The following is a 122,591-nucleotide window of genomic DNA, read 5'->3' on the forward strand; positions in this document are numbered from 1 at the left end:
AAATAAATCAATGACAGTGTCACCAACAAAGCACCCCCACACCATCACACCTCATCCTCCTCCATGCTTCACGGTGGGAACCACAGATGCGGAGATCATCCGTTCACTTACTCTGCGTCTCACAAAGACACGGCGGTTGGAACCAAAAATCTCAAATTTGGACTCATCAGACCAAAGGACAGATTTCCACCGGTCTAATGTCCATTGCTCATGTTTCTTGGCCCAAGCAAGTCTCTTCTTATTATTGGTGTCCTTTAGTAGTGGTTTCTTTGCAGCAATTCGACCATGAAGGCCTGATTCACAAAGTCTCATCTGAACAGTTGATGTTGAGATGTGTCTGTTACTTGAACTCTGTGAAGCATTTATTTGGGCTGCAATCTGAGGTGCAGTTAATTGCCAATTTCTGGGGCTGGTAACACTAATGAACTTATCCTTTGCAGCAGAGGTAACTCTGGGTCTTCCTTTCCTGTGGCGGTCCTCATGAGAGCCAGTTTCATCATAGCGCTAGATTGTTTTTGCGACTGCACTTGAAGAAACTTTCAAAGTTCTTGACATTTTTCAGATTGACTGACTAGCGTTTCTCTTTGCTTATTTGAGCTATAATATGGACTTGGTCTTTTACCAAATAGGTCTATCTTCTGTATACTAACCCTACCTTGTCACAACACAACTGATTGGCTCAAATGCTTTAAGAAGGAAAGAAATTCCACAAATTAACTTTTTAACAAGGCGACCTGAAAATTGAAGCAGGTTGAGAGAATGCCAAGAGTGTGCAAAGCTGTCATCAAGTCAAAGGGTGGCTACTTTGAAGAATCTCAAATATAAAATATATTTTGATTTGTATAACACTTTTTTGGTTACTACATTATTCCATGTGTTATTTCATAGTTTTGATGTTTTCACTGTAGAAAATAATACAAATAAAGAAAAACCCTTGAATGAGTAGGTGTGTCCAAACTTTTGACTGGTTCTGTAAATATAAACAAATCTTTCCAGTAAAATCAAAGCGCTTTGTTACTTTTGATTGAAATTAACATCTGGAAAAACTATTTGGAAATCTTCAACGTGTCAGCTTTTTAGATGGTGTTGTTAATCTAGTTTCATCACATTTGCAAGATGTGTGATACTTAAATATCCTGTAATTGGTTTATTTACCCTCTTAATTTAAAGCATTTGGGTTTATTTTGTTTTCAACCTCTTGAAAATTGGATGTTAACTTTTCATTGTGCATATGTCAGTATGCTTTCTAATTTCAGGCAAAAAAAAAAGTACGTTATTTGCTTAATTTCTGCATTCGAGAATCAAATGTAGGAGCAGGGTCTGGAACTATGGAACCTGCAGTAATAACAGCCGTGGACTACAAGAATACATTAAACTCCTAGTTTTGACCCATAATTTTCTTATAGTTTTTGTGTAAATGATGTGTTCAGTAAGTGGATCCTGGGTAAAACTAAGACAAAGAAATGCACCTGCAGACCTGTTAGTGAATCAGTGAGTTGTAGTTTTGCATTTACAGATTCCACCATTACTCTTCAAACACATAATACAAAAAATGTATTTCCAAACACTGAGCTATTTCCTGAATATTCTAAAAGTAATTTAGACTGTGAAATTCAGGCAGTGTCATAAAGTACAAGATAAAAGTTCTATAATGAACAAGTTCTATAATGAATTTGCTTGTTCATGAATATGAACAAGCAAATGTTATTATCCCCATATCTGTGTCATTGCTGACATTGTACAGTATTCTTAATCCTAGAGAAAGGATGAGAGCATACATGCTGCTGATTTAGTTTGTCTTGCAATGGACTTTCTATGATACACCAAAAAAATTGTTTAAAAAAACGTATTTTAAAAGCCCAGTGCTATTAAAAATGTGATTTTCCTGTGTTTTATATTTCCACACTATGAGGTTGGAATAATACTGTCAAATTGTGAACATGATCATAATGGCCCTTTAGTGTTGAGCTGTTTGAAAAGACTGCCTGAAATTTCTGCCTGTTTTGGTGGAATGGAGTTTTTACCTGCCTGGTGATATAGTTAATAGACCAATAAGAAAGAGCGTTGCAAATCTCTCTGCCAATAACAGCTAGTTTTCAGTTTTCCCCTCCCCACTCAGACTACTCCCAGACAGTTCTAAGAACATTCTTGCTTGGAGAATTTGCTCTTTGCTAAGAAGCAAATTCTTTTTCTTCACCATTTTAATTGAAAAAAATCACAGGTTGTTAATAATAATTTGATATTGAGATAAAAACGGCTGCCTTGGATCTTTAAGAAAGGTTCAACTTGTATAACAGCAAAAGAGAAAATATACTAAACAAACAACTAGTCTCAAAACACCCTGTACTTGTTCCACATTACAGTTTTATTCGAAATTGGTTCTCAGCAATTTGCCAATCGAACTCAACAACTTGATGAATGTACAGTATCATTCCTAATTGGAATAAATAGGCTTTTATGTTCATCAAATAAACACAACAACAACAACCACTGTTGACAAGAGCACATTGACACATACTAGGCCATTGAAACCGAATTCAAACAAAAAAGTTACTTGGCCATTTTAAACTGGAATGAGAACCCTAAAGTCCCTGATGTCCAGTATATTGAAGCCTTCGGCCTGTGAGACCATTTTAACGCACATTGCACAATCACACTGCACATTTTTTTGTATCATAATGCATATGCTACAACTCACCAATTGCACTGATATTAACTGCTGTTAATATATATATTAGGCAACAACTCCAGATCCCAGACCCTTTCCTCACATTGCCTCCAATTATTATTATTATTGGGGTGGTTGGGAGGGCTTTGGAAGGTTGGAGGTGTATTTAGGGGGACTGACTATACTGCCAAGTCGTTGGGCCTGGCTCTGATGCTGCTGCTCTTGCTGGCCCTGCTGAGCCGGCGAGGGTCTGTGACCATGACGGGGGGCTCATGCATTTCCACTGTGGTGGTGACGTGGCCTTCCTCCTGATCAACATTCCCCCCACTCAAACTGCCCCCACTGGAGCTGGGGCTGGTGGTGGTGGGGGGAGCAGCATTACAAGGCTGCTGCTTACTATCAGAGGAGGGTGCGGAGGAAGGGGAGAAGGAGGGGGATGTGGCCTTCATCTCCCGAGTCTGCTGCTCGGTGGCCAGGTTGGCCCAGTTCTGCTGCGTGGTCAGCCTTTGGTTGTTGTTGCTGCTCATGTAGTAGGAGGACGAGGGCCCCTCCTGCAGGGGGTCCATCTTGAACTCTGCCGGGGAGGCCTCTACCTTGGGCCGCAGGAACGCACCACTCCCAGCTGTCACGTCCGTGTACGTCGGTGGGTAGCTGAGGTTGGGAAGGGCAGTTCTGGAGGCAGAAGTTATGGACTCCGGCCCCACACCATTAGAGCGGGGCAACAACACATGATCAGGGGTGGCCATTCCCTGTTTAACTTTCTTCCACCCAAGGTGATAGATCTCTAACAAATTCAGCAAAAGAGACACGCAAGCCACCACAAGCATAAATATGATGAAAATTGTCTTTTCAGTGGGCCTAGATATGAAGCAGTCCACAGTGTTGGGGCAGGGCCACCGTGCACACTTGTATAGCGGCCTCAGCTGGAAGCCATAAAGAAAATATTGACCTAAAATGAACCCCACTTCAAAAAGGGTCTTGAAAATGATGTTGAACACATAGGTGCGCAGCAGGGCACCCCTAATGCGGATCTTGCCATGCTCATCCCTGATAGGTGGCTTCTCTTTTTTACCACCTCCTCGTCCCCCTGCATCCCCTCCTTCATTGTAAAGGAGTTCCTTTTCCTCCTGGAGTCTGTTGGCCTTTCGCAGCTCCTCTTCCTTCTCTTTCCGCTTCTCCTCCATGCGGACGATGTGCAGTACGTGACCCAGGTAGATGAGAGTGGGCGTGGACACAAAGATGATCTGCAGCACCCAGAAGCGGATGTGCGAGATGGGGAAAGCCTCATCATAGCAGACGTTCTCACACCCAGGCTGCTGTGTGTTGCAGGTGAAGTCAGACTGCTCGTCGCCCCACACGTCCTCGGCTGCCGCTCCCAGCACCAGGATCCTAAAGATGAAGAGGACAGTCAGCCAGACCTTGCCGATTACTGTTGAGTGTTCCTGTGCATTCTCCAACAGACGCCCCAGAAAGCTCCAGTCACCCATGCTTCAAGATTTCTAGCCTAGGGAGAAAGTACAGTCTGGAGTGAACAGAGGGAGGAGAGAAGGATGACGGGATGAAAAGACAGAGAGGGGGAAAGAGATTGTCAGTTACCTGTTAAAGTGATACCATGTAACATAAAGCATGAATACCCCAGCATAAACTGCAGGGGGATAAAGGACAGAGAAACACTACAAACCTAGAGAGAGCAAGCAATGGTCGCGTCACCCACAAACATACAAAGAGCTAATCACACTTCACATCGGCACAACACATTAAGCGCTTATTAAAATTACTTCCATAAAATGGCCTTGAAGAAGTCATTGGCGTTAACTGCTAAATCAATTGTTTTAATCGAACAATCGGTCAAAGCAAGTGAACGGTATAGAAATGTTCTGTAATGCCACAGAATTTTGTGAAGCCCCCTATTTCACTATTTAGCATTAACTATGAACCTGACATTTATGCTAACACTCTTTCACTCTCCTGTTCTCTCTCTCTAAATCTTTCTCTCGGTCACTGTCACACATACACACACACGCACTCCCTCTCTCTTTCTCTCTCTCTCACCTGCTCGCTCCACTGCCCAGCAGGCATTTGCTGAGATCAACATTATAATGTTCAAAAACAGCAGTGAGCAGAGGTTGGACTGCGGTGTGTAGGCCCTGACACACACGACTCCCACTGTTACAGATCCAACAGAGCCTTAGGTGTCAAGTCCAAGATATAACATACAATCTTCAACATCTAATAGGCCTTTATATCCTGTGATGTACAGAATTACATTTTCATTGAGAACAGGGGCAGCTATAGGCCTCTTTTAACATGCTGATAAATCATTAGCTAAATCTAATACATCTGTAACACACTTGTAAAAAAAAATTGTGCTATTTTCATGGCAATTTAATGGTCAATTATATAAGAAATTGCAGCCAATAAATGCAAAGACACCATATTCACAATTACATATATTGACTAAGCTATTAACTATCTAACAATGTATACTGTCATACTGTAACAGTATACAGAAACAGAATAACAGAATAATCAGATTACACTTTCCCCATATGTGATCCTCAAAAACAAGCTATGAGAATGATTTTTAACTAACCTCTGAATATACTTTTGAAACTAAGACATTGCACAACATTTGCCAGCCCTAGTCACAAAAAAATACTGTTGAATACAGGAGAATGAAGCCAAATACTCTTACTTTTTTTGTAGGTATTTTCTTAAAACTGCATTGTTGGTTAAGGGCTTGTAAGTAAGCATTTCACTGTAAGGTCTACACCTGTTGTATTCCGCGCATGTGACAAATAAGATAGTATTTTATTTGTTATATATGTATAGTGCTTGGTTAGCTTTGTGCACATGAACTTGCCAGTAGAGGCCTATCAATCTACTATTCACACCAAAAGCAAAACGCAAGCAGAAACATAAAATAGTTGGAACATACTCAAATGTTCTTGTATTGAGGGTAATAAATCCATCGACTAGGGTTCAGAATAAATATGACACCTGTAAAGAAAAAAGATGGATGAATATGTTAATTGGTTTATTTAAATCAAAAGTGTATTCCCTTATCTTTAAGCAGACTGACACACGTGATAGGTATTTTTTTGGTTTACTGTTATTTTTTTTAAACTCTTATTGAAGTGAAAATGACCATGCCCTGATTCATAAATATTAATTGGCGTCATAAATTAAGATATTAATTAGATTGGAAAAACAAGGCATTTTGACACAGAATTGATATGCAAAGAAATGTTAATCTCTAGAGTTGAGAGATGTTTTAACCTATTTCTCTCTCCATATCAACATCCCACCGCATAGTTTGTATCCTGATGAAAATATTGTGGGATTTTTTTCCCTTCACGGCAAATACATATGAAATATATATTAAAAGTGTTAACATTATAAACATATTAAAAGTGCCATACCCCAAATGAATGCTTATCTCATCAGAATTTTAAGTGCTGATCAAGAGAAATACTTTGATCTAAAAGAAATGCGCGCCTAAAGATTGGATAAATACATGACCGTATAAAACACAGTCAAAAATACAAATATCGAAATGCTTTAAAAGTTATTTGTATTATTATTTGTATTGTCATTATTACTGCTATTATAAGGACTACAGTATTAGAATAGCCTATCTGATAAGGTTGGAATGTTGTATGTTCTTTGTTGTCTCAACATTTGTTTTGTTTAAACACGTGTATCAGTCCAGAAAATATCCCATCATATTATACAAATCGAATAGATTGAATATCAGATGATTTTTGAAGGTTTTGATGACCATTAAATAAGTCAATAATTAACTCGATCAAGTTCAGGTAGCCAACAGTAACCTACAAAGTGTGCTGCCTCACAAATCGACAATACAGAGGGTGCCAGATAGGCTTTGTGTCCACTGGCTTTATTTTTAGCTCCCCTATACCTTTGTTATCGTATTGTTTGACCGATTATAATAGGTCACTACTGTAATTTCTAATAATTAAATACTCAACATTTAAATGTTCATTAAATAAAATGTCCATTGATACGAGTTACCAGCATCACATCAGTACGAGTGCCAGGAAAAATACTCGCACCTCATTTCAATCATACCTTAGACAGGAGATGCCCAATTTAAATATGGAAAGCAATATCCATCTGCCATTGGTGCCATATTTTGAGTGCGTCGGATAGCCTACAGACCTCCCAGGGAAGCTGGTGCCCTCCCTACTTCACCAAATCCTGGCACCTCTGCCAGTTTACCAAACTCTTTTAAACGCAGCCAGGCCAAGTTATTCATTCAAACTTCACACGTGGATTCGCCGCCAAATTTGAGCAAGAAAAGTTAGTTTTTCGAGACGAATTGAACCTGAAGATAGGTTTCCGCGAAGCGCAGCTCACTCCCATTCCCTGCCATCGCGACTGTCACATTGTGTGACCATGCATGAGTGAATTCAGAAAGTCATCACCCTGGACCGATGCACGCCACGCCCCTATAAAACATCAAGCTTCAAATAGGCTATGCAGTCTGGGTGGTGCATATTACCATCCGGGAAAAGTCAGTTCTGCTTTCATAGTTTAACATCTGACCTTCGGCCTTTAGTGACGGAAGCTGGCCATTTCTGACAATAAGGTAGCCCATCTGTGAGAAATAGTTCATTTGGAATGCTGAAGAGAACATAGGCCTGTGAGATAAAATTGTCTTCAATTTGTGATTCTACACCTCACTAGAATACAATTTACTTGTGATACATGGCTATCAAAAGTTACACTGCAAATCCAGTCACCCACCGCAAACCCATGTAACCTCCCGCCCTCTCTTGGTTGTCCAGAGAAGCGCATCCCAGTGGCTGGAGGTTGATAACATTGGTATTACAACAGATACTGTGAAAGCAATAAGTAAACCTGCAGTATCATTTCAGTTTTTTTTATTAAAAGTCAAGACCCAGGGTCAAAGTGCAGATCTAATAAAAAATACAAAACAACCTTCTTTCAAAAAACATGCAGTTTAGAAATCTGTACATTAATAGCTAGGCTCTAGCTGCTGTAAAGAAGCAAGTGACAATGTTGAGGCTTTCAAAAATGTCCAAGAATGATTTGTACTACTGAATTTTGCATTTCCTCCAAACAGTCAATATAAAACAGACAAAAAGCCCCCATACATCTGTAAAGATTGTGAGAGAAAGTAAGCCCACAAAGTGCTTTCACAAATGTGTGTGATGCATCTCATTGCTAAAACTGTCCTTACCTTTTCACAGGTAACAGTCAGATTGTCACTACAGTGATACAAGTTATTATGGTCCAACTTCTACATGCATTTTTGGACAAAGCACATTAGGCCAATTTGCCTATAGATCAGCCCGCTAACTCACATTGAAAGAGGTGCAGTGATAAGTTCAGTGCCTAAAATAAGGAACAAGCTGAAAGATGATAGGCTCTGAAGCCAGGTTTACAATCAGTCTTGACAACAATAGGCTAGACGTCAGTCTCAGTTGGCATAATGCTCAGAGGGTCAGTTTCCAGTACCCAGCTTAAGCCTACTCCTGGACCAAGAAGCACTTCTAATGGATATTCCCCATTGAGCATGATTTTTAAGTACAGGAATAGGCCTCATTTGGGTCCAGGAAATCTGTCCAGAATGTTCAAGCGTATCAGCCATGCTACCTAAAAACATTGTGCTCTGTGTGGCTCAGTTGGTAGAGCGTGGCACTTGCAATGCCAGGCTTGTGGGTTCAATTCCCACAGGGGACCGGTACGAACAAATGTGAAAAGGTATGCATTCACTACTGTACATTTCTCTGGATAAGAGCATCTGCTAAATTACTAAAATGTAAATGCTCAATATACAGCATCATCTACATCATACTATTTGACACCGCTAATAGACTAAGGCACTGTTTTAAAATTGCTTTGTTACTCAATACATTTCCTTCGCCGGTGTGAGCCTCAAATAGAACTTGGAGCTAAACTGCACACTTGTGAGTTTCTGCTTTGGTAAAGTTATCTACAAAAGCTGTAGAAGTAACATTAACCAATTCTGGTTGCGCTCCACAATAAAACATTAACAAACTCCTGCAAGCTCATTGTAAACCAGAAGGTGGCGATCTAGACCCATTTGTCACTGCTGTTCAACCTCCCAAACAGACATGTGGCTCAAACATACAAGCACCAAGATAAATAAAAAAAATACATTTAAAAAATGCTAAAACATTACCCCATGGGTCAGTCATAGTGGAAGGCACAGAGAGAGAAATATCCTCTACGACAGTGTTCCCCAACTCCAGTCCTCGAGTACCCCCAAAAATACACATTGGACAAGCACATCTGATTCAACTTGTCAACTAATTATCAATCCCTCAATGAGTTGAATCGGGCATGTTTGTCCAGGGCTACAACAATAACGTCTGCTGTTGGGGGTACTCGAGGACTGGAATTGGCAAACTGCTCTAGAAAAGCAGACTTAGGGTTAGGCCAATCCTCTCAGCTGCTACAGGTATGTCCGCACAAGTATGTTCTCTTCTCATGGTAACAAAACACTGATACGTTTCTACTCCCTAGTTCTCTGTAGTCTAAATGGGGAAGAACATGGCCACTATGCTGGGCTCACACAGTCTTGTTGCTGGAGGAATCTGTAAGAGAGGACAGCAGCATCTCGTTCTTTTTATTCTGTAGTAGGGACTTGTCCGTGGTTATGTGATCGGGGTGAGCGTAGGCAGGGCTCTTCTTGGACATCCTGGTGGAGCACCTCATCAGGGCCTTGACGATGAGGTAGGCCAGCTCGGCTACGTTGAGAACCATGCAGATGGCAGACGAAGCCACCATGAAGATGGTGAAGATGGTCTTCTCTGTGGGTCGTGAGATGAAGCAGTCCACCTTGTTGGGGCAGGGCCACTGCTCACACTTCACCAGACGAGGCATCGCGAAGCCATCGTAAACAAAGTAGAGGGCGTACATAAAGCCAGCCTCAAAAATCAGGCGGAAGAACAGGCTGCAGGTGTACGTCCACCACAGAGGCCCTGTGATGGGCAGACGACTCCTCTTCAGGGCCTCTAGGTCCACCTGCCTGGTCTTGTCATCACCACCGCTGTGCAAGGCCGTCGAGATGATGTGCCTCTTGTCCCCACGCTTCCTGTAAGTCACGTGCATGGCCACCAACAGGGCCGGTGTAGACACAAAGATCAGCTGCAGGCACCAGAGACGGATGTGCGACACAGGGAAGAAGTGGTCATAGCAGACGTTCTTACAGCCAGGCTGCTGGGTGTTGCAGATGAAGTCAGACTGCTCGTCTCCCCACACGCTCTCTGCAGCCAGTACTAGGATGGTGATACGGAAGATGAATAGGACAGACAGCCATATCTTCCCCAGGCTGGTGGAGTGTTTGTTCACCCCGCCCAGCTGGGCGTACAGAGCCACCCAACTCATCTCTACAGCAGCTTTGGCTTAGACCACCTGGAGAACACAAGAATGGAAACTGTACAAATTAATGTCAGTTCTTAGTGAACTTCAAAAAGGTTTCATGTTCAGAAACCCAAACAGTACACTGGGAAGGAGACCAGTAGGCCTACATCACTGCCGTTTCCTTTTGTCTTTCACAATTAGACATTTGAAAAACCTAACCAAAAATGTACAAACATGAAGTATTCAATTGAACACTAGGTGGTGTTTCTTTCCAATACAATTTAATCAAACTACAACTTAATCAAACTATATAATAATGTGTGTTGTCATTCAAGTAATTACTTTTACACAACACTGGCTATCAAAAGTGAGGCTATATTGACAGATAAAACAGTGTAGTAAAACAATGAATAATCAAACAGTACACAAGAAAGTTAATTTCCATTAACTTAAGACAAAGCAATAAATTAGCATTTGTTTATTATACATTATAAACAGGGTGGTTCGAGCCCTGAATGCTGATTGGCTGACAGCCGTGGTATATCAGACCATATAAAAACATTTTTTTACTTTTCTAATTACGTTGGCAACCCGTTTATAGTCGCAATAAGGCACCTCGGGGGGTTTTGGTATACATCCAGGCACCCCGCGTTGAGTCGTGTGTAGAAGTCATTACCTGTGGTATATTGGCCATATACTACACCTCCTCGTGCGTGGTTGCTTAAATATACACTTACTAAAATTGGCTGCTGCTAGTTACTAAGACTGCATTATTAGTGATGAGTTTACCTGCATTTTATTCAAAATGTAAACTGTCCATAATTTGCCAATTAATAATCATATCTCGTTAGGTTTCCCTGTCGAGTTTCTAATCTGTTAATTCTAACCTGTATATTTGGGAAAAAAATAAGGAACAATCATTTCTTTAATAAAATCCTAAACATCAGCAACAAAAAAAAAAAAAAATCACCAGTGGCTGTATCATTACATAAAGACGAATAAGACAGGTGAGTATGATTCACAAATCACAGCACTCACCTCACTTTCTCGGAACTTCAGCAAACGTCCATTAATTTCACTTTTCGGTGCTCTTTAATGCCGTCGTTTCAAGAAACACCAAAGACGGAGAGAGCAACTCCAAACGAAGCTGAGGGGAAAATGTAGTTGTTTGGAAGTAGGTCCGACTGTGAAGTCTGCGCTCTGATGAGATGTACCTGAGTTTTTACGATCTTCACTTGAGGACGATCCACCTGCTAGGGGGCGGGACGAAGAAAAAGAGCGCTCATCAGTTCAGGAGTGTGTAACTTTTAGATTAAAGTGTCAGCCGTGTAGAGTTTTACCTGATTTCACTGAAATACACTGATTTGTTTATTTGAATCAAACACAATCACATTCTTTTCACATTGACTGTTTATAGACAATTCAGAGAGATACACTTGAATTCAGTCTTCATTTACGGTACGAGCTATAAAGCACGCAGTCATCATTAGCCCAATATTAGACTAAAAGCGCCTAACGTTACTCCGTAGTCCAAGGACCTTACATGTTGTTTAAGGGGCGAATTGGCCCTGGAAGGTAAAACAGCTAAATACTCCATATAAACGTGACTAGATTCTCAATTGCAGTACGGTTCTAGAAACATAAATCCCTTTACTTTCATATCACATCAAAATAATTTCACAAATGCAGAATACACACTTAGTGTACACTGTTTTAACCGGGTTTAGCACAGTTGCAGCACGTTTCAGTGACGTGTGTGGCTTCGGTCTTTCATTTACACACAGGTGTTCAGAGACGCAGATAGCTAATTAGCACAGGTAGTCAGTCCACTGTCTCCCGTAAACAAGCGCTGTAACATGGAAATATGTCCGTGTGGGAACCCTAACCCTATACAAAGGTGTGTATCAATGTAACTTTGTTTTATTATTATTTACGATATGAAATGTCCTTATGCTTCCAATACTGCAAGGGACTCGTGTTAATGTTCAGACCGAGCATTGCGGCTCTTAACGAAACTCCCCTCTACAGAAGAGGCCTTCCTCCAATGACTCTTCTGTGTAATGTAACTGAACTGAGAGTCATGGTCAAGGCCTAAGTCGTCATGAAACAGTCAGTATAGTCACATGATGATGGAGACTTCCTATGTGAAATCAAGATTACCACAACAAAGTAGGCATGACCTCATGCAGACTGAAGATCTATCTAGCGATTATGATATTTTGGGAGACCATAGGAAAATACCAGATATAGTACATAATACTGTTTGTTGTGCATCTCTGTTATTGTGAAGGAAAAATGACAATCTCAACATTTTAATAAAAAAATCTCCCATAAGGTTTTCACATTAACATTTCATATTCATAATTCAAGAAGCCATTGTGGTATGACCAAACCAATAATTTCCTTGTCTGATCAACGTGTTGATTGCATAAAACATGTGGTGGTTAGATTTCTGAGATGGCATGATAATCAATCCCTAGATTGGTTTATTGTGTGTGAGGGCTACAGTAACATCCCAGATTGGTTGATTGATTGTGTGTGAGGACTCAGGGCTACAGTATTCAGTAACATCCCCAGTGTAGGCCCTACTGAGAGATCAGATCATCCTCATCACCATGCTATTTGGCTGAGTGATGGACAGCAGAGTCCCAGACCTCAGCCCACCCTGTTCATCAGTGGTGGTGATAGTCCTGGGGTCACTTCTTGAGCTTGGCCAGGCCCATGAGAAGCTGGTCCCTTCTCTCTCTCCTGGCAGACAGGTGCTGCTGGTCAGCTGGGATCAGCTCACACATCTCCTGGAGGGACACATCAGAAGAAGAAGGGAGGGAGAGGGAAATAAGATGAGTAGAGAGAATGCATTGTTTCTTCTCTGAATTGTACACTGAACAAAAATAAAATGCAACAATTTCAAAAGGTTTTACTGAGTTACAAGGAAATCAGTCAATTGAAATATATTCTTAGGCCCTAATCTATGGATTTCACATGACTGGGAATACATCTCCAATCCAAAATGAAATCTAGAATCGGCTTCACTCATGCTGCCAAACATACCCTAGTGACCATCCTACCGATCCTCAACTTCGGTGATGTCATTTACAAAATAGCCTCCAATACTCTACTCAACAAATTGGATGCAGTCTATCACAGTGCCATCCGTTTTGTCACCAAAGCCCCATATACTACCCACCACTGCGACCTGTACTCTCTCGTTGGCTGGCCCTCGCTTCATACTCGCCAAACCCACTGGCTCCAGGTCATCTACAAGTCTCTGCTAGGTAAAGCCCCGCCTTATCTCAGCTCACTGGTCACCATAGCAGCACCCACCCGTAGCACGCGCTCCAGCAGGTATTTTTCACTGGTCACCTGCAAAGCCAATTCTTCCTTTGCCGCCTCTCCTTCCAGTTCTCTGCTGCCAATGGCTGGAATGAACTGCAAAAATCACTAAAGCTGGAGACTCTTACCTCCCTCACTAGCTTTAAGCACCAGCTGTCAGAGCAGCTCACAGATCACTGCACCTGTACATAGCTCATCTGTAAATTAGCCCATCCAATCTACCTCATCCCCATACTGTATTTATTTATTTATCTTGCTCCTTTGCACCCCAGTATCTCTACTTGCACATTCATCTAATGCACATTCTACCGTTCCAGTGTTTATTTGCTATATTGTAATTACTTCACCACCATGGCCTACTTATTGCCTTACCTCTCTTATCCTACCTCATTTGCACATGCTGTATATAGATTTTTCTACTGTATTATTGATTGTATGTTTGTTTATTCCATGTGTAACTCTGTTTTTGTATGTGTCGAACTGCTTTGCTTTATCTTGGCCAGGTCGCAGTTGCAAATGAGAACTTGTTCTCAACCAGCCTACCTGGTTAAATAAAGTTGAAATAAAAATAAATAAATAAATACATCTTGGCAAAGGAGAAATGCTTACTAACTGGGGTGTAAACATATTTGTGCACATTTGAGAGAAATAAGCTTTTCGTGCTTATGGAACATTTCTGGGATCTTTTATTTCAGCTCATGAAAAATGGGACCAACACTTAAATATTGCATTTATATTTTTGTTCAGTATAGTTTTAACTGCTAGGATTTCATTTCGGTGTTATCCTAGTGAAATATTTCCTTGGTTACACTATGCATTTAAAAATCTGTCCAATATGAAATATTTTATGCTTGTGAAATAGTTTACGCTTAGGGCCAGGGTGTTCTCACATGACGGCTTCCATTGGAGTGTGGAGAATGATGTTTGAACAGCCTGACTGCATATGATTGAGTAACGTCTAGTTAACAGGGTATAGTACTAGAAGGGAAAAACTTTTGAATGCTCGCCCTTGAGCTCGCTGGACTTAATGTTCCATTGCCCTCATTGAACTAACCCAGTTTTTCATACCTTCTTGTACTTGATGAGCAAAATCTGAAGACATTTGACCTAGTCCTAGAATATAGAGGCGTTGGTACAAACAGTACAACACACAAACACATAAGCTTACTTTGTTGATGCGCTCGGCTGCCTCCCCAGAGAATTCGGGAACAGGTCCAAAGGCGTTCAGAACCCTCTTCATGCCCTCTCTGTAGCGCTGGAGATATTCCTCCAGACCTGGGGGAGTGGACCGGATAGAGAGGGATGGGTAGACTTTAAGGCCAAAGGCAGATCTTACTGTATTTGGTTCAGTATAGAGTAACAAAACAGATTTGTATCGTCTCACCATGACCAAGAATGAAAGTACTCAAAGTCATTTAGGCCTAGTTGTATTCTACATTGAACAAAAATATAAAAACGCTACATGCAACAATTTCAAAGATGTTACTGAGTTACAGTTCATAAGGAAATCAGTAAATTTAAATAAATATATGGATTTCACATGACTGGGAATACAAATGTGCATCTGTTGGTCACAGATAACAAAAAAAAAAGGTAGGATCAGAAAACCAGTCAGTATTTGGTGTGACCACCATTTGCCTCATGCAGCTCGACACATCTCCTTTGCATGGAGTTGATCAGGCTGTTGATTGTGGCCTGTGTAATGTTGTCCCACTCCTCTTCAATGGCTGTGCGAAGTTGCTAGACATTGGCGAGAACTGGAACAAGCTGTGGTACATATAGATCCAGAGCATCCCAAACGTGCTCAATGGGTGACATGTCTGGTAAGTCTGCAGGCCATGAACGAACTGGGACATTTTCAGCTTCCATGAATCGTGTACAGATCCTTGCGACATGGGGCTGTGCATTATCACGCTGAAACATGAGGTGATGGCGGGGGATGAATGGCACGACAATGGGCCTCAGGATCTCGTCATGGTATCTCTGTGCATTAAAATTGCCATTGATGAAATGCAATCGTGTTCGTTGTCTGTAGCTAATGCTTGCCATACCATAACCCCACTGCCACCATGGGGCACTATGTTCACAACGTTGAAACCGCGCCTGCCCACACAATGCCATATCTGCCATTTGCCCGGTACAGTTGAAACCAGGATTCATCCATGAAGAGGACACTTCTCCAGTGTGCCAGCGGCCATCGAAGGTGAGCATTTGCCCACTAAAGTTGGTTACGACGCTGAACTGCAGTCAGGTCAAGACCCTAGTGAGGACGACAAGCACGCAGATGATCTTCCCTTATATGGTTTCTGACAATTTGTGCAGAAATTCTTTGGGTGTGCAAACCCATAGTTTCATCAACTGTCCGGGTGACTGGTCTCAGACGATCCCTCAGGTGAAGAAGACGGATGTGGTGTCCTGGGCTGGCATGATTATACGTGGTGTGAGGCCGGTTGGACGTACTGCCAAATTCTCTAAAATGATGCTGGAAGCAGGCTTATGGTAGAGAAATGAACATTCAATTATCTGGCAACAGCTCTGTTGGACATTGCTGCAGTCAGCATGCCAATTGCGCGCTCCCTAGAAACTTGAGACATCTGTGGCATTGTGTTGTGTGACAAAACTGCACATTTTAGTGTGGCCTTATTGTCCCCAGTACAAGGTGCCCCTGTGTAATGATCATGCTGTTTAATCAGTTTCTTGATGTGCCACACCTGTCAGATGGATGGATTATCTTGGCAAAGGAGAAATGCGCAGGGATGTGAACAAATTTCTGCACACAATGAGAGAAATAGTATTTTTGTGGGTATTGAACATTTCTTGGATCTTTTATTTCAGCTCATGAAACATGGGACCAACACGTTACATGTTGCATTTATATTTTTGTTCAGTGTATTTGAATGAATTTAGTAAGTGGGTTTAAGCATTAAAACTAGTCAACTTCTTTCTTAGGTGTAAAAAGCTTGTTAATTTGTTTCTTACTTCCAAGTTGAACACTGAATGTGTACATGAACATTACAGGAACAGACTAAAGCTAACACTTCAGTGTGATAACTGGCAGCTACGTCCAACTAAGCTCTCTCACAGAGTTTTGTTTTTGGAGGGAGAGACCTCACCTGACGGGCTGTTTTCAAAGACTCTTTCTCTCCTCTACTTCCACTACTTAAGTAAAAATACTTTAAAGTAGTATTTAAGTAGTATCTGTACTTTATCATTTATATATATATATATTTTTTTGTTGTTGAATTTTTACCCCCTTTTTCTCCCCAATTTCGTGGTATCCAATTCTTAGTAGTTACTATCTTGTCTCATCGCTACAACTCCCGTACGGGCTCGGGAGAGACGAAGGTCGAAAGCCATGTGTCCTCCGAAACACAACCCAACCGCACTGCTTCTTAATCCAACCCGGAAGCCAGCCGCACCAATGTGTCGGAGGAAACACAGTGCACCTGGCGACCTGGTTAGCGTGATGCGCCCGGCCCGCCACAGGAGCCGCTAGAGCGCGATGAGACAAGAATATCCCTACCGGCCAAACCGGTAGGACGACGCTAGGCCAATTGTGCGTCGCCCCACGGACCTCCCGGTCGCGACAGAGCCTGGGCGCGAACCAGAGTCTCTGGCAGTGCCCTAGACCACTGCGCCACCCGGGAGGCCTATTATTTATATTTTTGACAACTTTTACTTCACTATATTCCTAAAGAAAATATTGTACTTTTTACTCCATACATTTTCCATGACACTCAAAAGTATTTGTTACATTTTTAATACTTAACAGAACAGGAAAACTGTGAAATTCACACACTTATCAAGAGAACACGTGGTCATCCCTACTGCCTATGTTCTGACGGTCTCACTAAACACATGCATCTTTTGTAAATAATATCAGTGTTGGAGTGTGACCCTGGCAATCCATACATTTTAAAACAAGAAAATGGTTCCGTCTGGTTTGCTTAATAAGGAATTTGAAATTATTTATACTTTTACTTTGATACTTAAGTATATTTTAGCAATTCAATTTACTTTTGATACTTAAGTATATTTAAAACCAAACACATTTAGACTTTTACTCAAGTAGTATTTTACTATTTTAATTTGTGACTTATTTCAGCAACTTTCTATTAAAAGGTATCTATACTTTTACTCAAGTATGAGAATTGGGTACTTTTTCCACCACTGTCTGCTTCAATAGTCTGAACAAAATAAGTGTAAGGCTCCTTCTGTCTGATAAAATGACTCAGCTTTCTGGGTGTAAGGGCTCTTCTGTCTGATTAAATGACTCAGCTTTCTGGGTGTAAGGGCTCTTCTGTCTGATAAAATGACTCAGCTTTCTGGGTGTAAGGGCTCTTCTGTCTGATAAAATGACTCAGCTTTCTGGGTGTAAGGGGTCTTCTGTCTGATTAAATGACTCAGCTTTCTGGGTGTAAGGGCTCTTCTGTCTGATTAAATGACTCAGCTTTCTGGGTGTAAGGGCTCTTCTGTCTGATCAAATGACTCAGCTTTCTGGGTGTAAGGGCTCTTCTGTCTGATCAAATGACTCAGCTTTCTGGGTGTAAGGGCTCTTCTGTCTGATCAAATGACTCAGCTTTCTGGGTATAAGGGCTCTTCTGTGCCCTGTTTGGAAATGATAGTCAATCAGAGAGAACTGTTGAGTGTTTTACTATCTGATTGGACTAGTTGTACTAGACCAGTGGTTCCCAACCTTTTTGGGTTACTGTACCAACAACTGAATTTTGCTCTGCCCAGAGTACCCCTGAAGTATCCCCTCATGTGCATTTTACCTATTGTCTCATGAGTGTTCTCAAGTACCCCCAGGGGTCCTAGTACACCTGGTTCGGAACCACTGGACCTACAGTGATAACAGGAGTGGACCTGAGTGTTTTACTATCTGATTGGACTGGTTGGACTAGGTGACCTACAGTGATAACAGGATTGGATTCTCAATGTGTTCTCTGTCTCTTCCGTCAACGCGTTCTCTCAATGTGTTCTCTGTCTCTTCCGTCAACGCGTTCTCTGTCTCTTCCGTCAACGCGTTCTCTGTCTCTTCCGTCAACGCGTTCTCTGTCTCTTCCGTCAACGCGTTCTCTGTCTCTTCCGTCAACGCGTTCTCTGTCTCTTCCGTCAACGCGTTCTCTGTACTCCCGTCAACGCGTTCTCTCAATGTGTTCTCTGTCTCTCCCGTCAACGCGTTCTCTCAATGTGTTCTCTGTCTCTTCCGTCAACGCGTTCTCTCAATGTGTTCTCTGTCTCTTCCGTCAATGTGTTCTCTGTCTCTTCCGTCAACGCGTTCTCTCAATGTGTTCTCTGTCTCTTCCGTCAACGCGTTCTCTCAATGTGTTCTCTGTCTCTTCCGTCAACGCGTTCTCTGTCTCTTCCGTCAACGCGTTCTCTGTCTCTTCCGTCAACGCGTTCTCTGTCTCTTCCGTCAACGCGTTCTCTGTCTCTTCCGTCAACGCGTTCTCTGTCTCTTCCGTCAACGCGTTCTCTGTCTCTTCCGTCAACGCGTTCTCTGTCTCTTCCGTCAACGCGTTCTCTGTCTCCTCCGTCAACGCGTTCTCTGTCTCTTCCGTCAACGCGTTCTCTGTCTCTTCCGTCAACGCGTTCTCTCAATGTGTTCTCTGTCTCTCCCGTCAACGCGTTCTCTCAATGTGTTCTCTGTCTCTCCCGTCAACGCGTTCTCTCAATGTGTTCTCTGTCTCTTCCGTCAACGCGTTCTCTCAATGTGTTCTCTGTCTCTTCCGTCAACGCGTTCTCTGAATGTGTTCTCTGTCTCTTCCGTCAACGCGTTCTCTCAATGTGTTCTCTGTCTCTTCCGTCAACGCGTTCTCTCAATGTGTTCTCTGTCTCTTCCGTCAACGCGTTCTCTCAATGTGTTCTGTCTCTTCCGTCAACGCGTTCTCTCAATGTGTTCTCTGTCTCTTCCATCAACGCGTTCTCTCAATGTGTTCTCTGTCTCTGTCAACGCGTTCTCTGTGTTCTCTGTCTCTTCTGTCAACGCGTTCTCTCAATGTGTTCTCTGTCTCTTCTGTCAACGCGTTCTCAATGTGTTCTCTGTCTCTCCTGTCAACGCGTTCTCTCTCTGTTCTGTCAACGCATCCTCTCTCTCTGTTCTGTCAAACGCGTTCTCTCTCTCTCTGTTCTGTCAAACGCGTTCTCTCTCTCTCTGTTCTGTCAAACGCGTTCTCTCTCTCTCTGTTCTGTCAAACGCGTTCTCTCTCTCTCTGTTCTGTCAAACGCGTTCTCTCTCTCTCTGTTCTGTCAAACGCGTTCTCTCTCTCTCTGTTCTGTCAAACGCGTTCTCTCTCTCTCTGTTCTGTCAAACGCGTTCTCTCTCTCTCTGTTCTGTCAAACGCGTTCTCTCTCTCTCTGTTCTGTCAAACGCGTTCTCTCTCTCTCTGTTCTGTCAAACGCGTTCTCTCTCTGTTCTGTCAAACGCGTTCTCTCTCTCTGTTCTGTCAAACGCGTTCTCTCTCTCTGTTCTGTCAAACGCGTTCTCTCTCTCTGTTCTGTCAAACGCGTTCTCTCTCTCTGTTCTGTCAAACGCGTTCTCTCTCTCTGTTCTGTCAAACGCGTTCTCTCTCTCTGTTCTGTCAAACGCGTTCTCTCTCTCTGTTCTGTCAAACGCGTTCTCTCTCTGTTCTGTCAAACGCGTTCTCTCTCTCTGTTCTGTCAAACGCGTTCTCTCTCTCTGTTCTGTCAAACGCGTTCTCTCTCTCTGTTCTGTCAAACGCGTTCTCTCTCTGTTCTGTCAAACGCGTTCTCTCTCTGTTCTGTCAAACGCGTTCTCTCTCTCTGTTCTGTCAAACGCGTTCTCTCTCTGTTCTGTCAAACGCGTTCTCTCTCTGTTCTGTCAAACGCGTTCTCTCTCTGTTCTGTCAAACGCGTTCTCTCTCTGTTCTGTCAAACGCGTTCTCTCTCTGTTCTGTCAAACGCGTTCTCTCTCTGTTCTGTCAAACGCGTTCTCTCTCTGTTCTGTCAAACGCATTCTCTCTCTCTCTGTCCTGTCAAACTGTTCTCTCTCTCTGAGCACGGTGGTGCTGCTAGAGCAGGGTCAACTTCTAGTGTTCACAATGCCCTTTCATATTCTCCATCTACTTGATGTTTCAGACTCTCAGAGAATCACGCGTGTGCGCGCGCACACACACACGCGCAACCACACACTCTTTCTCTAAAACACACACCCACGTCATCCCCCAATATATTTTTATTTATTTATATTTCACCTTAACTTAACCAGGTAGGCTAGTTGAGAACAAGTTCTCATTTACAACTGCGACCTGGCCAAGATAAAGCAAAGAGGTGCGACGCAAACAACAACACAGTTACACATGGAATAAACAAACATGCAGTCAATAATACAATAGAAAAAGTCTATATACAGTGTGTGCAAATGAGGTAAGATAAGGGAGTTAAGGCAATAAATAGACCATAGTGGCGAAATAATTACAATATAGCAGTTAAACACGAGTGATAGATGTGCAGAAGATGAATGTGCAAGTAGAGATACCGGGGTGCAAAGGAGAAAAAATAAAAATAACAGTATGGGGATGAGGTAGTTTGTTGGGCTATTTACAGATGGGGTATGTACAGGTGCAATGATCTGTGAGCTGCTCTGACAGCTGGTGCTTAAAGTTAGTGAGGGAGATATGAGTCTCCAGCTTCAGTGATTTTTGCAATTCGTTCCAGTCATTGGCACCAGAGAACTGGAAGGAAAGGCAGCCAAAGGAGGAATTGGCTTTGGGGGTGACCAGTGAAATATACCTGCTGGATCGCGTGCTGCGGGTTGGTGCTGCTATAGTGACCAGTGAGCTGAGATAAGGCGGGGCTTTACCTAGCAAATACTTATAGATGACCTGGAGCCAGTGGGGTTGGCGACGAATATGAAGCGAGGGCCAGCCAACGAGAGCATACAGGTTGCAGTGGTGGGTAGTATATGGGGCTTTGGTGACAAAACGGATGGCACTGTGATAGACTGCATCCAATTTGCTGAGTAGAGTGTTGGAGGCTATTTTGTACATGACATCGCCGAAGTCAAGGATGGGCAGGATAGTCAGTTTAACGAGGGTGTGTTTGGCAGCATGAGTGAAGGATGCTTTGTTGCAAAATAGGAAGCCGATTCTAGATTTAATTTTAGATTGGAGATGCTTAATGTGAGTCTGGAAGGAGAGTTTACAGTCTAAGCAGACACCTAGGTATTTGTAGTTGTCCACATATTCTAAGTCAGAACCGTCCAGAGTAACGATGCTGGACGGGCGGGCAGGTGCGGGCAGCGATCGGTTAAAGAGCATACATTTAGTTTTACTTGCATTTAAGAGCAGTTGGAGGCCACAGAAGGAGAGTCGTATGGCATTGAAGCTCATCTGGAGGTTAGTTAACACAGTGTCCAAAGAAGGGCCAGAAGTATACAGAATGGTGTCGTCTGCGTAAAGGTGGATCAGAGAATCACCAGCAGCAAGAGCGACATCATTGATGTATACAGAGAAAAGAGTCGGCCCGAGAATTGAACCCTGTGGCACCCCCATAGAGACTGCCAGAGGTCCGGACAACAGGCCCTCCGATTTGACACACTGAGCTCTGTCTGAGAAGTAGTTGGTGAACCAGGCAAGGCAGTCATTTGAGAAACCAAGGCTACCGAGTCTGCCGATAAGAATGTGGTGATTGACAGAGTCGAAAGCCTTGGCCAGGTTGATGAAGACGGCTGCACAGTACTGTCTCTTATCGATGGCGGTTAAGATATTGTTTAGGACCTTGAGCGTGGCTGAGGAAACCAGCTCGGAAACCAGCTCGGAGAAGGTACGGTGGGATTCGAAATGGTCGGTGATCTGTTTGTTAACTTGGCTTTCAAAGACCTTAGAAAGGCAGGGTAGGATAGATATAGGTCTGTAGCAGTTTGGGTCTAGAGTGTCTCCCCCTTTGATGAGGGGGATGACCGCGGCAGCTTTCCAATCTTTGGGGATCTCAGACGATACGAAAGAGGTTGGAACAGGCTAGTAATAGGGGTTGCAACAATTTCGGCAGATCATTTCAGAAAGAGGGTCCAGATTGTCCAGGCTGGCTGATTTGTAGGGGTCCAGATTTTGCAGCTCTTTCAGAACATCAGCTGTCTGGATTTGGGTGAAGGAGAAATGGGGGAGGCTTGGGCATGTTGCTGTGGTGGGTGCAGGGCTGTTGACCGGGGTAGGGGTAGCCAGGTAGAAAGCATGGCCAGCTGTAGAAAAATGCTTTTTGAAATTCTCAATTATCGTGGATTTATCGGTGGTGACAGTGTTTCCTAGCCTCAGTGCAGTAAGCAGCTGGGAGGAGGTGCTCTTATTCTCCATGGACTTTACAGTGTCCCAGAACTTTTTGGAGTTTGTGCTACAGGATGCAAATTTCTGTTTGAAAAAGCTAGCCTTTGCTTTCTTAACTGCCTGTGTATATTGGTTCCTAAATTCCCTGAAAAGTTGCATATCGCGGGGGCTATTCAATGCTAATGCAGTACACCATAGGATGTTTTTGTGCTGGTCAAGGGCAGTCAGGTCTGGAGTGAACCAAGGGCTATATCTGTTCCTGGTTCTACATTTTATGAATGGGCATGCTTATTTAAGATGGTGAGGAAAGCACTTTTAAAGAATAACCAGGCATCCTCTACTGATGGAATGAGGTCAATATCCTTCCAGGATACCCAGGCCAGGTCGATTATAAAGGCCTGCGTGCTGAAGTGTTTTAGGGAGCGTTTGACAGTGATGAGGGGTGGTCGTTTGACTGCAGACCCATTACGGACGCAGGCAATGATCGCTGAGATCCTGGTTGAAGACAGCAGAGGTGTATTTGGAGGGCAGGTTGGTTAGGATGATATCTATGAGGGTGCCCGTGTTTACGGATTTGGGGTTGTACCTGGTAGGTTCATTGATAACTTGTGTGAGATTGAGGGCATCAAGCTTAGATTGTTGGATGGCCGGGGTGTTAAGCATGTCCCAGTTTAGGTCACCTAACAGCACGAGCTCTGAAGATAGATGGGGGACAATCAATTCACACATGGTGTCCAGGGCACAGCTGGGGGCAGAAAGTGGTCTATAGCAAGCGGCAACGGTGAGAGACTTGTTTCTGGAAAGGTGGATTTTTAAAAGTAGAAGCTCAAATTGTTTGGGCACAGACCTGGATAGTAAGACAGAACTCTGCAGGCTATTTCTGCAGTAGATTGCAACTCCGCCCCCTTTGGCAGTTCTATCTTGTCGGAAAATGTTAGTAAGGGATGGAAATGTAAGGGTTATTGTTGGACTTCCTAAGCCAGGATTCAGACACGGCTAGGACATCCGGGTTGGCAGAGTGTGCTAAAGCAGTGAATAAAACAAACTTAGGGAGGAGGCTTCTAATGTTAACATGCATGAAACCAAGGCTTTTACGGTTACAGAAGTCAACAAATGAGAGCACCTGGGGAATGGGAGAGGAGCTAGGCACTGCAGGGCCTGGATTAACCTCTACATCACCAGAGGAAGCGTAGGATAAGGGTACGGCTAACGGCTATAAGAATTGGTCGTCTAGTACATTCGGAACAGAGAGTAAAAGGAGCAGGTTTCTGTGCGCGGTAGAATAGATTCAATGCATAATGTACAGACAAAAGGTATGGTAGGATGTGAATACAGTGGAGGTAAACCTAGGCATTGAGTGGCAATGAGAGAGGTATTGTCTCTAGAGACACCATTTAAACCAAGTGAGGCTAGCTCCAGGCTAATTGGCGCTTGCGTCGGGACAGAAACGTTAGCCAGGAGTAAACACTCAGATAGCAGCTAGCTAGCTGCAATGATCGAGGTGAAAAGGTTCAGAGCTTGCGGTAGGAGTCTGGAGATATGGAGAAGAAGAAGTCCGATATGCTCTGGGTTGAATCGCACTGTGCAGACTGGCAGTAGTTGTCCGGGCTAAAAGTTAGCTGATGACCGCTAGCAGTGGCTAGCTGACTACTAGCTAGTTAGCTGGCTAGCTTCTGTTGAGGGTTCCGGTTCTAAAGTAAAGAAAATAGCAGATCAATACCACATTGGGTGAAGCAGGTTGCAGGAGAGTATGTTGAAGTTAAGAAAAATATTTAAAAAAGAAAAGAAAAAAGATATACACGGGACACAAGACGAAGACAAAGATGCCTGACTGCTACGCCATCTTGGATTGGTGGTGAAATAATATGGTAAAAGGGTACTGAGACGTGATGGTAGCCACAGTTCCCCCTCCTTTTATCAGCTGTTCAGGGTCTGGCAGAGCAACCTCTTCGAACCCTAATATCACGGTCTGGTCATAAACTCTGCCCTTCACACAACCATCTGACCATCGCACATTGTTAATGTCACAATCACACAGGACAAAGAGGACAGTATATAAATATTTATTCTTTGGGGACGTTCTCTCTTTGTGTAAGTCAAAAGGAGAAACTTACCTTCAGGTGCGTTGAGGTGCATGGTTTCCATGGGACCAATAAAAGCGTAACGCATTCCCAGCCCCTCTGACATCACCAGGTCAATGTCCTTGACTGAAATGACACCGTCCTGAAACGAGAGGAAGCAATAAACACAGATTCAACAAAAGACTCAAGACCCGCCCCCCCCCCCCCCCCCCCCCCCCCCTCAGAAGTGCTCTACCTGCCCACTTGCCCACCAACGACTGGTCTGTCTGTCTGTCAGGAGTGCTGAGGGAGCAGTAGACTAGAAGACCCTTCTTATTTCATCCCACCAGAGCAGAATTAAGGCTACTCCCACCAGATTGGGTTTCCCCAATCATCCCATTCTGTGTCCCAGGATAATGGGAGGGTACAGAGGAAGCTGTGAGGGCAGTGCCAGGCCTGGGACAGGGCCTGCTGTTCTCCACTCAGATTACTGCTCAACAGATACCTGTTGGCTAACCAGGGGGAAATCAAAGCTTGCACACAGATCTAGAGAGTAGAGGGGAACGGGGACAGGGTTGTCTTTGTTCGCATCCTGTGGGCCAACAACGGGCCCGTTATCTTGGCATCGCGAGGCGGCGTCCAGGTGGGGGGGGCAGCTGTGAAAAGGGGCCTTTCCTCTGCTGTAATCACCGGGAGCTACCGGCTGCGTTCTCAGCCACTCCACTTTCCCACGCTGGCTTGGACTCAAAGGCCAACTTCTGTGTGTCTGTCTATGTAATATTAATATCAATGACACTTCACTTGAACTCTCCATTATTAAGACCATAACACTCAGCTTTCTGAAAATTTTACAGCAATGACCAGGTAGGCCTATGTACTTACAAGATAAAATTATAACATATTAAGAATTTTTCTTTGGGGAGGGCACCACTAGATACCAGGTAGTTACCACCTAAGTAGAATTATTCTACGTAGGCTATGTGACTAGTACATTTCTATAGATGCCATATCATTTCCTATTAGTTACCAGGTAGCCCAACCCCTGGTGTTAACAGTACAGTATAACAAGTTTCCAACTTCCTCTGTCTGAGTGCTTATGACGAAATGAGAGGACAAACCATGCAGGATAGACCAGATTCCCAAACTGTGAAATCACAGTGAGCCGCACTCAGTGAGCTTACAGTACATTGTCATGCACGAGGTGTGTGTATCTAGGTAAAGGCTGAGTTGATGCTGGCTTTACTCCGTGTTGCATCATGCTTAAGAACAGCCCTTTAGCCGTGGTATATTGGCCATATACCACACCTCATCAGGGCGTATTGCTTAAGTATTGCACTATTCCTCCACAAAGGTTCCATACAACTTCTTTAACTACCATTCATGTTCAGTCAATACTGGGATACTAAACATTACCCCATATAAATCACTAGCTAGAGGACAGGCTCTTAGGCCTAATGCAGAGTAGGTAATCTGGTTCACCTACATGGCAACCAGCCTTAACCAGAAGGAAGTACAAATCACTGCCTGGCACTGTTTTAGTAAGGAATGTCATAAAGACATGCGTCTGAGTTTCTACAGGGCAGTGTAAAGACGTAAATATGTACACATAGACGGGATGTATATGGCGTGGGGAATGGATGCAAGGTGAAGACGCTCAGTTCCCTGCACCGTTTCTCTGAACTAAAAACAACACCGGTATTCTCAGTAACAGACTCCATTGGATTTCCATTGGAGCGTGACCACACCGCTTTGTTGAGTGGACTGACTGAGCTCACGAGAGCTGTGATTTTTCACTCTGAAGGCTCACTTAACTCTTTAAAGAAACTTCAGTGTAACACGCTAATGCACATCCAAACTGAGTGGAGTAGGTCGGCCTGTTCTGACTGTCTGTGTGCATTCAACTGGGATGTAAACCCTGTTGTTGTATGCTTCAGGTCAAGGAAGACCATGGAAGTAGAAGAATTCTCCTCTTGGGTAGGGGTCCGGTCATGTAACACAAAATTTGTGTGTAACGGTCATTACATTTAAGTCATTTAGCAGACGCTCTTATCCAGAGCGACTTACAAGTTGGTCATGAAGATCAATGCTAATTTGAGTCGCCAAATGAGTGACAGTGACCTGACAAAGTGACTTCAGCACTCCTTCTTACCATGTGATTCCGATCTTTGCTTTTTGTAACATACATATACAATGATTTGTGCTTTCACTTCCTTTAAGAATGTTGAAATGATATTATTGGGAAACCTTAGCTCTTTTTCTGCTGATATGGATGACCAGGATAGGGAAGTGACACTGTCACCTCATGGAAAATCTTACAATTCACTGTTCACATCATACAGTCTAGGGTTCACATCAATAAATACTTCACTTTACAAAGACGCTACTGTAATAACCACGAGGAGATTACAGGAGGCTAACAGGAATGGAGAAAGTTTGTTGAACCAGGTGATGGCCGAAGCCTGCAGACATCGCTGCCCTCAAAGGCTTCATCTTCAATCTGTGCAACTCTCAACTCAACCACAGCCTTACCAAAACTAGGCACCCGTCACATCTTCATACACACACACAACCACTCTGCTCTCTCGTTTTCTTATCATCTGCACAGGCCAGCCAGTGGAAAAACACTCATGGTGTCGGTGCCTGTGTTGACAGAGTAGAGATTAAGGCAAGCAGGGTGACTGACTGACTGACTGGTCACCTTGAGATGGTCTCTAGTTCTGTCCCTTCAATGACCAGGCTTTTCACAAGGACACATCTTCCCCTTACTGCCCCCACACCCACCTATTAAGACAGTTTCCACAGCTTTCTCACTCTTGGCTCACTCTACCCACACAGTCCATTTGAGTGAAAATGAGGAGGTTGGTAGGCTATTGCATACCAAGACATAAACATAATCCATGACGCCTCGTTAACTGTATTGAGTGTAAAGGTTACATAAACACCTGTGGTTTTTGTAAACATGTATATTTTGGCTGATTCCTAGACTGCTGTTGTGGCAAAAGCAGCTCCTGCTGTAAGTGCTTCTCTTGTCCTGGTTAGCTACTGTTTTTTTAACATGATAGCAGTACCCTAGCCGTGAGGGCTGGATGGGTCTGGGAGACCAGTTCAGACCGGTCCGGGAGCATCTGATACAGGTGTACTGTAACTGTACTGCAGAGACAAGGCGTACTGTGTCAGGCAGCTGAATGTGGGGAGTCTATTGTAAATCTACCCCCCCCCCCCCCCCCCCAAAAAGACAGAAAAAATAAATGTTGTAATCAGTGGATTGTAAATGCTCCATTATATTTGTGTGCTGACAAAGACAGAGGGACTGTGGTTGATCTTCTGTCTGAGATAATAGAGCTCACTGATTGACGTAAGCTCTAGATTGCTGCCATTAGCCCTTTTCTCTGTCAACACTGGGATGAGTGATGGGATTTCTTACACATTATCCTCCCTGCTGCCATGTGGCTGAGACAATTCATGTCTGAAGGGGTGAACAGTGCAGCAGGGCAGAATACAGTGGTGTACCATTCAAGGCATTAGCCTCAGTATCAGGGTGGTACAGTGATATGACCTGTTCAATAGTCTATCGGGGTGGGATTGTAGATAGAAAATCAAAGGGACATTGTTGGCTCTCCATACAGTAGGCCTGTTAAACCAGAGTGATTCGGTGATGGTGATTCATCTTATTCCTGGACTAAAAATCTCTTTCAATAGATATTCTCCATTGAGCTTGTTTTTAGTCCAGGACTAGGCTTAATCTCAGATCTGAAAACCAGCCCTAAGAGTTCAGCTCTTTAAATAAGCACTAGGATATAAAACACATCGGGACGAATCTCGACTTGAGATGCGCACATGTAACTCAAACACATCTCCCAATGAAATCAATCAATCAATTAAGTTGAGTGCCTGTGTCTCCAGGAAGGATTCATCTGCTCACATCCTCCATCCGTGTGGTGGTATATAGAGCTGGAGGTTAATTTAGCCCCATTGTTACAGTTTTAGATAGACAGCATGGAGACCTGAAGGCAGCTGACAGACACTTCCCCCTCCACTCCTATTTAAACACGACCATCAGCAGAACTACCGCTATTAAGGATCCAAAGTTCAAAGCTGCAAGGTCTGATGGACTCCTGTCTACAAGGACTGCCAGTGTCAACATCAGCCAAATCCACCTCCACTCATGATACATAATCCCTTGGTTCTAAACTACCTAAGAGACCAATACAGTGATAAGAGAGGAGGGTATGTTGCACAGTATTCAGTCTGCCTCCCACCTTGACCAGCCTCCAGGACTCGGCGATGATGGCGTACTGCACACGGTTTAGGGCGAAGCCGTCAATCTCTTTCTTCAGCCTGACGGGAGCCTGGCCCACGGCAGTCATCAGGGCGTGGGTGGTGTCCATCACCTCCGCCAACGTCTCTGGGTGTGGCACCAGCTCCACCAGACGCACGTAGTAGGGCGGGTTCACCTGTAGGGGGCGAAACTCGTCAGCTCAAAACAACAACAGAGAGAACATCTCCATATCAATAGACCATCTCTTAATTTCCTCTATTCCAGGGATCATCAACTAGATTCAGCTGTGGGCCGAAACATAATTATTACAAATAATTTGTAGACTGCAAATTGACTGCAAGATGCCCAAACAGATTTGACTAAAACATAATAATTTCAAACCTTGCTTACATTTGTATACGATCACGTGTCTCTTTATTATGCGTGGGAATACTTGGGAGCAGATTTCTTAAATTAAAATCACTCGGAGCTGATTTTCTTGGAGCATTTTTACAGTCTCTTATGTCCAACAATAAAAATAAATAATAAAATGTTTGTTTTTGCGCAGAAAACTTGGGGGGGGGGGGGCAAATAAATCCACCCGCCATGCCAAATTCGGCTCGCAGGCCACCAGTTGGAGAACCCTGCTATTTTCTTTATTTGAGATGATTAAAAATTTATAAAAAAATACGTGGACATAGACTAGTACAGCTCCCTCAAATCAGTGCAGATGAGGGAGAGGAGACAAGGGGGAGGAAGCTAATGTGTTGGACCGCATTACTCTGTAAGCCATTTATACACACAGGGGCTATCGATGAGCAGGGATTATCTCACATTGTCCTCTGTGAAGGCCTCTCTGATAGGAGTGGCACTGAGGTAAAACCATTGGGGGATTAGGCTAAACATTCACCATACACATGCACATGCACTTTCCCAGGTAAAGGTGAACTCGTCTCTCTCCGGCCATAGAAGGACTGCACGTGTTTGTGTTTCAGCGTCAAGGTGATGATAAGGGTGGAATTTCTGTGTTTAGCCAGTTGTTAGGAGACTGGGGGAAGACTAGACAAGGACTGGAGTGCAATAAAATGTAGTGTTGCAACAGAAGGGTTAGAACATGAAGGTTACAAATGCCACAACTGGAATGGATGGGTCATTCCCTTGTGCAAATATAAAAAGTTCTGGCTCGGGCAGGGAGAAAGAGAGCTTGTGCAAATATAAAAAGTTCTGGCTCGGGCAGGGAGAAAGAGAGCTTGTGCAAATATAAACAGTTCTGGCTCGGGCAGGGAGAAAGAGAGCTTGTGCAAATATAAAAGTTCTGGCTCGGGCAGGGAGAAAGAGAGCTTGTGCAAATATAAAAAGTTCTGGCTCGGGCAGGGAGAAAGAGAGCTTGTGCAAATATAAACAGTTCTGGCTCGGGCAGGGAGAAAGAGAGCTTGTGCAAATATAAACAGTTCTGGCTCGGGCAGGGAGAAAGAGAGCTTGTGCAAATATAAACAGTTCTGGCTCGGGCAGGGAGAAAGAGAGCTTGTGCAAATATAAACAGTTCTGGCTCGGGCAGGGAGAAAGAGAGCTTGTGCAAATATAAACAGTTCTGGCTCGGGCAGGGAGAAAGAGAGCTTGTGCAAATATAAAAAGTTCTGGCTCGGGCAGGGAGAAAGAGAGCTTGTGCAAATATAAAAAGTTCTGGCTCGGGCAGGGAGAAAGAGAGCTTGTGCAAATATAAAAAGTTCTGGCTCGGGCAGGGAGAAAGAGAGCTTGTGCAAATATAAAAAGTTCTGGCTCGGGCAGGGAGAAAGAGAGCTTGTGCAAATATAAAAAGTTCTGGCTCGGGCAGGGAGAAAGAGAGCTTGTGCAAATATAAAAAGTTCTGGCTCGGGCAGGGAGAAAGAGAGCTTGTGCAAATATAAAAAGTTCTGGCTCGGGCAGGGAGAAAGAGAGCTTGTGCAAATATAAAAAGTTCTGGCTCGGGCAGGGAGAAAGAGAGCTTGTGCAAATATAAAAAGTTCTGGCTCGGGCAGGGAGAAAGAGAGCTTGTGCAAATATAAAAAGTTCTGGCTCGGGCAGGGAGAAAGAGAGCTTGTGCAAATATAAACAGTTCTGGCTCGGGCAGGGAGAAAGAGAGCTTGTGCAAATATAAACAGTTCTGGCTCGGGCAGGGAGAAAGAGAGCTTGTGCAAATATAAACAGTTCTGGCTCGGGCAGGGAGAAAGAGAGCTTGTGCAAATATAAACAGTTCTGGCTCGGGTAGGGAGAAAGAGAGCTTGTGCAAATATAAAAAGTTCTGGCTCGGGCAGGGAGAAAGAGAGCTTGTGCAAATATAAAAAGTTCTGGCTCGGGCAGGGAGAAAGAGAGCTTGTGCAAATATAAAAAGTTCTGGCTCGGGCAGGGAGAAAGAGAGCTTGTGCAAATATAAAAAGTTCTGGCTCGGGCAGGGAGAAAGAGAGCTTGTGCAAATATAAACAGTTCTGGCTCGGGCAGGGAGAAAGAGAGCTTGTGCAAATATAAAAGTTCTGGCTCGGGCAGGGAGAAAGAGAACTTGTGCAAATATAAACAGTTCTGGCTCGGGCAGGGAGAAAGAGAGCTTGTGCAAATATAAACAGTTCTGGCTCGGGCAGGGAGAAAGAGAGCTTGTGCAAATATAAAAGTTCTGGCTCGGGCAGGGAGAAAGAGAGCTTGTGCAAATATAAAAGTTCTGGCTCGGGCAGGGAGAAAGAGAGCTTGTGCAAATATAAAAAGTTCTGGCTCGGGCAGGGAGAAAGAGAGCTTGTGCAAATATAAACAGTTCTGGCTCGGGCAGGGAGAAAGAGAGCTTGTGCAAATATAAACAGTTCTGGCTCGGGCAGGGAGAAAGAGAGCTTGTGCAAATATAAACAGTTCTGGCTCGGGCAGGGAGAAAGAGAGCTTGTGCAAATATAAACAGTTCTGGCTCGGGCAGGGAGAAAGAGAGCTTGTGCAAATATAAAAAGTTCTGGCTCGGGCAGGAGAAAGAGAGCTTGTGCAAATATAAAAAGTTCTGGCTCGGGCAGGGAGAAAGAGAGCTTGTGCAAATATAAACAGTTCTGGCTCGGGCAGGGAGAAAGAGAGCTTGTGCAAATATAAACAGTTCTGGCTCGGGCAGGGAGAAAGAGAGCTTGTGCAAATATAAACAGTTCTGGCTCGGGCAGGGAGAAAGAGAGCTTGTGCAAATATAAACAGTTCTGGCTCGGGCAGGGAGAAAGAGAGCTTGTGCAAATATAAACAGTTCTGGCTCGGGCAGGGAGAAAGAGAGCTTGTGCAAATATAAAAAGGCATCCTGTTTCCTATGCTGTGCAGGGTTTTGGCCAAAAGTAGTGCCCTGTATAGGGTGCCATATTGGACACAGCCTTGGTGTTTGTGGTAGCGCAGTACTGACCGGGTGAGATATGATGCAGCGCTTCTGGTTCTGGACCTGGGAGAAGATGTTGCTAGGCAACAGGCAGGAGGTGGAGCTACTGAAGATCACCCCCTCTCCCACATGACTCTCCACCGCCTGGAAGACACTCCGCTTGGCCTCGATCTCCTCAAACACACACTCCTGTACACAGACACACACGTTTGTTTAGCAGAGAAAATGTGACAGGAAAGTTAATACATTTAACAGATTTAAGGTCATCGCAGTGGGAACAGGGACATTCAGTACAAAATTATGAACAAATATTAGGACATACAGAAATACAATGTAAAGACTGATGAGAACAAACATGGTGTACTTTCAAATGAAACATTTTCTGCTGGGAAAATTGTATTGTTCTATTTCACACCATTTTTATTTGGGTAAATTAAAAAAGGGGAAAACAACTACTTTCCCAGCTATATGGTTCTGTCGTTAACTACACTATGGCACATGATATGAGATTTCACGTCTTGAACACATAGTTATAAGACATGTCATGACATCTTCCTATAAGTCTGCCTATTTCTTAAGACTGAAAGCGAATATTGTTTTCCTTTGAAAACCTTCAAACATGAGGTCGTGCCTTTAAATTACATTTCCCCTTTATTTTAACAGTAAGGGGAACAACCTTCTCATGGTCCCCGGTCACAAGAAGGTTGTGTATTGCTGACATAAGTGTTTCAATACAAACATTATAACCATAGAAACCACACTGAAACAAACATATTTGGCATGATAATATCATTGCTTCTTATAAATTAATACAGAACACCGCTTGTGCTTTATCCTGTTTAATTCATCACTCACCAATATGCACAGACAAGTGTATTGAAGGCCACGATGCTCTTTCACCTAACTAAACTAAGCAGGTTAGATTAACTACACAATGGCTGCAGGTAATGTTCCCTCTAAACTCCCCCAGGACTGCCATGCAGAAAAATATCACCCCGCGCAGAGAAGCACGAGATTGAACTTTCTAGAGTTTTCCCTCTTTGTTAACACTATCAACGTTTCCCTTTACTGTGGGAACTGTGATCGAATCAACGCAATATTATCCACTTTCAATGCAACATACCGAAACAAAACAAACTATTCAAGACTTAGTATGCAAAACTAATATGCAAGAGATTTTGTTCTAGGCAGAACGCAGAGTAGGATTCTATGCATTGACACACACGACTCAGCCCATACTCCACACAGACCGGTGTGGCATTACCAATCAGAGCTGCAGTAGGCCTATATGTAAATAGACCATTGCCATAAATGGATCTGTGCCATTTACCTTGAACTGGACTGTGTTAACAGCATGAGCGGTCGTGAGTAGATGCGCTTGTTTTGAAATCAAAGTGAGAGCTGCATGTAGCCACCTGAGCACATTTGTTCATAACCTTTGCTAGTTAGTGAGTTATTAGCCCAGTTATAGATAATTTGTAGTTAGCAATTGGGGAGTGCAATGCTTCCTACAAGAGCACAAAACGTGTACATTTCTAGACATCTTTGAAAGCGAGTTGGGTAAAGAGCTTTTTAGTGTTGTATTTTGAATAAGCTAGGTAGCCAATAGGCAGAGGGGAGTAATTTGTCTGAGTCTCTGTAAAATTGGTATGGGAATAATAATGCATTTTATTTTGGAAAGTGGTTCCTTGTATACAACACAAACTTTTCCTTGTCTGAAAAACGGGTTCATGTCAAGCCGACATGTTTTTTTTTTTAAAGTCTCATGGAATGTAAGCCTACACTGAACACCACACATGGCTGCTACTGTAGACTGAATGACAGAACAGCTTTTTCCATTTTAAAATGTAATGGGATGTATTTTCTCCATTGTTTTTTATGGTAGGCCACTCTGGTAGGCCTACATGATGATCAAATAGGCACAGTAGCCTACTTGACCACTGTCTGAAACTGTAACTTAAAGCAGCTACAGCCTCAGTGTTCACAGCAAACGCATGCTGGAAGTTGCACAGAATTTATTTTCACAACATTCAAGTTTGTGCTCTGCAGACCTGAAATTTGCTCATTGCCGAAAAATATTTGAGGGGACATTGGCTGCAGGGATGTGTTGTGGGTCAATAATGTAAGGTGGCGGTAAGGTGTGTCTGTCAGTCACCCTTGCAATGGTTACTATGTCTTTAACAGTAGAATAAATAATAACTTCATGACAAAGTTGCACGTCACCAGATTAAACTTGTGACGCTCGCTCACATAAAGAGACAAAAATCAACAATTACCAACTGAGGCGGGACACATTTTGCCTAAAAGGAGAAGATATTCTGCATATAAATCATAAGTCTTAAGTGGGAAAACAATTATAAAGCCTATTGATTCAGAATGAGGTTAGCATAAATGAAAGAGTGACGCATGAGAGCACCAACTGTTCCGGACGACAGTGTGATCTCACTCTCCGTAGCCGATGTGAGTAAGACCTTTATACAGGTTAACTTCTTATGGCTGCAGGGGCAGTATTGAGTAGCTTGGATGAAAGGTGCCCAAAGTAAACGGCCTGCTCCTCAGTCCCAGTTACTAATATATGCATATTATTAGTATTGGATAGAAAACACTCTGAAGTTTCTAAAACTGTTTGAATTATGTCTGTGAGTATAACAGAACTCATATGGCAGGTAAAAACCTGAGAAAAAATCCAAACAGGAAGTGGAAATTCTGAGACGACCATTGGTCGAGTTTCAACCAAGATCCCATTGAAATCACAGCGAGATATGAATGAGTATTCACTTCCTACGGCTTCCACTAGATGTCAACAATCTGTAGAACTATGTCTGATCACTCTACTGTTAAGGGGGGCCGAAGGAGACAGGAATGAGTCACCACTGCCATGAGGTGAACATTATTTGACCACGCGCGTTCACATGAGAGGCAGCTCCGTTCCATCGCTCATCTGAAGTCAATGTAATTCTCCGGTTGGAACGTTATTCAAGATTTATTTGAACAACATTCTAAAGATTGATTCAATACATCGTTTGACATGTTTCTACTGACTGTTACGGAACTTTTGGACATTGTCACGTTTTAGTGAACGCGCTTTGTGACTTTGGAATTGTTTACCAAAGGCGCTAACCAAAGTAGCTAATTGGACATAAATAACGGACATTATCGAACAAATCAAACATTTATTGTGGACCTGGGATTCCTGGGAGTGCATTCTGATGAAGATCATCAAAGGTAAGGTAATATTTATCATGTCATTTCTGGTTTGTTGACTCCAACATGGCAGCTACTTTGACTCTTGTTCTGAGCTCCGTCTCAGATTATTGCATGGTTTGCTTTTTCCGTAAGTTTAAAAAAAAATCTGACACAGCGGTTGCATTAAGGAGAGGTATATCTATAATTCCATGTGTATAACTTGTATTATCATCTACATTTATGATGAGTATTTCTGTTGAAACGATGTGGCTATGCACTATCACTGGATGTTTTTGGAACTAGTGAATGTAACGCGCCAATGTAAACTCCGATTTTTTTATATAAATATGAACTTTATCAAACAAAACATGCATGTATTGCGTAACATGAAGTCCTATGAGTGTCATCTGATGAAGATCATCAAAGGTTAGTGATTCATTTTAGCTATATTTCTGCTTTTTGTGACTGCTATCTTTCGCTGGAAAAATGGCTGTACTTATTGTGGTTTGGTGTGACCTAACATAATCGTTTGTAGTGCATTCGCTGAAAAGCATATTTGAAATCGGACACTTCGGTGGGATTAACAACAAGATTACCTTTAAAATGGTATAAGAAACATGTATGTCTGAGGAATTTTAATTATGAGATTTCTGTTGTTTTGAATTTGGCGCCCTGCACTTCACTGGCTGTTGTCATATCATCCCGTTACCGGGATTGCAGCCATAAGAAGTTTTACCATTCACAAGTCCGTGACGGATTAACAGGACGCGTACTCTTCACTGACATTTTCAACCTCTCCCTGACCTAGTCTGTAATACCTACATGTTTCAAGCAGACCACCATAGTCCCTGTGCCCAAGAACGCAAAGGTAACCTGTCTAAATGCATGCTTTTCCACCGATAAATCCACGATAATTGAGAATTTCTACGGCTGGCCATGCTTTCTACCTGGCTACCCCAACCCCGGCCAACAGCTCCACACCCCCCGCAGCTACTTGCCCAAGCCTCCCCAGCTTCTCCTTCAGCCAAAGAGCTGCAAAACCTGGACCCGTACAAATCAGCTGGGTTAGACAATCTGGACCCTCTCTTTCTAAAATTATCCACCGCCATTGTTGCTACCCCTATTACCAGTCTGTTCAACCTCTTTCGTATAATCCGAGATCCCTAAAGTTTGGAAAGCTGCCGCGGTCATCCCCCTCTTCAAAAGGGGGTGGCACTCTAGACCCAAACTGTTATAGACCTATATCCATCCTGCCCTGCCTTTCTAAAGTCTTCGAAAGCCAAGTTAATAAACAGATCACTGACCATTTCGAATCCCACCGTACCTTCTCCGCTGTGCAATCCGTTTTCCGAGCTGGTCACGGATGCACCTCAGCCACGCTCAAGGTACTAAACGATATCATAACCGCCATTGATAAAAGACAGTACTGTGCAGCCGTCTTCATCGATCTGGCCAAGGCGTTTGACTCTGTCAATCACCGTATTCTTATCGGCAGACTCAACAGCCTTGGTTTCAGAGAGATCAGTGTGTCAAATCGGAGGGCCTGTTGTCCGGACCTCTGGCAGTCTCTATGGGGGTACCACAGGGTTCAATTCTCGGGCCGACTCTTTTCTCTGTATATATCAACGATGTCGCTCTTGCTGCTGGTGATTCCCTGATCCACCTCTACGCAGACGACACCATTCTGTATACTTCCGGCCCTTCTTTGGACACTGTGTTAACTAACCTCCAGATGAGCTTCAATTGTCATACAACTCTCCTTCCGTGGCCTTCAACTGCTCTTAAACGCTAGTAAAACCAAATGCATGCTTTTCAACCGTTCGCTGCCCGCACCCACCTACCATCACTACTCTGGACGGTTCTGACTTAGAATATGTGGACAACTACAAATACCTAGGTGTCTGGCTAGACTAAACTCTCCTTCCAGACTCATATTAAACATCTCCAATCCAAAATTACATCTAGAATCGGCTTCCTATTTCGCAAGAAAGCCTCCTTCACACACGCCACCAAACATACCCTCGTAAATCTGACTATCCTACCGATCCGTGACTTCGGCGATGTCATTTACAATATAGCTTCCAATACTCTACTCAGCAAACTGGATGCAGTCTATCATAGTGCCATCCGTTTTGTCACCAAAGCCCCATATACTACCCACCACTGCGACCTGTATGCTCTAGTCGGCTGGCCCTCGCTACATATTCGTCGCCAGACCCACTGGCTCCAGGTCATCTATAAGTCTTTGCTAGGTAAAGCTCCGCCTTATCTCAGCTCACTGGTCACAATAACACCCACCCGTAGCACGCTTTCCAGCAGGTGTATCTCACTGGTCATCCCCAAAGCCAAAACCTCCTTTGACTGCCTTTCCTTCCAGTTCTCTGCTGCCAATGACTGGAACGAATTGCAAAAAGCTGAAGCTGGAGACTTATATTTCCCTCACTAACTTTAAACATAAGCTATCTGAGCAGCTAACCGATCGCTGCAGTTGTACATAGCCCATCTGTAAATAGCCCACCCAATCTACCTACCTCATATTGTTTTTATTTACTTTTCTGCTCTTTTGCACACCAGTATTTCTACTTGCACATCATCTGCTCATCTATGACTCCAGTGTTAATTTGCTAAATTGTAATTACTTCGCTACTACAGCCTATTTATTTCCTTACCTCCTTACGCCATTTGCACACACTGTATATAGACTGTTTTTTCTCTATTGTGTTATTGACTGTACGCTTGTTTATTCCATGTGTAACTCTGTGTTGTTGTTTGTGTCGCACTGCTTTGCTTTATCTTGGCCAGGTCGCAGTTGTAAATGAGAACTTATTCTCAACTAGCTTACCTGGTTAAATAAAGGTGAAATAAAAAATGTACAGAAAAAAAGGGAAAAAAAGACTATCGCCCTGTAGCCTTGAAATGCTTTGAAAGGCTGTCATAGCTCACATCAACACCATCATCCCAGATATCCTGGACCCACTCCAACAGATCCACAGATGACGCAATTGATATTGCACTCCACACTGCCCTCTCCCACCTGAGCATGAGGAACACCTACGTGAGAATGCTGTTCATTGACTATAGCTCAGCATTCAACACCATTGTGCCCTTCAAGCTCATCACTAAGCTCAGTACCCTGCGACTTAACACCTCCCTCTGGAATTGGATCCAGGACTTGTGCTGAGGGTAGGCAACACCACATTCGTCACGCTGACCCTCAACACAGGGGCCTCTCAGGGGTGCGTGCTTAGTCCCCTCCTGTACTCCTTGTTCAACCATGACTGCATGGCCAAGCGCGACTCCAATACCATCATTAAGTTTGCTGACAACACGACAGAGGTTGGCCTGATCACCGATGACAATGAGACAGCCTGTAGGGAGGTGGTCAGTGACCTGGCAGTGTGGTACTAGGGCAACAACCACTCCCTCAACAAGACAAAGGAGCTGGTTGTAGATTACAGGACATCGAGTCGAGCACGGCACGATCCACATCGACGGGGCTGTAGAGGAGCAGGTCGAGAGCTTCTAGTTCCACTGTGTCCTCATCTCTAAGGAATTATCACGGTTCATACACACCAACACAGTTGTGAAGAAGGCACGACAACACCTCTTCCCCCTCAGGAGACTGAAAAGATTCGGAATGGGCCCCTCTGATCCTCAAAAAGTTCTATAGCTGCACCTTTGAGAGCATCTTGACTGGCTGCATCACCGCTTGGTATGGCAACTGCTTGGCATCCGACCGCAAGGCGTTACAGAGGGTAGTGTGTACGGCCGAGTGCATCACTGGGGCCAAGCTCCCTGCCATCCAGGACCTCTATACCAGGCAGTGTCAGAGGAAAGCCCTAAAAATAGTCAAAGACTCAAGTCATAGAGTGTTCTGTCTGCCACCGAACGGCAAGCGGTACCGGTGTACCAAGTCTGGAATCAACAGAACCCTGAACAGCTTCTATCCCCAAGCCATAAGACTGATAAATAGTTAGTCCGGGTAGCTATTGCTTTACTATTTAACTATCTGCATTGACCCTTTTTACACCAACACTTTTTTTATTTTTTTTTATTAATTTTTATCCCCTTTTCTCCCCAATTGTTCGTGGTATCCAATCGCTAGTAATTACTATCTTGTCTCATCGCTACAACTCCCGTACGGGCTCGGGAGAGACGAAGGTCGAAAGCCACGCGTCCTCCGAAGCACAACCCAACCAAGCCGCACTGCTTCTTAACACAGCGCGCCTCCAACCCGGAAGCCAGCCGCACCAATGTGTCGGAGGAAACACCGTGCACCTGGCCCCCTTGGTTAGCGCGCACTGCGCCCGGCCCGCCACAGGAGTCGCTGGAGCGCGATGAGACAAGGATATCCCTACCGGCCAAACCCTCCCTAACCCGGACGACGCTAGCCCAATTGTGCGTCGCCCCACGGACCTCCCGGTCGCGGCCGGCTGCGACAGAGCCTGGGCGCGAACCCAGAGACTCTGGTGGCGCAGCTAGCACTGCGATGCAGTGCCCTAGACCACTGCGCCACCCGGGAGGCTACACCAACACTTTTGACTCATCACATAAGCTGCTGCTAATGTTTATTATCTGTTCTCTTGCCTAGTCACTTCCTCCCTACCTATATGTACATATCTACCTGAATTACTTCATACCCCTGCACATCAACTCAGTACTGGTACCCCGTGTATATAGCCAAGTTATCATTACTCATTGTGTATTTATTTATTGTCTTTTTCTATTTATCAAATTTTTTTCTCTCTGCATTATTGGGAAGGGCCCGTAAGTAAGCATTTCATTGTTTAACTACACCTGTTCTTTACGAAGCATGTGACAAATACATTTGATATGACAGTGTTTCCAAAAACAAAACAAAAAAACTAGGGAAACACTGAGTGAACTGCAGTCAGTGAGGAAACGTATCTGAACCAGGAAAAGATACTCTGAATATTTCCCAGCAGCATTTCCCTGTAACTCTCTAAAACACCTTCTTTTGTTCTCCGCCACAGTATTACTTGATGATTTCAATCGATACACTGTAATGATTAAACCTGTGTAATACCATATACCTATCTCCCATGTGCCCACTGAGCAGGCATTCCTTCCCCTCAAAGAGAGACAGTGTTGTCTATACTGGTGTGTCGGATGGAATGTGACTCCTGTCTTTGGCTAAAAGACCACACTTCCTGGCTCACGTGGTGTGTTTGTGAGCGTGCGTAAAGCGGGACTAAGACCAGATGAGTGATGAGATGGTTAACCACACTGTAAGGAATTCAACTGTCATGTGGCTTCTCCTATTGTCTCTCCCATACCACATCCTCCTACACCTTCCATTACAGGAAAGCCAACCTTTCTTGGGAGGGGATGGGCAAATCTGGCAAACCTGGCTTTTGTTCTAGACTATTGAGACGCACCCTCAGGGCCTCTGTAATGTTTTTGAATTAAGAAAAATAACACACTACCGTTCAAAAGTTTGGGGTCACTTAGAAATGTCCTTGTTTTCCATGAAAACATACATGAAATTAGTTGCAAAATGAATAGGAAATATAGTTAAGATGTTGACAAGGTTATAAATAATGATTTTTAATTGAAACAATTGTGTCCTTCAAACTTTGCTTTCGTCAAAGCATCCTCCATTTGCAGCAATTACAGCCTTGTAGACCTTTGGCATTGTAGTTGTCAATTTGAGGTAATCTGAAGAGATTTCACCCCATGCTTCCTGAAGCACCTCCCACAAGTTGGATTGGCTTGATGGGCACTTCTTATGTACCATACGGTCAAGCTTCTCCCACAACAGCTCAATAGGGTTGTGATCCGGTGACTGTGCTGGCCACTCCATTATAGACAGAATACCAGCTGACTGCTTCTTCCCTAAATAGTTCTTGCATAGTTTGGAGCTGTGCTTTGGGTCATTATCTTGTTGTAGGAGGAAATTGGCTCCAATTAAGCGCCATCCACAGGGTATGGCATGGCGTTGCAAAATGGAGTGATAGCCGTCCTTCTTCAATATCCCTTTTACCCTGTACAAATCTCCCACTTTCCCACCACCAAAGCACACCCAGACCATCACAATGCCTCCACCATGATTGACAGATGGCGTCACTCCATCATCTTCTTTGTGATCCGAACACCTCAAACTTAGATTTGTCTGTTCATAACACTTTTTTCCAATCTTCCTTTGTCCAGTGTCTGTGTTCTTTTGCCCATTTTAATAATTTATTTTTATTGGCCAGTCTGAGATGTGGCTTTTTCTTTGCAACTCTGCCTAGAAGGCCAGCATCCCGGAGTCGCCTCTTCACTGTTGACGTTGAGACTGGTGTTTTGCGGGTACTATTTAATGAAGCTGCCAGTTGAGGACTTGGAAGTGTCTCAAACTAGACACTCCAATGTACTTGTCCTCTTGCTCAGTTGTGCACCGGGGCCTCCCACTCCTCTTTCTATTCTGGTTAGAGCCAGTTTCCGCTGTCCTGTGAAGGGAGTAGTACACAGTGTGGTATGAGATCTTCAGTTTCTTGGCAATTTCTCGCATGGAATAGCCTTCATTTCTCAGAACAGGAATAGACTGATGACTTTCAGAAGAAAGGTCTTTGTTTCTGGCCATTTTGAGCCTGTAATCGAACCCACAAATGCTGATGCTCCAGATACTCAACTAGTCTAAAGAAGGCCAGTTGTACTGCTTCTTTAAATCAGCACAACAGTTTTCAGCTGTGCTAACATAATTACAAAAGGTTTTGCCAATCTGCCATTTCCAGCTACAATAGTCATTTACAACATTAACAATGTCTATATTGTATTTCTGATCAATTTGATGTTATTTTAATGGACAAAATATTCGCTTTCCTTCAAAAACAAGGACATTTCTAAGTGACCCCAAACTTTTGAACGGTAGTGTATATATATCAACTTTTTGGGGGAACTCAATTGGGGTCTCAACTTACTACTGAGAGTTAGAAAGGTAATACACAAGGTGTAATTTCGAAATGTGGTTGTGCATCAGCAGATTTCCTCTTGTTATATGTCACTCACTGACAGTCACTCAATTAGCCCATGTAAGTTAAAATGTTTTAGATTGGTAAATTAGTCTAGTTAGTCTAGACAGCTATCTGAACTTGTAGTAGTCATGGCCAAATTACCAACTGGGCACATATTAAAACTTCTTATGGCTGCAATCCCGTTAACGGGATCGATATGACAACAGCCAGTGAAAGTGCAGGGCGCCAAATTCAAACACCAGAAATCTCATAATTAAAATTCCTCAAACATACATGTATCTTATATCATTTTAAAAGGTAATTTAATTGTTGTTAATCCCACCAAAGCGTCCGATTTCAAATAGGCTTTTCAGCGAAAGCACCACAAACAATTATGTTAGATCACCGCAAAATCACAGACAAACACAGTCATTTTTCCAGCCAAAGACAGGAGTCACAAAAAGCAGAAAGAGATAAAAATGAATCACTAACTTTTGATGATCTTAATCAGATGACACTCAGAGGACTTCATGTTACACAATACATATATGTTTTGTTCGATAAAGTTAATATTTATATCCAAAAACCTCAGTTTACATTGGCGCCATGTTCAGAAATGCCTCCAAAATATTCGGAGAAATTGCAGAGAGCCACGTCAAATAACATAAATACTCATCATAAACTTTGATGAAAGATACATGTTTTACATAGAATTAAAGATACACTTGTTCTTAATGCAACCGCTGTCAGATTTCAAAAAGGTTTACGGCAAAACACAATATTCAATAATCTGAAAACAGCATTCAGCCACAAAAGCAAGCCATACAGTTACCCGCCAAATTTGCAGTCAACAAAACTCATAAAAAGCATTATAAATCTTCACTTACCTTTGCTGATCTTCGTCGGAATGCACTCCCAGGACTCCCACAAGAAATGTTTGTTTTGTTCGGTAATGTCCATCATTTATGTCCAAATAGCTATTTTGTTAGCGTGTTTGGTAAACAAATCCAACGTCAGGAAGCGCATTCACTAAAAGCTGACGAAATGTCCAAAAGTTCCGTAACAGTCAGTAGAAACATGTCGAACTATGTTTTGAATCAATCTTTAGAATGCTTTTAACATAAATCTTGAATAACGTTCCAACCGGAGAATTACATTGACTTCAGATGAGCGATGGAACGGAGCTCCCTCTCATGTGAACGTGCATGGTCAGAGCATGGTCAGGTCATGGCAGACCTGACTAATTTCCCTCTCATTCGGCCCCCCTTCACAGTTGAGGCATCAGACAAGGTTCTACAGACTGTTGACATCTAGTGGAAGCCGTAGGAAGTGCAAACTCATCCATATCTCACTGTGAATTCAATAGGATCTTGGTTGAAAATCGACCAGCCTCAGAATTCCCACTTCCTGTTTGGATTTTTTCTCAGATTTTCGCCTGCCATATGAGTTCTGTTATACTCACAGACATCATTCAAACAGTTTTAGAAACTTCAGAGTGTTTTCTATCCAATACGAATAATAATATGCATATATTAGCAACTGGGACTGAGGAGCAGGCAGTTTACTATGGGCACCTCTGTGCACCTTTCATCCAAGCTACTCAATACTGCCCCTGCAGCCATAAGAAGTTAAGATGGTATAAGTCATGTGTAGAATTGGAGGAAATTAGCTTTTAAAACTGCAAAGAATTATCCCCACCCAATGGCAAAATGTTTAGAATTGCAGGAAATTAGCAGTAAAACAGCAACAACAACAAAATGTTAGGTAAAGCAAACATATTTGTTTACCTTTTGTTAATAAAAATATTTTTTCTGCTAACAGATCCCTCTGTACGTATTAAATTATAGTTTTAAATCCTGGCTCGGAGTTAATGTGAGTTAATGTGTAGCGGCTAATTGTATTGCTAATAGGCTATGTGTTTGTAGATCGACTGAGGTGAATGAAGCTACAGCAACAAATGTGATATGGCTAGGGTCATTTTTGCTTGTTTTTGCTGTTCACCAAATGGCATTTTAGAGATTTTAAATTGAATAGAAATGCAGTAAATGAGATGTTACTTTCTTAAACTCCCCGCCCCAAAAGAATCCCTGGCTACGGCCCTGTGCACCCTAGGTAAGTGTTATTGCTATTTTTCTCATAGATGATACTCATACCAGTCATCCTAATGTACCTGGACGAAGAAGGCTCCCTCTAGTGCCTGGCAGAGGTCATTGTGGCTGCTCAGTAGGGCTAGCTGCTCTGAGGCACTTCGATCCCCCCTCAGCATGCACTCTTCCTGCAGATCCTCAAGCTGTTTCCTAGGCCGACAGAGAGAGGGAGAAGGGGTTAACAAACATACACGCAAGCAAGTATGCACACATACACACATAAACCACAAAAGCTTTTTCAATAACTACACAGATAACTCAGTGACCTGTGGAATATGAAGTGCCACCTTAGTACATAATGAATATACTGTGAGACTAAATGTTGACAGCTTGGTTTTCTAGCCAATACCAAATGCAACGGTGCATTCCCTATGCTATGGTTTCTCGGGCTTTGAATAGTGTTCAAATCACTCAATGAACAGGCATCTGTTTTTCAAAGTGAATGAGTAAATGAAAACCTTTTTATGTAAATAACATATCTTCTCGGTAGCTCTATGGTGAGGCCTGTGGTATGAGGAATTAAATGTGTAGTTGTTTCAGTGGTGTGTGAAAGCTTGTTTAAAAGGTAACCAGAAAGCAAGACACAGGTAACTGCCAAAATAAAGAAAACACTTGAATAAATGAGGGATACAAAATATATTGTTAGCAGCTGCTTACACACAGGTGTGGTTTCTGAGTTAATTAAGCAATTAACATAACATCATGCATAGGGTCATGTATAAAAATGGCCAGCTGCCCATTATTTTGGCTGTTGCATAATACATTTTACTGAGACAAAAAGATCCCACCTTGTCTAGCATATTTTGTTTTGTCGACATTTGGAAAGTTTACCAACAAATGTTCTGTTTTAATTAGACCTGTTATTACATTTTTTTATCCGACATGTACTTTACTTGCATAAAGACATTGGATGGAAACCTGGTTAGTCACTTTGAAATAGGGGTCTCAAAGGAGCATATGGGGTTTAAAGGGTGTGTGTCTCTCTGTGTCTCAGTCACCAGGTCTTAACCCAATTGAAGACTTATGGGAGATTCTGGAGCAGTGCCTGAGACCATCAACAAAACACCAAATCGTGGAATTTCTTGTTGAAGAATGGTGTTGCATCCCTCCAATAGAGTTCCAGACACTTGTAGAATCTATGCCAAGGCACATTGAAGCTGTTCTGGTGGCCCAAAGCCCTATTAAGATATTTAAAGTAGAATTGACAGCTTTTTAACAACTTTTCAGGTATGAAACAAACAGATAATCATATCAATCAAAAATATCAAATTCCCACTCTATGCTACAAAACCAACTTTAGAAGAGGTTTTAAAAATAGTTTCTATTTGACTCAACATTCCATGACGTACACTAAGGCATTGTTGGCAGAATAGATGGATGCAGTTCAATGCATGATTCATATAATTTGCAATACACTTCTTGGTAGGCCAAAACTATTTTGCTATCAGGTTGTAAATCACAGCTGGCCTGGTACATTGTTTGCTGCCTCCATTTGAGATGCACTGCTCCAATATTTGGGACAAAAACTGACAAATGTAACTAAGGCTGGGAATGTCAATACAATCAAACTAACAAGGGCAATGATCACAAGTCACGTGGCTAATAGGCTAGCGTATCTATTTATGTAGCAATCTAAAAACATTGAGCCTAGCGTTAACTAGATAGCTGCTAGGAGGATGTCATGTCATTGGAGGAGTGGGTGAGTGACTGAATTCTTCCCCCCACATATAGTTTTTCGGTGGCTACACAGATAGAACAATGAGAGATATTTCACCAGGTGTATAAATGTGAAGCATCCGCTTGGCGTTTCCAATCACTACCAAATATGGTAGAGAGAGGCAGACCTGTGGCCGGCAGTGGGAGAAGATGGAACGAGATGGATTTTAGCCAAAATTCTGCAAATTTTCTCATTGATGAAACATTTGATCTCAATACAGTTTTCTGTTCCCAAAACTAGAATGTGTTATGAACAGAGTCGACAAAGTTTTGTAGACTTTACCCTTTGCCAAAGTGTACATTAAATTGCATTGTTTAGAAAGAGTGCAAAGGTGAACTGAGTTATTGCACATGTACAATTCACAGAGTAGGCATTCCCTAACGGAAATATGCAAATGTTTGCTAGAAATAGGATCTTGCTAGCTTGAGCTTGGCTCTGCCCACTTCCTTGCTAGTTCTGCCCACTATGACTAATTTGTTTCCATTGGAAATGACAGGCTGTGGTCTATCTTGGGTTAGGTATAAAAATCTTTGCTACACAGCTAGAGATGTAGGTGTCATTTGGTTAGCTAGCAAGAAATGTGAATTGCTTTGTTAGCTATCTCCAGATAACATGTAAACAGCCTAACCAGCTCTGCTAGGCCGAGTAAAATGGTCAGAGTGAGGTGTTCTCTCATTTGTGTCTGGAAGTAGCTAGCTAACAAGCTAGCCAATTTTAGCTAGTTAGCTTGGGTGCTTGGTTAGGACAAGCATGCATTGGCAGGCAAGCTGTAGAAGGACGAGTAGGCTACTATTCCCCATCGTTTATAAGTGAAATTTTGACGGCCAATTGGCTGAAAAAGTTTTAGAGGGTTTATCTAATGTTCCCTCGTTAGATTTGAGCTAATATCGCTCTAGTTAGCATTAGTTGTTGATCTTGTTGTTTATGTGCATAACTGAGGGAGAGAAAGCCTACCTGTTCATGGTTGTTTGATCAATAGGACTGTAAAGTTCCCAAATGTAAGAGGACTCCCGTGGTATTTACATATTTGCAGAAATCCATTCAGGTGTATTTTGTGACTTTTGGCGAATGCGTTCTAATCATCTAAAGTCGCACTGTTGTTGCTGCCTGTAAACACTCAGTCCAGTTCAAAGTGAATGATGGCTGCCCGAAACGCAAATAAGTAGGATTGAGTCACTTCAAACTGCAAATGTGAACAAGGCTTTAATACTGGTGCTTCCTTTATTTTGGCAGTTACCTGTAAAAAATAAAAGATCAAGAATGCCCCCTACAGTCCAATAGGTTTATTTATTTTAACCAATGTGCAGTTGAGCAAATCTCATTATACATTTCAAAACAGCATGGTATATAGAGCAAGGTTTCCAAACGCTCTCCTCTGGGACCACCAGGTATTTGACATATTTTTGGGGAAGTACTGGTATAGAGACTTGAAGCAAACAAGACATACAATGGCTCAGTTAGGCTATACGGTAGCAAATAGCTATTTATTCGACTAGCAGGTTGTTTGTGATATTTTTAGAGGCCAACCTCAAAGTGTCTGTATGATGCTAGATGTGAAACCCTTCTAAATGAATCATAACAGGAGATATCTGGACTAGGCTAGTAGTCCTCTCCCTACAAAATGGGGTGTTAACCCCAATGTCATGGCTAAATTCCCAACCTGGCCCCATTCCATCATGGCCACTTAATCATGCCCCTCATTCCTAATTGGCATATATCACTCCTCACCTCTACACCTAATAGCTGATGTGCGGTGCGCGTTCTGGCAGAAAAATGGTCGCCGCATTGGTGGTGGATGAAGTGCGTTTCCCCCTTACTATGTAAAGCGCTTTGAGTACCTCAGTTGGTAGAAATAATATTATCCAATCCACGATTCATTATTATTACAAATGTCACTAAGAACATTTTCCCATCTTCCAGAGCCTTGAGCTCAAAATACACTGGGTTAAAGTTAAATTCTTTACATATAATAGAAACACCACAGGGGAGAGGACCATGTTCACCTAAAGCGATGTGTCGCCTCCTAATGTTCAACTAATCATAATTTGTCCATGTTTTCAACAAAGTACACTCTATGGTTGTTGGTGGGTTTGTAAAGTTAAAAGGACTCACTGATCATGTTGTTTTGGTGTGTCTTTGGTGTGAGTGCAAAAGAAGACTGAGGGGTATTTTGGTCATGCATATTATGTATGAGTCGATGCAGTCATGAGATATTTTGGTCATGTTTTGCCTTGTTTTCCAGGACTCACCTGACCTCCTGGATGGCCCTGGCAGCCTGGCCTGGCTGGTTGTCATAGATCTTCACTCTGTAGCCCCCACTTATAAACACCATGGCCCAGGAGCGCCCAATCAGCCCACTGAAATACACACAGAACAACAGAGCCAACATTTATCAATCAATCAATCTTTACTGTCCCCAGAGGGAAATTTGGATTGCCCCAGAATGGCTACATGCTTTTGATGAGAAATTAAATCCCTAACGACCAAATAGTCCAGTATGGCTCAGTTGTTAGAGCATGGCGCTTGCAACACCAGGGTGGTGGGTTTGATTCCCTCTGGGGCCACCCATTGCACTATGTAAATTGCTTTGGATAAAAGCACCTGCTAAATTGCAAATGTATGACTAAATTATTATAACATGATATATATTAGTATATATATCATATAATAGGAGTGATCCTCGATTTTGGGGGTCAGTCCAAAGGTGAACGAACACATGTTAATTTAATCATAAACCATAATGAAGTTAAAATGTAAACCGTGTTGTATGACAAGACTTTTCTGGCTCAAATTCCCCAAAAAAGGGTGGTAAGGTTCAACAGTGACAGAGCAGACATTTTTTTTGTGCCCTCAACATCCTTCAGGATTGTACAGAAATGGTGCCTAGAGGAGGCAGGAATAAGAACGCAAAGGCAAATAAAAGTGATGCCTGTTCTTGAAAGAAACCGTCGCCACCATCAAAATAACCACATGACCATATACGTTTGGAAAAACTATTGTACTAGATTCTACATTTTCATCTAGACAAAAAATACATTTTAATTAAGATAACATCACATGATATGCCTATAGCTACGAGCACAACATCCTGACCTGATATGACAAATTCAGTGAGTTACGTTATAGGCTAAAATAAAAAACACAGAGGCTATTCTCTCTTGTCTTGACACATGCACAACAAATATGAATACAATATATTTAACAACAAACGTTCAGTGTCATGAAAATGAACTAATTTCTTTACTTAGAGAAGTTTAGTTAATGATCAGCTGACCCTACTCAGCTCGAAGTTCACATGCATAAGCACACAACGTTAGCTAGCTAGCTAACGTTAGTTGTTGGAGCAATATTTTTTAGACAGATAAAGCTCATGAAATGTGAGGCTTCTGCTCACCTGCCAATAACGGTAATGGTCTTCCCCTCAGAGGAACTCATTTTGCAGTTTTGATTAGCAGTAAGTTATTGCAACATTGAAAACAGTCACTGTTTTTCCAAGAATACTCTGCATGCAAATCCTGCAACGCCCCTACTAGTCACTTGATTGTACGGTGCCCCAAAATGTTCAAAATAAAACGAGCGAAGAAAATTCATCATATGAAAATGTACATTCACCAATTTGCATTATTTTATTAATCATGTGGTGATGGTCTTGTTTAGCTATAACGTTACTTTTTACATTCTAAGCTGAGAACATTTAATTTTTTGTTGTTGTATGAAACCGGTGTCGCAGCTTCCTCACGTACTGTATCCTAGCAACAGAATTGGGCGCCCTTATCCAATTGTATTGCGTAAAACCAAACCCTTCTATGATTGACGTACATTCAAAACAATCGAGGCTTCAAAACCAATTCAATACCGCCCATTTAGCTTTGCATTGTGGGATCGGAACACTCAGAAATGACTACTGTCCGAGCAATATAATATCAATATATTATCTAGTTAGAGAAGACCGCATCTACTCCACTCCATAGAAGTGTTGGCCGTAAGTAGTCAGTATCCGTTCGTAATTTTCTTTTTTTGTAGCTAACGTTAGTGTTAATGAGCTAGCAGCTTAACTAGTTACCTTAGGTAATGTAATGTTTTTTTGTTTTTTTTGCTAATGTAATGCTAATGAACTGCCCAACATGTAGCTAGCTAGGCTAGCTAAGTTAGTTTGCCTTGTGAGTCAATGACATTCGGATTCTTTGTAGCTAATGTCTGTCTATGCTCATGCGTACTATAGTAGTAGCAAGACACTCAGGGTGTGCTTTGATGCAATTTATCAAATCTAAACCTGTGTTGTTGTCCTCCTCCTGGGCCTAACAGAATCGCAGAGGAGATGGAACATGTACATCTTGCTGCTGAGGAAGATGACCTGTACTCTGGCTACAACGACTACAATCCAACATTTGATTCAGAGGTAGCTATAGCTAGCCTAGTGTTTTCTTTTGAATTAGAGTACTACCTCATCTTCACTCTTGTTTCATACTGAATTTGTGATTCATTATAGTATTGTTGAATTCATGTCTTGTGTTTAACAGGAGCTTGACAATGATGCTGGTTTTCAGCAAGCAGTCAGGACAAGCCATGGGAGAAGGCCCCCCGTAAGTGTTATAACAGTGTCTTGACAGTTACTCAAGATATGGCATAATTAAAGCAATGTGCTAATGACAACTGAATCGAGTTATACATTCTTTGTGTTCATTTTCTAAGATGACTGCCAAGTTTCCTGGCACTGCCATTGGAGGACGGGCTTTGGGGACCTCTTTTGGAGTAAGTCTATGGATTGTGTAAGATTTGGTTTACTTGTTACATGTTGATTGTAAATCAACGTTTCAATGATGGGTAGGCTATAAAGTAGGGTTGAGAAGGAATTACTGTAAGTGTTACTGTTGTTCTAAGTATGGGATGCAAACAAATTGTTCAGAGTGAAGAGGAGGCACATAGAGCCAATGATAATTCAGAAGATATAGCTTAGAGTATTGTATTTGAGCATGTTTGATATTTGACACTCAGGTAGAGAGCAGTTTTGGCAGTGAGAGCAGGCTTCTGAAGGTGAGAGAGCAGTCATGGCATACTTGGTAGCAAGTTATGTGAACATTTTCAATAGAACCCTTGTCTAAAAAAATCAATATGATAATTTAGTATTGACGGAATCAGTTGATGGTGTTTTATCTGTTCAAGACGTCATTGATGTTTTAAAAAATGTATGAATGTCTGTCTTTAATGCTGTGACTTGCAGTCTAGGATGCCGATGGCCTCATCTATGGGCAGACCCATGACTGGAGCTGTACAGGTGAGAGCATCAATACTGATCACTTTCTCTAGTTGTTCCATTGGATTCTTATCCAGTACTATGTGGAGAAAGATGATGCTCAATAACATGGAAATCTGATGTATGTGCTGAACTGTGTGTGTCATTTGTTGTGACAGGATGGAGCAGCTAGGCCTATGACTGCAGTCAGAGCAGCAGGCTACTCTTCAGCCATGACCAGAGGTGAGCTTACTGGGGAGGGCAGGAGGGAGGGAGAGGGTTGTGGTGGTCTCATACACTCTCAATAGACTAAAGTATGCAGACCTTGTCAGGGATTTTTCTGCCATTGTAATTAGAGGTCGACCGACTAATCGGAATGGCCGATTAATTAGGGCCGATTTCAAGTTTTCATAACAATCGGAAATCGTTAATTTTGGAGACCGATTTTGCCTATTTTTTTTCCATTATTTGTTTTACACCTTTATTTAACTAGGCAAGTCAGTTAAGAACACATTCTTATTTTCAATGACGGCCTAGGAACGGTGGGTTAACTGCCTTGTTCAGGGGCAGAACAACAGATTTTTTACCTTGTCAGCTCAGGGATTCAATCTTGCAACCTTACGGTTAACTAGTCCAACGCTCTAACCACCTGCCTCACGAGGAGCCCGCCTGTTACGCGAATGCAGTAAGAAGCCACGGTAAGTTGCTAGCTAGCATTAAACTTATCTTATAAAAAACAATCAATCAATCATAATCACTAGTTATAACTACACATGGTTGATGATATTACTAGTTTATCTAGCGTGTCCTGCGTTGCATATAATCGATGCATTGCGCATTTGCGAAAAAGGACTGTCGTTGCTCCAACGTGTACCTAACCATAAACATCAATGCCTTTCTTAAAATCAATACACAGAAGTATATATTTTTAAACCTGCATATTTAGCTTAAAGAAATCCAGGTTAGCAGGCAATATTAACCAGGTGAAATTGTGTCACTTCTCTTGCGTTCATTGCACGCAGAGTCAGGGTATATGCAACAGTTTGGGCCGCCTGGCTCATTGCGAACTAATTTGCCAGAATTTTATGTAATTATGACATAACATTGAAGGTTGTGCAATGTAACAGGAATATTTAGACTGATGGATGCCACCCGTTAGATAAAATACGGAACGGTTCTGTATTTCACTGAAAGAATAAATGTTTTGTTTTCGAGATGATAGTTTCCGGATTCGACCATATTAATGACCTAAGGCTCGTATTTCTGTGTGTTATTATGTTATAATTAAGTCTATGATTTGATAGAGCAGTCTGACTGAGCGATGGTGTGCACCAGCAGGCTCGTAAGCATTCATTCAAACAGCACTTTCGTGCGTTTTGCCAGCAGCTCTGCTGTTTATGAATTCAAGCCTAACAACTCCCGAGATTAGGCTGGTGTAACCGATGTGAAATGGCTAGCTAGTTAGCGGGGTGTGCGCTAATAGCGTTTCAAACGTCACTCGCTCTGAGACTTGGGAGTAGTTGTCCCCTTGCTCTGCATGGGTAACGCTGCTTCGAGGATGGCTGTTGTCGATGTGTTCCTGGTTCGAGCCCAGGTAGCGGCGAGGAGAGGGATGGAAGCTATACTGTTACACTGGCAATACTAAAGTGCCTATAAGAACATCCAATTGTCAAAGGTATATGAAATACAAATCGTATATAGAGAAATAGTCCTATAATTCCTATAATAACTACAACCTAAAACTTCTTACCTGGGAATATTGAAGACTCATGTTAAAAGGAACCACCAGCTTTTATATGTTCTCATGTTCTGAGCAAGGAACTTAAACGTTAGCTTTCTTACATGGCACATATTGCACTTTTACTTTCTTCTCCAACACTTTGTTTTTGCATTATTTAAACCAAATTGAACATGTTTCATTATTTGAGGCTAAATTGATTTTATTGATGTATTATATTAAGTTAAAATAAGTGTTTATTCAGTATTGTTGTAATTGTCATTATTACAAATACATTTTTAAAAATCGTCCGATTAATCGGTATCGGCCTTTTTTGGTCCTCCAATAATCGGTATCGGCGTTGAAAAATCATAATCGGTCGATCTCTAATTGTAATCCTTGGGCGAGCTGCCTAAGCATTTTTTTCAGGTCTCCTAAATCCAAACATTGTAAATGTTTTTAAATCCTGTTCATATCAGCCGAGAGAGAGCCAATATGATACAGCCCATAAGGCACTATGTATGTGGCACTCTGAAAAGGAGCATGAGCAACCTGAATGTTTCACTCCCAAACTATTTTGTTGTTGTAAATGGCCAGATGATATTCCAATGTTGCATAAATCCCATTCTACACTGTATATTCTCTGACAATAAATGTAAACGCCAATGTGGTTGGAGCTGTTGTCAACTCTTTGCATAGTTTACCCGTGACCCGTTATCTTGGTTGCCAACAATTTCTTGTTAACAAACTATAGTTTTGGCAAGTCGTTTAGGACATCTACTTTGTGCATGACACAAGTAATTTTTCCAACAATTGTTTACAGACAGATTATTTCACTTATAATTCACTGTATCACAATTCCAGTGGGTCAGAGGTTTACATACACTTAAGTTGACTGTGCCTCTAAACAGCTTGGAAAATCCCAGAAAATTATGTCATGGCTTTAGAAGCTTCTGATAGGCTAATTGACATAATTTGAGTCAGTTGGAGGTGTACCTGTGGATGTATTTCAAGGCCTACTCAGTGCCTCTTTGCTTGACATCATGGGAAAATCAAAAGAAATCAGCCAAGCTCAGAAAAAATTATTGTAGACCTCCACAAGTCTGGTTCATCCCTAGGAGCATTTTCCAAATGCCTAAAGGTACCATGTTCATCTGTACAAACAATAGTACACAAGTTTAAAAACCATGGGACCACGCAGCCGTCAGACCGCTCAGGAAGGAGACGCGTTCTGTCTCCTAGAGATGAACGTACTTTGGTGCGAAAAGTGCAAATCAATCCCAGAACAGCAGCAAAGGACCTTGTGAAGATGCTGGAGAAAACGGGTACAAAGTATCTATTTCCACAGTAAAATGAGTCCTATATCGACATAACCTGAAAGGCCGCTCAGGAAGAAGGAGGAAGCCACTGCTCCAAAACCGCCATAAAAAAGCCAGACTACGGTTTGCAACTGCACATGGGGACAAAGATCGTACTTTTTGGAGAAATGTCCTCTAATCTGATGAAACAAAAATAGAACTGTTTGGCCATAATGACCATCATTATGTTTGGAGGAAAAGGGGGGATGCTTGCAAGCCGAAGAACACCATCCCAACCGTGAAGCACGGGGGTCGCAGCATCATGTTGTGGGGGTGCTTTGCTGCAGGAGGGACTGGGGCACTTCCCAAAATAGATGGCATCATGAGGAAGGGAAATTATGTGGATATATTGAAGCAACATCTCAAGACATCAGTCAGGAAGTTAAAGCTTGGTCGCAAATGGGTCTTTCAAATGGACAATGACCCCAAGCATACTTTCAAAGTTGTGGCTTAAGGACAAGAAAGTCAAGGTATTGGAGTGGCCATCACAAAGCCCTGACCTCAATCCTATAGAAGATTTGTGGGCAAAACTGAAAAAGTGTGTGCGAGCAAGGAGGCCTACAAACCTGACTCAGTTACACCAGCTCTGTCAGGAGGAATGGACCAAAATTCACCCAACTTATTGTGGGAAGCTTGTGGAAGACTACCCTACACATTTGACCCAAGTTAAACAATATAAAGGCAGTGCTACCAAATACTAATTGAGTGTGTGTAAACTTCTGACCCACTGGGAATGTGATGAAAGAAGTAAAAGCTGAAAATAATCATTCTCTCTACTATTATTCTGATATTTCACATTCTTAAAATAAAGTGGTGATCCTAACTTTTTACTAGGATAAAATATCAGGAATTGTGATACACCTTAGCTAAATACATTTAAACTCAGTTTATGTTAACTTCAACTGTATATACAGTACCAGTCAAAAGTTTGGACACACCTACTCTTTCAAAGGTTTTTATTTATTTTTACTATTATCTACATTGTAGAATAATAGTGAAGATATCAAAACTGTGAAATAACACATATGGAATCATGTAGTAACCAAAAAAGTGTTAAACAAATCAAAATATATTTTAGATTTTAGATTCTTCAAAGTATCCACCCTTTGCCTTGACATCTTTGAGAACTAACAATCGCCAAAATAAAAGCTAGACAGTTGGGGAGAATTTAAAATTACAAAAACAATGAATTTAGCAGTATTAATTTTGTTATTATGTTTCAGTAAAAGAACACAGCATTATCCATGGCAAAATGCATAGATTTCCTGCATAGATTTGCAGAAAACTAGCTTTTAAACTGCAACATTTTCTCTCAGCTGCATAGCAGAATATGTAGAATCGCAGGAAATTAGCTTTAAAACTCCCCAAAAAATCCTCAGCTCCATGGAGAAATTTGTAGAACCGTAAGAAATTGGCTTGACAATACTAAAATGTCTCTACAGCGCCAAGATGAGGGCCTCTAAAAAGTAGCCTCGCTGACTGCCAGCCGTGCTCGTGCTCATTCCTACGCCCACAACCTAAGCCCCTTTTTTGATCCAGAAAAAAAGCTGCTTGTTAAAATGAGACAGCAAGTACAGAACTTCTCATGCGCAGGTTGTTACAAAAAATGTTTCTGATGTTCCCAGGGTCTACATTTGACCCACTGGGTCAGTCCAAAGGACCGGCTCCTCCATTGGAGGGCAAAAGTGAAGATACGTAAGAGTTTGTTTCTGTCTCTGCTGCTTATCCTCATTTCAATATGCAATTCTCAGGTTTTCTCCTATGATTCTGTAGGATAATGAAGGTTAGGACGATTTGTTGTTTTCAGGCCGGATGAGAAGGTGAAGATCCTGGAGAAGAAGGTGAACGACCTGATAGAAGAGAGCTGCCTGGCACACGGCCATGGAGACCTACAGTTGGTCAGTCTCCCCCTGCCTCTTATCTATACTGAATAACTTACAGACATCGCACACTTAGGGATGTGTGATGCTTTACCTCTGACTGTGTGTGTTTTCTACCATTGTTATTACAGTCCCTTGATAGAGCCAAAGAGGCAGGGCGGAAGGAGAGAGCGCTGGTGAGACAGAGGGAGCAGTCAGGCAATGCAGACCACATCAACCTGGACCTCACATACTCTGTGAGAACAATAACAACTGTCAATAGAAATACTAATCTGTCCACATCACTTGGACCTCACCTACTTGTGACATTGTCTTTTGAGGTCAATGTTGGTCAGATGTGATTTGAGTTTATATTTTTCTTTTCTTTTCCAGGTCTTGTTTAACTTGGCAACTCAGTACGCCAACAATGACATGTACGCGGAGGCCCTGAACACTTACCAGGTCATCGTAAAGAACAAGATGTTCAGTAATGCAGGTGGGTGGGAGAAGGATGTCATATTTTAGATTAGCCACTGAAATGACAGTAAAACAATGTTTTACTTTCTTTCCAGGAAGGTTAAAAGTGAACATGGCCAACATCCACTTCAAGCAGAAAAACTACCCCAAGGCCATCAAGTTGTACCGCATGGCCCTGGACCAGATCTCCAACTCCCACAAGGAGATGAGGATCAAGATCATGCAGAACATCGGTGTGGTCTTCATCCGCATGGGCCAGTACTCTGACGCCATCACCTCCTTTGAACACATCATGAGCGAGTGCCCCAACATTAAGACAGGCTTTAACCTGATCCTATGTTACTACGCCATCGGAGACCGAGAGAGGATGAAGAAGGCCTTTCAGAAGCTCATCTGTGTTCCTCTGGGGATCGACGAGGAGGACAAGTACATCCCACCCAACGTGAGCACTTCTATTCTGTTCTCAAACTTAACATAGTCAGCATAGTGAAGTCCTTAGCAGAGCACTCCAGTGTGCACTCTTCAGAACATGGAACATTTTAGGCTTTATTGTAGTAGCACTTACTGCATGTTATGCTTCACAAGTCATCCACATTAGTTTTGTTTTCAGGATGACACCCATGCCAACCTGGTTATTGAAGCCATCAAGAACGACAAGCTTCACCAGATGGAGAGAGAACGGTAACTGTCTTATCCGTACATTATATAAAACATCACTGTTCAGCGTTTTCACATCTGTATGACATGTTTGTGCCCGCTGGAACCTGTTCTCTTGACTGCAGTAAAGCCCTGGCTGAGAAATTCATCATGACATCAGCCAAGCTCATCGCCCCAGCCATCGAGGCGACGTTCGCTGCAGGATTTGACTGGTGTGTTTTTCAAACCTGAACATCAGAGGGCGATACAGGGTAAATGTGGGCTGGAGTCCCCCTAGGCAAGTAATGGTAATACTGTGTGGTTGTTTCTGTAGGTGTGTGGACATGGTGAAGAGTTCCCAGTATGTAGAACTGGCCAACGACCTAGAAATCAACAAAGCCATCACCTACCTGAGACAGAGGGACTTCAACCAGGTTGGTGTGAGTGTGTCACCGAGTCTAAACAGTCTTCACCTGTACCACATGAGGGAAAGTATGTATTTTTTCCTTTTCACTCCATTATGTATGTATGTGTGTACATCTCTGCTATATTGTCTGCATATGTATCAGATTCTCCATTCAGCGGTTTACTTTCACCACAGCTTTTCTCCTCTTTACTCCCTCCATTTTGTTTGTTTTCCTTTTCTCCATCTGCATGGCTCTTAAGCTCGAGGTATGTGGTCTGCTCTTTCGTTTGTATGTGTAATGTCCTTGTCTGGTGTGTGTGTGTGTGTGTACTATTTGAGCGTGTCATGTTATAGTGATGCTAAGTGATGGGGTTCCTCCAACAGGCTGTGGAGACTCTGAAGACGTTTGAGAAGAAAGACAGCAGAGTGAAGAGTGCTGCAGCCACTAACCTCTCCTTCCTCTACTTCCTGGTAAGACTCTTTTTCTGATTTAATGATATTATATAGTCATATTAGGGAGATCCTCCTTTGTTCAATCACATTAGCATACTTCCTTGAACTGTATGGTGTATTTCTCTTGGTGCGATGACCTGTGACCCCATCAGGAGAAAGACTACGACCAGGCTGACCGCTATGCCGACCTGGCCATGACAGCCGACCGCTACAACCCAGCGGCGCTCATCAACAAGGGCAACACAGTGTTTGTGAAGAAGGACTATGAGAAAGCTGCAGAGTTCTACAAGGAGGCTCTCCGGAACGACTCGTCCTGCACTGAGGCCCTATATAACTTAGGTAAACTAAACCGTCAGAGCTTAATTCAGCAAGATCATTGTTGGGAGCTCAGGGATCTGTCTACTATGCTGTTATTAATCATGTACAGTAGTCTTCCTATTCTCACAGTATGTCCTTTTTCCTTAGGTCTTACCTATAAGCGTCTGGGGCGTCTGGAGGAGTCTCTGGACTGTTTCCTGAAGCTCCACGCCATCCTGAGGAACAGCGCCCAGGTCATGTGGCAGCTAGCCAACCTGTATCCTCACAGAATACTGGGTCATTAAGCGTTGCCTAAAAACAATGTTCTAATAGGAGCACTTGTCTACAACTTAGAAAGTGTGATCCTTGACTGAAGCTCAGCTTTGAGATGTTGGAGGATCCCCACCAGGCCATAGAGTGGTTGATGCAACTGATCACTGTGACGCCCACAGACCCCCAGGTGTTGGCCAAACTGGGAGAGCTCTACGACAGCGAGGGAGACAAGTCTCAGGCGTTCCAGTACTACCAAGAGGTCAGTCATTCCCAACACACCACTGATCTATCAAGAAAATCCTAGTATCATTATGTTTCTGTCAGTTGTGTTAATGTATCTAACTGTATGGATTCAAACAACATTGTGAGTAGTAGATGGTATTGAATCAAAGTTAGAGTGCAAATCAAATCTTATTTGTTACGTGCTTGATATGCAACAGATGTAGACTATTAGTGAAATGCTTACTTATGGGTCCATTTCCAACAATGCAGAGTTAAAGATAAGATGTATAAAATATAAATAGTGACACAAGGAATAAATACACAGTGAATAACGAATAAAAATTAGTAAAAATAACATGGCTATATACAGGGAGTACCAGTACCGAGTCGATGTGGAGGAGTACGAGGTAATTGAGGTAGCTATGTACTGTACATATACACTACCGTTCAAAAGTTTGGGATCACTTAGAAATGTCCTTGTTTTTGAAAGAAAAGCACATTTTTGTCAATTTTTTTAAAATATCATCAAATTGATCAGAAATAGAGTGTAGACATTGTTAATGTTGTAAATGACTATTGTAGCTGGAAACGGCTGATTTTTAATGGAATATCTACATAGGCGTACAGAGGCCCATTATCAGCAACGCTGTGTACTACTCCCTTCACAGAACAGTGCAAGAGTGTCTAGTTTGAGAAACAGACGCCTCACAAGTCCTCAACTGGCAGCTTCATTAAACAGTACCCGCAAAACACCAGTCTCAACGTCAACAGTGAAGAGGTGACTCCGGGATGCTGGCCTTCTAGGCATAGTTCCTCTGTCCAGTGTCTGTGTTCTTTTACTCATCTTAATCTTTTATTTTTATTGGCCAGTCTGAGATGTGGCTTTTTCTTTGCAACTCTGCCTAGAAGGCCAGCATCCCGGAGTCGCCTCTTCACTGTTGACGTTGAGACTGGTGTTTTGCGGGTACTATTTAATGAAGCTGCCAGTTGAGGACTTGTGAGGCGTCTGTTTCTCAAACTAGACACTCTAATGTACTTGTCCATTAGCTAACACAACGTGCCAATGGAACACAGGAGTGATGGTTGCTGATAATGGACCTCTGTACGCCTATGTAGATATTCCATTTAAAAATCATCCGTTTCCAGCTACAATAGTCATTTACAACATTAACAATGTCTACACTGTATTTCTGATCAATTTGATGTTATTTTAATGGACAAAAATGTGATTTTTTTTCAAAACAAGGACATTTTTAAGTGACCCCACACTTTTGAACTGTAGTGAAGGTAGGGGTGAAGGGACTAGGAAACAGGATAGATAATAGACAGTAGCGTGTGTGTGTGTGTGTGTGTGTGTATGTAAAATCAGTGCAATAGTTAGTGTAAATGCAGGTAGTCCGGGAAGCCATTTGATTAGCTATTTATCAGTTGTTTAAAAGTTTAATGCCTTGGGGGTTGAAGCTGTTCAGGGTCCTGTTTGTTCCAGACTTGGTGTGTTGGTACCGCTAGCCATGCGGTAGCAGAGAGAACAGTCTGGGGCTGGAGTCTTTGACAATTTTGGTCCTTCATCTAACACAGACTGGTATAGACGTCCTGGATGGCAGGCCAAACTGGGGCCAAACATAATAGTTTTATAGGTCAAACCGTTCGGACTCTACAGACGTTTTTGTGAGAAGACCGATGTCTCATGGTCTGACAAACACCGCTCTAGCTCTGCCACTTTTCACCGCAGGTGCGGAAGTGCAACATTGGCGGATGCGGTGGATTGAGACGCGTCCAATGCAACAACAAAAAATATACCTCTAGCTTAAATTGACGGATTTTGATGAATTTTCTTATGTTACTTAGATTGACGCACTGGTGCTTCAGTCGATTCAAGGGTGTTAATAAATTCAACTTGAAACGTGATAACTAGTCATATAATCTAGTATCCTTAACTAGCATTGAAAAAGTTATGTCATTCTTCTCTACCTAATAAAAAAATCTCTTCCTAGCTAATAAAAAAATCTCTCTTCCCATCTTCTGAATCACGATTGTAACGTCAGTACAGTAGCCTATGCTTTGGATTGGGGAGGGGCAGGTAGCCTAAATGCGCGCACACACTGGCAAAGATTTTCATCTTGCAGGCAGACACTGGAATATGTTTGAGTGACAGAGTGCGAGCTTTGCATAGGCACTTTGAGTTTTTTATTGTGGGACTAGACAAAATGCCTGGAATGTAAAATGTTATTAACCGGTTTCCATGCTCTTAAAATAAGTTCTGTTCCGGAACCGTATGGATTACTTTTGTTCCAGATTTTGTTTCTGTTCCTTGAAAAAAATTAAAAAATAAAAATAAAATCAGTTCTGTTCCCTGAACCGGTCCCTGGTATTGACGCTTTGCCTGCTTGATTGTTCTTCGGAGGGTGTAGCGGGATTTCTTATAAGCCTCCGGATTAGTGTCCCGCTCATTGAAAGCGGCAGCTCTAGCCTTTAGCTCAGTGTGGAGGTTGCCTGTAATCCATGGCTTCTGGTTGGGATATATACATACGTCACTGTGGGGACGATGTCATCGATGCACTTATTAATGAAGCCGGTGTGGTAAACTCCTCAATGCCATTGGCTGAATCCCAGGACATATTCCAGTCTGTGCTTGCAAAACAGTCCTGTAGTTTAGCATCCGCTTCATCAGACCACTTCCGAAATGAGCGTGTAACTGGTACTTCCTATTTGAGGTTTTGCTTGTAAGCAGAAATCAGGAGGACAGAGTTATGGTCAGATTTGCCAAATGGAGGGTGAGGGAGAGCTTTGTACACATCTCTGTGTGTGGAATAAAGGTGATCTAGAGTATTTATTATTATTTATCCCGTCCGTCCGTCTCCGTCCTCTAGTTGCACAGGGGACATGCTGGTAGAAATTAGGCAAAACGGGTTTCACTTTTACCTGCGTGAAAATCACAGGCCGCTAGGAGCACTGCCTCCGGATTAGCATTTTCTTGTTGGCTTATTGCCCTATATAGCTCGTTGCATGCAGTCTTAGTGCCAGCATCGGTTTGTTGTGGTAAGTAGACAGCTGTGAAAAATCTAGATGAAAACTATTTTGTTACAGAGTATGGTCTACAGTTTATTATGAGGTATTCTAACTCAGTCGAACAGAACCTCGAGACTTCCTTAACATTAGAGACCGGCACTGCATGTTGTTAACAAAGAGACACGCACCCCTGCCCCTGATTTCACGAGACACTGCGGTTCTGTCCTGCCGATTCATAGAAAAAACAGCTCGATTTATATTAACCATGTCCTCGTTAAGCCACGACTCAGTGAAACAGGATATTACAGTTCTTCAGGTCCCGTTGATAGGATAGTCTCGAATGGAGCTTGTCTAGTTTATTCTCCAGTGGTTGTACATTCGCCAATAGAACAGAGAGAAGAGGCGGTTTATTCGCTCGCCACCATAGTTTCATCATAGTGCCCCGACGTAACTCTATATCGTAGTCTTTTCCTCTTCCGAGGGTCGGGATTAGGGCCTGGTGCCGGGTGAGTAGTATGTCCTGTGCGGTCGAGTCATTGAAGTAAAACACTTAATCCAAGTCGAGGTTAGTGATCGCTGTTCTGATGTCCAGAAGCTCTTTTTGGTCATTGGAAACTATGGCTGAATCATTATGTACCAAAAAAGTTATCAGCGCAAGAACATTTGAAATAGCATAATTGGGCAGGAGCTTGTAAAATGGACGCTTTACATGCCAGCGCCATTGTGTCCCAAAAAGAAGTTGACTTTGTGCTAAATCTGAACATTCTCAATGTGGTCCCTTGTTCAGTCCTTCAGATATTTCCCCTCCAACATTGACGTTATTGAGTGGCTGGGGGCCTACTACATTGACACTCAGTTCTGTGAGAAGGCCATCCAGTACTTTGAGAGAGCCACACTAATCCAGTAAGTCTCTAGTCCTCATCTCACAATAATATCAATATGTATGAGTTTGTACATCATAATGTGTGTAACAAGTAATATCCTTTGTTCATTGAGCCTCTATTCCGCCACTTCCACCCAATAGCCTAGGGACACGGTTATATTGTATCATGCCCCTACAGAAGGATAACTTGTCATGTGGTTTCAGGCCAACTCAGGTGAAATGGCAGCTTATGGTGGCCAGCTGCTACAGAAGAAGTGGTGAGTTTATCATCCACCTCAATTATGGCTAATGATGACTGATTGATTTTATTGTCCAAATGATTTGGTCCTGGCCTTTTATAGTGTCGTGACATGACTTATATTAATCTAATGACTGTTATGCATCGATTCAACTAACTATGTTTAATTGTTACTCGATTCAATTAATCATGTAACAATTTACTCATTAGGATTTTGGGGCACCACGGAAGAAGTTGTTTAATGAATTACCATCTCCCGAATTAAACTCTAGATGATATATAAGATATCTATCGATAACAGTCATTTATTAATCATTACCTCATATCAGTCTCATAATTCTGAACGTCGCATACTCCTTGCATCTGCACAAACCCCAGCTTTACTGATCATTCCATACCACACAAATTGATTACATTTTGTATTTACTAACTAACTAAATGATAACACAGGACACACACACACTCGGTATAGGTTATTGATTAGAAACTTAATGTGATGAAAACAGGTCCCTAGTGGACTAACGACAACATGACTGCTTGTTTATCAAAAGAGGAAAGAGAAGAAAGGGAGACAACACTTATACACTTGTAACTATGCTCATAGTAATCCTAATACTTTGCCCCGAACCACCGCCCATTTGGGTAAGCAATAATGAATGTATTTACGTGTTGAATGTCTTCCTTCATCGTGTATCTCTGTTGGACCCAGGCCTTCGTGAAAAGGGTTCCATTGGGCCTTCTCCCGAGCTCAAGTGTAAGGCTCTGATTGTCCACAGGTGGTCCTTCTTCTTAGTTGTCCGTGGCTTCAATGCCTTGTCCTGTAGTCTTAGGCAGAACTAACAGGATCCTTCTCCCGTCCTAGAAGAGTGGTCCTCTTAAGACCGCTAATCTGCCGTGTCGATGATCCCAGTGGGGTGATGAGAGCAGTGTACTCGACGATGTTTTGAAGAGAGTAACAGGATGGTTCTACTTAAATTAACTTTCTTAGATACAGTACTTAGAATAGCTACTCAGCCGTAACATTGATTGTGAGAGAGGCTACTTTGTCGTCTTCACCACGTGTTGATTTTCAGGGTCGTAACCAATGGAGACCTAAGCTGCAGCTTGAGTCCTTCTGGTCTGGTATGTTAATTCTCAACTCATCCTTTACACTCTCGCACAAAGGGACACGCTCTCTCAGCTCCCTCGGGCGTGGCTACTTACTGGGCAAAGTATTATCAAAACTATGATCTCGTTAGAAAACTAAAATCACATTCCTATCTTACCAAAAATATTCTCTTCATCCTTGATATTTCCTACACAATGTCAAGGATGTAAACCTGACATACACAGTGTGAAAGCTCTTCAAGTTACAATATTTTCATCATGACATCACAAAATAGACATTAATGTCCCATACTCCATCTCTCATCCTTCCCCACATCTGAATGTTAGAAATATTGTCCGTGTTCACTTTTGGACGTTAGAGTTTTTGGGCGGCAAAATGTCTCTGGAACAAAGACCGATTCCAATCACCACTACTGAAGACCAAAAAGAGTTGTCTGCTGCATACAATTTACTATTGGCGTGAGGTGTCATCAAACCCCCACACCAATCCCTCCTTCCCTCTGTGGGTGAGAGCGGTCTGGTGGAAGGCAGATCCATTGTAAACCTGCTCTTTGGATCCTCACAGGAGAGTCATGACAAGAGATGTGAATTATTCCATGTGCAATGACCTGAACACTGCTGCTCTTTGTTCCTTCATCCTCAGGAAACTACCAGAAAGCTCTGGAGACTTACAAAGACATCCATCGGAAATTCCCGGAAAACGTTGAATGTAATCCACCCGATCCCTTCTTGTCCTCTCAGCATTACTGCTCTAATGTAATGGTTTATTAAAAAAATATATACTGATACTGACTCTATAGGTGTGTTCCCCCCCCCGTCCCCCCCGTCCCCCTCCAGGCCTGCGTTTCCTGGTGAGGCTGTGCACAGACATGGGGATGAAAGAGGTCCAGGACTACGCCACCAAACTGAAGAAGGTGGAGAAGATGAAAGAGATCAGAGAACAGGTACTCTACTTACTCACTACACTCTTGTTTAAGGCTACTGATAGTGACAACAGCACCATCTGAGGCCACTGGAGGCTTTGGCTTCATTGTGTTTTTCCTATGGAAAACAGACAGAATACAGATTTCTCAATGAATCAGAACCATCTGCTCCTAAATCAGTGCTGAGATGTTCTTGGATCAGAACCGTCTTCCTAAGGAGTGACTATAATTCCTACTCTGTTGTTAACTGGCCCAGGCTTTGCTGACATCATCGTCACAGATCAACTCCAGTGTCTCTGGCTGGTTTTGCTCCCTGCAAGTGTCTTTGTTTTCACCATAGAAACCAACCGAGTTAGATAAATCAGTGTGTCTGTGCGGTACTCTGTATTGTTGTTTTTGTGGATATTGGATTTTAACAGAGACATCATTTCTCTCTCCTCTCTAGCGGGTGAAGTCGGCGAGGGAGGGCAGCACTAGAGGCACCCGGAGAGAGGGCAGCGCCAGCAGTGGTGAGTGATGACCCTGAACACCTCTATACACCTAAACACACTCTGTCTCTGACTTCTTCTATTTAGATGGTAATCCCTTGCAAAATTAAGTTCACCATTATCATATCTTTACTCCTAACTGCTGTCCATGGGTGTGTCTCAACAGTGGGCACCCCAAACCTTGTCCGTACCCCGCCTAAGGCCATCGGTACGAGCCTGTAGAAGCTTGATAGCAACCTCTTACCTCTGTACATCACCATTAGATCTCTGACCCCGAGTTTCTTTATTCTCATACTAACCCTTTCTAACTTTTGAAATTCAGTTAACCTATATAATCTCTCTGTCCTCCCCTGCTGTTCATATGTGTGTCTCGACAGTCGGCACTCCAGATCCTGTTCGCCACCTGCCAAAGAAGGACAGCGGTACGAGCCTCCTCTGTAGAATAGAGCTGGGTCCCGTTCCAATACTTTTATTCCAGTATTTGTTCCATTGCTACAGGATTCTGCCTTGGCCATTGGAAAACTATTATTACATCGTATCCGTTGTAGTCATCAGCACATTAAGAGTCAGGTGTTTGCCTTCAAGGACAATTATTTGGATTATGTGGTAAGAGAAGACTGCAAACTATTCCTCCAAAAGAATATCTGAAGTCTGTGTCCATGCCCAGGCTATTATGTAGTTTCTTAGACTTGATATGCTCTGTCAGCTAATGTTATAACAGTAATGGCTTAGTTATACAGTATCCAGACCAGTATACATGCTGATGTTTTTGTTGAAGTAATTGTGTACCATAGTACAGTTGCTTCAAACAACTCCCCTTATAGCCACAACAATGATCCATCAGCATTCGGTAGTGTAGTGTTTCCCAACCTTTTTTGAACCGTGGCATACCTTGATGGGTTATACAATTCTGATGCACCCATACACTGAGTGTACAAAACATTATGAACACCTGCTCTTTCCATGACATAGACTAACCAGGTGAATCCAGGTGAAAGCTATGATCCTTTATTGATGTCACTTGTTAAATCCACTTCAATCAATGTAGATGAAGGGGAGGAGGAGACAGGTTAAAGAAGGATTTTTATGCCTCGAGACAATTGAGACATGGATTGTGTTTGTTTGTGTGCCATTCAGATGGTGAATGGGTAAGACAAAAGATTGAAGTGCCTTTGAATGGGTTATGGTAGTAGGTGTCAGGCGCACCAGTTTGTGTAAAGAACTGCAACGCTGCTGGGTTTTCAACCTCACCAGTTTCCCGTATGTATCAAGAATGGTCCACCACCAAAATGACATCCAGCCAACTTGACACAACTGTAAATCATCTATTTTCGGTGACAAATGTTTTTTTATAGATTTAAATAGGGTTTCTTTGAAATATTTCCGTACTTTTCATAGATCCTTACTCATGGTGGTTCATTTGTATGTAGCCCTTTAACAGCGTCCAGTGATGTGGCCCCTCAAATTATACAAATGTAACAACATTCCACAGATCACGTTTATAAGCGAGTGTTCTGAAAATAATGAAGATTAGGAAACGTTTCACGACACTCCTGAGAGTTCCTGGGAACCACTGATTTACTGTACAAATGTCTGCACACACTTCGTCTTACAATTAATTTACTCTTTATTCTCTTATGGCACTTCAGAGGTGGATATCAAAGCAGGTGAGCAGGACAGTGTTATATTATGTGTTTGTGGCAGATCACACAAACGTGTGCTTTTAACACAGACAACTCTTTACTCTCCTCTTGCCATTTTACATGTCCTTTTTTCTTTAACTATGCTGTTCTAACTTGATCCTCAACTATCCCTGTCCTCTCTGGTCACTCTCTTTTATTGCATACTTTCCTTCTTCTCTTTCCACATGTCTTTCTTCTGGATCTGTTCAGTCTCTCACCCTGAGCCTAAACACAGTCCTCTGCTGGACCAGGGGAGAGGTATGTACTGTACTACAGAATGGAAAGCTATCTATCAATCATATTTGTCACAGTAATTTGTCAATGAAGAAAAGGGTGACATTACGTTTATTTAAGTGAGAGAAAAAAGGTTTTACATTGTTAGAAAAAAGAAACGCCACCATTTCAATATACTATTGTCAAATGACTAAACTCTCTACAGTCTAGCTTTACAATTCACTGTGTCCCAGAAATCTTCTGTTAGCACTGTATGCCAGGAATGACTCCTTCCTGCAACTCACCCCCTCCAGAGAATGGTTGCACTGAACACATTGCAAAGAGTGAAAACCTCCCTTCTTGAATACACATCTAAGAGTTGTCCCTCTTTTGACCCTGTTGACTACAAAAAAATTATACATAGTGGTTATTTAAAAACTGGAGTTGTTGTAACTGTTATGTTACTTCAGCAAAGACATCATCTACTTATGACTACTCTCACTGAGGATCCAGTACGGTTGAAAAGCATTTCACAGATACTTCCAAATCCATGCTGACACTCTTTGATCTAGAGTGTAAGCTGCCCTCTTCTTGTGCAGGGAGGTCAGATTGGCCCAAAAGGCGAGAGCTGACTCTCGGACAGGGAAACGTATAGCTAGACACTCATGGTATGTGCAATACATTTTTTTCTTCGGTTTTGAGGCAAAAAAAGGGATTGCTTTTCCACTGGAAATCTCACTGCATTTTTGAGGGAGTTGGCCCTGGGGAAGGCTGGGATTTGAGGATTATAAGGTACAACAGAATTGGGCCTCTTCCTGTTTTCATGGTTGTTTTTTTCCCCATAACTACCTAGTTGCCAGATGTGGAGTGTGGTTGTCTCTTGCCTGTTCCCCACCTTTCTGGACTGCCATGCGGACCTGACATCTGAGCCTAGAGCTGTCACACACACATTCTGCCTATCTCTTTCCTTCTCTTTCCTTCTCTCTCCTTCTTTCTCTCAAACACACACAGAGGAGTGTGTTTGGTATTAACCAGCCTCTCATTGTTACCCTCTGTTAGAGAGGGATAAACAATCACTGCTAAATGTGAACCATGCAGATACAGGGTAATGAAGGGGCCGGTCCCAACAGTAAGCAAGCAGGTTAATCCTGTGTCTGTTCTCAGACAGTGGACACAGCAGCCATGGCACCAGCGCCAAGGGGGAGAGGCTGAGCGCCAAGATGAGGGCACTGCCTGGCTCCAACGAACCCTACGAGGCCAGCAGCCAGCGAGACATAGGTGAGACACACACACACTCCCTCCCTCCACTTTCAACAGTTTAGACTTGCAGTGTAGGTTTTTTGTCTTCAATTGTACAACTCTATCTCAGGCCCCTGATCCATCTTAACACGTTGTGGACAAAATCATGTTTTATTACACTTGTATTTCATCAGGGGAGCCCATTGACACCAGGGTCTCATTTTCAATGGTGCCCTTAGGAAGAAAAAATCTACACGAACATCCAATAAAAAAATTGTAACATTCAACATTGGACTCCTAAATTACCATAGCAACACCAGGGAATCAAAACGCAGGGAGTTCTGCAGGTTATTCAAAAAACGAGGGACATTAAAACTGAAGGCAGATTTACCTAATTCGGTGGAGACCCGAGGAACCTCGAGTTAACCAACCCTGTGAACGAGTTTAGTAACTCATGTTTTCATACTTAGGTAAGTCGGAAGCTTGTGTTGTTGAGCTTTGTAAACAAAACGGGAATAGTGAAGTGATCTACGGGACTTTTATGAGGACCAGCCAACCTTTTGATACAGGATGCAGTGAAGCGTATTAAAACTGTCAACTGTGATATAGCACGATGGTAGATGGCATACAAAGGTTTAATTAAAGAGCAACTGACTTTTAAAAAACAATTAATCCCTTTGAAAATGACCTATGTGGCATCGATAGGAGTCAAACAGTTATTGTAGTGTCAAAATGTACTATAAAGTTGAATAGGATCAATTTGGTCATGAAGTCAGTCTCGTCTAAAACGGAGTTTGGAACATCCATGCATCACAATGGTTAAATGAAGGTTGAGTTTTGATTTGACGATGTCAATTTACCCACTAACATGGGATGAACAGCTGCGGTGATTGTGCTCTATCCAATAGTATAGACAATGAGACAGACCGGCCCAGCAGCTCCGACTTTGTTTACATAAGACAGCACGTTGCACATGTTTTTTACTTAAGAAATACTGCACCAAACACCTTTTAGTTAGATGTAAAATTGCGCAACTAAAACATCCTTGGCAAAAACATAAAAATTACAGATTTCTTGAGTTCTAAGATTCATTCTGGCTATTTTGAGGAAGTGAAATCGGCTTCCGTGTCTACAGTGTCTCATTGGGGGCAAACATCATTAACCAAACGCGGAATCGGCCAGGAAACACCTCCAAGACTGAAATCTCGTTTTTCTAATGAGCAACAGAAAAACACGTGACAATCGGTGTATTCCGTCGTTCTTTAAGAGTAGTTGCTGCTGCAATCTGGTAAATGGTGTCACCATAGTCAAGAACTGATAGGAAAGTTGACTGTACAATCTGCTTCTTGCTGTTTAGGGAGAGGCAAGATCAAAAACATTTTTAAAAAGCCTTTGCTTTTTAACTAGCTCATCAGTATGCTTTTTAAATGTTAAATCCTTGTCAATCCAAATGCCTAGATATTTGTAGGCGGGAACCCGATCGATGGGATAACCATTCAACTAATATATATGTAGTCCATCTGAAAATGTTTTGCGAGTATGAGAGAACAACATATATTTAGTCTTGCCCACATTAAGTACAAGTTTTAAACCAACCGGGGCTTTCTGTAAGGCAGCAAAGTCAGATTGCATCTCTAACAACGCCTGGCATACATAACAGTATCGTCTGCATACAGATGAATATTACACGTTTTAACAGATATCATTTTTATGATCTAAGCAATTTTAACACATCTAAAACTGTGCTGTTTCCAGGTCTAAAACCAGACTGTTTTATTTGTAACATTTTTTTTTCACCTTTATTTAACCAGGTAGGCTAGTTGAGAACAAGTTCTCATTTACAACTGCGACCTGGCCAAGATAAAGCAAAGCAGTGTGACACAAACAACAACACAGTTACACATGGAATAAACAAACATACAGTCAATAACACAATGGAAAAAGTCTATATACAGTGTGTGCAAATGAGGTAAGATAAGGGAGGTAAGGCAATAAATAGGCCATAGTGGCGAAATAATTACAATTTAGCAATCAAACACTGGAGTGATAGATGTGCAGAAGATGAATGTGCAAGTAGAGATACTGGGGTGCAAAGGAGCAAAAAATAACAGTATGGGGATGAGGTAGTTGGATGGGCTATTTACAGATTGGCTATGTGCAGTGATCTGTGAGCTGCTCTGACAGCTGGTGCTTAAAGTTAGTGAGGGAGATATGAGTCTCCAGCTTCAGTGATTTTTTTTTGCAATTCGTTCCAGTCATTGGCAGCAGAGAACTGGAAGGAAAGGCAGCTTTGGGGGTGACCAGTGACATATACCTGCTGGAGCCCGTGTTAAGGGTGGGTGCTGCTATGGTGACCAGTGAGCTGAGATAAGGTGGGGCTTTACTATAGCAATTAAGAATAGAGTGAAAAGTTTTTAAAAGCTGAGAGTTGGCCAGGGATTCTAAAACTTTGGAAAGGCAAAATCATTTGGAAATTGGATGGTAAATATCTAAGTCGGAAAGATCTCCTCCTTTCAAGATCTTAGGGATAACAGCAGAAACAATTGTAAAGTAAAAATAAATGTAGGTCAATGGTTCTGCAATAAGTGGGGCAGAGAGCTGCAGTAAAAAGGGATCAAGTAAATCAGCACCTATTGATGTTAAAAACAAAATCCATCTTTAGCGAAGCACTTAGTAAATCAAGTGGTTGAAATGAAAATTAAGTATGTGATTCAGTCAGTGTATCATTCTCTCCAATCTGTTATGAGGTGTCTAAAGGACTCCCTCTAGTGGAATGATGCATGACAGAGGCCCGGACTAAACAGACCTAATAGAGAGAAGCAGTATACCATCCACTGTCTATAGGCAGTGGACCATAGACCACCCTCTCTACCTCTTCATCAGCACTAACACAGCTCAAATCAAATGTTATTTGTCACATGCGCCGATTAAAATAGGTGTAGACCTTAGCGTGAACTGCTTACTTACATGCCCTTAACCAACAATTCAGTTTTACGAAAATAAGAGTTAATCAATTATTTACTAAATAAACTAAAGTCAAAAAAGTAACAATAACGAGGTTATATACAGGGGGTACCGGTACCGAGTCAATGTGCGGGAGTACAGGTTAGTTGATGTAATTTGTACATGTAGGTAAGAGTAAAGTGACTATGCATAGATAATAAACAGCGAGTGGCAGCATTGTTAATGCATAGTCCGGGTAGCCATTTGATTAACTGTTCAGCTGTCTTATGGCTTGGGGGTAGAAGCTGGAGCCTTTTGGACCTAGACTTGGCACTCTGGTAGCATCATGAAGTCACTCACCCTCCCTCTCTTTCCTAACATTACTCTTCAGGGGATTGGTGTTGTTCCCCTTACAATATTTTGAGTGTGCTGCTACGACAGTTTGTACTTTTCACTTACAGTGGTGTTCTAGTGTGGGTGTCAATGTGGAACACAGTATCTGCAGGGAGTGTAGTACACCTTTGTCCCATGTGTGCAATATAATAATGAATAGTAACCACATATGTCCCTGTGTGTAGATGCCTCCTACGTGGATCCACTGGGGGCTCCGATGGAGAGACCAAAGACTGCAGCTAAGAAGCGCAATGAAGATGACGACTTTGCTGATGAAGAGCTGGGAGATGACCTACTACCGGAGTAGCCAGCTGCAGTTCCCCTGCTTTTCTCCTCCCCTCTTCCTTGAAGATTAAATGAGTTGGGTATTCTTAAAAAAAATATATATATTTACAAATGGAAACTATGTGTGTGACTCGAGCCTCCCTTATACATTCAGACAAACCTATGGCGTAAACTGAGATGATTATTTTCCCATATGCGTGTCGATGCGTTTATCAACTGGAAACTTTGTGGAAATTCCATTGTCATTAACTCTATGCTACCTTCAGGATAGTAATAAAGTTTTAACAGAATTTAGAGGCTCTTCATTTAAATTAATACTTTATAGGCTACAGATGTTTATATTTTTTGCAATGTAATATTTATTGTAATTTGCTACAGGCAGATTCTGTGTTCTGATTGAGGTAAAGAAGCACATGTATCGCTCTTTGTCTTGTGAACTATTTTCAAATGACTTGAAAATTATAAAATGTTTTTTCACCATACATTTTGCCCTTGTTAATTGTGGCTGTGTAGCACATGGGGATGTGTGAAACTTACTCCTCAGCCTGGTGTCCCCACTTGGTAAGACGCTTCAGGAGTGTGGTCACATGTGCTAGCAAGGCAGAGGTCCCAAGTTCGCACCAGGTATGGGCCCAATAATGAGGAAGTGGCATAGTAAGGTTGCTTCAACACCCCCTGAAAAAATTTTATGAGAGAATTCTACACTACCGGTCAAAGGTTTGAGAATTTACTCTTTCAAGGGTTTTTCTTTATTTGTACTATTTTCTACATTGTAGAATAATAGTGAATAAATCAACTATGAAATAACACATGGAATCATGTACTAACCAAAAAAGTGTTAAACAAATCTAAATATATTTTTGATTCTTCAAATAGCCACCTTTTGCCTTGATGACGGCTTTGCACACTTGGCATTCTCTCAACCAGCTTTACCTGGAATGCTTTTCCAACAGTCTTAAGAGTCCCCACATATGATGAGCACTTATTGGTGGCTTTTCCTTCACTCTGCGGTCCGACTTATCCCAAACCATCTCAATTTGGTTGAGGTCGGAGGCTTATGGTAGAGAAATTAACATCCAATTAACTGGCAACAGCTATGGTGGACATTCCTGCTGTCAGCATGCCAATTGCACACTCCCTCAACTTGAGACATCCGTGGCATTGTGACAACCACATTTTAGTGGTATTTTGTCCCCAGCACAAGGTGCACGTGTGTAATGATCATGCTCTTTAATCAGCTTCTTGATATGCCAAACCTGTCAGGTGGATGGATTATCTTGGCAAAGGAGAAATACTCACTAACAGACATGTAAACAAATTAGTGCACAACATTTGAAGTAAGCTTTTTGTGCATATGGAAATTGTCTGGGATCTTTTATTTCAGCTCATGAAACATGGGACCAACACTTTACATGTTGCATTTATATTTTTGTTCCGTGTACATTGTCTTCAGCACCATTAAGAAAACAAATTGGGCAACAACAACAAAAAAGAATCGCAGCACCCCCAAACTACTTCCCGCGGCTATGGGAAGTGGTACTGCTTAGTAAGCATCACTCTGCAGCTTGCACCCTAGGAGTGGCAGAATCTCACCTGCCTGTCAGTGGGACACCTTGTCCTCAACAAAGCAGCTTGAGGTCCTTTACAGTGGTGTCGTGTCTCGGATCTACAGTTGCACTCAGCTCACGCTGGGGTTGCTGTTGAGTGAATTTGAGGGGTCAATGTAGCACATGGGGATGTGAAACTTACTTCTCAGCCTGAATTGTCCCCACTTGCGCCAGCAAATAGCTAGCTTTTCGTGTGGCGCCAACAGGTAAGCTGCTTCAGGAGGGTGGTCAGGTGTGCTAGCAAGGCAGAGGTCCCGAGTTTGTGCCAGATATGGTTCAAATCAAGAAGTGGTGCTTGCTAAGCAAGCAGTGTGACTTCCTTTACAGATTCATTATAACACACAAATCCATCTCGAAAGGATATGATCTTTACTTGAAACAGAAGAGGGGTTTGCCTGAGCACAGGTGGATGTATTCTTGTCATAAACCTACTACTCATGCATAGAGCTATGTATCTGTGGCCATGGGGTCCACCCATGTTCCCCTGCTGGAGAAAGACTGGTTGCTGCTCTGAGCATCCCCAAGTTTGAAGAAAGCAGTCTCTGCTCCAATGACAAGAACATAAACTATCCACGGGCAGCAAGGCAATAGAAAAGGGCTGTGTAATATGTATGAAAATGCATGGTTGGCTGTGTAAGCAGCAGTAGTTTTGAACCCAGGAGGATTTCAACACAGTAATATACAAATTGACACTGCTGGTATTACATGATACTCTAAGCATGTTCCCAGGCCCTGCAAATGAAATCTGACAGATTTTTACAACAGTTTAGACATATTTATTTGCTGTGTATATGAAATATTATTTACACGGAAGTCAAATATTAATACCATTATTCACTTCATAATTATGTTATGGGATAAGAAATCATTTTAAAAAGAACCTACAGAGTCCGATACCATTGGTCCCCAAAATGAAACCTTATCTGACAGGTAATGGAAATTGCCCAACAAGATGGGCCTTCCTTGCGACTATCACAGACATCGGTCAAGTCAGAACTGAGGCATTGATGGACGTCAGACATCATAAGTCAATAAGGCCATACATGAAGGGTTGTAGAGCCTCAGGACATGAGGTTTGAGGGGTAGTTAGTGAAACAGCGGAACTCATTGGCCAGGTTTTTGTTGTGTTTGGGGAGGAAGCTGCATATCTTCAGACCCATCAACTTCTCTGCATGCTCCTCCATGATGGCTCCTGATAGTGGTAGATAAAACAAAGGATATTAGATTTAAAAAAGCTAGAGAGCGGCATGTCATTCTGGTATGTGTAAAAATGCCCGTATTCAGTGTTGTGTGCGGTATGGAGAAGGGCACAAGCCTGAGGACAGACACAGCAATGTGAGGCTCACCTGTGCAGAGCAGCACCTTGCCCTTGGCCAGGTACTTCACAGTCTGGGCGACCTTATTGAGGCACTCCTCAGACAAGTAGGGGGGGTCAGCTAGGACAATGTCGAAACTCTGTGGGGCCACATCCTCTGGGAGAGCAAGGGGCTCGTTGTAGTCATAGAAGATGAACTCTTGGCCGTAGGTGGCGAAACGGCGGTCGTACTCTAGAACCACAGCTGACACACCGTCAGAGCCCTCCACCACCCCCTGCTTCAGCTTCTGGTACACGCTGGGTGCGCTCAGACAGGCTATCCTGGAACGTAACATCACAAGCTTTAGAAGGGCAGTCTGTAGTGAATTACACCCCAGCCATGGCAGACACCTGACTGTGTAGATGCATAGTACATATCCCTCTCACCTGCCACCTTTCCCAGCTTCCTGAATAACCTCTTCAACTAGCCGTGTTGCTGTCTCATCGCTGTACCAGAATTGGCTCATACGCTGGTGGACAGATAACGTTATATCAAGCAATGTAAATACAGCCATAATGTAGCAATAGAGGGAAGTGGACGGAGAATAGCCAGTAGACCAGCTGATAAGTTTAGCAGCATTATATAGCATCACGGTCAACATACCCAGTCCTCTTCCACCGCCCCCACCGAGTACTTGTCCACCAGTGCTGTGCTCTGCACAAGCCCGTCTCTCTCCTCTCTGTAAAACTCCTGCAGGGCAGCAAGGGTGGCCGCGGACAGCTGGGGGATATCGTCGTCGCTGTCACTCATGGCTTCAAACTTGCTGGAAGGTCGATGACAACCACCTACACGTAACACAAACTGGAAAGCTAGCTAGTGAGCTGTAATTTAAATACTGTGGCTAGTTAGCGTCAGTGTGTTGCGATCTAAACGCGCTAACGGTTACTGAAACGCGCTAGCATTACTGAAAACAGCAATCCTAGCTAGTTAGCCAGAACGTGCAAGACCGACATATTTGCCTACTGTAAAATACCTTTGCGTGGTGTGTTGCTGGTTTCTGAAAATAAATATTAACTGTCGCTACTGATTAATCGCTTACAACACGTGTCAAGAAATAATAACATACACTACAATTACGGTGTCCGAGGAAGGACATATGGTATTCTACATGAGCGATTTTGTCAGGCTGCGCACTAGTGATATGCTGTTAGCGAACGATTCGTTATTTTTGAACAACTCTTTTTACTGACTCTAGATTCGTGATTCAATTTTCTGAGTGACTCGTTCATTGTAATCGTTCGTTTGACATGCTAGTGCTAGCTGCAATGTGTCATACACACCGAGGTATAATATAATCCTACGGTAGGATTAATACACGTTCCTCCGGATCAGCTGCTCCAGAGACGTGCTCCGACTATGCTCATAGAAAAATAGATAATGAGCATAGAGAATAAAAATACATGTTTAGAACTGATAATTGATCGCATGCTACAAGAATGACTGCAATTAATTGATTATTGAATGTTATGAGATGGACACAGCTCAACAAACTCCACCACTAGAACGAATCGTTTGGTGGGCTGTAGTTCACGAACGACTGCTCATCACCCTCATGGGAGTCAAGCAATGTATTCCGTCAAGTCGTTCACAATCTCGTCTGGTTGCGGCCACTAGACCTCGTTTGAAATGTATCAAATAATATTTGTATGCCTAGCAATCAACAAATGTAACAATACATAGTTTAACGCACACGTTTACACGTCTGTAAAAAATGAAAGCTCCCATAAACCCATAGAATCATGGCTCTTTCGAGTTCAGTTCATCGTTCGCCGATTAACGAAATGAAAGATTCATTAAAAAAAAGCCTCACTTCCCATCACTACTGTGCATGAATGACAGTCAAAATTATTTGTATAATTAAATACATTAAAATAATTTCTACATTCATTTCAATCATTTTTATTTGGGATTTTATGTTTTCAACAACCACGATCAAAACGGGATATGGAACTTTTTCCATATTCTGTATAACAGGAAATTGAGATGGACAAAAATGAAAACAATGTAAACAGAAAAGGAAAAACTAAGTATTTTACATAATACGTTTATGTACACTTTTACATTTCAATACAATTCATTCAGGCATTCCAAAATAACCAGGGTTGTGCTCTAAACAGAGGAAGGGCAGTGAGTCAGTCTCAAATGCATTGTTAAAACAAGTGTTTACAGTGCCTTCAGAAAGTATTCAGACCCCTTGACTTTTTCCACATTTTGTTAAATTACAGCCTTATTCTAAAATTGATTAAATTGTCCCCCCCCCCATAAATTGACACACAATACCCCATAACGACAAAGCAAAAACTGGTTTATAGAATTTTTTTCTAATTTACAAAAAAAAAAAAGTCATGTCACATTTACTTTATTTTTCAGACCCTTTAATAAAGTACTTTGTTGAAGCACCTTTGGCAGCGATTACAGCTTCAAGTCTTCTTGGGTATGACGCTACAAGCTTGGCACACCTGCATTTGGGGAGTATCTCCCATTCTTCTCTGCAGATCTTCTCAAGCTCTGTCAGGTTGGATGGGGAGCGTTGCTACATAACTATTTTCAGGTTTCTCAAGAGATGTTTGATCGGGTTCAAGTCCAGGCTCTGGCTGGGCCACTCAATGACATTCAGAGACTTGTCCCGAAGCCACTCCTGCGTTGTCTTGGCTGTGTGCTTAGGGTCGACCTTCACCCCAGTCTGAGGTCCTGAGCACTCTGGAGAAGGTTTTCATCAAGGATCCCTCAATATTTTTTTCCGTTCATCTTTGCCTCGATCATGACCAGTCTCCGTCGCTGAAAAACATCCCCACAGCATGAGGCTGCCACCCCTATGCTTCACCGTAGGGATGGTGCCAGGTTTCCGCCAGACGTACGCTTGGCATTCAGGACAAATAGTTCAATCTTGGTTTCATCAGACCAGAGAATCTGGTTTCTCATGGTCAGAGTCTTTAGGTGCCTTTAGGCAAACCCCGAGTGGAAGGTTCTCCCATCTCCAGAGGAGCTCTGTCAGTGACCATTGGGTTCTTGTTCACCTCCCTGACCAATGCCCTTCACCCCCGATTGCTCAGTTTGGCCGGGCGGCCAGCTCTGACATGCACTGTCAACTGTGGGACCTTATAGACAGGTGTGTGCCTTTCCAAATCATGTCCAATCAATTGAATTTACCACAGGTGGACTCCAATCAAGTTGTAGAAACATCAGGGATGATCAATGGAAACAGGATGCACCTGAGCTCCATTTCGAGTCTCATAGCAAAGGGTCAGAATACTTATGTAAATAAGGTATTTGTTTCGTTTTTAATAAATTAGCAAACATTTCAAAAAAACTGTTTTCGCTTTGTCATTATGAGGTATTGTGTGTTGATTGCTGAGGAAATTGTTTTATTTGATCCATTTTAGAATAAGGCTGTAACATAACAAAATGTGGAAAAAGTCAAGGGGTCTGAAAACTTTCTGAAGGCTCTGTATGTTCCTTTTTTGGTTCATTATTGCTTCAGTTATAGGGACTTTAACTTCCATCCAGTGTGTTTTGAAGTGGAAAGAGTGGCTGTGACATAGAAAAATACAACTAGAGAGAGTATGCTAAACTTCAGGGGCCCAACCTTTCTAAGGGCCTAAGGCCTCCAATAATTGTCTGTGTCTTGGCAGTCAGGACTGAAATGGTTCTAGGGAGACAGAGGGTGGCAGAGAATAGAACTACAATCCAGGATGATAAAGAAATCTAATAAAACGTTTTCAAATTCGCCCTCTTTCTTAAAGTGAACTCATCATAACCATAAAAATGCAGCTTCTCTGCCATCTATCTTATAAAACTTCTCAGTCATTGTTTTAAACATATATTTTTTCCACTTTTTTTGAAAACATATATACACCCTTGATGAACATGAAGTGATTTGTTTTTTTTGTCATCGGCCCTCCCATTTAACAGATTCAGCAGCCCGAAGGTGGCGGGATCGAGCCTCTCATTGTCATGGAGATCTGTGTGTGTGTGCTTCCACCGTGTTCTTGGTATGTGACAGGCACAGTCGTTGCTGTATGTAAGACACGTCTCAGCTTGGCCACACAGGAGTCGACACACGACACAAACAAGAAAACAAAGGCACTCTGGGAGGGGGGGGCGAGGGTGTAGAGGCAGGGAGAGAGGGAGAGGCATAGCGTTCTCAGAACAGATTGGCACCTACTCCTGTTGTGTTCATCCCAACCCTCCCACTGGCAAACTCAAAAAATGATTGGATGAGGGGATGAGTCCATCCCTCTCTGATCCCCCCTCCCCCACTGTATATGTGCGCTGGGGGCCTCTGATGAAAAAGGAGAGGACGGGGGAGGAGCAGGCGTGGAAACCTGCCCAAACGACACCATAGTCCAGTCCACACCCCTGCTCCCTTCAGTGTCTCAACCTTTCCCCTTTATGTCACAGTCTAACAGTGCAGCTCCTCAGCTCTGTCGGTCTCTCATGGTTTGGCGTGGTCAAGGTAGATAGGTAGATCGTCTGTGAGCGGGTTGGACATAGAAATAGGTGCTAGGGAGGAGGGGAGTTTGGGGGCTAGTGGTTATTTGACACAGAGCAGCCCACCTACGTTGGACACAAACTCCTCTAGGCTCTTAAGGAAGTCCACCTTCTGCTTGCGGTCCATGCTCGGGGGCGTGCTGCTGGCTGTCAGCTTGTTAAAGGCGTCGGCCAGTCGCTGGTAGATGACGGCGTCTCGCTGGGTGGCGAGCAGAGACTCCACCAGCTCCTTGTACTCCGCCTGGAGAGAGGATAGGGAATTACGTCATCATATGAGGCCGACAGGAGGTACAACGTCCACATAGTCTTTTGATTGGCTATGGTGATCTAAGATACATATGCGTGGGAAGTATAAAAACAAAGGATACTCACTTGATGCAGGCACACTAGTGTATAGAGAGCTTCTCCCGCTGCCACTGTGATCTCTGTGTTGTGTTTCTGCAGTACCAGCATGTCAAACACCAACTAGGAAGGGAGAGAGAAAGATTTTCCATTACAAAACATTTCCTCTTTTTGAGCCCAATTAAATGAGGCAGACTCTGTAGTTAGGAGGAAATCCCAGGAGGGGGTGCCTCACCTTGAGGAAGTGGCGTGTAGCGATGAAGAGGGGCGTGTCTTTCTCCTGGGTCTTGGCACACTGCTCGGCCAGGGGGGACAGAGCCTCCAGACACAGCTGGCTGACCTCTGAACTCATGGATGTCATGCCCAGCTCTAGGGAGTACATGAGACTCTTGAACAGCTCCTCTGGTAGCTGGGGGATCTTCTCAGGAAAAATCTCACAGATGAACGTGATGAGCTTGTAGTACTGGTTACACAAAGACGGGAACTGGAAGCACACAGCGACAAACCAGTTAAACAACCGTTTGTAGTACAGTGACTATGTAGATCACTACTTCAAAACTACTTCAAGGAAGGGAGCATTGTACATGAATTGGCCCTGGGTCTTACCTTGAGCAGGTCCTGAGACATGAGAGGCAGAATGATGTTGACCCCAAACAGAACTACGTCTGCAGCCGACACCGACCGACCTGCCGCTCCCGAACCCTGCTCCTGCCCCCGGAACACCTCATCTATTCCAACATCAACACGCAAACACAAGAGAGGACTTGGTAAGTATCGACAATTAACTAGGAACCTAAAATATCATACATAAACATTGACTGATTTTGGAGAAGACGACACACACCTGTGTCTGAGAAGTCAATGAACTCCTTAGAGAGCAGGTTGGTGAGCAGCTCCATGATGAGCAGCAGGTCCTGGTACTGGTCCTCCTCAGCAGCCACATCAGCCCTCTTCCTGCCCAGGTTGTTCTTAGAGTAGACCTGCAGCAGAGTCAGGCACGCCTCGTACAGCTTCATAGACTTCGACTGGGGGGGCAGAGAGGGAGAAGAGGTAGCTGTTGACTCGTCTTCCCAGTGAAATCTCCCACACACACAGCTACCAGACTCTTATTTACAATGGCTAATACTGCACAATTTAAACACTTGCCCCCCAATTCCCACTTTCTCTTATTCACGTGTAAATATTGGACTATAAACTGTGTCTTCCTGTATTATACTTATGATAAAATGTTTATTCTATTCTACTGAGCTATTTACTTTGTTCATATTCTTATATTTTATTATTTCTTATTGTCTAGAAGGAATCTGTAAGTATGTACAGAGTACACCATGTGTATCCTGTACATACGACTAATAAAACTTGAAACCTATCCGATTAAATTGCTTTACACAGAATACAAGTAGAGGGATTTGTAATAAAGTGTGTGATAATTATTAAAGTGATCCTCACCTCTCCCAGGTAGCAAATCTGTTTGTGGGCGACCTCCACGAACACCTCGATGATGAGGTTGACCGTCTCGGGTGTGTTGCGGTACACCTCCATCAGGCCGATGCAGCTGGACAGGAAGTCCATGAGGAAGCTGAAGAGAGACGCCACGTTGTCGATCTGCGTTGCCTCGGCGATGCCACACAGCGCCTCCAGGGTGGCAACGATCTCCCGCTTCACACTCTCCTCCTGACAGATCTGAGGAAAGTTCTCCTGGTTGATCAGGTTGAGGAAGCGCTGCTGGAGGGGGTGCAGCACCTGGAGGGAGAGGAACAGAGAGGTGATCAATCAAATCACATCCAATCAATCAACAACATTTGTCACAAAGTGCTTTACAGTAACATGGCTCCAACCCCCAAAGGAGAGAGGGGATGAAGAGAGAAAGATCAGGCTATTTTCATTCCCAACTCTTCTCTAATGGTCTACTGTACTGTACACACTCTACAGTCAGAGCAGCTGGAAGTCAAGACAGCTGCCATCTCATTCTTAGACCTCTCCCAATGGCTTTGGAGTCATCTTGCATTACTATACAAAGGCCTTCAAGATCATTATGAGGATCATTATCACACCATAGACTCTAGGGAGATCTAATGGTTTTGGTTAAATAATTTGGCTTCACCGTTTGTTACTACTGAAGTCTATGTGGAGAGTGGTTAAACAGAATCACCACAGTAGGGTGATACAGGGAAAAGACCATTGAGATCTCACAATGTGCTACCAGCTGAAGTCCATTTGGAAAGAGAGACTATATATAGGAAATCTGAAGGGAAATGACACTTGAGAGCTGTCAGGTATTGTCCTTTGAGGGATGTGTGTGAGTTAGTTCCATTCAGGGATTCAGAGTGGGGGATTCCGTGTGTGTGTGTTGTCTCTGGCTTCTATAGGGTTCCCCACCTCTGTCCAGTACTGCTGTTTGGTGTCTGAGTCCATGTGTGCAAAGCCCCCTAGAACCAGGGCCTTCATCAGGGACCTCTGTACTGAGCTGGACAGCAGGTCCAGGGGGGGGCTGCGGCTGGCAAACTGCTTTGCCAAGTTCCACCAGTTCTCACACTGTACCACAATGTTGGCCCTGAGAAAGGAGGGATGGAGAAAGGTTCATTGGCATTGGATATCATTGGCGAGATAATGAAAAACTAAAAAACTATAATTTGACCACAAGGGGGCGTTGTTTCAAGCGCCAAAGCTTAGGCTCATATCCTATCTAGATTTTTATGTGTGCATATTTCAAGTCAGGATACAGAATTGAGTCAGTGTCTCACCTCTCCCTCTTCTCCACCAGACAGACCAGTAGATCCACCTGATCAGTCAGCCAGTCAGTCAGTCAGCCAGTGTCTCACCTCTTCTCCACCTGATCAGTCAGCCAGTCAGTCAGTCAGCCAGTGTCTCACCTCTTCTCCACCTGATCAGTCAGTCAGCCAGTCAGTCAGTCAGCCAGTGTCTCACCTCTCCCTCTTCTCCACCAGACAGACCAGTAGATCCACCTGATCAGTCAGCCAGTCAGTCAGTCAGCCAGTGTCTCACCTCTTCTCCACCTGATCAGTCAGTCAGCCAGTCAGTCAGTCAGCCAGTGTCTCACCTCTCCCTCTTCTCCACCAGACAGACCAGTAGCTCCACCGTGTCGTTGGCCAGTTCAGGTTCAGAGCTCCAGACAGACAGGTTGTTGATCACCTTCTCCAGCAGGTATCCCACAATCCACTGGGCCCCCTCCGTGTCCGCCCCGAATGCCATACTCAGGGGGATACTGATCTAAAGGAGGGATGAAAAGAGTGAGAAAGTGGTATGAAATGGTGGAGGGATAGATGAAAATCCCTGCAACACTTTAAAAGATCAGATGTCATAAATAGCCATTGTCCAGTCCAGTGATATACTGCACTCCTCCTCACAATGCCATGATCCACAGGGAACCAGCTTCTACAACACACACTTCCAGAGAGTACACTGGTGTCAAGGTGACAGAGCACGGGTGGTTTAAACGTGATCGAACTGGTGGTGTAAACATGAAAGTGTTGGAAGACCATCCCTAGCATTTTCACCACCTCAAGTTTCCAGTAGCCACCTCCTCATCACCTCAATGGTCCATTAGGGTTCAGTGACTATCACAAAGACTATTTATGAAGTCATCTATCAAATCCATGCACGGTACATTACCATGCCAGTGTTCTGTGGGCCTTAGGCACTTAGAGAGGGTTGTAGTGAGAAGAATTGTATTATGGATGCCATTTTAAGACAAATCAGACAGTGGTGTCTGGTGTTAGTTGTACCTGTTCGTAGAGTTTCTCATCCACCAGTAGGTAAGTCTTGGCCCAGCGTCTGAGGAACCACACAATGTCCTTCCCCATCTGAGGGCTGAGCAGTTCTGTCAGACTGGCCCTCGTAGCCCTGGACTCCACCTCTGATGTCCTCAACACCGCTGACAACAACCTGACAGAGACAGGGTGGGAGAGAAGGAGGGATAGAAGGAGGGAGAGAGGGAAGGAGGGAGAGAGAGGGTGGGAGAGAGAGGGTGGGAGGGAGGGAAGGAGGGAGAGGGTGGGAGAGAGGGTGGGAGGGTAGGAGAGGGTGGGAGGGAAGGAGGTAGTGAGGGTGGGAGGGAAGGAGGTAGTGAGGGAGGGAGGGAAGGAGGTAGTGAGGGTGGGAGGGAAGGAGGTAGTGAGGGAGGGTGTGAGGGAAGGAGGGAGAGAGGGTGGGAGAGAGAGGGCGGGAGGGAAGGAGGGATGGAGAGGGTGGGTGGGAAGGAGGGAGAGAGAAGTGAAAGGTAAAAGAAAAAAAGAAATAGAGAAAGAGGAAGATGAGAGAGAGAGACGGATAGAGAGAATAAAAAGAGGAAGAGGAGAGAGAGATAACGAGGGAAGTGATAAGAAGCCAAGGCCAGGATGAGGGGAAGAACAAAAGAAAGAGGTGGGAATTCAGTGTCTGTTTAAATCAGTCACTCAGACAACAAATGACCACGTTGACACATGCACCTCTGCTAAAGGCCAGAGAGACATAAGGCTTAGTGCATCTTAGTGTTCTGTATGTGAGAGATGGGCCTCAGTACATGCCCATGCAGCACCACAGTGCACTGTTTCACATTGTTTACAAAAACAAAAGCCCATTGACATTAACAGCGTCGGGGTCGCACAGTGTTATTAGGAAACCCGATGCTGCCTCTTGTTTTTCCCAATCCTCTGTCCATTCTCCTTCACCCCCACAGAACAATCCTCTGTCCCCGTGCCCCCTCACCCCCACAGAACAATCCTCTGTCCATTCTCCTTCACCCCCACAGAACAATCCTCTGTCCATTCTCCTTCACCCCCACAGAACAATCCTCTGTCCATTCTCCTTCACCCCCACAGAACAATCCTCTGTCCATTCTCCTTCACCCCCACAGAACAATCCTCTGTCCCCGTGCCCCCTCACCCCCACAGAACAATCCTCTGTCCATTCTCCTTCACCCCCACAGAACAATCCTCTGTCCATTCTCCTTCACCCCCACAGAACAATCCTCTGTCCCCGTGCCCCCTCACCCCCACAGAACAATCCTCTGTCCCCGTGCCCCCTCACCCCCACAGAACAATCCTCTGTCCCCGTGCCCCCTCACCCCCACAGAACAATCCTCTGTCCCCGTGCCCCCTCCCCCCCACAGAACAATCCTCTGTCCCCGTGCCCCCTCACCCCCACAGAACAATCCTCTGTCCCCGTGCCCCCTCACCCCCACAGAACAATCCTCTGTCCCCGTGCCCCCTCACCCCCACAGAACAATCCTCTGTCCCTGTGCCCCCACAAAACAATCCTCTGTCCCTGTGCCTCCTCACCCCCATAGAGAACAATCCAGAGGCCCTTTCCACAACCCCAACCACCTCCAAAATTCCCTATATGATTGCATGTACCCCCCAACCCCACATGACCACAGCCCCCTCCTAGTCTTAGCAGCACCTGGCCCTGCCCTAATTGAATAACATGTTAGGGAGTGGTGGTCTGGTCCGGGGCTGGGAGGGCTGGCGCCGGGGTCTGCTCTAAGGCTGGCTAGGTCGCTACGCCATCATGTATCCAAGGGCCTGTGTGTGTGTGTGTCTCCCACGGCCTGTGTATGTGTTAGCAGCTGGCATGGCTGGGTCTGTGCCAGGGCATTCCCCCTCTGCGGCACTGGCACCACACCCCCAGGGAGCCACACCCGCATCGCTGGGGACCAGAGTGATCACACATGCGGGTGGATCATTAGCCTCGCACTGTACGTAATATTTCCCCTAACATTGTACTGTAATGTAGGGGCGAGGACCCCCTACCTAGATCTAAAAAAAAGTTTGGCTTCTGTTGGTTTCTATGGACAGTTTCCATGCCAGATGGCCTGTGTAGTGTTATGTGGGCCGTTGTGCCCTGCCTGGAAAATAATCTAAGGGAAAGGCTGCCGCCATGCCACGGGGCAGAGGGTTTTATGAGGCACACTCCAGACAGACAGAGCACTGGTGTGAACGTGACAGAGCTCTACAACAAGGGCTTAGTGAACAAGTCCACAGCTTAAAGCTCAGCTGCTGTAGACAGTGTGGAGAGACTGTCCAAGCTGTCCATTAGATCAGAGACAGACAGTGAGGGTAGACTGTCCATTAGATCAGAGACAGACAGTGAGGGTAGACTGTCCATTAGATCAGAGACAGTGAGGTCTGAGTTTCTTTTACGCCTGCTACGTAAGAGAGAAGAATGTGTGATCGAGAGGGATAGAGAGCATTTGCATCGCAAGCTATCTCTACCTGAAAATACATGATCTAAGTGATTGATAGTTGGAATTCAGCAGTCATAAACACATACCTTATTTATGTTGAAGAACTACTAAAATAGTGATTTTGTCAGACAGCATAGGCAGCAGCTCTATAGAGATGAGATGATGACTTGGAATGAAATAATAAAGTCATCAAATAAAACAAATGTAATATACACAACAACTGAAATATTAAAGTAAAAGTAAATGAAAAAGTAAAGTAAAAAATATGTGTTTAATAAGGGATAATCAGACTACCATCATGGGACTTTTATTCAATGTTTTATTCTGCGTTTTTACAGCATTCAACCCACAACGCATAGCGAGGGCATTTCTTCTTTTTTTTTTTTTATAAAACCGAAACCACGATTATTTTTAATAATCGAACCGACCTCAAAAAGCACTAATTTCGGACCCATTTGTTGATGGATTTATAGCAGCGACGGGCAACTCTGGTCCACTGACAGAAGCCAGAGTATCGGTTGGTTTTAGTTCTTTCTTTCAAACCAGACATCTCATTTAGATGTGGGAATCCAGGTGTTTGCAATTAAGTGCCAGACAGCAAATCAGCAGACATTCAGCCTGTACTGTACAAAGGCTTTTGACCAATCATAGTCCCTCCCCTACCTGATGACAGAGTCTGTCCTGTTGCACCCTGGGATAGAGGAGGCCTTCTCCCCGGGGGAGCCCAGTATCTGCAGGGTGGTGTTGATGTCCACATCAGTAGAGTGGTTAATAGAATACTCCATCACCTCCGCTGGGATCAGAGGAGTCTCACCCTGAGGGTCATCTGCCAGAACGTAGCCTGGAACCCCCCCCCCACACACACACACATACAATAATTAGCATTCACAACTACACTCTGACAACTAGGACTAGCCAGAAACAATCCATTAAGGAGGTACTTTTGGAAGACAACATTTTCCATCACAGCAAAACTCCTATAGTGGAGCTTTCCACTGATTCATTACAGCCAATGTCATTCTTCACCAGTGTTACGCAAAGCACTGCTAGGATCCCCTAGAAAAACTCTAAGCACACTAAGAGAGATAACCAACTAAGGGTGTATGACTCCAAATGAAGTTAGGCACCAAAGGGGAATTCTGTGGCCACTGAGAATGCTAAAATGTACTAAACAGCAGCAGTTGTACAACTGGTGGCCTGGCCCTTCCCGAAACAACATTCCTGCCATGCACCAATACACCAGTGCAGCCTGCCTCCCAGCCTAAATTTAGTCCCTAAAAACAACTAAGGAGATCTAAGGACAAAGTCTATGCCCCCCAGAGTGCAGTTAGAGGTTTTATTTTATGCTAACAGAACATAATTGACTGAATGCTAAAATAATTGTTACATAATAAAACCATACCTAAAACAACAAGGGACCACTGATGGAATTGAGCCATGTATCCAACATGGGGTGATTCCCAACATGAATAAATCATCCCTTATAGTTATCCACTGACCTGAGACCAGTATGAGCCAATGGATGTCTTCGTAGAGGTCGTCCAGGACCTTGCGGTCCACTGAGCCGGGGTTAGACGAGTTCATGAGGTGCTGCTGGGTCCTCTGGAGCTGGCCGTGGAGCCGCGTCACCCGGTCTTCCAACAGACTGACCACACACACACACGTCAGAATCATGAAAGTCACTTACAGAGCTAGGGGATAGTCTAAAAGCAAGAGGTGTGTGTATGTACCTGGTCAGAAGGGGGATACAGTGGTTGGCTGCAATGCGTCCTAACATGCCGATGCTGGCCAGCTGGTCTGAGAACAGCTCTCTGTCATCCTCCTGTAACTCGTTAATCTCATCCTCCTCATGAGATGCCACACCATTTGCTGTCTGGAGAGGACAGGAGAAAAAGAAAGAAAGAATAACAGAAAAAGAGAGCGTGAAGGAATATGCGACAAAGGAGTGAGAACGTGGATCGACTGTTTACAAGCATTAACATATCAATTAACCATAACAACAATTGACTGACTGATTATATGAGTCTAGGTCAAATCAAATTTGATTGGTCACATACACATGGTTAGCAAATGTTAATGCGAGTGTAGCGAAATGCTTGTGCTTCTAGTTCCGACCATGCAGTAATATCTAACAATTTCACAACAACTACCTTATACACACAAGTGTAAAGGAATCAATAAGAATATGTGCATATAAATATATGGATGAGCGATGGCCGAACGGCATAGTCAAGATGCAGTAGAGGGTATAGAGTACAGTATATACATATGAGATGAGTAATGTAGGGTAGGTTGACAGGTGTGTGTGTGTCTCTCACCAGATTGCGGGTGCCGTCGGGGGCAGCCAGGTGACACTGGATATAGGAGTTGAAGACCTGAACGGCGGGTTGGACGAAGCAACCGCGGGGGAAATGTTCATCATCCTGAACCAGGGTCAGCCATGACTCTAACAGCTTGTCATACGCCTCCATGTATACCATGTCATCCTTATCCAGCTGGGCAGTGGGAGAGAGACAGAGACTCATTGAATGGGCCTTTTCAATGCAACAACAATACGTGAAACATTTTCTCCATGGATCAACTATGTTCCTTGCAGTAATGTTCGAGGTGTAATGTTCCTGCTGTAAGGTTAGCGGTGTAATGCTGACCACTTCCTCCAGGGCGGCGCTGCGTCCGAAGGAGCAGGTGAGGAGGGTGAGACAGTTGATGAAGGAGGTGAAGAGCTCGCTGGGCAGGGCGGTCAGGATGACACGGGGGAACGTGCTGATCAGGTTGGAGATGATGTTAGAGATACCTACTGCCTCAGAGTCCTCGATCTCTATCCTGGGACACAAACAAAACACAACCTTAGAGGAATGTTGGCCAATTTGATTCCAAATCAGACATAGTTTTTGAAAGTATTTCACAAATATTTTTGAACCAGGTATGGTACTAAACCAGACACTGTGCTCTGCTGCCCAGTGTGTGAGCACTGAGCAGTACCTGTTGCCTTGGGGTTAGGGCCATGTTTCCACAGCCCCAGTTAGAGCACTGACTAGAGGCCTGCCTGCTGTCGCTAGCCTACTGCCTAGCACCGTGCGGCTCGCTAACCCCCATCAGATGGATTTAAATTGCAAGCAGAGCTGTTCAATCACTGCAGATTGGCCATCCTGCCCGCATGGTTTTCCGATGATGCAACTGGAAAAAATCTCCAGGAATAGGTGATTACGGAGAAGGGAGAGGGAGAGAGAGACCCTTACTCACTCCGCCTAGCAAGTCACAAGTTCCGAGCACACAAGTGTGTATGTGTGTTTTATTTATACATTAGAGCTGAGTCCTCTTGATTCAGATAAGAACTACTTTAACGGACAGACGAGTCGATTACACACAAAATCACATTACTCATTACTCTACCAGCCTCCAGTCCAAATAATCACTTACAATCACACACAGCCCATAATGATCAACATGCAGTACAGATGAATCTACGTGTCATCTTAAAACAACTGCCCAAGTAGAAAAACTAATTTAGAGCTTCTTGCACGCAGAGAGCAGCAGTGTTTCTAGCCCTGGATTGGGTCTATTGAAACCAACCAGTTAGTCTAAGGTCCTGACAGACTCACCCATTGATCATGCTGAGAAGCCCCTCCATCAGGTGGGCCAGGTAGGAGACCTGAGCGGTCTCATCAGGGAAGATGGGGCCGTGCATGGAGGCCAGCTGTGCCAGGCACTGCAGGGAGTCCTGGGCCATGTCCGAGTCCTCACGGATCTTTCTGTGCACCTGAGGAGACGAGAAGAGGAGAGGGTTGTGTTAAATAGTTGTTTTTAAGCAAGTGACGACATACAGCTATCTCCTCAGAAGAGTTTTTCCTAATGCTGATGACAATAATGATGGTGGTTGTGAGACCATGAAGGTCAACCAGAAACTGGGTTGAAATATTGAAATAATGCATTGTGCATCTCCGACAAAGCAACACACAAACCTGACCAGTGCCAATCATGCCCCATAACACCTGACCAGGATACAAAGGACAGTCACAGCTCTCGGTTTCCATACAGTTCACGTTAACCCTGACACTTTTCCCAGCTGGGAGTCAAATCACACCGGGGTCTGAGGACTGCCACTGATGACCACAACAATAGACAGAATTTTAAGACCAATTGAAATGACAGACTCACCGTCTTTTCAAGCGATAAGAACAGAGAATCAATGCTCAAAGCGCTGGTCCCCGAACCCAGACACAGTAACCCTGGATGTCACCACAAACAATCCCAATCGATAACAGAGCCCGTCTGAATCTCTCCGAGGCAGTCTCAACCAAACCCAGAGTGGATCTTCTCAGAAACGGATTGGTAGTCAGAGTCAACTTGTTATTCTCTGTCACAGAGGTTGCATGGTGAATTGGCTGCGTAGACACCGAGCGGTGAGCAGGCTTCAGCTCTACTGTGGAGCAACATGTGTTTTCACTGACAAGCAGCGCAATGTGGACGCTTGGCTCTCAACGCTCAGAACTGTCTATTTTCTCAGTCTGCTTTTTCTCGCTTTCTTTTACTGTTATTGTCCCTGACAAAAACCCAGTGCTAGCCCCACAAGTCCAACGCAACCGTTTGCATGCCACCCAACAGCTCCAGAACGCTCCCCACCACTCTCCCTTCTTCCTCTGAGAGACCCCCTCTCTCAACCTCCCTTTTGTTCTCGCTCTCCCTCTCTTCTCCAGCTGTAGTGGCTGGTTGTCAGCCACGGTGATCCGAGGGCTCTGATGCTAACGTAGCGAAGCGCAGCCGAGAGACCTCACTGCTGCTGGGTAGTGCTGCTGCTTCCCTCTCCAGAGTGTGAAGTCATTCTCTGGAGGAGAGAAGTGAAGGGGAGGAGAGTGAGGGAGGGAGGAGAAGGAGAGAAGTGAAGGGGAGGAGAGAGTGAGGGAGGGAGGAGAAGGAGAGAAGTGAAGGGGAGGAGAGAGTGAGGGAGGGAGGAGAAGGAGAGAAAGCGAGTGCAAGGCCAAAGATTGTATGTCGCACGCGCTCTGAAAACAGCTGCACCAACGAACATCCGCACAACGCTAGCTATGCCAATCGCCTTGAGTCCGACTATAGTTAGAGACAGGCAGGGGGTAGAGGGTAAATCAAAACAAGACTGGGCACTCCTCTGCGCAGAGAGAATGAGGGAGAGAGAATGAGTCTCCTATTTATAGCAGGAGACAAAGCCTGGTGTCTGTTTCCTCAGGGGATTGGAGGCCTTTCTGGGTTTTTTTTCCATCAACTGAGCGCTTCCGTCGGATTGTCTCTCTCCTTTTCGCTCTCTCGTTCATTCAGATCCAGTTACTGCCGCCCAGGGTGGAATCAGCCATCGTCAAAACATTATAGGTCCAGCGCTCCAGACGCAGCCCTGATTGTGTTTACTAGGCAAACAGAGCTCTAGTGTGAGTGTGTACTAGACGCTGAGACGTTCTGACTTAAAGCAGACGCAACCCTGGGCAAGAGAAGCAGTACACACAGAGACACTAACAGAATCACAAATTAAAGCCACCCTCTCATCAGTCCAAACCCAATACATGCCAAAACCAAAGCAAACCAGTAACTAAAACAGCAGAAGGCAAAATTACAGCTGGTAGGGAAAATGTTATCTTATCACTCATTTCACTAGGTGTCAAAAGAACAGAGTGGCATATTTCCCCGTTCTTTTGCCCCTAGCCAAGTTATCCTCCCTGGCCTAGACCACTGTCTCAGAGTGTAACTGAGAACGCTCTTCTCACAGTCTACCTCCAACATTGATTTCTTTCAGATCTGTTTCTGTTTCCTTCAGTCACTGAACTGGAAGCTTCAACTTCATAATGTAAAGGAGTGGATGTATGTACTTGGAGGGAGACTTCTGACCTTCAACATTCCTTAGACCACTTAGCCTCCAGAGTGGAGTTGTTTAAAGGAAGACTGACACCCACAGAGGAGGGAGTGGACCCCCTCAGGGTCCTTAAGAGGGTGTGTGGGGGGGTGGGGGGGTACTGTTAACGGGGCCCCCTAATCCCAGGGTTAGGGTGTAATCCTGCCATCGCTCTCTTTGAACTCTGACCCTGGCAGCGCGTGCCTGGACAGCCCCCTTCCTGGGCCGTCACCCTCACAGCTGAGGATTGAGAAGCAGCAGCTGAGCACCCCAACACACACACACAGACAGACAAAACAAACTGTTGCACACACAGACAGACAAAACAAACTTTTGCACACACACACACACACACACAGACGGACAAAACAAACTGTTGCACACAGACACACACACACACAGACGGACAAAACAAACTGTTGCACACACAGACAGACCACACTCTTACATTAACAAACATCTCACTCACCATAAATACCACATTGTGGAGGTAAGAAACACCACAACTCTTGTTAGGCTGGTCAGTGGTCAGACACAATACAATAGAGATTCTCTGGTCCCAAACCACTCAATGCAAGGAGAGGGGTTTACACACATCCAAAACAGAAAATTCTACAATAGAAAATATATATTATGGTTCCAAACAGCTCAAAACATCTATGGGCTTCTCAACCTCACTCATCCAAAATGATATCTCATGCCAGTTGTAGAAACTGAGCGATGCAGAATAGAGAGAAGGGAGCAGTATATGGCAGGAGACTGGGACTTGAAAACACACACAGGAGAGAGTAGAGTGGAGCAGTATTCGACAGAGGCACACAGAGAGCCTGGATGTTGAGGGAGAGCTGACGGATTTCTTCCACACTTAATCTCGCTCACAACACTAAGCCAGAACGTCAGCTTCACACACACACGTTTCACTGCCATATCTACACGTCACCTAGGAAAAATACTACATTGCAATATCAAGATTAATTGTAATAAATGCTTCACTATAAAATGTCATGTTTCACATGCCTCATTATAAAATACAGTTCAAACCCTCCCTCTCCGTAGTAAGAACCACAAGAGGAGACGGAGACAACAGTCAAGGAACAGTCAGCAGGACAGAAGGATGTTCTAGCTACATAGAGAGATGAGAGAAATACTCACGGTGAAGAAGAGGTCCATGACGCAGGTGTCGAGCAGGGCTTCTCTCCAGGTCTCTGTGGGCTTCAGCATCACGTTCTGGGTGGACTCAAACATGGCGATGTAGTGGCGCCCCAGTGACCCCCAAGTTAAGGCCAACAGCATGGGGAATGCTGACTCTCTGGCTCACACACACACAAAAGCCCCTGTCACTAGAGCCCTGTCTGTCAGTCACAGTGGAATCTGGTCTGTCTCCCTCCCTCTCTCTCTGCCTGCCATGCTCCCTCTCTGCGGTCTGAGTGGCGTGGAAACTTGTGGTTACTCACCCACTAGCTCTCTCTCATCAAGTCTGCCACTCTCCTTCCTGACTCTGTTGCCCTCTCTCTCACACTCAAGGCTCTCTCTTTCCTTCACTGTGTCTTTTTCTCTCTCTCGCTCTATGCTGAGGCCCAGTGAAGAAACTCCCACAGGAATGCCAGATCAAAGCCAGTCGCCATCACAGGCCAAGCATTCCACTGGGCCGGACCCACAGCCACTCCCATATATACACACACACAGTGCACACACACACACACTGCGCACACACACAGTAACACAAACAGTCAGGCTGAAGAGACAGGTGCCAGCTTTGTGCTTGAGTGTGTGTGTGTCCCTCTCTGCACTCCCTCCAGCAGCCTTGGCTTTATGACCTTCTATAAAAAGCCCTGGTCCACCAGAACTCTGAGTGAACCTGAAGAGAGAGAGAGAGGAAGAGGGAGAGAAAAAGAGTGTGAAAAGCCTCTTGGGAAGTGTTGGAGACGAGGTATTAACTCCGGGGACCAACCACTGGAGTTCATATGTGTGAGAGATTTACCTTACTGACAACCATGCATGTATCAAATACAAAACAAAGATTTTGGGGTATATACTGAAGCAGATTTTAGTTTGGGTGCCAGTATGTTTAGCTATCATTCAACTTCTTACCACTCCATGTCACACTAAACAGCCTGGCCTTCAATCTTCAAATATGAACATTCATTAATCAGCTTGAGTAGAAGAGGTTTTTGATCCAGATTCAATAACCCTTCAAGCTATAATCAAATCAAAAGGTTATGCAAATACTGGAACTCTATCACTTTTTATCCTCCACAGAACACATTGGTATTCATTTGGTTGCTAGCAACCGTTTGTCCAGACGAAACCATTTGTTCAGACGAAACCAATCTGTCAAAAGTTGCTAGCTCATGTTAAATTTCTCAAACTAAATAATACCTCAATTCCAACCACAAAACGACGTAGCTGTTTTTAACCTAAAAAAATACAGCAACTTGACTAGCTAACAGCTAAATGTTTTTGACTTTGTTGTTATATAATTCTATACCGAACAAAAATATAAATAAAACACGCAACAATTTCAAAGTTTTTGCTGAGAGTTAGTTCATATAAGGAAATCAGTAAATTTAAAAATTCATAAGGCCCTAATCTATGGATTTCACATGACTGAGCATGGGCGCAGCCAAGAGAAAATCCAAATTAGTTTTTCCCTACAGAAATACTCCTCTAAGTCTATATTTAACTCATCTAGGTATTTTCTGTCCAGATGACTTTTTGGCCATTGTAGATACAGTACATTGGCAGTGGACGTGTTAAGAGTACAAAGCTATGTTAAGGAGTTGGGGGGGTTTAAGTGATACATCCTCCACTAAGTCTCGCTTGCAGCCCTGTCATGTGAAATAACACTGGAGGAATGCCCCACACCCCCTCCCTCCTCGCTCTCCCCTGCTCTCCCCAATTCCCCCCTCTCCTGCCCGAGTTAGGACAGCCGCCCCCAAGACAGCATAACTCACTGTTTGGGGTGTATGTGTGTCAAGGTCTCCAGTGGGTCAAGGCGAGGGGCAGGCCTGAAGCCTGAGCAAGACCCCAACCCGACCTCAGGGTTAATGTCAGTGTGGAGATGCGCTGTCGTACTAACGCACAGGGAGCGCGGCTCAGAGGTGACACACGCCATGGCCCAGAGGGGGAGTGCGGCGCGGACAGATGCCACACATGCCGCGGGTTGGTTTGTGAAGGATCGAGCCAGGCTACGGCTGTCAAGCATGCAATTAAGGAGCAGCCCCTTGACACACACACACACACACTCACATTCAAACACAGAGACATGTCTGATACACGTGGACAGAAAGCCACACCACTTTACCTTCCCAGGAGTCTTCATAAATCTGTTCTCTGTTCCAACAATCATTCAGACAGCACCCACACTGACTAACTGCCACTTGAAACACACACACACAGAGACACACACAGAGACACACACAGAGACACACACAGAGACACACACAGAGACACACACAGAGACACACACAGAGACACACACATGAGGGTGTCTGGTATTCCAGACGGACACTCAACAAGCAGTGGGGTTTAAAGAGGCTGGCGGCCCTTGACCCCCCCTTGCCTGCCCCCCCCCCCTTAAAGAGGCCTGGTTATTGGGCTGCTATCTGGTATGGGCAGACACAGACACACAAGGCCTCTTTGAAAGTGATACATAACCCTGGTTGGCAGCGACGCCACCTCAGATCCATTTAAATACTGAGAGAGGCGGGAGAGAGAGAGGCTGCCAGTCTGAGTAGGATTAACGCGCCAATGACACACACATGTACCCACATGCACGCTCGCACACACACACACACGACTTAGAACACACCAACACAAACACAGCCAAATATGAGAGCAACAAATGAAAACATAATGGTACGACCATATATCACATCCCAAACCTTTTGCACTGAACCCAAGACCCCTGAATGTTGGTATGATAAAAACAAACAAGACCAACGTTTCTGTCCAAACTACTACCCTCCAGTGGGACATTCGGCCCCAAACTACTACCCTCCAGTGGGACATTCGGCCCCAAACTACTACCCTCCAGTGGGACATTCGGCCCCAAACTTGCAAAGAGACGATTCTGCTCCTAGTGCCGGTTCCGTTCCTTGTTCTAGCATCTCTTCTCTTAACTCATATGGACCCAGAACTTAATTGAGTAGCTGACCAATTATGTAATACTTTAGTTCTGGGTTAACACAGGTCCTAATCCACCAATGGGAAACACTGCAGACTAGAGAAAGGATATGATTGGGCGGCAAGAAGTTCCAGCTGAGGACCTGATTGGCCAGGGCCAGGTATCTCTGGAACACTGAGGACATCTGAGCGTTGAGGTTCTCTCTGCGACTGAACTCCTGCAGCACCTCCATTGTCAACATGAAAATCTGATGAAGGTCATCCTCCTGAACACACACATTAGGGCAAAAACACACAAAACTGTCATTGCAAGCAAACAAACACACTCCTACCAAGTCAGAGATAACATAGTGTTCACTTAGAAAGGAACAGAGGAGAAGGAGCAGGAGGAAGAGAAGAGCCCTGACCTGAAAAATGCGTTTGCAGCTGCCGTGGAACTCCATGTTGAGGCCGATGTTACTGGTCTTACTGGAGCTGGAGAACTCACTGATGAGGGCCGTCAGGATGGAGCAGGCCAGCGTCTGCTGCAGGTGCACAAACATACACACACAGGTCACACACACCGTCTGGTCATATTTCACATTGAGGGTAGCTGACAGAATAGCAGCCAGCTTACTACAGAGGCCTGATCTAAAAGAGAGCCAGGCTTTGAACCTCTCCCTGGCCTCCTGAAACTCTACCTGGCCTCCTGAAACTCTACCTGGCCTCCTGAAGACACAGACTGCCATCTAGTGGAGACAGGGGAGCTCTACTACTGGGAGAGTTCATATCAGGTTGGTGAGACCAGAAATCTCAAAGAAAAAGTGGGAAACAGCATGGACCTTTAAAGGGCAACAGCACTTCCTGATTTGGCCTCGTTTTTTATGTGGATGTCTTGTGTGCTCACAGGTGGGAAAAGTTTGCCAAATTATTTCGCCAATAAGCTTGTGCAACCGTGGCAAAGTTGATTTGACTTTGGATAGCATATCTCCGGGGCTGGTTAGGGACTGTCAATAAATAAAAATGTAAAATGACACTATTTTCCTGTTGCACACCTTTTAGTTCTCATTAAATGCTTTCAATATTTGTATATGAATTTCTACAATTTATAGTTGGTTTGAGTTTTTTAAGTCATTGAAATTTGGAGCTATTAGAATTTTAACATATTGTCCCATGTACATTATGTAATTTACTGATGGTCCCTAACCTAGCCCCATAGGGATATCCAAAGTCCATCCGAATTGACCATGGGCATTATGATTGGGTTGCACTAGCTGCACTCCAAATTCATGATTACTTATGTGCTGCCAGCATGTGGACAGGATTGAAACAAACCCAACCTTCATTTACATTTTGATGCAGTCTCACAAAACTTTGTTTTGGACAAGACTGACTATGATCAAAATTATCCTATTTAAACTTTGAAGTCAATTTTGACAGTAGAATAAATGTTTGACTCATAGATGCCACATAGGCCATTTTCTAAATGAGAATATGGATTTTAGGGGCAGTTGCTCTTTAAAGCCAGAAGCACAGTGAAAATCTACTATCACTATTGGATTTGAGGGAGTGGACTTGTTCACCACACACAGAAAGTATTCAGACCCCTTGACTTTATCAACATATTGTTATAAGCTTCGCACACCTGTATTTGGGGAGTTTCTCCCATTCTGCTCTGCAGATCCTCTCAAGTTCTGTCAGGTTGGCTATTTTCAGGTCTCTCCAGATATGTTCCATCGGGCTCAAGTCCGGGCTCTGGCTGGGCCACTCAAGGTCATTCAGAGACTTCTCCCAAAGCCACTCCTGCGTTGTCTTGGCTGTGTGCTTAGGGTTATTGTCCTGTTGGAAGGTGAACATTTGCCCCAATCTGAGGTCCTGAGCGCTCTTGAGCAGGTTTTCATTAGGGATCTCTCTGCACTTTGCTCCATTCATCTTTCCCTCGATCCTTACTAGTCTCCCACTCCCTGCCGCTGAAAATCATCCACAAAGCATGATGCTGCCACCACCATGCTTCCCCCGAAGGGATGGTGCCAGGTTTCCTCAAGATGTGATGCTTGGCATTCAGGCCAAAGAGTTCAATCTTGGTTTCATCAGACCAAAGAATCTTGCTTCTCATCGTCTAAGAGTCCTTTAGGTGCCTTTTGGCAAACTCCAAGTGGGCTGTCATGTGCCTTTTACTGAGGAGTGGGGCTTCGGTCTCGCCACTCTACCATAAAGGCCTGATTGGTGGAGTTTATTTTATTTCACCTTTATTTAACCAGGTAGGCATGTTGAGAACAAGTTCTCATTTACAATTGCGACCTGGCCAACATAAAGCAAAGCAGTTCGACACATACAACAACACAGAGTTACACATGGAGTAAAACAAACATACAGTAGAAAAGTAAGTCTATATACAATGTGAGCAAATGAGGTGAGATAAGGGAGGTAAAGGCAAAAAAAGGCCATGGTGGCGAAGTAAATACAATATAGCAAGTAAAACACTGGAATGGTAGATTTGCAGTGGAAGAATGTGCAAAGTAGAAATAGAAATAATGGGGTGCAAAGGAGCAAAATAAATAAATAAATACAGTAGGGGAAGGGGGCTAAATTATAGATGGGCTATGTACAGGTTCAGTAATCTGTGAGCTGTTCTGACAGCTGGTGCATAAAGCTAGTGAGGGAGATAAGTGTTTCCAGTTTCAGTGATTTTTGTAGTTCGTTCCAGTCATTGGCAGCAGAGAACTGGAAGGAGAGGCGGCCAAAGGAGGAATTGGTTTTGGGGGTGACCAGAGAGATATACCTGCTGGAGCGCGTGCTACAGGTGGGTGCTGCTATGGTGACCAGCGAGCTGAGATAAGGGGGGACTTTACTTAGCAGGGTCTTGTAGATGACCTGGAGCCAGTGGGTTTGGCGACGAGTATGAAGCGAGGGCCAGCCAATGAGAGCGTACAGGTCGCAGTGGTGGGTAGTATATGGGGCTTTGGTGACAAAACGGATGGCACTGTGATAGACTGCATCCAATTTATTGAGTAGGGTATTGGAGGCTATTTTGTAAATTACATCGCCGAAGTCGAGGATCGGTAGGATGGTCAGTTTTACGAGGGTATGTTTGACAGCATGAGTGAAGGATGCCTCGTTGCGAAATAGGAAGCCAATTCTAGATTTAACTTTGGATTGGAGATGTTTAATGTGAGTCTGGAAGGAGAGTTTACAGTCTAACCAGACACCTAGGTATTTGTAGTTGTCCACATATTCTAAGTCAGAACCGTCCAGAGTAACGATTCTGGACGGGCGGGCAGGTGCAGGCAGCGATCGGTTGAATAGCATGCATTTAGTTTTACTTGTATTTAAGAGCAGTTGGAGGCCACGTAAGGAGAGTTGTATGGCATTGAAGCTCGTCTGGAGGGTTGTTAACACGGTGTCTAAAGAAGGGCCAGAAGTATACAGAATGGTGTCGTCTGCGTAGAGGTGGATCAGAGACACACCAGCAGCAAGAGCGACATCATTGATGTATACAGAGAAGAGAGTCGGCCCAAGAACTGAACCCTGTGGCACCCCCATAGAGACTGCCAGAGGTCCGGACAACAGGCCCTCCGATTTGACACACTGAACTCTGTCAGAGAAGTAATTGGTGAACCAGGCGAGGCAATCATTTGAGAAACCAAGGCTATCGAGTCTGCCGATGAGGATGTGGTGATTGACAGAGTCGAAAGCCTTGGCCAGGTCAATGAATACGGCTGCACAGTATTGTTTCTTATCGATGGCGGTTAAGATATCGTTTAGGATCTTGAGCGTGGCTGAGGTGCACCCATGACCAGCTCTGAAACCAGATTGCATAGCGGAGAAGGTGCGGTGGGATTCGAAATGGTCGGTAATCTGTTTGTTGAATTGGCTTTCGAAGACCTTAGAAAGGCAGGGTAGGATAGATATAGGTCTGTAGCAGTTTTGGTCAAGAGTGTCCCCCCCTTTGAAGAGGGAGATGACCGCAGCTGCTTTCCAATCTTTGGGAATCTCAGACAACACGAAAGAGAGGTTGAACAGGCTAGTAATAGGGGTTGCAACAATTTCGGCCAGATTTTGCAGCTCTTTCAGAACATCAGTTGACTGGATTTGGGAGAAGGAGAAATGGGGAAGGCTTGGGCAAGTTGCTGTGGGGGGTGCAGTGCTGTTGACCGGGGTAGGGGAAGCCAGGTGGAAAGCATGGCCAGCCGTAGAAAAATGCTTATTGAAATTCTCAATTAGAGTGGATTTATCGGTGGTGACAGTGTTTCCTATCCTCAGTGCAGTGGGCAGCTGGGAGGAGGTGTTCTTATTCTCCATGGACTTTACAGTGTCCCATAACTTTTTTTGAGTTTGTGTTGCAGGAAGCAAATTTCTGCTTGAAAAAGCTAGCCTTGGCTTTTCTAACCGCCTGTGTATATTGGTTTCTAGCTTCCCTGAAAAGTTGCATATCACGGGGGCTGTTCGATGCTAATGCAGAACGCCATAGGATGTTTTTGTGTTGGCTAAGGGCAGTCAGGTCTGGAGAGAACCAAGGGCTATATCTGTTCCTGGTTCTAAATTTCTTGAATGGGGCATGCTTATTTAAGATGGTGAGGAAGGCATTTAAAAAAAATAACCAGGCATCCTCTACTGATGGGATGAGGTCAATATCCTTCCAAGAAACCCGGGACAGGTCGATTAGAAAGGCGTCTAAAAACCTGTTTTTGCTTTGTCATTATGGGGTATTGTGTATATGGATTAAATGAAACACTTCATCAATTTTAGAATAAGGCTGTAATGAAACAAAATGTGGAAAAAGGGAAGGGGGTCTGAATACTTTCCGAATGCACTGTAGCTAGAATTTTTGGGGGGCAGCAATTAGACCGAGGTTACAAAACGTTTTGATTTTTGTCACCAATATTTACATTTCCCAAAAGACATAAATCATGGAGATGGATGGATATACATTCCTAAACACAATGATGTGATAGCACAGACATTATCCCAAAATGGTGTCAGTTTGTCAAAGGTCCACAGCATATGTAATAGGGTTCCTTTTAGTTTTTTGAATCTCCAACAGAGATATGACATTTCTGGGTGCATTACATGCATTCTGTCAGGAATGTAGTAAATCCTATGGATTATCTTTATTTGCAATCATTTATTTCTAAGGTCGTAGGATCAAATATGAAAATGTTCACATATCTGTGACCAAGCTTTTCCCCTGCACTTTCACCTTGCTCAACATATTGTTTGGATTTCAGGGCAGCAGTCTCTGCAGAGCGGGTGTTTATTAAATTATATTCAAGCTTCAAAAGTGTTCAACTGTTGATGGGTGTCAACATGTCTATCTAAGCTGTGTTTTCTATCTAAAGGCGTTGATTTTCTGTTCTAGTATTTCACATTTTTTATTGGTTCTTTATCTTATGTTAAGAGTAAGACATGATACATCCTCTCATATATGCTTTAAGAGCTTCCCAGACAACAGTTGTGCATACTTCATTATCTACATTTATTTCCAAAAACATGTCTCTATGTATTGAGATATGAGGTAAACTCCTCATCTCAAAGCAAATGTTATGTCACATGCGCCGAATACAACAGGTAGAATTGACTGAAATGCTTACTTGCGAGCCCTTTCGCGATGCAGAGTTAAAAAATTAAGAAAAAGATTAACCCCCCAAAAATAACGAGACTATTTACAAGGAGTACCGGTACCGAGTCAATGTGCAGCGTTACAAGGTAGTTGAGGTACATGTAGGTAGAAGTACAAGTGACTAGGCAATCAGGAAAAATAAACAGGGTAGTAGCAGCGTATGTGAAGAGTTTGAAAGAGTGTGTCTATGTGTTTGTGTGTGTGTGAATGAATAAATGTAGTCTGTGCGTTAGAGTGTCAGTGTAGTGTGTGAGTATGTACATTTGAAGTTGGAAGTTTACATATACTTAGATTGGAGTCATTAAAACTCGTTTTTCAACCACTCCACAAATTTCTTGTTAACAAACTATAGTTTTGGCAAGTCGGTTAGGACATCTACTTTCTGCATGACACAAGTAATATTTTAGAGACAGAATATTTCACTTATAAGTCACTGTATCACAATTCCAGTGGGTTAGAAGTTTACATACACTAAATTGACTGTGCCTTTAAACAGCTTGGAAAATTCCAGAAAATGATGTCATGGCTTTAAAGCTTCTGATAGGCTAATTGACATAATTTGAGTCAATTGGAGGTGTACCTGTGGATGTATTTCAAGGCCTACCTTCAAACTCAGTGCCTCTTTGCTTGACATCATGGGGGGGAAAAAACTTAAAAAAACGGGAAAATATTTGTAGACCTCCAGAAGTTTGGTTCATCCTTGGGAACCATTTCCAAACGCATTAAGGTACCACGTTCATCTGTACAAACAATAGTACGCAAATATAAACATCATGGGACCACGCAGCCGTCATACCGCTCAGGAATGAGACGCGTTCTTTGGTGTGAAAAGTGCAAATCAATCCCAGAACAACAGTAAAGGACCTTGTGAAGATGCTGGAGGAAACGGGTACAAAAGTATCTATATCCACAGTAAATCGAGTCCTATATCGTCATAACCTGAAAGGCCGCTCAGCAAGGAAGAAGCCACTGCTCCAAAACCGCCATAAAAAAAGCCAGACTACGGTGTGTAACTGCACATGGGGACAAAGATTGTACTTTTTGGAGAAATGTCCTCTGGTCTGATGAAACAAAAATATAACTATTTGGCAATAATGACCATCGTTATGTTTGGAGGAAAAAGGGGGATGCTTGCAAGCCGAAGAACACCATCCCAACCGTGAAGCATGGGGGTGGCAGCATCATGTGGTGGGGGTGCTTTGCTGCAGGAGGGACTGGTGCACTTCACAAAATAGATGGCATCATGAGGAGGAAAATGATATGGATATATTGAAGCAACATCTCAAGACATCAGTCAAGAAGTTAAAGCTTGGACGCAAATGGGTCTTCCAAATGGACAATGACCCCAAACATACTTCCAAAGTTGTGGCAAAATGGCTACGGACAACAAAGTCAAGGTATTGGAGTGGCCATCAAAAATCCCTGACCTCAATCCTATAAAAAAAATTGTGGGCAGAACTGAAAAAGCGTGTGCGAGCAAGGAGGCCTACAAACCTGACTCGCAGGAGGAATGGGCCAAAATTCACCCAACTTATTGTGGGAAGCTTGTGGAAGGCTACCCGAAACGTTTGACCCAAGTTAAACAATTTAAAGGCAATGCTACCAAATATGAACTGAGTGTATGTAAACTTCTGACCCACGGGGAATGTGATGAAAGAACTAAAAGCTGAAATAAATCATTCTCTCCACTATTATTCTGACATTTCACATTCTTAAAATAAAGTGGTGATCCTAACTGACCTAAGACAGGGAATTTTTACTGGGATTAAATGTCAGGAATAGTGAAAACTGAGTTTAAATGTATTTGGCTAAGGTGTATGTAAACTTCCGACTTCAACTGTAGTAGAGTCCAGTGAGTGTGCATAGAGCCATTGCAAATAAAAAGCGTGTCAATGCAAATAGTCAGGGCTGCCAATTAATTAACTGTTCAGCAGTCTTATGGCTTGGGTGCGGAAGCTGTTCAGGAGCCATTTGGTCCCCAGACTTCGCGCTCCGGTACCACTTGCCGTGTGGTAGAGGAAAACAGCCTGAGATTTTGATGGCTGGAGTCTTTGACAATCTTTAGGGACTTCCGCTGACGTCGCCTGGTATAGAGGTCCTGGACGGCAGGGAGCTCGACCTGTATGCACTACCTTCTGTAATGCCTTACGGTGGCCAATTATTGTGGCACATGTTTCGGAGAAAAATATTTATTTCACATGTATTTTTTTCAATAATTTCACTTCAAATAAAGGTTCGATTTTTGTGAATATTTTGAATGAAAGACCTAGAGTATAAACAGCAAAGACATTTTTTTCACAGCCCGTTTTGCTCATATTTACCAAGGGTGCCAATATTAGTGGTGGGCACTATACATAAACAGCTACAATAAAAATAGTATTGGCCAAACCTCATGCTTCTTAGTGGGCATGTATTAACAAGACATAAAAAACTAAACAAAACATTAACTCTCTCATATTCCTCTTTCACCTCCTCCCCTTTGATGTTTCATGAATGAATCTGTCCTGTACTGTTGCACAAGTGAGAGAATGACCTTGTCGGTGCCTTCGTAGTGGTCATTCCCTTTAATGCAGGTTACTGGTCATTGGCTAATGTCTCTATGCAATACAAACAATATATACATATATATATATACATACACATACATACATACACAGAACCAGTCAAAAGTTTGGACACACCGACTCATGCAAGGGATTTTCTTAATTTTTTTATTATTCTCTCCATTGTAGAATAATACTGAAGACATCAAAATTATGAAATAACACATATGGAATCATGTAGTAACCAAACAAGTGTTTACAATGTAGAATATAGTACAAATATAGAAAAACCCTGGAATGAGTACGTGTGTCCAAACTTTTGACTGGTAGCCTATATATAAATGCGCTCTAGTCAACCACCTATTTTAAGTAAGGTGCATTATGAAGAAGGGGAAAAAAATGGATCTATAATATGACTAATGATTCCATAGGACTAAATGAGACACCTATTTTTTTCAGTATGTGTAATCTACGACAGTAGAGGGATCTGGGTCCCTGCGTGTTCAGCTCCCATACCCATTTCCAACCACCGTGGAGTGAGTGACAGTACTATGTGTCCATGCTATGTGCAATCAACTAGGCTAATTACTGTTTGTAAAGTAAATATAGTGATTATTATTAAGGTGTCCTGTCTTGGGCTGGTTCTGCCTTTTGAGATAGATGAGACACTTCTAAAGTATATATTGATAAATAGTCCTGGCCAGCGTGATAGGTCATCCCCTCAGGGTCAATAACGAGAGAAAAACAGCATAAAAAGCACTTGCCGGCCTCCTGAGTGGCCCAGCAGTCTAAGGCACTCCATCGCAGTGTTGCGGCGTCACTACAGCCGGGGGTTCGATTCCAGGCTGTTACACAACCAGCCTTCCCATAGGGCGGAGTACAATTGGGCCAGCATTGTCCGGGTTAAGGATTGACCTAACCCTAGTGACTCCTTGTGGCGGGCCAGGCGCCTGGAGGCTGACTTCGGGCGTCACTTGAATGGTGTTTCCTCCAACACATTGATGCAGCTGGCTTCCGGGTTAAGCGAGCGGGTGTTAAGAAGCACGGCTTGGCGAGTCATGTTTCGGAGGACACATTACTCGACCTTCGCCTCTCCCGAGCCCATTAGGGAGTTGCAGCGATCAGACAAGATTGTAATCAGGAAATTGCGGAGAAAAAATAAACACTTGCCATCAAATTTTATTTGTCACATGCTTCGTAGACAACAGCGAAATGCTTACTTACGGGCCATTTTCCAACAAGGCAGAGTTAAAGATACTAAATTAAATTTTAAAAATAGAAATATTGGCACAGTGAATAACAAATAGAAATAACAAGTAAATATAACATGGCTATTTAGGGAGTAAAAATAATATGGCCATATACAGGCAGACCAGTACCGAGTCAATGTGCAGGGGTATGAGGTAATTTAGGTAGCCATGTACTGTACATACAGTGCATTCAGAAAGTATACACACCACATAATACCCCCTAATGACAACGCAAAAACAGGTTTAGACATTTTTGCAAATTTATTGAAGAAAAAAAAGTGAAATATCTATAAGTATTACTCAGACCCTTTGCTAAGAGACTCAAAATTGAGCTCAGGTGCATCCTGTTTCCATTGATCATCCTTGAGATGTTTCTGGACATGATTTGGAAAGGCACACACCTATCTATAAGGTCCCACAGTTGACAGTGCATGTCAGAGAAAAAAACCAAGCCATGAGATCGAAGGAATTGTTCGTAGATCTCCGAGACAGGATTGTGTCGAGGCACAGATCTGGGGAAGGGTACCAAAAAAATGTCTGCAGCATTCAAGGTACCCCAAGAACACAGTAGCCTACATTATTCTTAAATGGAAGAAGTTTGGAAACACCAAGACTCTTCCTAGAGCTGGACGCCAGGCCAAACTGAGCAATCGGGGGAGAAGCGCCTTGGTCAGTGGTCAGGGAGGTGACCAAGAACCTGATGGTTACTTTGACAGGGCTCCAGAGTTCTTCTGTGGAGATGGGAGAACCTTCCAGAAGGACAACCATCTCTGCAGCACTTCACCAATCAGGCCTTTATGGTACAGTGGTGAGACAGAAGCCACTCCTCAGTAAAAGGCACATGACAGCCCGCTTGGAGTTTTCCCAAAAGGCACCTAAAGCACTCTCAGACCATGAGAAACAAGATTGTCTGATCTGATGAAACCAAGATAGAACTCTTTGGCCTGAATTCCAAGCGTCACGTATGGGGGAAACCTGGCACCATCCCGACGGTGAAGCATGGTGGTGGCAGCACCATGCTGTGGGGATGTTTTTCAGTGGCAGACACTAGTCAAGATCGAGGGAAAGATGAACAGAGCAAAGTACATAGAGATCCTTGATTAAAATCTGCTCCAGAGCGCTCAGGGCCTCAGCCTGGGACAAAGGTTAAACTTCCAACAGGACAACAACCCTAAGCACACAGCCAAGACAACGCAGGAGTGGCTTCGAGAGAAGTCTCTGAACGTCCTTGAGTGGCCCAGCCAGAGCCCAGTATTGAACCCAACTGAACATCTCTGGAGAGACCTGAAAATAGCTGTGCAGTGACGCTCCCCATCCAACCTGACAGAGCTTGAGAGGATCTGCAGAGAATGGGAGAAACTCCCCAAATACAGGTGTGCCAAGCTTGTAGTGTCATACCCAAGAAGACCCAAGGCTGTAATCGCTGCCAAAGGTGCTTCAACAAAGTATTGAGGAAAGGGTCTGAATACTTACGTAAATGTGATCAGTTTTAATAAAATGTGCAAAAAGAATTATTAAAAACTTTTTGATTTGTCATAATAGGGTTGAGTGGAGATTGAGGGGGGAAAAAAAACTCTAATTAATTTTAGAATAAGGCTGTCATGTAACAAAATGTGGAAAAGTCAAGGGGTCTGAATACTTTCCAAACACACTGTATAGGTAGGGGTAAAGTGACCAGTAGCAGCATATGTGGTGTGTGTGGCATCAGTGTGTGTGCATGTTATGTGTGGGAGTATGTACTGTGTGTTGGGCTGTCAGTGTACAGTGTCTTCAAAAAGTATTCACACCCCTTGACTTTTTCCACATTTTGTTACATTACAGCTGTATTCTAAAATTGATTAAATTGTTTCCCCCCCCCCCCCTCATCAATCTACACTCAACCCCATTATGACAAATCAAAAAATAGCTGCACTTTTTTTTGTTGCACATTTTATTTAAACTGACCACATTTACATAAGTATTTAAACCGGAATTTAAAATGGATTACATTTAAATGTTTTTGTCACTGGCCTACACACAATGTCAAAGTAAATTAATAAAAAATGTACAGCTGAACTGTCTTGAGTCAATAAGTAGTCAACCCCTTTGTTACGGCAAGAATAAATACATTCAGGTGTAAAAATACGCTTAACAAGTCACATAATAAGTAGCATGGGCTCACTGTGTGCAATAAGTGTTTAATTTTTTTTATGACTACCTCTTCTCTGTACCCCACACATACAGATAATTGTAAGGTCCCTCAGCCGAGCAGTGAATTTCAAACACAGATTCAACCACAAAGACCAGGGAGGTTTCCCAATGCCTCGCAAAGGGCAGCTATTGGTAGATGGGTAAAAATACAAAAAGGAGGCATTGAATATTCCTTTGAGCAAGTTATAAATTACACTTTGGATGGTGTATCAATAAACACAATCACTACAAAAATAGGCATCTTCCTTAACTCAGTTGCCGGAGAGGAAGGAAACCGCTCAGGGATTTTACCATGAGGCCAAAGGTGACTTTTAAACAGTTACAGAGTTTAATGGCTGTGATAGGAGAAAACTGAGGATGGATCAACATTGTACTTACTCCACAATACTAACCTAAATGACAGAGTGAAAAAAAGGAAGCATGTACAGAATAAAAAAATATTCCACAACATCCTGTTTGCAATAAGGTACTAAAGTAAAACTTCAACAAAAAAATGTGGCAAAGAAATTAACTTCATGCCCTGAATACAAAGTGTAATGTTTGGGGCAAATCCAACACATCACATCACTGAGTATCACTCTTCATATTTTCAGTTTTTTAGGATAATAATAAGCAGAATAGAGATAAGTACAGGCAAAATCCTTGAGGAAAACCTGGTTCAGTCTGCTTTCCAACAAGCACTGGGAGACAAATTCACCTTTTAGCAGGACAATATCCTAAAACACAAGGCCTAATCTACACTGGAATTGCTTACCAAAAAGACAGTGAACGTTCCTGAGTGGCCAAGTTCAAATGTTTACTTAAATCTACTTGAAAAGCTATGGCAAGACCTGAAAAAGCTTGTCTAGAAATTATCAACAACCAATTTCACTGAGCTCGAAAATTTTTGAAAAGAAATATGGGCAAATGTTGTACAATCCAAGTGTGGAAAGCTCTTAGAGACTTACCCAGAAAGACTCACAGCTCAGGGGTGTGAATACTTATGTAAAATAGATATTTCTGCATTTAAATTTTCAATAAATTAGCCAACATTTCTAAAAACATGTTTTCACTTTGTCATTATAAGGTATTGTGTGTATATGAGTGAGAATTATTTTTCTTTTAATCCATTTGAATTCAGGCTATAACAACAAAATAGGAATAAGTCAATGGGTATGCATACTGTAATTGTTCAACAAAGAGCTGGAAATAATAATTGAAAGGTGCATAATTGTGGGCTTCGCGCATATAAACTGTCTCGTTTATAAACTCGGCAATTGCCCATGTTTCTTCAACATTCATTTAAAGTGGAACTGACAGCGATTTAGCAACATTAAATCGTATTAAAATCTGTTCATATACACCCCCAGGAAGAATGACACCTTTTTTTAAACATTTTCTAACAAGCGAACACTTAGGTATGGTCATTTTCACATTTTCATAAATTCATAGAATGTTTGGGAATTACGTATAGTAAGGCATTTGTGAAAATTCTATAATAATATAGAGTGGGAAACCAGCCTTGCGTTTGGACAATTAAGACACTGCAGTAAATAAAACATCTGTCTTGTCCAGGACTGGAGTCTACGCAGACCGTTGCGGCATAGCCAATCAGAGCTACAGTAGGCCTATATACACACAATTAATATATTTGTATATAGGCCTACTTGCCTACATACAAATAATATAGGCAAAAAAGTTATATTTGTATATAGGCTTTTTGCCACATGGGCCTGCCATCATTCACTATGACCTGGACGGTGTTTACAGGCAGTAGCAACAGCGCAAATGTAGATAATTCGAACACAAAATACACCTGAATGGATTCCTGCAAATATGTAAATGCCAAAAGAGTCCTCTTACATTTGGGAACTTCACAGTCATATTGATCAAACAACCATGAAAAGTTGCTATCCCTCCCTCAGCTGCCTATGCACATCAACAAGATCAACAACCTATATTAGGCAGAGCAAGATGAGCTAAAAATCTAATGAGGGAACGTTAGATAAACACTCAAACTTTTTCAGCTAGTTGGCCTTCAGAATTGTACTGATAAACAATGGGGAATAGTAACCTGCTCATCCTTATGCAGTTTGTCTGCCAATGCATGCTTGTCCCAACCCAAGTTTTGACAACTGAATGGGAACTTGCCTGCCCACCTATTTGATCGATGCCAAATACATTGGATTGACAACTAAAAGAAATATGATAACTGTTGATAAGTCATTCAAGTTCAGCATAGTTAGCTAGAAAGCAAAGCGATTCATATTTCTTGCTAGCAAACAAATGACACCTGTATTTCTAGCTGTAGCCACGAAAAATGATATGGGGGGAAAAATGTGTCACTCCAAACGCCTCTCAGCATTTTGTATTATTCTGTACATACATCCAGGACACTACATTTAGTATGATATGTTATGATATGTATTCATTTGTGGATGTCCATCACCCATTTCGTATGATGTTACGAATTACAATTCGTATTATACGTTAGGAATTTGCAAAGCGTTCAATATGTTACGAATTTGCTAACCTTAGCTAGGCTAGGGGTTAGCGGTTTGGGTTAAGGTTAGGGGAAGAGTTAGCTAACATGCTAAGTAGTTGCAAACTAGCTAAAAAGTAGTCAACAAATTTGCGGGCCAGGCATAGCCTATTTGTTTATACAATTTTTTTTTTTAAAGCAAAACTGGGACCCAAACTGGCCATTACTTTTAGAAAAAATGTGTCCCTTTATAAATGTCCACTAGTAAATGCTGTATAACATTTTAACATATTAAAACATAAATATTACTTATCCAGTCTTTGCTGCTATGATTGCATATGTGCATAATATGCTGCTACCCTAATCAAAAAGTATTTAATAACTCCAAACAACAAAACGGAGCTATAGGTTGATTTTACATTTCAACGGTTTTCATATTTTTGCACTGCATGGATCACCGTTGCGGTTGAATGCAGCATTGCTGTATAATGCACTTAAAATGTATTGTAGTTGAGTAGCCAGCCTAGGCTACTGTTCAAATGTTGCTGTAATAGGTCTACGTGTTTCTCCTTTGCATGGTGTTTTGTTGCAGGTTTTTTTTGGGGTGGGGGGTTAGTCATTGTCAAACCGAAGCTAGACTGCAACATTTTAGTAGCCTAGCTAGGAATGTGGAATGTGTCTGTACACGTTCCCTCCGCTGCTCGCCTGCTCGCTGTAAACAGGACACACAAAAGCAACGCAATTGAAGTTGAATTCAATGATGCGAGCGCAGGCTGTAATTTCATAAAGGTGATGACTCACTCAACTGTTGACTCATTTATACTCGCTTGTGTGTCCTATTCGGCCCACGGGCCTTGACACATGTGCCCTAGCCTATTAGCCTCGTTATGACTGACTTGTGATCATTGCCCTTGCTAGCTTGATTGTATAGACATTCCCTGCCTTAGTTACAGTCGTCCGTTTTTGTTCAAAATATTGAGTCATTGTAAATGAAACATTGCATCCCGAAAGGGTGGAGGCAGTTAACAATGTAAACGACCAGCTGTGATTTACAACCTGAAATCAATATTTTTTTCGAACTGCTAAGAAATGTAATGGTGAATTGTATTAATCATGCATTGAACTGTATCCATCTGTTCTGCCAACAACGCCTTAGTGTACGTCATGGAATGTTGACTCAAATAAAACCTATTTTTAAAACCTCTTCTAAAGTTTTTGTAGCATAAAGTGGGATTTTTTTAAAAATGATATTATGATTGTCTGTTTCATATCTGCAAAGTAGTTAAAACGCTGTCAGTTCCACTTTAACTAATTCATTACCATTATTCATTGTACTTTCTATGGGAGAATAAAAATATAATCAACACAAGGTGATATCATGTTGCCCACATTAATAACACATTTTTCAATTAATATATACATTTCCCTGTTATCATGCGTTAATTCGGGCAAAAGTCAAATCCATTTTAAAAAAGAGAGCAACAAAAATAAAAAATACTGTGTTTACAATTTCAGCTCCTTTAAAAAAAAATGTTTTAACATGTGGGCCATTTAAATTCTTCCCACCCACTCAGGTCTTTGTAGCCTATTAGTGTAACGGATGTGAAATGGCTAGCTAGTTAGCGGGTACGCGCTAATAGCGTTTCAATCGGTTACGTCACTTGCTCTGAGACCTGAAGTAGGGTTTCCCCTTGCTCTGCAAGGGCCGTGGCCTTTGTGGAGCGATGGGTAACGATGCTTCGTGGGCGACCGTTGTTGATGTGTGCAGAGGGTCCCTGGTTCGCGCCCTTGTCGGGGCGAGGGGACGGTTTAAAGTTATACTGTTACATTGGCTGGGGAACAATTTTAAAAAACTAATCGTCCAGATCATAGAAATCATTATGTAGTCTTGTTCACTTGTCAGTTCATTACTTAAACAAATAGATTATGGCTATAGCCTACCAATTAATGGGTTGTCATTTAGACTCAATAGCCAACAGTCATTAAAGTGTTATTCATTTAGACAGATCGCTTGAGTGGTGCTGTGATTGTCTTTTCAATAGGTGCGTGAGTGAAGGCATTAACAACACATGCCTTTATTTTTTTGTGTTTTGGTGTGGTGGGGTGTAATAGTCCATCATTCACCTAATTTCAGTCGCCTAAACAGTTCAATAGTCCAGTGCCCTATCTGTCATACATTGTCTGTTGGGAGGCTGTCCTGTAGTCTATACAGTGGTAAGGGTAGGCAACAACACATCTGCCACACTGATCCTCAACACTGGGGCCTCTCAGGGGTGCGTGCTTAGTCCCCTCCGTAACTCCCTGTTCGCCCACGACTGCTGTGGCCAAGCACGACTCCAACACCATCATTAAGTTTGCTGACGACAACTGTGGTAGGCCTGACCACTGACAACGATGAGACAGGCTATAGGGAGCAGGTCAGAGACCTGGCAGTGTGGTGCCAGGACAACAACCTCTCCCTCAATGTTGGCAAGACAAAGGAGCAGATTGTGGACTACAGGAAAAGGCAGGCCGAACAGGCCCCCATTAACATCAACGGGGTTGAAGTGGAGCGGGTCGAGAGTTTCAAGTTCCTTGGTCTCCACATCACTAACGAACTACCATGGTCCAAACACACCAAGACTGTTGTAAAGAGGGCACGACAACACCCTTTCCCCCTCAGGAGACTGAAAACATTTCACTACACTCACAGGCATTTCGCTACACTCGCATTAGCATCTGCTAATCATGTGTATGTGACCAATACAATTTGATTTTAAGATTTGGCATGGGTCCCCATAAAGTTCTACAGCTGCACCATTGAGAGCATCCTGACCGGTTGCATCACCGCCTGGTATGGCAACTGCTCAGCATCTGACCGCAGGGCGCTACAGAGGGTAATGTGTACGGCCCAGCACATCACTGGGGCCAAACTTCCTGACATCCAGGAACTATATACTAGGCGGTGTCAGAGGAAGGCCTAAAACAATTGCCAAAGACTCCAGTCACCCAAGTCATAGACTGTTCTCTCTGCTACTACACGGCAAGCGGTACCGGAGCACCAAGTTTAGGACAAAAAGGCTCCTTAACAGCTTCTTCCCCCAAGCCATAAGACTGCTGAACAACTAATCAAAAGGCCATCCGGACTATTTACATTGCTGCCACTCACTGTTTATTATCTATGCATAATCACTTTATAAATTACCTCGACTAACCTGTACCCTCGCACATTGACTCGGTACCCCCTGTATATAGTCACGTTATTGTTATGTAATTTTCTTGTGTTACTTTTTGATTTTGTTACTTTATTTAGAAATAGTATAAAAATAATATATTTGTTACTTTATTTAGAAAAATATATAAAAAAATACTTGAACTGCATTGTTGGTTAAGGGCTTGTGAGTAAGCATTTCATTGTAAGGTCTACTACACCTGTTGTACTCGGCGCATGTGACACAATTTGATTTGAGTTCATTCATTGACATTTCCACCGTTCTCCTTGTCCAGGTTATCCAGGAATCGGGTAGCTTCTTTTGCTAATTTCAGTGTGATGTTTATTTTCTTCCATTTGACCCATAGTTGTGCGGGGTACACCAGAAAGAAAGTGATTCGTTTTTCCCATTGCTTTTTCTTTCAAAGGTTGAATTCTCTGCACTTCATGTAGAGGTCTCCGCTCATGTCGACGTTGATCCAATAGCCCTCATACATCAAAGGTCAGACTCCTGACGTTTTGGCTTGGAAGGCCAGTGGTAGAACTTTCTTTGTTCCTATATTTAAGGAACTTTGCAATGATGGCCCTTTGTTTGCTGCTCGTGTCCCCTTTCGGCCCGCCTGTTCGATGTGCTTGTTCGATTGTGGGAGCCCATGTGAAGTTCTCCTGGCCCAGTAGTTGTGGCTTTACCTTTTCCAGGAATGTTTCCGTTCCGGTTGTTCCACAGCTTTCTGGGAAATTTACGAAACTAAGATTTGAACGGCGACTGAATTCCTCCATCCCATTTAATCTTTCAGTAAGCCTCGCGATGATGTATTTTTGTTCAGCCACGGTTTTCTGGAGATTTTCTCCAGGGTTAACCTGATTTCCGTCTCCTCCGTGTTTGCCCAGTCCAGTCATAACAGTTTAGATTTTTTTGACATTGGATATTTTCTTAATCTGCTGAGACAGTTTTGTCATTGGCAGTGCAAATGTCTGTTAGTATTGCCTCTAAACTCACTTTAGTTGAGTCGTCAGCTACTTGGTCCATGGTTGTGTTGTTTCGCTGTTTGTCTCTATATAGTATTTTCCATAACATGCAGTTACCAACATAACGTTTCAGTTATTTCTTGACTTTAGAGTTGAGTTCTTTCCTATTTAAGAGGCATATTTTAGTAAAGAAATGCAATGCCAAACAGATCACCTTCAACTGACTACCTCACGGTCACCATACCGGAAATTATATTTTCTATGTTTGACATATTACGTGACAGGACTTTGATAATCATAGTGGAGTCAAGAATACATGTCTCGCTTGCGCCGGGGATGAGTTCACGAATCAGGCCTGTGTTTCTTACCACTGTGGGGTTGCCGCTGCTGATGAGCTGGCTGACTTCGTGGAAGATGCCTTTACAGTTGATGGACTTGTCCAGAGAACCTCTCTTTACTATGACGGCTACAGCCAGCAGGATCTGCTCCCGGACATACTTCTGCAGACTGGGGGAGGGAGAGAGGAGAGACTGCATGAGGTGAGATTGCGACATACTTGAGAATCGAATGAATGCTGCCTCTACACTGACTCATACACCCCCCCCCCCCCCCCCCTTACACACACACACACACACACGCCTACTTGGGTCTCTGTAAGACGTAGGTGAGGAGGAATGTTCGGAGCGACTCGATGCTGGCCTTCTCCAGCAGGATCCACTCCCGTACCACCGCCTCCATCACGGCTGTGGCTGCCTGGAACAGCACATAGTCTACCTTACTGGTCTCTGTGTAGGGAGAGACAAATTAATCACAGAGAGACTGAATTACAGGTCTCTGGGGGGAGAGACAAATTAATCACAGAGACAGACAGAATGACAGGTCTCTGTGGAGGGATAGACATTAATCACAGCGACAGACAGAATTACAGGTCTCTGTGGAGGGAAAGAAATGAATCAGAGACAGACAGAATGACTGGTCTCTGTGAAGGGAAAGATTAATCACAGAGACAGAATTACAGGTCTCTGTGAAGGCCGTGAAGGGAGAGATTAATCAACAGAAAGACAGAATTACAGGTCTCTGGACACACATGCACATAGCACACACACAGTATCACATGTATCTGTGGGAAAACACAGCACTCAAACATAAGTTAATGAGTTCACAAAACAAAAAACCGTGAAACTACTAACCAATCTCAGGAGATACAGCAGATAACACAAACACTAAGTAACACACAAACAAACATTGAGTGTTTTGAAGCATTTGTATAGTGATTCTTACCTAAGATGTGCTTGCAGACAGCGAAGGGTGATTTAGACTTCCTGAAGGAGAGAAATATGTGCTCTGCATGCTGCCTCTGTTCTGCATTGACCATGGACGGCGGTGCCTAAACACACACACACACACACACACCATTAGTGTACAGTCAATTATTACACTACATCTAAACTACGTACAGTAAGTCTCACACACACACCACTTTAAATTATTCCCACAGATGGACAGCTAAGCATACACAAGCAGTCAGCCAAGGAGTGTGGCTATAATTCAGCTCTGCAGGAAAATCACATTCCAGGTAAAGCCTAATTGCAGTAAAAGCAGCTCTCTGACTCGGCAGCCAGCAGGAGAAAAAGACCCTTTATCTGTCCTGACCACAGGCACGACAGGGCCTTCCTTCCCCCAACCCTCCTTCCCATGCCCAACCCTTCCCCCTACCACACACACACACACACACACTAGAGCTGACATTTGTTTAGAAACTCAATTTTAACCTGGAAGGTGTTATAAGGGAATAGTCGAGCGCACCGTAAAGGTGCATAAGGGTAAAAGACTGGAGTTTCAATGCACTTTGTCATTAACTCATGTCTAATAAACATCAGCCTATTTCTGGAGAGCAGAAACATAACAAAACACTATTAGTGAGGCCTGATTATAATAGTAGTAATAAATAAATACGTATCGAATATAATTAACTTGCCCAAATAGTTATGATTTCTTCGAATGAGAGGGAATCAAGGTAATGGGCACGAGCTCCCCAGAGCACTTCAGTCACCAAGCATGGGGGTGAGTATTATTTGTGGAACGTTCCATCAGGAATCTGTACCAAAAACTTCGTAAAGTACAATGTTGCCAACAAACAACGCATACAAAGTAGCACGATCAATTCATCTAACGTTAGCTAACTAGCTGCCGAATAGGCATCAACTCACCACGTAGCTTATTCTTAATGTTTGTCCATAGGCTACCAGATACATTTTTCGGAATAAACGTGGTGAGTGAAAACTTAATGAAACAGCCCACTCCCTACCCAGTATCTTATTCGGCTGCTATACAACTTTGTATGCGTTGTTTGTTGGCACCCTTGTTATTTACGTTTTTAGAACAGATTCCTGTTGGAACGTTCCACAAATTATACCCACCCCCAAGCATGGTGCTTGACCAAGTGTGTGATCCAAGAACTTTTAGCCAACACCTGGTTAGCTAATTGTCTCCAATATATGACTTTTATATTTTACTAAAACTGGGTTTTATAATTTATTCAGGGAGTTGAGACAGCGCCCTACTTGACTGATGCATCACGTTGGCCACAAATCGAGGGTAAAGTCAGTAACTACTAGCTATGGAACATGGAGAATCAACAGTGTCTAACGACGCCGTGCAATGGGAATGCTCACCGAACTGTCTATTGTGGAAGAAATACAACTACATATTGTATCAAACTAACTAAACAAGTGTGTGGGTCCCTGTAAACATGTGTATTCTACTAGTTAAGTTTTTAGGAAAAAATAGTCACAAGACACTGTCACACATCGCTAGTGGCTTTTGGGGGATGATGGCTATCCTATATTTTTTGCGGGATGGAGACATCACTGCGCCACGCATCGCGATCCTTTCTCAGAGAAATAACTGTGCCCGCTAAATCTCTCGCCGTCTCATAACTCTAAGTAAAACCCAGAACAAAGCACATACCAAAAAACACACAAAAATGAGATTATATTTCTCACCATTAAAACTTTGGCAGCGCTTTCCAGCTGTGAAATCACTTCTGGTGAACCGACCGCCGCCATCATGGTCCCTCTTCAATGACGCGCCATGCGCTGCATTGTGGGATTAAGCGGTACTCTTAGCCAATGAGTTCATGGACAGACTCTCTTGTCAGGCTGTTTTAGGATGGTGCGTGCCTCGTTGGAGGTTATGTAATCGAAATAGATAGCCATAAAATATTTAGAGTAAGGGTCTTCGTTTTTACAAGCCAAGGACGCTTGCAAACGTGATACCTACATTTTTAGTGACTATTCCTACCACCATAGATCTCACCAAAAAACTTAACACAAATCATTTGAATCCTCATCTCAAAATGTCTGATTGAAAGCTTTTTACTCAACTTTTGACTAGAAAATGATTTGTACAATATTGATAAAGGTGGTAACTTGAACTACTAAACTATATCCCATTAGGCCTATTTCTTAAGAATGTATAAATTACTTACCAGAGATCTATGTTACTACCTTTACCTTATCATAAATTATAGGTCCTCTGCGTTTATGATCAATTATTGGATGATTGATCATATACCCAGAGGACCTAATCTGTTGTTTTTGTTATGGTTGTCATAGCATAGGACACAAATTATATGCTTATGGAAGAAAAGTCATGTTGCCCTTATGGAAATGTCATTCCTTGCCCCACTAGCCTATCATAGAAAATATATTTTGTTACATGTGATTTTATAGCTTCAAATTATGATGTAAATTATTTCAATGAGGTATGTAAGTTATTAGAAAATATGTGGCCACGTTTTTTACAACTATGTAACAGCAATAGGCTTATGTCCAAATACCACATATTTTTGAACTATGTGACAGTTATAAGCCTATGTCCAAAATGGAGTGTGCATGTCCTAATCTGAGCCCGCAACATCATCTGTTGCCATTTGATTTCAGCCTGTTATCTATTGTATGACTTCTGATTGTTCTATCTCATTGTTTCCTTCTGTAAAATAAGTATTTGATACCTCATAGTAGGCTAAATATATTTATTTTTGACATTGTCATCAATTCGTACATAATTATTGTTGGTGATAACTAGTTCTCCCTGAATATAATGCCTGTGTGGCATAGGACAGGCTGTGTGCTGGACTTCCTCTGCTGGTAAAAAGTTGCAATTACATTTATCTGAATTTCTATCCATCTACCACACATAAACCTTTTTCAACCAAGATGAATAACCTGCATAGATTTAAGTTGTAATCAACACCCATTTGAATATTTGACTGTATTGATCATCTTACCATTGATTAAATGGAAACCATGTTTCATCAAAAAATATTGCTCAACCTTTATAACACCTTCAGAGAGGTAGCCCACACAATGAAATTACAAAATTACAACTGATACCAAACCACTTTCTAGGTGTTCTCTGTGTGAAAATATCTTGTTGCATTTCATTATAATCTGATACTGAATAAAATAATGCTCAGGTCTATATTTGAACACTCTCGTCAATGTATTGTTTGTATTTTCTAAATAAATATTATGGTGAGAAAAAAATGCATGTCACAGTCTATGTCTCTATCTGCTGGAAATGAACAGTACGATCAGTAGAGTTGAAAAATAGATCCTATCAACTAGTTGTTCTCTGTGGATATTAACGTTTGGCACCAATTCCAATTCCAACACATTCAACGTATGAAAAATAATAATAAATAATATTGGAGACAGACACAATATTGATACAGTATTTGTATAGCTCCCTGTATACATGTTCCTATCCCAATTCAAACTCTCAGGGGTCATTCTAATGATCCAAAACAACACAAACTACCCAAAACAACCCACAACTACCCACAACGCTCCCCCAAAAAACAAAATTACCACCCAAAACAACAATAACTACCCAAAACAACACATAATTACCCCCCAAATACCCCCAAAATGCACAACTACCCAAAAACAGCTACATCAAACCCTACAGAACTAGTCTGGCTGACACCAAACTCAGTTTTCCTGACTTCAGAGTCTGGAAAGGCTCCTTGATGTTGTAGGCACAAAGGGTCGATAATGAAGGGGTTGTGCCTTTTCAAGCAACCAAGCAACTACAAAACCCAAAAGAACACCAAACTACCCAAAACAACACTAAACTCTACCCTTAATATTGTCTTATTTTCTTTTGCACATACAGTATGGCCTGTCAATCTTGCTGATGTGCGTGGACCTGTCACACTCCACACACACACCCCGCTCATGTAGACCCCAATGCAGAACTGCAAAGCTAATGAAGAACTAGTCCTAGTGTCCGTATCCCCATGGCTAGGACAAACGACTCTGAACCCTTTTATCCCTAGGAGCAGTAAACTGCACAACATGCAATCGGCACTTTTAAGTAGCCTGGGACTGAAATAAGAGTCATGTGGACATTGTGACTTTGCACTGTATTTATCATGTACTGTATGTGCTATAACTACTGTAAACCCACAGCTTGTTTGTGTATATAGCTCTGTTGTTTAATCTCAGTGCTCCTGAATACAAGACAAATTCCTGTAAAAGTAAAAAATAAATGAACTGACCAGTGTGTTTCACTTTTCTCAAATCAACAGACATACACTGAGCGTACAAAACATTAGGAACACCCTCAGAACAGCTTCAATTTGTCGGGGCATGGACTCTAGAAGGTGTTGAAAGCATTCCACAGGGATGCTGGACCATTTTGACTCCAATGTTTCCCACAGTTTGTCAAGTTGGCTGCATGTCCTTTTTTCTTGCCCATTCACCCTTTGAGTGGCACACATACACAATCCATGTCTCAATTGTCTCAAGGCTTAAAAATAACCTGTCTCCTCCCATTCATCTACACTGATTGAAGTGGATTTAACAGGTGACATCAATAAGAAATCATTGCTTTCACCTGGATTCACCTGGTCAGTCTATGTCATGAAAATAGCAGGTGTTCCTAATGTTTTGTACACAGTGTAATAACCACATCTACATTTTCTGCAAAAATTGTATAAGCCTAATATTCAAAGCCAACAAGAATCAATTGTATTATTCATTTAGACATAACATTGTTATTGGGCTTAGAAATTACAACACAAGTGGAAACTGGTTAATTTAATTTATACATATATTTTACATGTGAGGACAGTGAAAGCATTTTTACAAATTCTCAATTCATACATATGTAAAAAAGGAGATATATATGTTGTCAAAATTATACTGTCTATAATACTGCAGACAAGGATGTTTGAACATTAGCTCAGAGGAAATTCAAAAGAATAAAGATTTTTTTAAAGTATGTATATCTGTATAAATATATATATTCAAGAGTAACAGAATTGTATTATACATTAAGGAGGATCGAAGACATGAGAAACTCCCAAGGGTAAAAATACAAAAAGGTACAAGTAAGTTACATCATGAGTCACCACATTAGATCTCAAATCAGTCAAAGATTGTCAGTCATCACTTTCAAAACTTAGATACAGGGAAAACACACATCATCCAGGGTACACCTCACACACAAACACTCACAAACACTAGAAAACTAACTTGGTGAGCAGTTTCTCCATAAAGCTATTTCACTGAGTAGTCCATCCCGGTGAATGTGGATTGGCAATCCTACTTGCGTTGACAACGATGATCAAATGAAGTGAATTTGCAGCCCAATCCTAAAGACATGAGACACGTTCTAAAAATGTCAATTTCAATTCATTTTGTCATGCAAGTGAGCAAAAACACTATTGCCACATTTAAATAACAATTGTAATTGTTTAAAATATTCCCCTCACATGTTGTCACAAATTTGATCTTTGAGATATGAGTGCACTCAATGTATAGGAATTGACATAAGGCAGAACTTGCTACTTCCTAATCCTTCCTAGTCAGTACAACAATCAAATATGGAATACTGTTGTACAGTTATTCAGTTGGACACACAAGACTGCATCAATAGCTGATTGTCAAAAAGCATATAGTTTAGAGATATTGGAGAAAATAAAGCATTTCCTGCATTGAGCAGTGCTCCACTGCATAACACAACACAATTAAGTAACACAAGCATAATATCAAATGGTCAAATGAACACGTGGTCATTAGGATGCATTAAAATGTACCAATAATACATACAGTACCAGTCAAAAGTTTGGACACACCTTTCATTCAAGGGTTTTTCTTTATTTGTACTATTTTCTACATTTTAGAATGATAGTGCAGACATCAAAACTATGAAATAACACATATGGAATCATGTAGTAACCAAATAAGTGTTAAACAAATCTAAATATATTTTATATTTGAGATTCTTCAAAGTAGCCACCCTTTGCCTTGATGACAGCTTTGCACACTCTTGGCATTCTCTCAACCAGCTTCATGAGGTAGTCACCTGGAATGCATTTCAATTAACAGGTGTGCCTTGTTAAAAGTTCATTTGTGGAATTTCTTTCCTTCTTAATGCATATGAGCAAATCAGTTGGGTTGTGACAAGGTAGGGGTATACAGAAGATAGCCCTATTTGGTAAAAGCCCAAGTTCATATTACAGCAAGAACAGCTCAAACAAGCAAAGTGAAATGACAGTTCATTATTACTTTAAGACATGAAGGTCAGTCAATACGGAACATTTCAAGAACTTTGAAAGTTTCTTCAAGTGCAGTCGCAAAAACCATCAGGTGCTATGATGAAACTGGCTCTCATGAGGACTGCCACAGGAAAAGAAGACCCAGAGTTACCTCTGCTGTAGAGGATGAATTCA

The 122,591-nt window shown here is 43.0% G+C and overlaps 6 protein-coding genes across 13 annotated transcripts; 1 reads left to right on the forward strand and 5 right to left on the reverse strand.

The window, feature by feature from the left end:
* Positions 1-2,847: 2,847 nt before the first annotated feature.
* On the reverse strand, positions 2,848-4,171 carry LOC120057951 (gap junction alpha-3 protein-like). The gene has a single exon (XM_039006432.1). The coding sequence runs from the start codon at positions 4,153-4,155 to the stop codon at positions 2,848-2,850; it is 1,308 nt and encodes a 435-aa protein (XP_038862360.1). The 5' UTR covers positions 4,156-4,171.
* Positions 4,172-7,558: 3,387 nt separating this feature from the next.
* LOC120058413 (gap junction beta-2 protein-like) lies at positions 7,559-12,186 on the reverse strand. Its single transcript, XM_039007056.1, has 2 exons — positions 11,084-12,186; positions 7,559-10,096 (listed from the first exon to the last, which is right to left on the reverse strand). The coding sequence occupies exon 2, from the start codon at positions 10,067-10,069 to the stop codon at positions 9,251-9,253; it is 819 nt and encodes a 272-aa protein (XP_038862984.1). The 5' UTR covers positions 10,070-10,096; positions 11,084-12,186; the 3' UTR covers positions 7,559-9,250.
* Positions 12,187-12,341: 155 nt separating this feature from the next.
* cryl1 (crystallin, lambda 1) lies at positions 12,342-49,888 on the reverse strand. Of its 2 annotated transcripts, none has more exons than XM_039007054.1 (8): positions 49,745-49,888; positions 48,600-48,707; positions 44,657-44,783; positions 32,372-32,533; positions 28,982-29,176; positions 24,777-24,885; positions 14,547-14,653; positions 12,342-12,840 (listed from the first exon to the last, which is right to left on the reverse strand). In XM_039007054.1, the coding sequence occupies exons 1-8, from the start codon at positions 49,783-49,785 to the stop codon at positions 12,742-12,744; spliced, it is 948 nt and encodes a 315-aa protein (XP_038862982.1). In that variant the 5' UTR covers positions 49,786-49,888; the 3' UTR covers positions 12,342-12,741. The 2 variants fall into 2 exon arrangements, with proteins under 2 accessions (XP_038862982.1, XP_038862983.1); XM_039007055.1 differs by having other exon boundaries at positions 48,600-49,233; positions 49,745-49,868.
* Positions 49,889-50,224: 336 nt separating this feature from the next.
* On the forward strand, positions 50,225-73,166 carry ift88 (intraflagellar transport 88 homolog). Of its 7 annotated transcripts, none has more exons than XM_039007061.1 (27): positions 50,225-50,332; positions 50,656-50,749; positions 50,871-50,933; positions 51,043-51,102; positions 51,572-51,625; positions 51,763-51,826; positions 56,284-56,353; positions 56,466-56,556; positions 56,670-56,774; positions 56,911-57,013; positions 57,090-57,436; positions 57,605-57,675; positions 57,777-57,863; positions 57,965-58,070; positions 58,421-58,507; positions 58,642-58,828; positions 58,955-59,063; positions 59,168-59,318; positions 63,078-63,193; positions 63,378-63,430; positions 65,162-65,227; positions 65,356-65,462; positions 65,887-65,950; positions 66,307-66,351; positions 67,579-67,596; positions 68,989-69,102; positions 72,585-73,166. In XM_039007061.1, exons 2-27 carry the CDS (start codon positions 50,669-50,671, stop codon positions 72,704-72,706), a joined length of 2,541 nt encoding a protein of 846 aa, XP_038862989.1. In that variant the 5' UTR covers positions 50,225-50,332; positions 50,656-50,668; the 3' UTR covers positions 72,707-73,166. The 7 variants fall into 7 exon arrangements, with proteins under 7 accessions (XP_038862989.1, XP_038862985.1, XP_038862987.1 ...); XM_039007057.1 differs by lacking the exon at positions 67,579-67,596 and adding an exon at positions 67,822-67,869; XM_039007059.1 differs by lacking the exon at positions 67,579-67,596 and adding an exon at positions 67,822-67,869 and having other exon boundaries at positions 57,965-58,064.
* A 1,885-nt stretch (positions 73,167-75,051) lies between these two features.
* On the reverse strand, positions 75,052-76,696 carry eef1akmt1 (EEF1A lysine methyltransferase 1). Its single transcript, XM_039006434.1, has 4 exons — positions 76,250-76,696; positions 76,033-76,115; positions 75,638-75,927; positions 75,052-75,483 (listed from the first exon to the last, which is right to left on the reverse strand). The coding sequence occupies exons 1-4, from the start codon at positions 76,394-76,396 to the stop codon at positions 75,353-75,355; spliced, it is 651 nt and encodes a 216-aa protein (XP_038862362.1). The 5' UTR covers positions 76,397-76,696; the 3' UTR covers positions 75,052-75,352.
* A 2,332-nt stretch (positions 76,697-79,028) lies between these two features.
* LOC120058415 (exportin-4-like) lies at positions 79,029-117,918 on the reverse strand. Its single transcript, XM_039007065.1, has 22 exons — positions 117,853-117,918; positions 116,129-116,234; positions 115,491-115,632; positions 115,216-115,354; positions 97,053-97,169; positions 96,758-96,911; positions 93,673-93,785; positions 90,266-90,423; positions 89,312-89,486; positions 88,982-89,158; positions 88,394-88,536; positions 88,163-88,308; positions 87,327-87,504; positions 84,226-84,385; positions 83,541-83,710; positions 82,859-83,033; positions 81,929-82,222; positions 81,324-81,504; positions 81,086-81,207; positions 80,715-80,963; positions 80,510-80,602; positions 79,029-80,378 (listed from the first exon to the last, which is right to left on the reverse strand). The coding sequence occupies exons 1-22, from the start codon at positions 117,916-117,918 to the stop codon at positions 80,181-80,183; spliced, it is 3,456 nt and encodes a 1,151-aa protein (XP_038862993.1). The 3' UTR covers positions 79,029-80,180.
* Positions 117,919-122,591: the final 4,673 nt, after the last annotated feature.

Source organism: Salvelinus namaycush, chromosome 13 (assembly GCF_016432855.1).
Source record: "Salvelinus namaycush isolate Seneca chromosome 13, SaNama_1.0, whole genome shotgun sequence".
In the NCBI taxonomy this organism is placed as follows: Eukaryota; Metazoa; Chordata; class Actinopteri; order Salmoniformes; family Salmonidae; genus Salvelinus; species Salvelinus namaycush.

Excerpts from the sequence above, each read along its gene's own strand:
- cryl1 (XM_039007054.1), bottom strand. The coding sequence starts at position 49,785 with ATGAGTTCCTCTGAGGGGAAGACCATTACCGTTATTGGCAG. Across the intron at positions 32,534-44,656 it reads AGGGAGCCTTCTTCGTCCAG|GAGTGTGTGTTTGAGGAGAT; the intron begins GTACATTAGGAT and ends GTCTGTGTACAG. Across the intron at positions 29,177-32,371 it reads GCTGCATCATATCTCACCCG|GTGAACCCGCCCTACTACGT; the intron begins GTCAGTACTGCG and ends CGCCCCCTACAG.
- LOC120057951 (XM_039006432.1), bottom strand. The coding sequence starts at position 4,155 with ATGGGTGACTGGAGCTTTCTGGGGCGTCTGTTGGAGAATGCACAGGAA.
- LOC120058413 (XM_039007056.1), bottom strand. The coding sequence starts at position 10,069 with ATGAGTTGGGTGGCTCTGTACGCCCAGCTGGGCGGGGTGAACAAACAC.
- ift88 (XM_039007057.1), top strand. The coding sequence starts at position 50,669 with ATGGAACATGTACATCTTGCTGCTGAGGAAGATGACCTGTACTCTGGC. Across the intron at positions 59,319-63,077 it reads CGTTCCAGTACTACCAAGAG|TCCTTCAGATATTTCCCCTC; the intron begins GTCAGTCATTCC and ends TCCCTTGTTCAG. Across the intron at positions 63,431-65,161 it reads CAGCTGCTACAGAAGAAGTG|GAAACTACCAGAAAGCTCTG; the intron begins GTGAGTTTATCA and ends CTTCATCCTCAG.
- eef1akmt1 (XM_039006434.1), bottom strand. The coding sequence starts at position 76,396 with ATGAGTGACAGCGACGACGATATCCCCCAGCTGTCCGCGGCCACCCTT. Across the intron at positions 76,116-76,249 it reads GGGCGGTGGAAGAGGACTGG|CGTATGAGCCAATTCTGGTA; the intron begins GTATGTTGACCG and ends TCTGTCCACCAG. Across the intron at positions 75,928-76,032 it reads GAAGCTGGGAAAGGTGGCAG|GATAGCCTGTCTGAGCGCAC; the intron begins GTGAGAGGGATA and ends GTTACGTTCCAG.
- LOC120058415 (XM_039007065.1), bottom strand. The coding sequence starts at position 117,918 with ATGATGGCGGCGGTCGGTTCACCAGAAGTGATTTCACAGCTGGAAAGC. Across the intron at positions 115,633-116,128 it reads TGTCTGCAAGCACATCTTAG|AGACCAGTAAGGTAGACTAT; the intron begins GTAAGAATCACT and ends CTCCCTACACAG. Across the intron at positions 80,603-80,714 it reads CTACACGCCACTTCCTCAAG|TTGGTGTTTGACATGCTGGT; the intron begins GTGAGGCACCCC and ends CTCCCTTCCTAG.